Below are 144,179 nucleotides of genomic sequence, written 5' to 3'. Positions count from 1 at the left end.
GTGATATGCTATATGGAATTTCTCCCCGATCCCAAAAATTGTTAAAACATTTCGCATGACTCTTCCGGTGAAGTGGGAACCTTGGTCTGACTCAATGCTGCGGGGGAGACCCCAGCGTGTGAATATCTGTTGGGTCAAAATCTTAGCGGTGGCCTTTGCTGTGTTTGTCTGTGAGGGAAATGTTTCTACCCATTTAGTAACGGCGTCGATTACAACCAGCATGTACTTGAAACCATTTCTGCAAGGGGGAAGGGGGCCAATGTAATCGAGTTGCAAATTTGTCCTAGGGCCATTCACAGGTCGGGTGTGACGTAATTGTCCTTTCTTTGAGCAACGTTCAGAATTGTTCTGTGCACAGATAAGACAATTCTCGACATAATGGGTTACATCGCTTTTTAAATCGGGCCACCAACGCAAAGGTCTTAAATGGGCAATGTTATTATCTATCCCCTGATGTCCGTGTCCGTCATGAAATTGGTAAATGAGCTGGTTTCTGTCCTGGGTGGGGACCACATGAATTCCGTTTTTTTAAAACTATGCCGTCCTGTACAGTCAGTACGTCCTTCCATTTATCATAGGGGCTGGGAAGTTGCTGTCTAAAACCTGTTTGAGGGTGTCATCTGCTTTTTGGGCTTGGGACAGATCCTCAATATTGGTCTGGGAAACCTGGACTGAGTGTATCAGTTCGCTTTCGGGTGGCTGCCAGAAGTGACCATGGCGTGATCCTGCTTTGGCTCAGGCGTCTGCCTTTACATTACCAAGTGGGGACAAGCGATGATGGCTTCTTACTTTAATAATACCATATGTGCGGTCTGAGGCTGTCTTGAGAATGTGCTTTAACAACGAGGCAGAGTGTAGGGGTTTTCTATCGGCTGAAACAAACCTCGAGATTCCCACAGGGGCAGGAATTCTGTTCAATATTGCACACATACAGGCTGTCCGAGTGTATGTCTGCGGGGGTTGGAAAAGAGTCAGGGTGCTGAATTACATAGGCTATGGCTGAGAGTTCTGTTGCTTGTGTACCTAGGTGGCCGGGCAATTTTAAAGAGATCTCTTCTAGTGGGCGTCCTTGCGAGTCTTCTACGTAAATTCCACAACCAGTAATCCTAACTCCATTTTCGATTGTGGAGGAACCGTCTACATACATTTTTTAAGCATCCCCTGTGGCTTGGGAATTCTGTGTCTTACTGCCTGCTCGTGGGTGTAGTGACTTTGGGATAAAGGGTCCTGTGTGGTGTTGGGCCGCTATGATCTGGCACTCATGTGGGGTCCCTGCATATTGGAGACTATCGGCCAGAAATGTGTGGGTCTTGGTGCGTTTTACCGTAATGTCCCTGCCTTGTAACAGTAGTGTCCAGCGAGCTGCTCTGATTTGGCTGTCTGAACCGTCCTTTAATCTACTGTCGAGTAATAGTTGCGTGGGGGTGTACTCAGTCAAGATCATGACTGGGTTAAAGCCTGTGATGTACGCAAAGTACTGTACTGCCCAAAAGACTGCAAGTGCCATTCGCAGGCTGAGAATCCTTGCTCTACGGGGTCTAATACTCTTGAGGCATAGGCTATGGGTCTTAAGTGATCGTGTCGTTCTTGCAGGAGTACTGCTGATAGGGTTCGGTCGGTGGTTGCTACTTCTATGGCATCGGGCAAGTCTGGGTCTGGAACTTGTAGAGCGGGGGCTGTACCTAGGGCACATTTTAAATCATCAATGGCGTCTGTGTGCTGCGGAAGCCATTCCCATGGGGCGTTCTTTTTAAGGAGCTCTGACAGTGGGGCTGCTTTAGTGGCAAAACCATCTATATGATTTCTGCAATATCCTACCAAATCTAGGAATGACTGGAGTGCAGTGACATTTTGGGGCAGGGGCAATTTAACGATGGACTCGATCCATTTTTGCTCAATTTCTCTCTTCCAGTGGGTGATGCTGGTGCCTAAATAAAGAACCTTTTCCTTTCAAATCTGGGCCTTGTAGGGGAGTCCGAACACCGTCAATCTGTGGAATTAAACCCTAAATTGTCTGAACGGAGGTAACATTATGCATGGGCCTAATATTGTTCCTCGGTGGGGGGTTTGGTTTTTGATATCGGTGCTGGTTCGGGGGGTTTTGTCGGCAGTCGCAGGCGTAATGTCCCATGTGGCCACAATTGTAACAACCTTGTGGTGCCTGTGCTCTGGGGTGCTGTCCCTCATGTCTACCCTTGTTTATCCATGCTGGGTCCTGGCTACCCCTAACTGGGTGCATGTTTGCTTCTATCTCGTCCTGATCTGTCAGTCAGTGTAGGGTTTGTTCCCATGCACTGGAAAGTCGTTTCAATACCCAAACTTCATTGTGTGTGTGGTCTGCGGGATCGTAATTTACACAAGCCTTTTGACCTGCGTCTGTGGCATGCGAGACTAAGGTGCGGGACCATTTAGTGGTGTCCTCCTCACTTAGGTGTGCGTGGTTCAATTGTCAGTAGACTGCCATGAAATGAATCCATAGGCGACCAGCAAATGCGGTCGGATGCTCTCCGTTCTTTTGCCTGCAGTGATTTAAACCCTCAACTGGATCTCCTTTTGTTATACCCGATGGCATCTAATATGGCTGTTTTCATTTCCTGTAGGGTTCCTCCTGCTACATTTTGGGGTCCGGGCAAAGCTGATCTTACGGACTGGCTAAGGCTCATAACTATTAGCTTTACTTCCTCTGTCTCGTCTAGGCCGTACATAACTTTTTGTTGGCGCACCACCTCAAAGAAGCTGTGCGGGTCTGCGGTGGGCTGGAATGGACTAATTTTCGTGCAAGTTTCTCTTAATTGGGTTATGGATAGTGGGGTGGTGTAAACGATATCAGGCTCATCCTGATCCGATGACTTGCGTTGTGGTAACCGGATTCATGGGGGTCGAATTGTGAGTGGGGGTATGTGCTACCTGTGCAGTTGGTGGTGCGGGTGCTTTTCTCTTTGGGGCGTGGGGGGCTCGATTTTGATTTCCCGTGCCCTCTACATATCTTTGGGCATTTTTGCTTAACTCTTGCCAATTGGGAGCAAGTTCCTCATCTAAATCCTGCCCGAAAGTGTACCTGAAGCCATTTTGTACTGAGAGTAGCGAGTGTAACTTTTCTATCTTCTGTCGGCATTTAGCATGGTCAACTGTACTCTGCCTCTGTTCCTTAGTGGAGCTGTGGAGCGCTCTCAAAGCTGCTTTTACATCTGCGCATTTGCTAGTTCGCTGGGCGACCTGTTGTTCAGTTTCCTCTCTTACCAGGACTGCGAACTGTGTATCTTGGTAGGCTTTATCGTACTGGGTCTGAAAGCTACTAAGGTGAACTAGACAAGATTGATGTGCACGTTTTACGTCAGCCATTTCGTTATCTTTAGCTGCTAACTGTTCCCGGAGTTGCTCAATTATCTTCTCGCTTTCGTTACGGTTTCCCTCGTTATTTTCTTCCTTCTCAATTACTGCCTACGGAGCGTCTTCACAACCTCCTCTGTGCCTCGCAACTGTGCCAAATAGGACACTATTGCCATCGGCTTTCTGAGTTTCCCTACATTTTTCTTGTGGACCTCGCTTAGGTTCACCCACCAAGTCTGTCCTATCTTTCCTGGATCTGACTCATCATTAGCGCAAACATTCGACCAGAGAGGCCACCCTTTCCCCTTTAAGTATTTCCTTAACTCTTCCTCCCATATGGGGCATTGCTCTGCTCTGTTGGTCGCTGCGACCTCGGGTTCCTGTGGATTCATCAATCGTTCCATTGCTTTAGTGGCCATTACTTCTCTTATCTCTTTCTCTACTTTTAATATCTCTTTCTCTACTTTTAATTTGGGACAGGGGAATAAGGCGGCGATTTGAACAGCGGGTATGGCTTAAGCTATTGTCCAGCTCACAATCCCTCAATAGTTGTACTCAATTCTAACGAGTTTACCTTGCTCTTCCACTTAGGTACACATGCAGGTTAGTACACACTTCCAAAATCTGGTTATTTGATCAATATGGGACTTGCACTTGTGGTTTTTTCTCTGTCTCGCAATTGGATTCAAAGTTTGTGGGTTCTCTTGGAGTGACAAAGTCACTTCTAATCGAGTCCCGTCAGAGGTCGCCAATAATGTTGCTCTTTTTCGATCCCAACAGCGTCGCCAATACTGATGTTAATATTAATGATAATGTTGGTGAACCACAAGCCTTCCCTTATATCGATCAAATAACCACACAACCAGTTAGTTAGTTCAAAAGATGGTTTATTTACATACACAAGAGTTACCTCAACATGCAAACACAATATCTACTACGAGTTAAACTACACCTATCAGCTACAATAACCAATACTTAACTTCAGGACGACTGGCACTGTGCAAAGGGATAAGGCCTTTATCTGGATTTCACTTGGCTGGTTCGAAGAAAATGGCTCCGTCTCTGCTGGGCTCAGCCACCAGATAGTGATCGTTGGTCTTGAACTTGGCTGGCTGTTCCTGCTACAGTTGGGCTGGCACAGGCCGGATCCAAAAGAGACAAAACACATGGCTGTGCTCTCTTTTATCCCTCTGGGATTTCGCGCTCTTTGGGGCGGTCCTTAACTTTGGGCCCAATAGTTTGACAGGGCTCTGATCACGGTCTTTGATTTTGGCCAATAACGGGGCGGGTGCCTTGGTGGCTGGGCGGGTCCTTAGCGGTCATTGACCTTGGCAGTTGGGCTCTGAGTAAAGGAAGTGGCTCCGATCAGTTGTACCGGTTGCTTGATTGGAGTTCTATTGTCCTGGGAAAATGGGCCATTGAAATGGAAATGAGCAGGGGTTTCGATCAGGCTTGGTTACCTGTGTTTGAAATAGACATAGGCTCTGTATCTGTCTTGAGTCCTGTGTTGGCCATAATTCCCATGGTCCTTTGCAGGTGGCATCTTAGATGGCTACACCTTGGAGTAGTTTCACCCATGAGGTGAGTCATGGCCCAAACTCAAACTTCCAGTACTGCCATGAGATACTTCCATTTGATACTGTTGAAGACCTTTTCTGCTTTTCGGGGAGATGATCACGTTGGGTGTTCTCTGCCAGGATGGGGTCATAATGGCGTTCAGCAGGGGCCGGATGTTCACTGTTAATTGTCTGCCCTTGACAAAGCCTATCTGATCTTCTGTGACTATCTCTGGCACGCAACTCTCCAGTCGCCTCACCAGGTCTTTTTTTTTTTTTAATGTATATTATTCCAAACATATATAAAAGGTGACAAAACATAAACAACTTGGGGAACAAACTCACCAACACACGATACAGTTTGTACAGATTTTCTCCTTTTTCATCCCCTCCTCCCTCTTCGCCTCAACACCCCTCCCCCCCCCCCATGACAAACAGTTCCTCAAGGGCCATGATCATCCCCCACCTTGCCGCGAAGCCCTCCGCTGAACCCCTTAATTGGTACTTAATCTTTTCCAGCCGAACAAAGTCATACAAGTCCCCCAGCCAAGCCGCCACCTCTGGTGGCGTTACTGATCACCACTCCAGCAGAATTCTTCAGCAGGCAATCTGAGAGGCGAAGGCCACAACATCGGCCCTACTCCCCTGCACAGCTCTGGCTTCTCAGATATCCCAAATGTCGCCACTGTGGTAGGCTATTTTAGGGGTATCGCGGTACCTAAGTGGGATGTACCTTATACTGTAGTATGAGTGGTGGAACCTGCCAGCTGGTTCCGCCCAGCAGGCGGAGCATAAGAGTCTGTGTTTCACCCACAGCAGTCATTCTATACCGGAGCTGCTGGGGTAAGTACTTGTTCATTAAAGCCTTCAATTGGACTACAATCTCGCTTCAGTAGTGATTGGTCGTGCATCAGCCACCAATGGGTCCGGTTCAACCTCCTTCCCCACTATATTTCCCCACTATACTTGCTGGTGACATGAACACTCCCGCCCAAAATCTCACCAACATTTCGCAGCCCCAGAACATATAAACATGATTTGCTGGTCCTCGCCCACACTTCTCACACTTGTCTGTCACTCCTCCCTGGAAGAATCCACTCATTCTTGCCCAAGTCATATGTACCCGGTGAACCACCTTGAACTGTATCAGGCTCATCCTTGTGCAAAAGGCGGTTGCGTTTACCCTTTGGAGCGCCTCGCTCCACACGCCCCAGTTTATCTCCACTCCCAGCTCACCCTCCCACTTCTCCTTAATCTTCATCACCTGCTCACCTCCCTGCTCTCGCAGCCACCCGTATATGTCTCCGATCCTGCCCTCCCCTCCACATCTGGAAGCAGCAGTCACTCCGAAAGGGTGTACCTTGGCAACCTGGGGAACTCTTTCCAAACCTTCCGTGCAAAGTCCCTTACCTACAGGTACCTAAACTCACTTCCTCTTGGGAGCTCTACACTCTCTTTCAGTTCCTCTATAATGGCAAACCCTTCTTCCAGGTACAAATCTCTCACCTTAACAGCTTCACTTCTCATCACTTCCTATATGTGCCATCTATTCCCGCCCCCCCCCCCCCCCCCCCCCCCAAGGCTTAAAACCGTGGTTTTCATACAATGGCGTTAACATCAACATCCCCTCTATCCTAAAGTGCCTCCTCAGCTGGTTCCAGACCTTGAGCGTGGACTGCACCACAGGGCTCTCAGAGTGTTTCCTTGTCGCCATTGGCAATGCAGTCTTCACCATAGCCCTCAAGCTGGACCCACCACAGGATTCTTCTCCATCCTAACCCATTCTACTCCTTCTCCTTCCCACCATCGCCTCACCTTCTCCACGTTCGCCACCCAGTAATAATGTACCAGTTCAGCAACGTCAACTCTCCCTTCTGCCTCTGTAACAGTGTCTTCTTAACCCTTGGCACCTTCTCTTCCCATACAAAGTCTGAAATAATCATACCCGGTTTTCGCAAGAAGAGCTTCAGTACAAAGATCGGGAGTGTCTGGAATATCAACAGGATCCTCGTCAGAACGTTCACCTTCACCACTTGGACCCTCCCTGCCATAGTCAAGTACAGTGTGTCGCACCTCTTCAGATCCTCCATAACCTCCTCCATCAGTTTTGTTAAATTCCATTTGTGTAGCATCGCCCATTCCCTCCCTACCTGAATCCCCACGTACCTAAACCGGTCTCTGGCCACCTTAAATAGTATCCCCCCCAGATTGGCTCACCGACTAACACATTCACCAGGAACACGTCTCTTTTCCCTACATTTAACTTATCCCGAGAACTTCCCCAACAGGCCCATGATCCTGTCCATGCTCTCCAGCGCGTTCGAAACATACAATAGTAGGTCGTTGGCAATTAGCGATGCCCTATGCTCCCTTCTTCCCCTTGTAATTCCTCGCCACTCTGCCCATCTCCTAAGAGCCATTGCCAGAGGCTCTATAACCAGCGCAAACAGCAGCAGCAGCAGGCACCCCTGCATTGTTCCCCTGTGCAGGTCAAAGTTCTGTGAACCCATATCATTGGTCTGCACACTCACAATCGGTGCCACATATGACAGGCACACCCATGCCACAAACTTCGGCCCAAACCCAACCCTTCCCGGGACCTCAAACAGGTACCGCCACTCAACCTGATCAAATGCCTTCTCCGCATCCACGGACACCACTCCCTCCAGTACCTGGGCCCTCGACAGAGTCATGATCACGTTTGACGGCCACCTGATATTACTAGAACGCTGCCTCCGCTTTATAAGACCATAAGACATAAGAGCGGAAGTAAGGCCATTCGGCCCATCGAGTCCACTCCACCCTTCAATCATGGCTGATTTCAACTCCATTTACCCGCGCTCTCTCCATAGCCCTTAATTCCTCGACAAATCAAGAATTTATCAACTTCTGTCTTAAAGACACTCAACGTCCTGGCCTCCACCGCCCTCTGTGGCAATGAATTCCACAGACCCACCACTCTCTGGCTGAAGAAATTTCTCCTCATCTCTGTTCTAAAGTGACTCCCTTTTATTCTAAGGCTGTGCCCCCGGGTCCTAGTCTCCCCTGCTAATGGAAACAACTTCCCTACATCCACCCTATCTAAGCCATTCATTATCTTGTAAGTTTCTATTAGATCTCCCCTCAACCTCCTAAACTCCAATGAATATAATCCCAGGATCCTCAGACGTTCATCGTATGTTAAGCCTACCTTCCTGGGATCATCCGTGTGAATCTCCGCTGGACCCGCTCCAGTGCCAGTATGTCCTTCCTGAGGTGTGGGGCCCAAAATTGCTCACAGTATTCTAAATGGGGCCTAACTAATGCTTTATAAAGCTTCAGAAGTACATCCTTGCTTTTATATTCCAAGCCTCTTGAGATGAATGACAACATTGCATTTGCTTTCTTAATTACGGACTCAACCTGCAAGTTTACCTTTAGAGAATCCTGGACTAGGACTCCCAAGTCCCTTTGCACTTCAGCATTATGAATTTTGTCACCGTTTAGAAAATAGTCCATGCCTCTATTCTTTTTTCCAAAGTGCAAGACCTCGCACTTGCCCACGTTGAATTTCATCAGCCATTTCTTGGACCACTCTCCTAAACTGTCTAAATCTTTCTGCAGCCTCCCCACCTCCTTCATACTACCTGCCCCTCCACCTATCTTTGTATCATCGGCAAACTTAGCCAGAATGCCCCCAGTCCCGTCATCTAGATCGTTAATATATAAAGAGAACAGCTGTGGCCCCAACACTGAACCCTGCGGGACACCACTCGTCACCGGTTGCCATTCCAAAAAAGAACCTTTTATCCCAACTCTCTGCCTTCTGCCTGACAGCCAATCGTCAATCCATGTTAGTACCTTGCCTCGAATACCATGGGCCCTTATTTTACTCAGCAGTCTCCCGTGAGGCACTTTATCAAAGGCCTTTTGGAAGTCAAGATGGATAACATCCATTGGCTCTCCTTGGTCTAACCTATTTGTTATCTCTTCAAAGAACTCTAACAGGTTTGTCAGGCACGACCTCCCCTAACTAAATCCATGCGGACTTGTCCTAATCTGACCCTGCACTACCAAGAATTTAGAAATCTCATCCTTAACAATGGATTCTAGAATCTTGCCAACAACCGAGGTTAGGTTAATTGGCCTATAATTTTCCATCTTTTTCCTTGTTCCCTTCTTGAACAGGGGGGTTACAACAGCGATTTTCCAATCCTCTGGGACTTTCCCGGACTCCAGTGACTTTTGAAAGATCATAACTAACGCCTCCACTATTTCTTCAGCTATCTCCTTTAGAAATCTAGAATATAGTCCATCTGGGCCCGGAGATTTATCAATTTTTAGACCTCTTAGTTTCTCTAGCACTTTCTCCTTTGTGATGGCTACCATATTCAACTCTGCCCCCTGACTCTCCGGAATTGGTGGGATATTACTCATGTATTCTACTGTGAAGACTGACGCAAAGTACTTATTTAGTTCCTCAGCTATTTCCTTGTCTCCCATCACAAAATTACCAGCGTCATTTTGGAGCGGCCCAATGTCAACTTTTGCCTCCCGTTTGTTTTTAATGTATTTAAAGAAACTTTTACTATCATTCCTAATGTTACTGGCTAGCCTACCTTCATATTTGATCCTCTCTTTCCTTATTTCTCTCTTTGTTATCCTCTGTTTGTTTTTGTAGCCTTCCCAATCTTCTGACTTCCCACTACTCTTTGCCACATTATAGGCTTTCTCTTTTGCTTTGATGCATTCCCTAACTTCCTTTGTCAGCCATAGCTGCCTAATCCCCCCTCTGATAACCTTTCTTTTCTTTGGGATGAACCTCTGCACTGTGTCCTCAATTACTCCCAGAAACTCCTGCCATTGCTGTTCTACTGTCTTTCCCACTAGGCTCTGCTCCCAGTCGATTTTCGTCAGTTCCTCCCTCATGCCCCTGTAGTTACCTTTATTTAACTGTAGCACCTTTACATCTGATTCTACCTTCTTTCTTTCAAATTGGAGATTGAATTCTACCATATTATGATCACTGCCTCCTAAGTGCTCCCTTACTTTAAGATTTTTAATCAAGTCTGGCTCATTACATAACACTAAGTCCAGAATGGCCTGTTCCCTCGTGGGCTCCATCACAAGCTGTTCCAAAAAGCCCTCCTGTAAACATTCAATTAATTCCCTTTCCTTGGGTCCACTGGCAGCATTATTTACCCAGTCCACCTGCATATTTAAGTCCCCCATGATCACTGTGATCTTGCCTTTCTGACATGCACTTCTATTTCGTGGTGCATTTTGTGCCCCCGGTCCTGACCACTGTTAGGAGGCCTGTACATAACTCCCATTATGGTTTTTTTGCCTTTGTGGTTCCTCAACTCTACCCACACAGACTCCACATCATCTGACCCTACGTCATTTAGTGCTATTGATTTAATTTCATTCCTAATTAACAAGGCAACCCCGCCCCCTCTGCCCACCTCCCTGTCTTTTCGATAGGATGTTTAAATGCCAGTCCTGAACACCCTGCAACCATGTCTCTGTGATGCCTACCACATCATACCTGCCAGTCACAATCTGGGCCACAAGCTCATCTACCTTGTTCCGTACACTGCCCGCATTTAAATATAGCACCTTTAATTCTCTATTGACCGTCCCTTTTTGTTTTCTTAGTGTGGTGGACCTTGGTTTACTGAGCCTTTCCATACACTGTGTCATATTTTGTGGGATGGGGACTATCGTAACCTCTCCTGAGTTTTGTCTTTTCGTACTTTTTTGTATTCCTAAGCAGCTACGCTTCCCACTGATTACTTCACCTCTTGGTTCCCTGACTTTCCCTTCCCCCCCAATCTTTAGTTTAAAGTCCTATTGACCACCCTATTTATTCTTTTCGCCAGAACACTGGTCCCAGCTCGGTTCAGGTGGAGACCATCCCAAGGTCTCCCCTGTCCCAAAACTGATGCCAGTGTCCCATGAAAAGGAACCCCTCTTTCCCACACCACTCTTTCAGCCACGTGTTAACGTCCCTTATTCTTGCCTCCCTCTGCCAATTTGCACGTGGCTCGGGCAGTAATCCGGAGATTATGACCCTTGAGGACCTGTTTTTTAATTTGAATCCTAGCTCTTTATAATCTCTAAACAGGTCCTCTTTCCTAGACTTGCCTATGTTGTTGGTACCGACATGGACCACAACAACTGGATCCTCCCCCTCCCTCTCCAGTATCCTTTCAAGCCGGTCAGAGATGTCCTGCACCCTAGCACCGGGCAGGCAACATACCATGCGGGACTCTTTATCCTGCTCACAAAGGATACTATCTATCCCCCTGATAATAGAATCCCCTACAACTACAACTTGCCTATTTACTCCCTCCCCTTGAATGGCCTGCTGAACCATGGTGCCTTGGTCAGCTGACTCATCCTTCCTGCAGCCCTGTTCGCCATCCACACAGGGAGCAAGTGCCTCATACCTGTTGGACAGAGTCAAGGGCTGAGGCTCCTGAGTTCCTGACTGCTGGTTCCCTTTACCTGCCTGACTTGCAGTCACACCCTGCTGTCCCTGGCCACTGGCAGGATTTAAACTACTTACTCTGACAGGTGTGACTGCCTCCTGAAACACAGTGTCCAGGTAAGTCTCCCCCTCCCGGATGTGCCTCAGTGTTTGAAGCTCAGACTCCAGCTCATCAACTCTGAGCCGGAGCTCTTCGAGCAGCCAACACTTACTGCAGTTGTGGTCGCTGCAGCTCGCAATGGGATGTGCCAGCTCCCACATCAAGCAGCTCAAGCACATCACCTGACCAGCCATCACTAATTAATTAATTAGTTTAATTTAAGTATGAGTTTAGCTGTGTTTTTTTTAAAATTTGGGGCAGATTTGCTATCAACCACTCAGATCACAGCTTCCCTCTGACGTCACTTTTGGGAAACAAACTGGAAAACGGGAAGTTTCCGTTAGGTTTTTATACTCACAGAGACTGCTCCTCCTCCTACGAACGGCTCCCGAAATTAGGCCCGAAGAAAGAGAGAGAACAAAACAGTAGGGAAAAAGCACCTTCTCCCACTCTTCACCGAATTACCTCACTGCACCAAATTACCAAATTCTCACTCAGTCTGTATCTCTCTCACTCAGGCTGTGTGTCCTTGACCTGCGCAATGCTTGCGCATGTGGAGCATGTTTGGTCCTCCGCAACTACTCCAGGACACAACCTTCCAATCCTTCCCGCCAGCAACTTAGCCAGTACTTTCACATCCGATATGGGCCTATACAACCCACATTTCAATGTGTCTTCCCCTTTTTTGGTATTAATGTGATTGTTGCCTGCATCATCGTCTCTGCAGGTCCCCCCTCTCCAACTCCTCATTAAATGCCCCCAAGAGATGTGGTGCCAGGTCCGTCGCAAACTCCTTATAGAATTCCACCGGGTAACGATCAGGTTGCGGGAACTTCCCCGACTTCTTACCCTTATACTATCCAATACCTCCCTCAGCCCCAAGGGCTTCTCTAGTGCCTGCCTCTTCTCTTCCTCCAACTGTGGAAACTACAGTTAGTCTAAGAACCGTCCCCTCTTCACCCTCGTAGTCCGCCCTGTAGAGCTCCAAATAGTAATCCCTAAACACTTCATTTATCTTCCCTGCCTCCGACACCTAATCCCCTGCCCCAGTCTGTAATCTTCAATATGTCCCTGGATGCGGCCTGCCTCCATAGCTGATGCGCTGACATTCGACTCTCCTTCACCCTGTATTCGTACTGCACCCCTCTTTTCCTACGCAGCTATCCTACCGCCCTCCCTGTTGTCAGCCTATCAAATTACCCCTGTAATCTTTTCCTCCTTGCCAATCCCTCCGTGGTGGCTGCCCTCGCGTACTCCCGATCTACCTCCACTATCTCGTTCATTACTGTTCGTCGATGTCCTTTATCCCCCTTCCTTATTGTCCATGTTCATCAGCTCCTCTAATATTAGTGTGTCTCTTGGGGCCCTGGGGTATCCTGCCGTCTCCTTGTGGAGAAAGTGGTTGATTTGGAGGTGGGCGAGTTCCTGTCTTGTTGGTGGTTCCAGGTCTTCCATCAGTTCGCTCAGGGTCACTAGTCTGTTCATCAGTGTAAAAATCCCTAACTGTTAGCATCCCTCCATCCTGTCTCCATTTTTAAAATTTAAAAAAAAAAATATTTTATTGAAAATTTTTGGTCAACCATCACAGTACATTGTGTATCCTTTACACAATAATATAACAGTATAAATAACAATGACCTGTTTTATAAACAAAGCATAAATAATGTATAACAAAAACGAAAACTAAAACTAAATGGCAACTGCCTTGTCTCAGATAAACACTCTCCAAAAATATGATTTAACAGTCCAATATACAATTATTTATAACAACGACCTATACATATTATACATATATATTAACAACCCTGAGAGTCCTTCTGGTTCTTCCGCCCCCCCTCCCACCCACCCACCCACCTCCCCCCCCCCCCCCCCCCCCCCGGGCTGCTGCTGCTACCTTCTTCTTTTCCATTCCCTCTATCTTTCTGTGAGGTATTCGACGAATGGTTGCCACCGCCTGGTGAACCCTTGAGCCGATCCCCTTAGGACGAACTTAATCCGTTCCAGCTTTATAAACCCTGCCATGTCATTATCCAGGTCTCCACCCCCGGGGGCTTGGCTTCCTTCCACATCAACAGTATCCTGCGCCGGGCTACTAGGGACGCAAAGGCCAAAACATAGGCCTCTCTCGCCTCCTGTACTCCCGGCTCTTGTGCAACCCCAAATATAGCCAACCCCCAGCTTGGTTCGACCTGGACCCCCACTACTTTCGAAAGCACCTTTGTCACCGCCACCCAAAACCCCTGTAGTGCCGGACATGACCAGAACATGTGGGTGTGATTCGCTGGGCTTCTCGAGCATCTCGCACACCTATCCTCTACCCCAAAAAATTTACTGAGCCGTGCTCCAGTCATATGCGCCCTGTGTAACACCTTAAATTGAACCAGGCTTAGCCTGGCACACGAGGACGATGAGTTTACCCTACTTAGGGCATCCGCCCACAGCCCCTCCTCAATCTCCTCCCCCAGCTCTTCTTCCCATTTCCCTTTCAGCTCATCTACCATAATCTCCCCCTCGTCCCTCATTTCCCTATACATATCTGACACCTTACCGTCCCCCACCCATGTCTTTGAGATCACTCTGTCCTGCACCTCATGCGTCGGGAGCTGCGGGAATTCCCTCACCTGTTGCCTCGCAAAAGCCCTCAGTTGCATATACTGGAATGCATTCCCTTGGGGCAACCCATATTTCTCGGTCAGCGCTCCCAGACTTGCGAACTTCCCATCCACAAACAGATCTTTCAGTTGCGTTACTCCTGCTCTTTGCCATATTCCAAATCCCCCATCCATTCTCCCCGGGGCAAACCTATGGTTATTTCTTATCGGGGACCCCACCAAGGCTCCCGTCTTTCCCCTATGCCGTCTCCACTGTCCCCAAATTTTCAAAGTCGCCACCACCACCGGGCTTGTGGTGTATTTCTTCGGTGAGAACGGCAATACTTGTAGGCTAGTCCCCCTACAGGACGCCCTCTCCAATCTCTTCCACGCCGCTCCCTCCTCTTCTCCCATCCACTTACTCACCATTGAGATATTGGCGGCCCAGTAGTACTCACTTAGGCTCGGTAGTGCCAGCCCCCCCCTATCCCAACTACGCTGTAAGAATCCCTTCCTCACTCTCGGGGTCTTCCCGGCCCACACAAAACTCATGATACTCTTTTCGATCCTTTTGAAAAAAGCCTTCGTGATCACCACCGGGAGGCACTGAATCACAAAGAGGAACCTCGGGAGGACTACCATTTTAACCGCCTGCACCCTCCCTGCCAGTGACAGGGATACCATGTCCCATCTCTTGAAGTCCTCCTCCATTTGTTCCACCAATCGCGTTAAATTTAACCTATGCAATGTACCCCAATTCTTGGCTATCTGGATCCCAAGTAACGAAAGTCCCTTGTTACCTTCCTCAGCGGAAAGTCCTCTATTTCTCTGCTCTGCTCCCCTGGATGCACCACAAACAACTCACTTTTCCCCATGTTCAGTTTATATCCTGAGAATTCTCCAAACTCCCGAAGTGTCCGCATTATCTCTGGCATCCCCTCCGCCGGGTCCGCTACATAAAACAACAAATCATCCGCATACAGAGATACCCGGTGTTCTTCTCCTCCTCTAAGTACTCCCCTCCACTTCTTGGAACCCCTCAATGCTATTGCCAGGGGCTCAATCGCCAGTGCAAACAATAATGGGGACAGAGGGCATCCCTGCCTTGTCCCTCTATGGATAGAAAGTATGCAGATCCCCGTCCATTCGTGACCACTCTCGCCACTGGGGCCCTATACAACAGCTGCACCCATCCAACATACTCATCTCCAAAACCAAATCTCCTCGGCACCTGCCACAGATAATCCCACTCCACTCTATCAAATGCTTTCTCGGCATCCATCGCCACCACTATCTCCGCTTCCCCCTCTGGTGGGGGCATCATCATTCCCCCTAGCAGCCTCCGTATATTCGTATTCAGCGGTCTCCCCTTCACGAACCCAGTTTGGTCCTCATGGACCACCCTCGGGACACAATCCTCTATCCTCATTGCCATTACCTTGGACAGAATCTTAGCGTCTACATTTAGGAGGAAAATAGGTCTATAGGACCCGCATTGCAGCGGGTCCTTTTCCTTCTTTAGGAGAAGCAATATCGTTGCCTCAGACATAGTCGGAGGCAGCTGTCCCCTTTCCTTTGCCTCATTAAAGGTCCTCATCAGTAGCGGGGCGAGCAAGTCCACATATTTCCTGTAAAATTCAACTGGGAATCCATCCGATCCCGGAGCCTTCCCCGCCTGCATGCTCCTAATTCCTTTCACTACTTCCTCTATTTCAATCTGTGCTCCCAGTCCCACCCTTTCCTGCTCCTCCACCTTGGGAAATTCCAGCCGGTCCAGAAAGCCCATCATTCTCTCCCTCCCATCCAGGGGTTGAGCTTCGTATAATTTTTTATAAAATGCCTTGAACACTCCATTCACTCTCTCCGCTCCCCGCTCCATCTCTCCTTCCTCATCCCTCACTCCCCCTATTTCCCTCGCTGCTCCCCTTTTCCTCAATTGGTGGGCCAGCAACCTGCTCGCCTTCTCCCCATATTCGTACTGTACACCCTGTGCCTTCCTCCACTGTGCCTCTGCAGTACCCGTTGTCAGCAAGTCAAATTCTACGTGTAGCCTTTGCCTTTCCCTGTACAGTCCCTCCTCCGGTGCCTCCGCATATTGTCTGTCCACCCTCAAAAGTTCTTGCAGCAACCGCTCCCGTTCCCTACTCTCCTGCTTTCCTTTATGTGCCCTTATTGATATCAGCTCCCCTCTAACCACTGCCTTCAGCGCCTCCCAGACCACTCCTGTCTCCATTTTTTAAAGGCGGTGTTGAGCATGGCTTGTGGGAATTTATGGTTTCCGCAGATGGGGGACATCTCGGTTAGACTGAAATGATGTCTCATCTGGTTCCATGTCTTTCGCGTGGTTACCACCACTGGGCAGAATATGTCTTTTGTCGAGGGGATGGGAGCGCTGCCATGGCAAGGGCCCGGAGGGTCGTTCCCTTGCAGGAAAACCCCTCCATCCTCACCCATTCCATGTTGGGTTCATGTATCCATCCCTTCACTCTCTCCGCCGTAGCTGCCCAGTGGTAGTATTGTAGATTTGGCAGTGCCAGACCGTCCATAATTTTCCTCCTTTGCAGTGTTGATTTGGGGATTCTTGGATTCTTACCCCCCACACAAACGTCATGATCATTTTGTCTATGCTGTGGACTCTGGAAGAAGGTCTTGGGGATGAAGATTGGTATGGATCTGAACAGGAAGAGGAACGTCTGCAGTACATTCATTTTGGTCATCTGCACGACAGGGAGAGCGGGAGCGTATCGCACCTCTGTAGGTCCTTTTTAACTTCCTCTGCCAGACTGGTCAGATTCCACTTGTGGATCCATGTCCAGTCATGGACTATCTGGATCCACAGGTAGCGGAATTTGTTTTGGGCTAATTTGAATGGGAGTCCCTCCAGCTCTGTCCCTCCCCCTTTTGGGTTCACCGGGAAAGCTGAAGCTGCATGATTGCTTTCAGGCATTTCTGTGGTTCCAAGATGAATAGGAGCAGGTCATCCGCATAGACTGAGACTCTGCTCTCTGCCTCCTCTTTGGATGCCCTCCCAGCTGTTTGCATCTCCCAGAGTGATCACCTGATTCTCCTGGAGCTCTGGCATCCCCCTGGTGTCTTCCACCATGAAGACTGATGCAAAGTAACTATTCAGTTCGTCTGCCATTTCTGTTTCCTATTACTACTTCTCCAGCCACGTTTTCCAGTGCCTATCCTCCCCACAACTGGCATGTCCAGTGCATCGAGGAACCGTTTCATCCCCATGCCCCTGTAGAAGGCCTTGAAGGTGTACAGTAGAAGGTCTCAAATGCCCGGTTGACCTCTTTTGGCTCAGTTACCAGTCTGCCTCTGTTGTTTTTTTACCTGCCTGTTTTCTCAGCTGCTGCGCCAGTGGATGGCCAGCCTTCTTAGCACAGGGCTATATTGCTGGCTTTGAAAGCAGACCAAGGCAGGCCAGCAGCACGGTTCAATTCCCGTACCAGCCTCCCTGAACAGGTGCCGGAATGTGGCGACCAGGGGCTTTTCACTGTGACTTCATTTGAAGCCTACTTGTGACAATAGGTGATTTATTTAATTTTTCATTTCATTTCTCTCCATGCTCGTAGAAGGTCCCCAGTGTCTGGCGGAGTTGGTGTACTGCTTTCCTGGTGGATAGCAGGTTAAAGTCCATTTGTAGCTTTTTCCTCTCCGCCAGCAGCTCTACGGTCGGGGCCTCGGAGTACTTTCTGTCAACCTCCAGGATGGAGTTGATCAGTTGTTGCCTGGCCGCCCTCTCTTCCCTGTCTCTATGAGCCTTGTAGGCTATAATATCTCCCCTGATCATAGCCATCAGTGTCTCCCAGAACGTGGAAGGTGAGACTTCCCCGTTCTGGTTATTAGTAATGTACTTGTCTATTGCCTCCTTCTGGCAGGATGCCTTGTCGGCCAAGAGGTCTATGTTCAGCCTCCATGTGGGGTGCTGGTCATGGCCTGTCACCAACCTCACATCCATGTAGTGTGGAGCGTGGTAGGAGATGATTTTCGTGGAGTATTCCGCTCTTACTATTCTTGGGCGCGTACACACATTTACCAGGACTACTGGTGCCCGTCTAGAACACCGCTGACCATGACGTGCCGTCCCCCTTGGTCCGTAACCGTCCTTGTCTCAGTGAACTTCATCCTCTTGCTAATCAATATGGCTACTCTCCTAGCCCTCGTCCCGTAGCATGAATGGTATGTCTGTTCCACCCAGCCATTCTTACCCGCAGTCGGTCCTTCTCCTTCTGGTGTGTCTCCTGCAGGAAGATTATGTCGGCGTTCAGGCTTAAGTGGGCGAAGACTCTGGACCTTTTCACCGGGCCATTGAGTCCCCTGACATTACAGGTGGTAATACTGGTGGGGGGTTTCTGTCCCCTCGTTCCTGCAGGATCAACCATACTTACCTGGTGGATGCATCCTTGCACTCTGGGGTTTCCCTTTGTTAGGGGACCGTTTAAAATGGCCATGGTAGTGGACAGCACGGTGGCGCAGTGGGTTAGCCCTGCTGCCTCACAGCGCCGAGGTTCCAGGTTCGATACCAGCTCTGGGTAACTGTCCGTGTGGAGTTTACACATTCTCCCAGTGTCTGCGTGGGCTTTGCCCCCACAACCCAAAGATGTGCAAGGTAGGTGGATTGGCCCTTAATTGGAAAAGATTAATTGGGTACTCTAATTGGGTCGCCGGTCTCACCATGATTCCGAGCCCCTGCTCTCCGGGGTTTCCCATTGTCCAAGGGGAACCCAACATGGCCGCCAACTATGTGTACGCCATGTGGGTGCGCCCCTGCCCACCAGGGTTTCTCTTTGTTAAGGGACCCTCCAAAGTGGCTGCTTGTGGCACCATTTGGTTTCCTCCGGCTGCACCCTGCCTGCCAAAGCCAGTCCGAGTACCAACTCGTTTTTCCTGTCCAGCTCCCTATGTATTCCTTGTTCTCTCTCCCCCCCCCTGCCCCCCTCCCCATGTCTCCCCCTCCCTGTCCCGTGTCCCGCCCCCCCTTCTGGCCAGGCGCTCCCTCCCTGCCGAGAGGTGCACTACGGCCCCCTTTACTGCCTGTCTTCCCATGCTAGCCCTCCCTGCTAGTACGGTGGCTTCCCTCCAAGGGCTGGTCTAGCCCTTTGCCTATGCCCGCCAACTGTTCACTTTCTCTGCCTGCCCCCTCACCCTCTCCTGTGGCCGGTCTTTCTGATCAGAACGAGGCAGTACAATTCCGCGCAAACATGTTAATTTGTTCCATAAGTCTCTGTTTCTTTCAGGGATCTTCCTCCGACCCGCATTCATCGCTGCCTTACCTGCCCTTTGCCCAGGTTGTTGGGCCATACAAAGTTGTTTGCCTGCGCTGGGATATTGAAATAGTATTCTTTGCTCTGGTGTGTGACCCAGACTCTGGCTGGGAATAACATGCCAAATCATGGACAGTCCTCTCCTGTGCCTTCCCTTTTTCCCCAGTCCATTGATAGTCTTTTGTAGGGTTACCATCACCTCCGTCTCCACCGCCTTAACCGCCACCTTGATCTCCATTCTGATTGCCTCTTTCATGGCGGCCAGCTCCTTCATGAGGAAGGTCTTCCATCAGTCTCCAGGTGGCAAGGGGGAGGCTGATGCCCGGGTCGATGGTCTCCCCCTCTCTTGGGCGGCCGGGATCCCTTGCCTTGTGGGTCCACCGGTTCGTCCAATCACTGTTTGTGGGCCTTTCCGCCACCCCTTCAGCCCTTATTTGTAGTCGTTCTCTTTCTTCCATTGGGGTTACTTTGCTGTTGATCTTTTAGGCAGAATTCGCCTAAAAGTGCCTTCTTGATTTTCGTTGGGAGGAGAGCCACTGATGTGCTCTGCTCAGCACATCATCATCACCGGAAGTCTCGCCACCCCAAAGCTGATCTGCTGTCGACACAGCATCGCTTTGGCCCTGTTGAACCCCGCATGCCGCATTGCCAACTCCAATGTCCTGGTAGATTCGGATCTTGTTCCCCTCCCATTTGCAGTTGCGCTTCTCCCTGACCCACTGCAGAATCTTCTCCTTCGCCACGAACTTGTGGAGCCTCACGATCACCGCCTGCAGCGGCTCTCCTAATCTAGGCTTCTGCCTCAGAGACCTGTGCACTCAGTCCACCTCAGGAGCCTTGTCCAGGACCACCTCCACCACCAGCCTTGCTAGCATCCTCGAAACGCACCTAGTGGCACTCGCACCTTCCACTCCTTCAGGCCGGCCCACTATCCGCAGGTTCTGCCTTCTCGACCTAATTTCCTGCTCCTCCACCTTTGCTCTCAATGTCTTGCAAAGGTCTCCTAAGAGCCCTACTTCCTCTTCCCATGCCCCCATCCAATTTTTGGTTTGGTTCGACATCGCCCTCTCAATCTCTCGGATCTACCACCCTTATGCCTCCAAACATTTCTCCACCTTCTCCATCGATCCCTTCAGGGGTGCCACAGCCCCTTTGATTGCCTTCGAGCGATCCTCCTGCATCTCCTTCCTCTGATGGCGGAACTCTTCCTTGATAAAGGCCATCAACTCTTCCATCCGAGTCTTTGCTACTTGCACTGGCCCATCGCCCTCAATTATCCTTTCACTGACCACAGGTCTCTTTCAACTCCTCGGCCAAGTCCTTCAACCTTCTTCTGCCGGATTTGATAACCAGTAGATATGCCACTCACGGGGGAGAACTTCTCTTCCGACCTTCAGTTCGGAAGTTGCACCCGATTCTGGGTAAAAAGCTCTTTTTTACGCTTTCAAGCATGAGCTGCCCTTTATACGACCACTCACACCATGGCCGCCACCGAAGTCTCCTTCACCAGGATCTTGGCATTGATATTATGGAGTGAGGTGGGTCTGTATGACCCGCATTCCATCCTTTTGTCCTTTTCACGATATCAAAACCTGTGCCAACGCTCGTTTCCTTGATAGCAAGTCAACGGACATCACCCCGCAGTGCTGGTGTGAATTTTTTGTAGACGTCCGTCGGGAATCCTTCCTGCCCCAGCGCCTTCCTCGCCTACATGGAGTTAATTCTCCTTGAGTGGGCAGCACGGTGGCGCAGTGGGTTAGCCCTGCCGTCTCACGGCGCCGAGGTCCCAGGTTCGATCCCAGCTCTGGGTCACTGACTGTGTAGAGTTTTCACATTCTCCTCGTGTTTGCGTGGGTTTCGCCCCCACAACCCAAAGATGTGCAGGCTAGGTGGATTGGCCATACTCAATTGCCCCTTAATTAGAAAAAATTAATTGGGTATCCTAAAATTTATTTATTTTTAAATGCCCTCCTCGAGTTCCCCCAGTTCCAGTGGTGCTTCCAGGCCCCATCATTTTTCCTCTCCCCAAGACAGGCAAGTCCAGTCCATCAAGGAACTGCTTCATCTTTGAGTTTCCCCTCAGGTGTACAGCTCTTAGTAGAAAGTCGCGAAGGTCTCATTAATCTCGTCTGATGCTGCGACTAGTTTGCCATTCCTGTGTTTTACCTGCGCTATCTCCCTCGTGGCTGCCTGCTTTCTCAACTAGTGAGCTATCAGGCGGCTGGTCTTGTCACCATGCTCATAGGAGGTCCACCGTGTCCGGCGAAGCTGGTCCATTGCTTTCCCAGTGGCTGCAGGTAAAACTACTGGTGGAGAGGAAAAAAACTACAAATGTAGTTCACGAGTCGGGGCTGTGGTACCGCTGATCCACCTCCAGTATGGAGCCAATTGTTGCTGCCTACCCACTCTCTCCTTCCTATCTTTGAGCGCTTTGTATGCAATAATCTCCATCCCCCCCTTATCACTGCCTTCAGTGCCTCCCAGGACGTAGAGAGTGAGACCTCCCCATTCTGGTTGTAGGCCACATACTCGATGGCTTGGGATATCCATAACTCATAACTGATACAGCATATGCCCACCCCCACCCAGTTTCCTAAAATCTCCATTCACAGGTCCAAGATATATTTGCAGTTCATAATTTCAGCAAATTTATTAGCAGCCTGTGTTTTGAGCACACATTCCTGGTTAACGAGCTTTTTCATAATTAGCTTTCATCCTTAAGTTCTAGTTTCAATTTCAGTTGCAATCTTTTGTTTTCCATTTCACAAAAGTCTACATGAATTCACTGGAATTGATGAGTCAACCATGACCATAATTGAGTTTTTGGGTGATTTATTTCTACAGTTTTGGCAGACAGTTTTGGCAGAAGATTTGCTTACTATTGATTTTAGATCACTAGACTAAGCCAATGAACAAATCCTCTTGCTATGAATGTCAGATTGACAATCCCTGTATGGAGATCTGCCATAATCCTATCCCTCTAAGAACTTGGTTCCACCACTCTGTGACCCCACTTGATGCAGCTCTGTTTGCATGACAACTCATTACGATGATTGGGGAAAGGTCAATCTTTGCCCATCCATTCATTGTCTATTTGTAGATTCTTTTCAACAGAATCTTTCTGAGTATCAGCTGTAATTTCAGTTACTGTGATTGAAAAGTCCTTATCCACTTCTTCACAGATTACATCAGAGTCAGCATTATCGATGGCATTCTCTATTAATCTGTGATATTCAACATTGTACTCATACTGTAAGAGAAAATTATGAGTGATATGGACAGAGTGGATAGTCAGACGCTTTTTCCCAGGGTGGAAAAGGCAATTACTAGGGGACATGGGTTTTAAGGGGCAAGGAGAAAAGTTCAGAGGAGATGTGTGAGGCAAGGTTTTTACACAGAGGGTGGGGAGTGCCTGGAACGCGGGAAGGTGGGGGAAGCAGATACGATAGCCACGTTTAAGAGGCATCTGCACAGATACATAAATAGGATGGGAATAGAGGGTTACGGACCCTGGAAGTGCGGAAGGTTTTAGTTTCGACAGGCGCAGGGTTGGGGGGCCGAAGGGCCTTTTCCTGTGCTGTACTGTATTGTTCTTTGTTGTTTTTGAAGCACTGCATGTGGGCTTCAGGTCACGATTTGTGTCATAATGAATGGGTAGTGCATCATTGTTCAAACCTCTCTGACATGCATCATAAGCTTGTTGTGCTTTTGACCATTCCCTTTTTTTTTAAAAATAATATTTTATTGAAAATTTTTGGTCAACCAACACAGTACATTGTGCATCCTTTACACAACATTGTAACAATACAGATAATAATGACCTTTTTTAAATTTAAACAAAAACAACAACAAATAAATAAATATTAAATAACAAAAAATAAAAACTAGCCCTAATTGGCAACTGCCTTGTCTCAGGCCACCCCCCCCCCCATCCCCCCCCCCCCCCCCCCCCCCCAAGTCCTGGGCCGCTGCTGCTGCCTTCTTTGTTCTCCCCTATCTATCTTTCCGCAAGATATTCGACGAACGGTTGCCACCGCCTAGTAAACCCTTGAGCCGACCCCCTTAGGACGAACTTAATCCGCTCTAACTTTATGAACCCCGCCATATCATTTATCCAGGTCTCCACCCCCGGGGGCTTGGCTTCTTTCCACATTAGCAATATTCTGCGCTACGAGGGACGCAAAGGCCAAAACATCGGCCTCTTTCGCCTCCTGCACTCCCGGCTCTTGTGCAACCCCAAATATAGCCAACCCCCAGCTTGGTTCGACCCGGACTCCTACTACTTTCGAAAGCACCTTTGTCACCCCCATCCAAAACCCCTGTAGTGCCGGGCATGACCAAAACATATGGGTATGATTCGCTGGGCTTCTCGAGCACCTCGCACACCTATCCTCCACCCCAAAAAATTTACTGAGCCGTGTTCCAGTCATATGTGCCCTGTGTAATACCTTAAACTGAATCAGGCTTAGCCTGGCGCACGAGGACGACGAGTTTACCCTGTTTAGGCGCATCAGCCCACATCCCCTCCTCAATCTCCTCCCCTAGCTCTTCTTCCCATTTCCCTTTTAGTTCGTCCATCATAGTCTCCCCTTCGTCTCTCATTTCCCTATATATATCCGACACCTTACCGTCCCCCACCCATTTCTTTGAGATGACTCTGTCCTGCACCTCTTGTGTCGGGAGCTGCGGGAATTCCCTCACCTGCTGCCTCGCAAAAGCCCTCAATTGCATGTACCTGAATGCATTCCCTTGGGGCAACCCATATTTCTCGGTCAGCGCTCCCAGACTCGCAAACTTCCCATCCACAAATAGATCTTTCAATTGCGTTATACCTGCTCTTTGCCACATTCCATATCCCCCATCCATTCCCCCCGGGGCAAACCTATGGTTGTTTCTTATCGGGGACCCCCCCAGTGCTCCGGTCTTTCCCCTATGTCGTCTCCACTGTCCCCAAATCTTCAGTGTAGCTACCACCACCGGACTCGTGGTATAGTTCCTTGGTGAGAACGGCAATGGGGCTGTCACCATAGCCTGCAGGCTGGTCCCCCTACAGGACGCCCTCTCTAATCTCTTCCACGCCGCTCCTTCCTCCTCTCCCATCCACTTACTCACCATTGAAATATTAGCGGCCCAATAATACTCACTTAGGCTCGGTAGTGCCAGCCCCCCCCTATCCCTACTACGCTGTAAGAATCCCTTCCTCACTCTCGGAGTCTTTCCGGCCCAAACAAAACCCATGATACTCTTTTCTATCCTTTTGAAAAAAGCCTTCGTGATCACCACCGGGAGACACTGAAACACAAAAAGGAATCTCGGGAGGACCACCATCTTAACTGCCTGCACCCTCCCTGCCATTGACAATGCTACCATATCCCATCTCTTGAAATCTTCCTCCATCTGTTCCACCAACCGCGTCAAATTTAGCCTGTGCAATGTGCCCCAATTCTTAGCTATCTGGATCCCCAGGTAACGAAAGTCTCTTGTTACCTTCCTCAACGGTAGGTCTTCTATTTCTCTACTCTGCTCCCCTGGATGCACCACAAACAGCTCACTCTTTCCCATGTTCAATTTATACCCTGAAAAATCCCCAAACTCCCCAAGTATCCGCATTATTTCTGGCATCCCCTCCGCTGGATCCGCCACATATAGTAGCAGATCATCCGCATATAAAGATACCCGGTGTTCTTCTCCTCCCCTAAGTATTCCCCTCCATCCCTTGGAACCTCTCAGCGCTATCGCCAGGGGCTCAATCGCCAGTGCAAACAGTAATGGGGACAGAGGACATCCCTGCCTTGTCCCTCTATGGAGCCGAAAATATGCCGATCCCCGTCCATTCGTGACCACACTCGCCACTGGGGCCCTATACAACAGCTGCACCCATCTAACATACCCCTCTCCGAGCCCAAATCTCCTCAACACCTCCCACAGATAATCCCACTCCACTCTATCAAATGCTTTCTCGGCATCCATCGCCACTACTATCTCCGTTTCACCCTCTGGTGGGGCCATCATCATTACCCCTAACAACCTCCGTATGTTCGTGTTCAGCTGTCTCCCCTTCACAAACCCAGTTTGGTCCTCATGAACCACCCCCGGGACACATTCCTCTATTCTCATTGCCATTACCTTGGCCAAGACCTTGGCATCTACATTGAGGAGGGAGATTGGTCTGTAGGACCCGCATTGTAGCGGATCCTTTTCCTTCTTTAAAAGAAGCGATATCGTTGCTTCTGACATAGTCGGGGGCAGTTGTCCCCTTTCCTTTGCCTCGTTGAAGGTCCTCGTCAGTAGCGGGGCGAGCAAGTCCAAATATTTTCTGTAAAATTCAACTGGGAATCCGTCCGGTCCCGGGGCCTTTCCCGTCTGCATGTTCCTAATTCCTTTCACCACTTCTTCTACCGTGATCTGTGCTCCCAATCCCATCCTTTCCTGCTCTTCCACCTTGGGAATTTCCAGCCGATCCAAAAACTCCATCATTCTCTCCCTCCCATCCGGGGGTTGAGCTTCATACAATTTTTTATAAAATGTCTTAAACACTTCATTCACTCTCTCCGCTCCCCGCTCCCCCTCTCCATCTTCGTCTCTCACCCCCCCCTATTTCCCTCGCTGCTCCCCTTTTCCTCAATTGGTGTGCCAGCAATCTGCTCGCCTTCTCTCCATATTCATACTGTACACCCTGCGCCTTCCTCCATTGTGCCTCTGCAGTGCCTGTGGTCAGCAAGTCAAATTCCACATGCAGCCTTTGCCTTTCCCTATACAGTCCCTCCTCCGGTGCTTCCGCATACTGTCTGTCCACCCTCAAAAGTTCTTGCAACAACCGCTCCCGTTCCTTACTCTCCTGCTTCCCTTTATGTGTCCTTATTGATATCAGCTCCCCCCTAACCACCGCCTTCAACGCCTCCCAGACCACTCCCACCTGAACCTCCCCATTGTCATTGAGTTCCAAGTACTTTTCAATGCATCCCCTCACCCTTAAGCACACCCCCTCATCCGCCATTAGTCCCATATCCATTCTCCAGGGTGGACGCCCTCTTGTTTCCTCCCCTATCTCCAAGTCTACCCAGTGTGGGGCATGATCCGAAATGGCTATAGCCGTATATTCCGTTCCCCTCACCCTCGGGATCAATGCCCTACCCAACACAAAAAAGTCTATGCGTGAATAGGAGAAAAACGAGAACTCCTTACTCCTAGGTCTACTGAATCTCCACGGGTCCACCCCTCCCATCTGCTCCATAAAATCCTTAAGCACCTTGGCTGCTGCCGGCCTCCTACCAGTCCTGGACTTCGACCTATCCAGCCTTGGTTCCAACACCGTGTTAAAGTCTCCCCCCATTATCAGCTTTCCGGTCTCTAGGTCTGGGATGCGTCCTAGCATTCGCCTCATAAAATTGGCATCGTCCCAATTCGGGGCATACACGTTTACCAACACCACCATCTCTCCCTGTAATTTGCCACTCACCATCACGTATCTGCCCCCGTTATCCGCCACTATAGTCTTTGCCTCGAACATTACCCGCTTCCCCACTAATATAGCCACCCCCCTGTTTTTCGCATCCAGCCCCGAATGGAACACCTGCCCTACCCATCCTTTGCGCAACCTAACCTGATCTATCAGTTTCAGGTGCGTTTCCTGTAACATGACCACATCTGCTTTAAGTTTCTTAAGGTGTGCGAGTACTCGTGCCCTCTTTATCGGCCCGTTAAGCCCCCTCACGTTCCACGTGATCAGCCGAGTTGGGGGGCTTCCCACCCCCCCCCCTTGCCGGTTAGCCATCATCTTTTTCCAGCTTCTCGCCCAGTTCCCACGCGGCTGTATTTCTCCCAGACGGTGCCCCCCCGCCCATCCTTTCCCACACCCACTCCCCCCTTTCCCCAGCAGCAGCAACCCAGTAATTCCCCCCTCCCCCCCCCCCGCTAGACCCCCCGCTAGCGTAATTACTCCCCCCATGTTGCTCCCAGAAGTCAGCAAACTCTGGCTGACCTCGGCTTCCCCCCGTGATCACGGCTCGCCCCGTGCGGCGCCCCCTCCTTCCTGCTTCTCTATTCCCGCCATAATTATCATAGCGCGGGAACCAAGCCCGCGCCTCTCCCTCGGCCCCGCCTCCCATGGCCAACGCCCCATCTCCTCTCCCTCCCCACCTCCCCCCATCACCACCTGTGGGAGAAAGAAAAGTTACCATACCGCAGGATTAATCATACAATCCCTCTTCGCCCCCCCCCCCACTCGTCCCACCACTTTGTCCAAACGTTCATTTTCGTAGTCCAATCATTCCAATTTTTCTTCTACAATAAAAGTCCACGCTTCATCCGCCGTCTCAAAGTAGTGGTGCCTCCCTTGATATGTGACCCACAGTCTTGCCGGTTGCAGCATTCCAAACTTTATCTTTTTTTTGTGAAGTACCGCTTTGGCCCGATTAAAGCTCGCCCTCCTTCTCGCCACCTCCGCACTCCAATCTTGATAGACGCGGATCACCGCGTTCTCCCATTTACTACACCGAGTTTTCTTCGCCCATCTAAGGACCATTTCTCTATCCTTAAAACGGAGAAATCTCACCACTATGGCTCTGGGAGCTTCTCCTGCTCTCGGTCCTTGCACCATAACTCGGTATGCTCCCTCCACCTCCAACGGACCCGTCGGGGCCTCCACTCCCATTAACGAGTGCAGCATCGTGCTCACATATGCCCCGACGTCCGCCCCCTCCACACCTTCAGGAAGGCCAAGAATCCTCAAGTTGTTCCTCCTTGCGTTATTTTCCAGTGCCTCCAACCTCTCCACAGATCGTTTCTGGTGTGCCTCCTGCATCTCCGACTTCACCACCAGGCCCTGTATGTCGTTTTCATTCTCTGCTGCTTTCGCCTTCACGACCCGAAGCTCCTGCTCCTGGGTCTTTTGTTCCTCTTTCAGCCCTTCAATCGCCTGTAATATCAGGGCCAACAACTCTTTCTTCATTTCCTTTTTTATCTCCTCCACGCAGCGTTTCAAAAACTCTTGTTGTTCAGGGCCCCATATGAAACTGCCACCTTCCGACGCCATCTTGGTTTCTGCTTGCCTTCCTTGCCATTGTTCCAAAGGATCCGCTGCAATCCGGCCACTTTCCTCTCCTTTTTCCATCCGTGTCCAGGGGGAACACCCTTCTGGTTTACCGCACGGTGTTTTCAGCCGTTAAAATTGCCGTTGGGGCTCCTATCAAGAGCCCAAAAGTCCGTTTCACAGGGAGCTGCCGAAACGTGCGACTCAGCTGGTCATCGCCGCACCCGGAAGTCCGCTTTTGACCATTCCCATTTGACATCTTTCGTCAACAGCTCATTTGGTGGAGCTAACACTATTGCAAGGTCAGGAAAAATCATAAACTTAGACAAAACTGGAAAAGATTTGAGACCATACACATGAGTCCAGGGCATTGACTGTATCCTCCCTCTTCTCTTTCACTAGCTGCAGCCCCTTTTAATTGATTTTCAGGCACAGGTACACTACCTCAGTTTTCATAAAAGCACATTTGATCCTTTTCAAGTTCACACTGTGATCATTGAGTTTTGTTCACACTTCCTCTCAACACTTGCAGATTATTTTCCTCTATTGCAATCGTGATCAGCACATCACCCTGATTGCACAAGTGATGCAACAGTTCTGGCAAAACCTTATCCATTGCAACTTGGAAGATTTTTGGAGATGACTTCACACTATGAGGCAACTTTATGTAAGGGTGGTTGGGGGAGGGGGTCAGGGCCATATTGGAGGGGGCGATAGCAGAGCAGGAGATAAAAGATACGATTGGGAGGATGCAGTCAGGGAAGGTAGCAGGGCCAGATGGGTTTCCGGTGGAGTATTACAAGAAATTTAAAGATAAGTTGGCGCCACTGATGGTGGGGATGTTTGAGGAGGCGATATGGAATGGGGTGTTGCCACAGACTTTGGGGCAGGCATCGATCTCCCTGTTGCTCAAGAAGGATAAGGATCCGACGTGGGTCGTACAGCCTTATATCACTTTTGAATGTGGACACAAAAGGTGTTGGCGAAGGTATTGGCCGGTATGTTGGAGGAGTGCCTCCCGAAGGTGATCGGGGAAGATCAAACAGGGACCAAACGGGCAGCTCTTTTCGAACATTAGGAGGGTACTGAATGTGGTTATGGCGCCGGCAGAGGGAGACAGGAGTGGTTGTGGCATTGGACGTCGAGAAGGCGTTTGACCGAGTAGAGAGTAGCGCGGGGGTATTTGATGGTGGTTCGGGATTGGGCCACGATTTGTAGATTGGGTAAGGCTGCTGTACAGAGAGCCAAGGGTGCGTGTCCGTAAGAATAACATGAATTCGGGATATTTTGCTCTGCACCGTGGGACCAGGCAGGGATGTCCTATGTCCGGCCTGTTGTTCGCGCTTGCGATTGAGCCATTGGCCATCGCATGAAGACTTTGGAGGTGTCAAAAGGGATAGTGTGGGGGATGGAGAATGAGCATAGGGTATCTTTGTATGCAGACGACTTGCTGTTGTATGTATCGGAACTGAGTGTGTCGATGGGGGGCATATTGGAGCTGCTTTGTGTGTTTGGGTCTTTTTTGGGATATGAACAAAATTTAGATAAAAGTGCACATTGAGGTATTTCGGCTAGGGGTTGGGGCAGGGGTGGGGGGCTACCATTCCGTATAGTGGGGACTCAATTTTGATATCTGGGGGTGCAGGTGGCACGGGATTGAGTGGGGCTCCCTAGTTATAACATTACTATCCTGGTGGGGAACGTGAAAGCTGATCTGACAAGGTGGGATGGTCTCCCTCTGTCGCTGGCAGTTTGGGTACAGGCGGTTAAAATGAACGTGTTGCCGCGGTTCTCGGTTTTTATTCAGTGCCTGCCGATCTTCCTACCAAAGGCATTTTTCAAAGAGGTTGAAAAGATGATTACCTCATTTATATTGGGGGGGGGGGGGGAGAAGGTGGCTAGGATTAGAGAGGACGGCAGTCAGGGATGTTGGGTCTTCCGAATTTACTATATTATTACTGGGCAGTGAATGCTGAGAAGGTGAGGAGCTGGGTTAGAGGGGGGGGACTACCAGAAGTTGTTGGCAACAGCGCTGTTCCCGATGGCCCCGGGGAAATACTCGGAGTCCGGTAGTAGTAGCGACGTTGAGAATCTGGAGGCAGTTGCGGCAGCACTTTAGGCTGGGGGCTGAGTCAAGGGAAATGCCGATTTGGGGGAATCAGATTTGAGCCAGGGAAGTGGGATGGGAGTTTTCGGAGATGGGAGGAGAAGGGAGTCAGGGCATTAAAGGATTTGTTTCTAGGGGCTGGTTTGTGGAAATGAAGGAGTTGGGGCAAAATATGGGTTGGGGCAGGGGGAATTGTTTAGGTAAATGCAGATCCGACTGTGTAAGTTGTTGGTGACTATGTATGAGGGATGGTGGATTCCTGAATCCTTTTCTTTGATGTTTGTATTTAAAATGTTGAGGGTTGTTGGGAGTTGGTGGGAGGAAAGAATTGTTGGCCAGGGGATTGACATTGTATTTGTTACCATTGATTGTTTGTTGGTGGGTGTAAATTTGGATGAAAATGTTAAAAAGGAGAACAAAAATATTTTTAAAAACAAACTTTATGTAAAGTATAATCCCATGTGTCTGTCTATTGTGAGTTACTGTTGATATTTTGTATCCATATTCTTTGTTTGGAATTCTCTGCTCAAAGGCAAGTCCAACCCATAGTAACCCGTCCTCCACCACGGATTGGGCAAAGAAGCAGACCCTACTTCAGAAATTAACCTGTTTATGTTTAAACCAAACACACTGCATTTACTGCTCCCTGTGACAAAGCATTTCATGCCCAAAGGAAACATTTAAGCAGAGAAACTGCTTCGATCCTTTTTGCTGATCACTCTAAATTGATAATTCCTTAAAACTTACTGCCTAACCAGAGGAAATGAAATGAAAATCGCTTATTGTCACAAGTAGGCTTCAAATGAAGTTACTGTGAAAAGCCCCTAGTCGCCACATTCCGGTGCCTGTTCGGGGAGACTGGTACGGCCTGCCTTGGTCTGCTTTCAAAGCCAGCGATTTAGCCCTGTGCTAAATCAGCCCCTGGATGACTAAAATAGTCATCCCTTTGGCCACTTCAACATTTTTTAAAATCTCAATCAAATATCCTCTTAACCATCTTTAGAAAGAACATAGAACAGTACAGCACAGAACAGGCCTTTCGGTCCTCGATGTTGTGCCGAGCATTATCCAAAACCAAGATCAAGCTAACCTACTCCCCGTCATTCTGGTGTGCTCCATGTGCCTATCCAATAACCGCTTGAAAGTTCCTAAAGTGTCCGACTCCACTATCACAGCAGGCAGTCCATTCCACACCCTAACCACTCTCCGAGTAAAGAACCTACCTCGGACATCCCTCCTATATCTCCCACCCAGAACCTTATAGTTATGCCCCCTTGTAACAGCTACATCCACCCGAGGAAATAGTCTCTGAACGTCCACTCTATCTATCCCCCTCATCATCTTATAAACCTCTATTAAGTCGCCTCTCATCCTCCTCCACTCCAAAGAGAAAAGCCCTAGCTCCCTCAACCTTTCCTCATAAGACCTATCCTGTAAACCAGGCAGCATCCTGGTAAATCGCCTTTGCACCCTTTCCAATGCTTCCACATCCTTCCTATAGTGAGGTGACCAGAACTGCACACAAAACTAAAGCTGATCTAAATCATGTACATTCTACAAACAGCAGTTGCATTGTGAGAATAACAGGGCAAAAAACACAGGACAAAAAGCATGCATTTGCGGGACATCTTTCCTTCATGGTCAACAATACCAGCATCTTAAGTGTTTCCTATAGAATCTGGTATAGTTTCCTGCTCTTGGCAGACTCTTGGTGAATTTGTGCTGCACAACGCTATGTTTCTGATGTTCTTCTCCAATGGAGTAACAAAACTACACATAATGAATGAATGAAATGAATGAAAATCGCTTATTGTCACACGTAGGCTTCAAATGAAGTTACTGTGAAAAGCCCCGAGTGCTCCCAAGAGTGGCTTAACAATTGTTTTGTACAAATGTATCATTCTTCCATGTCTCTCAAAATATTATTGGTCCTTTTTTATTAACTTTCTCTGTAATTTAGAGAATTATATGTTTGAAGTCTGAGGTCACTCTGTTCTGTTCAATCATACCTTTCTACAGCCTTCTATTATGTGACTTCCTCCTACAATAATTTACCTTAAAACTTTCCACAGTAATTTACATCTCCATTCAACCAACCTGTATGTATCCTTCTTGAGTTCTTCACAACGTGCCTTGCCGTTTGCCAAACTCAGTTTGTGTTGTCAGCTATTTGCGTTGTCCTTGTCCCAAGTCCAAATTGAGAGCAAAAGTGGATCCAGGACTCACCTTTAGGGTACAAAACTTCCAACCCTCCTCCAATCCAAACAATACCCATTAACCCCTAAAACATTGCTTCCTGTCAATTAATCAACATTTGCTTTTTTACCACAAAAGTCTGCCTGTCATTATGTTCATAATGTTCCAAACTATACATCAAAGTATCCTTTGCACAAAATACAATGTCATAGAATTATTGAGTAATCAGCTTTGGGTTTTTGTTCACCAAGTCTAATAACAACACCACAAAACATTTAGTTCCTAAGTTCCTACATCATTCTGTATCAAGAACATGGAGCAATGGTCAGTTACAAGAAACAATCCAAAAATGAAGCACAGAAATAGCATAAATGATATGTAAAACTTATTTAGAAACATGTTATTTTCTAAAACTCCAGGGCTATGATCAAATCTTAACATTGAAATTATATCCAAGTGCTGCCTTCAGTTTATGATATCATTGGAAGATTTCCATTCGATTACAGGCTTATGACTTGTTCCCTACCATCTCTTGCTTGTCATTTTCAGAGCAGGTACACACAGCAAGTAAGTACTGAACTGGTTATGAATTACTCAGTCCCGGAAAATTAAAAATGTTACTCAATGGCAATATTGCCCTGATGGATCCAATTCTGCGGCTGACTTTGAAAAAACACTTTGACAAAAAGGCATTTTATCTGTATTATTATTATTATTTTAAAAAAAATTTTGAGTACCCAATTCATTTTTTTTCCCAATTAAGGGGCAATTTAGCGAGGCCAATCCACCTAGCTTGCACATCTTTTGGATTGTGGGGGCAAAACCCACGCAAACACGGGGAGAATGTGCAAATTCCACACGGACAGTCACCCAGAGCCTGGATCGAACCTGGGACCTCGGCGCCTTGAGGCCGCAGTGCTAACTCACTGCGCCACCGTGCTGCCCACATTTTATCTGTATTATGCATTAATCAGATCTCCTTATTCCTAGAAACAGTACAACAAAAGGAGAATTAAAGTCTATTTGATGTCTGTAAGACAGAATTACACTTTCTTACTTTAATAGGTGAAGGATGATCCATGTTCCAAGTCAGGGGAGGGAGGTGGGGTGCAATTTTAAATTAACTGTCCTGTCAGGAAACCAATGGGATTGGGTACAATGCTGGTCTTACACTTCATCAGATCTTACTCTTCACTCTTTTAAAAAATATTCTTATTCAACAATTTTCATTTTATACATGATACAAAGACAACAAAACCAATCCAAATAACAACAGCCAATCCAATGTACCACCCTCCTGTGCCCTAGCCCCACCCATCCCAAAACACCTAATCCCTCCCCCTTACCCCCACCCCCATCCTCCTTTCGCAACTAACGGTGACCAGCTCTTTGAAATATAAACTAAACGGCTGACAGCTTTGGTGGAACTCCTCAATTGCTCCCCTCACAGTGTACTTGACTTTCTCGATAGGAACTCCATCAGATCTCGAAGCCACAATGAGGCACCAGATGGACAAGCTGACCACCCCATCAGCACTCGCCTCCGGGCAATCAGTGAGGCGAAGGCCAGGATATCGACCCCCACTCCTATCAGCAGCCTTGGCAAGTCTGACACCCCAAATATGGCTACCAAGTGGCAGGGAACCAGCTCAATTTTCAGAATCGCTGGCATGGTGCGAAAGGAGACCCCAAAATCCACAAGCTTGGGACACGACCAAAATATATGCACATGGTTGGCCGGACTTCTGTACAGCGCCCGCACTTGTCCTTAACACCCATCTCCTCTTCGCACTTGGCCTTAATACCCTCCACCGATACTGAATCCTCCATTACCCGAGTTTCACACCCGAATAATCTCTCGTGAGGCCGCCTGCCACCTTAACTGGCAAGCCGAGGTTTATATTTATAAATTTAGAATACCCAATTCTTTATTCCAATTAAGGGGCAATTTAGTGTGGCCAGTCCGAAGCCAGCACTCCCAGTTGTGAGGGACTTTGGAGTTGTGAGGTTGTGCTGTGGTGGTGAGTGGCTGCTGCTGCTGCTCTCTCTCTCTCTCTATTGTTGCCACTCAGTCTGCTACCTGTTTTCTGCTGAGCTGCCTGGGGAGAGCAGGGTAGGGAAGGTAGAGAAGGAAGAAGAGAGAAGAGAAGGACTGGAAGAAGGCAACTTTCAACACCGCCCTGCCTGGCCCGGTCCTCTAGCCGATTAACATCAGCCTCCTGCAAAGATGGAGCCAGGACAGGGGGATCCACCAGACGTGCTGTTTGCTGCTGAGCTGCCTGCAGAGAGGAGGGAAGGAGGAGGAAGAGATGAGAGGACAGGAAGAAGGCAACTTTTAACAACAAGGTGGGAGCAGAGCCTTTTGGGCTGCATGTCCGCTGGGCCCCTCCGGGGCTGAGGGCGGTGCCTAGCCCTCCCATTCATTGACAACTGACTCCAGCAAGGACGAAGTCAGGACACAGAGATCCAGAAGATGGTATGATTGCTGAACCCCTCCTGGGTTGCAGACCCGCTTGCATACCAGCAGCTTCTTTTGGTGGGGTGGACGTCTGATTCTTCGGTGTGGTCGTTCCAGGATAGGGAGCACGAACTGTCGTTTTGCTACGCCCTTCACAGGCTGAAGACCTCACGCAACTGCATCTACTTACGTCAGTGTGGTCCTAGGAGTACAGACTGTGTGTGTGTGCTGGGCCCCCCCCCCCATCCCAGGCTGAAGATCTGCCTTTGCTCCCACGCTCCAGCTGTTGTCATGTGAGTGTCCCTTTAAGAAAGGTTTTCTCTCATCACATGGCTTGTAGCACGGCTTCGGTGATTTAATTTGTGGGTGGAGCTGGGCTGTGGCTGGTGTTTTGGGTTTCAGTTTGTTGGTTTGGACTGCAGAAGAGAAGCGGTGTTTTTATTTTAAAGCTGTGAACTGAAAGCACATTGGGTGTGGCAAACTGCCTTTGTAACTTTAAAGATAGAGTTGCTTTCTGGAAGGAGTATTGAATCTGCTGGTTAGAGGGTGGATCTCGGGGAAAGGATCAGTCCCATTCAAGTGAGATTACAGCGTGCTGGGCCATGCCCTTGAAAGAGGTTTTAGTTCACTGGATTTTGTAGTGAATTGGAACAGCAACTAAGGGGTTTCATTAAGTTATATACATAGATTACTGTAGCTGTGGTGTGTTTTTCCATGTTTGTAATGGATAACAAATTCTTGATAAGCGTTATATATATGTTAATTACATTATTTTTTTAAAAATTGTTTTTATTCAAGTTTTTCTTAAACAAAATTTTACATAACCAATAACAAATAGGAGAAAATTTAACAAACGGGTGGTTATAGTCCATTTACAAAAGAGTATACATTCCATACACAGTTCCCCACCTACCCCCCCCCCCCCCCCCCCCCCGCCGGATTGGCGCTGCTGCTGACCTTTCAACGTTCTGCCAGCACGTCAAGGAATGGCTGCCACCGCCTGGAGAACCCCAGCAAGGACCCTCTCAAGGCAAACTTTATCCTCTCAAGACTGAGAAACTCAGCCATGTCACTAACCCAGGTCTCTACACTCGGGGCCTTCGAGTCCCTCCACATTAACAAGATCCGTCTCCACGCTACCAGGGAGGCAAAGGCTAGGAAACAAGGCCTCCTTCGCTTCCTGCACTCCCTGATCTTACGACACCCCAAATATCGCTATCTCTGGACTTGGCTTTACCCGAGCGTCTAAGACCTTGGACATAGCCTTTGCAAAGCCCTGCCAGAATTATTTAAGTGCCAGGCATGCCCAGAACATATGGACATGGTTTGCTGGGCTCCCTGAGCATTTCGCACACCTGTCCTCCACCCCAAAGAACTTGCTCATTCTCGCTGTCGTCATGTGTGCTCGGTGGACCACCTTAAACTGAATTAGGCTAAGCCTGGCAAAGAACAAAAAACAAAGAAATGTACAGCACAGGAACAGGCCCTTCGGCCCTCCAAGCCCGTGCCGACCATGCTGCCCCACTAAACTACAATCTTCTACACTTCCTGGGTCCGTATCCCTCTATACCCATCAGATTCATGTATTTGTCAAGATGCCCCTTAAATGTCACTGTCGTCCCTGCTTCCACCACCTCCTCCGGTAGCGAGTTCCAGGCACCCACTACCCTCTGCGTAAAAAAAACTTGCCTCGTACATCTAATCTAAACCTTGCCCCTCTCACCTTAAACCTATGCCCCCTAGTAATTGGCGCCTCTACCCCGGGGAAAAGCCTCTGACTATCCACTCTGTCTATGCCCCTCATAATTTTGTAGACCTCTATCAGGTCGCCCCTCAACCTCCTTCGTTCCAGTGAGAACAAACCGAGTTTATTCAACCGCTCCTCATAGCTAATGCCCTCCATACCAGGCAACATTCTGGTAAATCTCTTCTGCACCCTCTCTAAAGCCTCCACATCCTTCTGGTAGTGTGGCGACCAGAATTGAACACTATACTCCAAGTGTGGCCTAACTAAGGTTCTATACAGCTGCAACATGACTTGCCAATTCTTATACTCAATGCCCCGGCCAATGAAGGCAAGCATGCCGTATGCCTTCTTGACTACCTTCTCCACCTGTGTTGCCCCTTTCAATGACCTGTGGACCTGTACTCCTAGATCTCTTTGACTTTCAATACTCTTGAGGGTTCTACCATTCACTGTATATTCCCTACCTGCATTAGACCTTCCAAAATGCATTACCTCACATTTGTCCGGATTAAACTCCATCTGCCATCTCTCCGCCCAAGTCTCCAAACAATCTAAATCCTGCTGTATCCTCTGACAGTCCTCATCGCTATCCGCAATTCCACCAACCTTTGTGTCGTCTGCAAACTTACTAATCAGACCAGTTACATTTTCCTCCAAATCATTTATATATACTACAAACAGCAAAGGTCCCAGCACTGATCCCTGTGGAACACCACTGGTCACAGCCCTCCAATTAGAAAAGCATCCTTCCATTGCTACTCTCTGCCTTCTATGACCTAGCCAGTTCTGTATCCACCTTGCCAGCTCACCCCTGATCCCGTGTGACTTCACCTTTTGTACTAGTCTACCATGAGGGACCTTGTCAAAGGCCTTACTGAAGTCCATATAGACAACATCCACTGCCCTACCTGCATCAATCATCTTAGTGACCTCCTCGAAAAACTCTATCAAGTTAGTGAGACACGACCTCCCCTTCACAAAACCATGCTGCCTCTCACTAATACGTCCATTTGCTTCTAAATGGGAGTAGATCCTGTCTCGAAGAATCCTCTCCAGTAATTTCCCTACCACTGAAGTAAGGCTCACCGGCCTGTAGTTCCCTGGATTATCCTTACTACCCTTCTTAAACAGAGGAACAACATTGGCTATTCGCCAGTCCTCCGGGACATCACCTGAAGACAGTAAGGATCCAAAGATTTCTGTCAAGGCCTCAGCAATTCCCTCTCCAGCCTCCTTCAGTATTCTGGGGTAGATCCCATCAGGCCCTGGGGACTTATCTACCTTAAGATTTTTTAAGACACCCAACACCTCGTCTTTTTGGATCTCAATGTGACCCATCTACCAATTTCTTCTCTTTGGTGAATACTGATGCAAAGTATTCATTTAGTACCTCGCCCATATCCTCTGGCTCCACACATAGATTCCCTTGCCTATCCTTCAGTGGGCCAACCCTTTCCCTGGCTACCCTCTTGCTTTTTATGTACGTGTAAAAAGCCTTGGGATTTTCCAAAACCCTATTTGCCAATGTCTTTTCGTGACCCCTTCTAGCCCTCCTGACTCCTTGCTTAAATTCCTTCCTACTTTCCTGAGATTCCACACAGGCTTCGTCTGTTCCCAGCCTTTTAGCCCTGACAAATGCCTCCTTTTTCTTTTTGACAAGGCCTACAATATCCCTCGTTATCCAAGGTTCCCGAAAATTGCCGTATTTATCCTTCTTCCTCACAGGAACATGCCGGTCCTGAATTCCTTTCAACTGACACTTGAAAGCCTCCTACATGTCAGATGTTGATTTGCCCTCAAACATCCGCCCCCAATCTATGTTCTTCAGTTCCCGCCTAATATTGTTATAATTTGCCTTTCCTCAATTTAACATTCATCCTAGGACCACACTTATCCTTGTCCACCAGCACTTTAAAACTTACTGAATTGTGGTCACTGTTCCCGAAATGCTCCCCTACTGAAACATCTACCACCTGGCCGGGCTCATTCCCCAATACCAGGTCCAGTACCGCCCCTTCCCTAGTTGGACTGTCTACATATTGTTTTAAGAAGCCCTCCTGGATGCTCCTTACAAACTCCGCCCCGTCTAAGCCCCTGGCACTAAGTGAGTCCCAGTCAATATTGGGGAAGTTGAAGTCTCCCATCACCACAACCCTGTTGTTTTTACTCTTTTCCAAAATCTGTCTACCTATCTGCTCCTCTATCTCCCGCTGGCTGTTGGGAGGCCTGTAGTAAACCCCCAACATTGTGACTGCACCCTTCTTATTCCTGATCTCTACCCATATAGCCTCACTGCCCTCTGAGGTGTCCTCTCGCAGTACAGCTGTGATATTCTCCCGAACCAGTAGCGCAACTCCGCCACCCCTTTTACATCCCCCTCTATCCCGCCTGAAACATCTAAATCCTGGAACGTTTAGCTGCCAATCCTGCCCTTCCCTCAACCAGATCTCTGTAATGGCAACAACATCATAGTTCCAAGTACTAATCCAAGCTCTAAGTTCATCTGCCTTACCCGTAATACTTCTTGCATTAAAACATATGCACTTCAGGCCACCAGACCCACTGTGTTCAGCAACTTCTCCCAATCTGCTCTGCCTCAGAGCCCCACTGTCCCTATTGCCTAGTTCTCCCTCAATGCTCTCACCTTCTGACCTATTGCTCCCGTGCCCACCCCCCTGCCATACTAGTTTAAACCCTCCCGTGTGACACTAGCAAACCTCGTGGCCAGGATATTTATGCCTCTCCAGTTTAGATGCAACCCGTCCTTCTTATATAGGTCACACCTGCCCCGGAAGAGCTCCCAGTGGTCCAGATAACGGAAACCCTCCCTCCTACACCAGCTGTTTAGCCACTTGTTTAGCTGCTCTATTTTCCTATTTCTAGCCTCACTGGCACGTGGCACAGGGATTAATCCCGAGATTACAACCCTAGAGGTCCTGTCTTTTAACTTTCTGCCTAGCTCCCTGAACTCCTGCTGCAGGACCTCATGCCCCTTCCTGCCTATGCCGTTAGTACCAATATGTACAATGACCTCTGCCTGTTTACCGTCCCCCTTCAGGATGCCCTCTACCCGTTCGGAGACATCCTGGACCCTGGCACCAGGGAGGCAACATACCACCCTGGAGTCTCTGTCACGTCCACAGAAGCGCCTATCTGTGCCCCTGACTATCCCCTGTCCCCTATTACTATTGCTCTTCTGCGCTTTGACCCTCCCTTCTGAATATCAGAGCCAGCCGTGGTGCCACTGCTCTGGCTGCTGCTGTTTTCCCCTGATAGGCTATCTCCCCCCCCCGACTGTATCCAAAGGGGTATACCTGTTCGAGAGGGGGACAACCACAGGGGATTCCTGCACTGACTGCCTGCCCTTTCTGGTGGTCACCCATTTCTCTGCCTGCACCTTGGGTGTGACCACATTTATATAACTGCTATCTATGACGCTTTCCGCCACCTGCATGCTCCTAAGTGCATCCAATTGCTGCTCCAACCGAACCATGCGGTCTGTGAGGAGCTCCAGTTGGGTGCACTTTCTGCAGATTAAGCCATCCGGGACGCTGGAAGCCTCCCGGACCTGCCACATCTCACAGTCAGAGCACAGCACCCCTCTAACTGACATTGCGTCAATTAATTAAAATTACAAGTTTTTTTTTTTAATTATTATTTTTATTTTTTTAAAGTTATTGTTAACTATCTGTTTCCTAGCACTAGATTTCTAATATAAATGCAAAAGCTAAATATAGTACTCTCTGATCTCTGGCTTAGATACCCCTCTGAATTATAATTAAGTAATTATGTTGAATTAGTTACCAATGCTTAATTTTTTTAATTTAGTGTAGATTCCCAACCAGCCACTCAGGTCACGGCTTTTCTGTGATGTCACTTCAGTTTCCCCCCCGACACACACAATTTGAAAAAGGTATAAAAGTAAAAATGAGTAAAAATCACTTACTTACCTTCTTACCTTCGGAGTGTTTTAGATGTTCTCAGGTTCTCTCCCTGACAGAGACTGCTCCTCCTCCTCACGGCTCCCGAAACTAGGCCGCGATCTTTTAAAATCTCCGCTCTGACTCGCAGCTCCTGATGAGGAGGAATTAACACTGCCTAGGGCATCAGCCCACATGCCCTCATCCAGCTCCTCCTCCCACTTGCCCTTCAGCTCCTCCGCCGAGAGTTCCTCTGCCTCCTGCAGTTCTTGGTATACGTGCGACACCTTGTGCTCCCCTACCCAGATGCCAGAGACCACCCTGTCCTGTATCCTGCGGGGGGGGCAGTAGCGGGAGTGCCACCACCTGTTTCTTCAGAAAAGCGCAGACTTGGAGGTATCTAAAGGCATCCCCCAGAGGTAGACTAAATTTCTTCTCTAGCGCCTTCAGGCTAGGAAAAGTCCCATCTATAAACAGGTCCCCCAGCCTTTTGATACCCGCCCCAAGCCAACTTTGAAACCCTCCGTCTATCTTGCCCGGAACAAATCTATGATTATGCCATATCGGGGTCCAGACTGAGGCCCCTTCCTCCCTCCTGTGCCTTCTCCACTGACCCCAGATCCTCAGTATCACCGTCACCACCGGGCTTGTGGTGTACCGTGCCGGCGAGAACAGCAGCGGTGCCGTCATCAGTGCCCCTAAGCTGGTGTCCTCGCAGGATGCCGCCTCTAGCCCCTTCCATGCCGCCCCCTTGTCCATTACCCATTTCCTAATCATCGCTATATTAGCCGCCCAGTAATACCTGCAGAAGTTCGGCAGCGCCAGCCCTCCTTCCCCCCCGGCTGCGCTCTAAGAACAGCCTTTTAACTCGCGGGGTCTTGTTTGCCCACACAAATCCCGTGATAATCCTGTTCACCCGCTTGAAGAAGGATTTGGGATGAAGATGGGAAGGCACTGGAATACGAACAGAAACCTGGGAAGGGACCGTCATTTTCACGGCCTGCACCCTACCCGCCAGGGAAAGCGGGAGCATGTCCCACCTTCTGAAGTCTCCCCCCATCTGCTCTATCATCCGAGATAGATTGAGCTTGTGTCGGGCATCCCAATTCCTAGCCACCTATATACCCAGGTACCGAAAGCTCCTCTCCACCCTCTTGAGCGGGAGCTCCCCCAGTCTCTGCTCCTGGCCCCTCGCATGGATCACAAAGAGCTCACTTTTCCCCATGTTCAACTTGTACCCCAAGAAATCCCGAAGTCCTTTAGGATCCGCATAACCTCCCCCCATACCCTCTAGCGGGTCCGAAATATACAGGAGCAGGTCATCTGCGCAGAGCGAAACATGACGCCCCCCCCTCCCCCCACCGAGCCAGCCCCCTCCAGTTTCTTGAAGTCTTCAACGCCATGGCCAATGGCTCAATTGCCAGGGCAAATAGCAGCGGGAACAGGGGGCACCCCTGCCTCGTTCCTTGGTGCAGCCGAAAATACTCCGACCTCAGTCAGTTCGTGGACACACTTGCTACGGGGGCCTCATGCAGTAGTTTGACCCACCCTATGTATTCCTCACCAAATCCAAATCTACTTTACGCTTCTCACAGGTACTCCCACTCCACCCGATCAAAGGCTTTCTCCGCATCCATTGCAGCCACTACCTCTGCATCTCCTCCTTCTGAGGGCATCATAATAACGTTTAGGAGCCGCCGCACGTTCATGTTCAATTGCCTGTCCTTGACATACCCTGTCTGATCCTCGTCAATCAGCCCCGGGACACAGTCCTGTATTCTGGTGGCCAAGATCTTCGCCAGCAGTTTGGCATCTACATTTAGGAGCGATATCGGCCTGTAGGACCCACACTGCAAAGGATCCTTGTCCCGCTTAAGGATGAGCGAGATCGAAGCCTGCGACATCGACGGGGGGGGGTGGGTTCCCCTCTCCTTGGCATCGTTAACGGTTCTTAGCAGAAGTGGGCTCGGCAGCTCCGAATTCTACAGGGTAACCCTCCAACTCAATCGGGGCCCCCAATCCCTCCACCAGCTTCTCGTCCACCCTTGGGAACCTCAATCGGTCCATAAATTGCTTCATCCCTTCCCTCCCCTCCGGGGGCTCTGACTCATACAGCTTGCAGTAGAACTCCTTGAAGACTTTGTTGGTCTCTTCCGGGCTCAGGACCATGTTACCCCCCTTATCCCTAACTCCCCCAATTTCCCTGGCCACCTCCCTCCTTCGAAGTTGGTGCGCCAGCTTTCTCCCCATACTCATATACTGCCCCTTTCACCTTCCTGAGCTGTGCCTCTGCTTTCCCTGTGGTCAGCAGGTCAAACTCCGCCTGCAAACTCCGGCGCTTCTTTAGCAGCCCCTCCTCAGGGGTCTCCGCGTACCTCCTGTCTATCCTGAGTATCTCTCCCACTAACCTCTCCCTCTCCGCCCTATCCTTCTTCTCTCTGTGGGACCTGATAGAGATTAACTCCCCTCTGATACCTGCCTTCAAGGCCTCCCAGACCGTAGTCACTGTTACCTCTCCCGTATCGTTTGTTGTCACATAGTTTTAGATGCTCTTCCTAATCCGCCCACAGACCTCCTTGTCCGCCAACAGTCCCACATCCAATCTCCAGAGAGGGCGCTGCCCTCCCTCCGCCCCCAGTCTCACGTCCGCCCAGTGCGGTGCACGGTCCAAGACCGCAATGGCCGAGTACTCTACCCCCTCCATCCCTGGGATCAGCGCCCTGCTCAAATCGAAAAAATAAATCCGAGAGTACACTTTATGCACGTGGGAGAAGAAAGAGAACTGATCAGCCTGGTTGGGGGGTTGACCACACCCTCCCCGCAGACTAGCCATCTCCTTTTTTCGGCCAGCCACGTGCCCGCGCCCCCCGCTCACTCAAGCCCTCCCGCCGGAGGCTCTCTGTCCCAACTCTCCGCCTGTTCCCAAAGGTTGGCTCCCCTTCAGCCAGCAAAGCAGCATTCCCCCCCTCCGCCCCCCCCCCCAACCCCAATCCCCCATGTCAAGCCCCCACTTAACACTAACTCTCCCCCCTTTGCACTTCTGTAAATCAGCTGACCCCCGCCGCTCCCACCTCTACCTCCAATCCTACTGTTGTCTCCTTCTTCGGGCCCCCAACCTCTCCTCCCCCACAGGGTAAGAGAGAGAGCGAGCCACCCCATTCTTCCCGTGTAACAAGAAAAAAAAAGAAAAGAGAAAAAAAGAAAAGAAAAAAAAAAAAGGAAAACGAACAAACTCCGGGCGTTGCCCCGAACACCGAACGACCCTCCCCACCTGGCGAGCTGCCCTAACTGACGGGCCCAGCTCCCCCTTCTGCGGCGTGGCTCCGCAAAAGCAGAGCTGGCAAAGGATCCCGAGGGCAAAAACAAAGAGAGAACGGGGCAAACCAACATAACATAGCCCCCTCCAGCCACCTCCCTAGCCCCCATACAACTTACACTCTGCTTCCAATCTTACATTAGGAGAGCACCCGGTTACACCTCTTCATCTGGGCATTCCAACAACGTGCAGCTGCCCATTAGTTCAAGTCCAACTTCTCATTCTTAATGAATGTCCATGCCTCGTCCGGCGTATCAAAGTAGTGGTGCCGGCCTTGGTACATGACCCACAGCCTCGCCGGATGTAGCAGCCCAAACTTCACCCCTTTGTTGTGGAGGGCCGTCTTGGCCCGGTTGAATCCCGCACACCTCTTAACTAGATCTGCTTCCCAGTCCTGGTAAATTCGAATCTCACAGTTCTCCCATTTACTGCTTCGCTCCATCTTTGCCCACCGTAGGACACGATCCTGGTCTGTGAAGCGATGGAATCTTACCACCATAGCCCTCGGTGGTTCGTTCGCCCTAGGCCTCCTTGCCAGGACTCTGTGCGCCCTGTCCAGTTCCAGGGGCCACGGGAAGGCCCCCGCGCCCATCAGCGACCCCAACATCGTGGTCACAAGTGCGCTCACATCCAACCCCTCCGCACCTTCGGGAGGCCCAGGATTCGCAGGTTCTGCCTCCTCGACCTACTTTCAAGGTCTTCCAGTTTCTCCTGCCATCTTTTGCCTCCACCCTGACCGCCAGGCCCAAGATCTCATCCTCATTTTCAGAGACCTTTTTTTCCACCTCTTCGATTGCCTTGAGCTCTGTGAAGCAGCTTCTCAGGAACTCCTGCTGCTCCTGCGACCACTGCGCCCACGCCTCCTGGTCCGCGCCTGCTGCCACTTTGTCGTTTCGCGCCCGTTCCCCTCGTTTCACCAATCCAGCCTTCTTTACTGCCCCACTCCATACAGTGCTGGGGGGGGGGGGGGGAGCCTCACCAGTGTTTACTGCCCCACCGGAGATCACCGCCAAAGTGCCGCGAAAGGTCCGTTAACAGGCCCAAATGTCCGATCTCGGTGGGAGCTGCCGAACGTGCGACCTACCCAGGCATGGCCGCAACCGGAAGTCCGTTAATTACATTCTTATAAATTTTGTTCTGATAAAAGCGCCTAGGGTGTCTGATGAATCACACCTGGGGCAGCACAGTGGTGCAGTGGTAGCACTGCAGTCTCACGGTGCCAAGGTTCCAGGTTCGATCCCAGCTCTGGGTCACTGTCCGTGTGGAGTTTGCACATTCTCCCAGTGTTTGCGTAGGTTTCGCCCCCACAACCCAAAGATGTGCAAGGTAGGTGGATTGAACACGCTAAATTGCCCCTTAATTGGAAAAAATGAATTGGGTACTCTAATTTATTTTTTAAAAATGAATCACACCTGAAGTCAAGGCTCTTGTGCTCATCCTAGCAAATTCATAGGAGTTTCTGAGCCCTGGTCCATAACACCGTACAGGAGTCTTCCACCTCTGGCACAGTCCATCTACGGTGCCCACCTCTGGCAATATCCTTCTTCTCTCCTACCCTCTCTTCCTTTCCTTTTCCTCTGTATACCTTCTTGAGGGAGAGAACACTATTCCACTTCACTCTTCCCCAAACCCCCCTCCCCTGCACCCTCCTGTACATCAATCCCACATGCAGTACAAGGTCCACATTGGGGTGGGCATGGCACTTGCCCCAATGGCCACTCCACCTACGCCCGTGGCAGGGCCATACCAAAGTCACCTATGCGGGGGTGGTAGCCTCTTCGGCTGACCCGAAAGCTGGGCGTAACGTGCTACACACACCCCACCGTCACCATTGAGGCATGCATTCGCGCAATGGCCAGTGTGATCGGCCCCTCGGCCATTGTGGCCACCTCTCGCATGCACGGGAAGGTTGTGTTTTTCCTGGAGGGTCGAGAGGGCGGTCCACCTCGCCCTTGAAAAGGGACTTGTGGTGGGCGGAACCTACGTGGTTGTGGATCCTCTTGAGGCCACCACCAAGAGGGTCATATTGTCCAATGTTCCACCCTACTTCCCTACGGATCTCCTCCTCCCCCACCTCCAACTACTGGGGGAGGATGAGAGAGTGCCAGGCTGTATACTCCACCGCATCCTTTGCCAGGATCAACTGGGCCAAGTGTTCAGGACTCCTGGTCAGTCCGTGGCGAATGGACCCCTCCCACAGGACCTCAGGCTTTATACCTGGAGCAGGATCAGTTTCCTCTACTTGGGAAACTTACATCTTTTCCCGGCTGAGGAATCTTGGCCGGCTAACTGGCAGGAGCTGGAGGCCAAGGTCACCGTTCGCTTGACACGCTGGACAGGACTGCTCAGAGTTCTGTTTTACATGGGTTGAGTTCTCGTCATAAACCAACTGATAGCCTCCAGGTTGTGGAGGCTGGTCACTTTGACCCCTCCTCCTGACTTTGTCACAATGATCCAGAGACTGCTTGTAGAGTTCTTCTGGGACAAAGACTGCACTGGGCCACTGCTGAGGTTCGGAGTCTCCCGTTTAGGGAGGGCAGCAAGGCTGTGGTGTGCCTTTGCACCCAGGTGATGACCTTACGCTTTCAGGCCCTGCAGCGATACCTTTACATTGAGGCTCCTCCACGATGGTGTGCCCTGGCGACGTATTTCTTCCGCCAAGTGTATGGCCTGAATTATGACATGCAGCTTCTGTTCATAGATCTGCAGGGTCTTCTTTACCCTCTGCAGGCGCTGCCCGTCTTATACCAGGACCTGCTCAAAGTCTGGAGCATGGTCGCTTCGCACCGCAGCTCTCCCCCATCAGGAGTGGTGGCTGTCGTCAGGGAGCCGCTACTCAAGAATCCACACCTACACCAATACCATTTTGAGTGGCTGGCAGAGGAACGAGTTGTGGCTGCTGGGGTGACCAGGATCGGGGACATGTTGGGTGACAGAGGAATAGGCTGGATGACACACCACGAGTTTGCACAATGCACGGAGGTGGACATCCGGCCTGCAGCCAATGCCATCCGAGACATCAAAACAGTTATGCTCGGACACGAATGCACTCACGGTCTGGAGGACACGCAGGTGCGCGGTGGTATCCCATCTGGGCGAACCCCTGCCGGACGGAATTCCACATTGGCCCCAGGCTCCAAAACCTCCCTCAGGGGCTGCTGTGGCTGGTTCTAGCCCCCTCACGGAAATGCCTTCCGTGCCTTTTTACACTTCACGGAGGGGTTTCCTGTGCAGGCTGCTGCTGCACACCCTTCACCTCCTTACCCTCGTCCGTTGCCCAGACACGCCGTGGCGCGCCTTGATACCGTCCGGCGGCGGAGGTCCCTCTGTGGAGGTGTCACCCCCCTCAATCATGGGGACCTGGAATGGAGGGTGTTACATGCTGCAGTGCCACCGGTTCACAGAATCCCAAGAAGCCAGCCATTTTTCCAGCCTTGTGGAGTCTTTGAACCTATGTCTATGTTACGTCTTATAGGCTGCACTCCCTTTTTAGTTTTCTGTCAAATCTTTTGTTGAAGTTTTGTTTGCACTTCAGCTCCACGCTAATGGCACCCAGTGCGGAGAGGGGCAGGGAATGCGGAGAACCTCCTTGTGAACCTGTTCCTGGGCCTGGCAAAGCGTGCCATTTATAGGTCCAGGCAGCGGGCAAGAGAGGGTCATCCAACCAGACGATCTGGGATTGGGGAAGGTGGGGGCTGCACATCTTTGGGTTGTGGGGGTGAAACCCCGCAGACATGGGGAGAATGGGGGCAGCACTAGAGCACAGTGGATAGCACTGTTGCTTCACAACTCCAGGGTCCCAGTTCAATGGGACGATCTGCCCTTCTTCCATGGCTACATTCGCGGCCGGGTGCTCTAGAAAGGGAGCATGCGGTGCCCACGGGCACCATTGAGGCCTTCCGTGCCTGGTGGGCACTGCAGGGGTTGGGGTGCTTTATTGACCCCTTTAATTGCACTCTTGATGATTTTAAGTTTTCGTTGATCTTTATTATATTCGGGCAGTGCCCCTTTTTACTTTGTCCCGAATTTGTTTCCTTTCTATTTTGTTGGTGGATCTCAAAAGAGTGGCCAATCCACCTATCCAGCCCATCTTTTCGGGTTGTGGGAATGAGACCCACGCAGACATGTGCCAAGCCAAGAGATGACTGGCCTTCTCCCCATGCTCGTATGTAACACCCCCTTTTGAGCGCCGCAACTAGTGCACCACTTTACCGGTGGATAATAGGTCAAACTACATCTGCAGCTTCTTCCTGCTAGCTAGGAGCTCTGGGGTTGGGTCACTCGAGTATCTACCATCAACCTACAGGATTTCATCGACCAACATTTGGCATTCCTCCCGATCTGCACGTGCTTTATATAAGATTATTTCCTCTCTCACCTCTGCTTTCAGGGCAGAACCCTGCATAGTCATCATCCTTGATAGCCTTCCGCAGAACCCCCAAGTCTGCAAACAAACCCACATCCAGCCTCCATGCTAACGCTGAACCGGATCCACCTCTAATACCAAATCTACTAAATGTGGAGCATGATCTGAGATGTCTATCTCAGAGTATTCCGCTTTCCTCACCGCAGGCAAGAGACCTTCCCCTCATGAAAAAGTCAATCCGTGAATATACCTTACGTACTAGGGAGAAAAAAGGAGAATTTCCTACCCCCAGGATGCATAAACTGCCACAGATCCGATCTCCTTCATAAAGGCCATCAATGCACATAATAATAATAATAATCTTTATTGTCACAAGTAGGCTTACATCAACACTGCAATGAAGTTACTGTGAAAAGCCCCTAGTCGCCATACTGCGGCACCTGTTCGGGTACACAGAGGGAGAATTCAGATTGTCCAAATTACCTAACAGCACGTCTTTCGGGACTTGTGGGAGGAAACCTGAGCACCAGGAGGAAACACACGCAGACACGGGGAGAATTTGCAGACTCGGGGAGAATTTGCAGACTCCACACAGACAGTGACTCAAGCCGGGAATTGAACTGGGATCCTGGAGTTGTGAAGCAACAGTGCCAACCACTGTGCTCTAGTGCCGCCCCCATTCTCCCCATGTCTGCGTGGGTTTCACCCCCACAACCCAAAGATGTGCAGCCCCCTCCTTCCCCAATCCCAGAAGTCCCCCAGCTACTTCCCTTCAAACCATAATCTCTCCTAACCACCCCTTCTCCCACCATTCACACCTTCTAGGCTCATCGAAACCTGTCTGAACATGTCCCAACAGGCCGCAGCCCCTCCCCCACTTCACTCCCATTCACTAACTGAATACTGCCTGCTAGTGAGGTAGCCTCCCCCCACCAGTCAGGGTCCACACCCAATGAACAATGAAAAGAAACAAAATTCCTTTGCTTCCCCGCCGTCTGCAACCAAAACCTTTAAACTTTGCAACTATCCATTTTGGGCCACATATTATTCGCATAGCTGCCTCAATCGTTATCCCCAACTTCCTCAGCACTCCCCCCAACCCCCACCCCCAACACTCTCAACCACATATTGCCTCCAATACAGAATCATAAATCAGTTAACCAGGCAGTATGGTGGCGCAGTGGGTTAGCCCTGCTGCCTCACGGCACGGAGGTTCCAGGTTCGATCCCAGCTCTGGGTCACTGTCCGCGTTTGCGTGGGTTTCGCCCCCCAACCCCAGATGTGCAGGCTAGGTGGATTATCCACATTAAATTGCCCCATAATTGTAAAAAATGAATTGGGTACTCCAAATTTATTTTAAAGAAATTAAAAATAAATCAGTTAACCAAACAAAAATATAAAAACATTACAATGTCCCCAAACAGTCCACCCCATCCCCATCCAAAAGCATCCCATTCCAACCCACTAAGTTCAGTCCAAGTCCCTGTGCTTTAATGAAAGCCTCCGCTTCCTTCGCCATCTCAAAAAAGTGATCTTTGGAGTTGTGTGTTAACCCTCAGCCTCGCCGGGTATACCACAGCAAAACGCACACCGCTCTTATACAGCTGATGCGACCATCAATTCACTGAGAGACATGTTGAGAAGTAAACCGTGGTTTTAATCAGCTTACAACTGAACCTGCCTGTGACCGGTACAACAATGAATGCGGCCCCGCAGGTCAGCTGCCTTTATACTTCCTGTAAGGGTGGAGCCATGGGCGAGCCCGTACATGCCCCGAAATATCCCCCTGTGGGTGAAGCCGTACAATGGCCCATAGGTGGAGCCCACAGGGTTAAACACATAACGTAACACGATACAGCAGTAACATGATATCACAGTGCACTGGTGAATTAACAGTAGTTCCATTCACCACATTCACCCCCTGTTTAAAAAAATGAAGTCCGGCGGGGGTGACGGGTTTACAGATTCAGTCGGTCTGGTGCCTGGATCGTACGTTGCGACCGCCGAAGCACTGGTGTTGCAGCCGTTTTGGGTGGCTGTGGAGCTGGGCCCGGAGCAGGCACAGGCGTGGACTCCTGGAGCGGCTCTTCTGGAGCTTCATTCCTGTGGACCGGTGCAGCGGGTGGGAGGGAGCGCGAGAACCATATCGGGGTAGGGGCGCTGAACATGGGAGGTTGGACGGGACAGAGTGTGGGGGATGCAGTAGTGGTCGTGGTGTCGGAGCCTGCGGGCGCCAGGTCCCGGAGGGGGACGGTATCCTGCTGGCCATCGGGGTGTCTGATATACGCATAGTGTGGGTTGGAGTGCAGGAGCTGGACCCTCTCTCCCAGGGAGTCGGTCTTCTGGCTCCGAACATGTTTTCGGAGGAGGACTGGACCCAGAGTCATCAGCCAAGGCGGAGGCGAGGCCCCTGAGGTAGCTCCCCTAGGGAAAACAAACAATCGGTCATGAGGGGTCTGGTTTGTGGCTGTGCAAAGGAAGGACCTAATAGAGTGGAGCGCATCGGGGAGGACCTCCTGCCAGTGAGAAACCGGGAGATTCCTGCACCGTAGGGTCAGTAGGACGGTCTGGATGACCGTCGCGTTCTCCCTCTCCACCTGCCCGTTTCCCCTGGGGTTATAGCTGGTAGTCCTGCTCGAGGCGATGCCCTTACTGAGCAGGTACTGACGCAGTTCGTCGCTCATGAACGACGAGCCCCTGTCGCTGTGGACATAGCTGGGGAAACCGAACAGGGTGAAGACACTATGCTGGGCTTTGATGGCTGTGGGAGTGGTCATATCGGGGCAGGGAATGACGAACGGAAAACGGGACAACTCGTCTATGAGGTTCAGGAAGTACGTGTTGCGATTATTGGAGATTATTGCCCTTTGAAATCAATACTAAGGCGTTCAAAGGGCCGGGACGCCTTTACCAGGTGGGCCTTATCTGGTCGATAGAAGTGCAGTTTACACTCCGCACAGATTTGGCAGTCTCTGGTTACAGCTTTGACCTCCTCGATGGAGTAGGGCAGGTTGCGGGCCTTGATGTAGTGGGCGAGCCGGGTGACCCCTGGGTGGCAGAGGTCATCGTGGATAGCATGTAATCGGTCATCTTGCGCGCTGGCGCACGTGCCGCGGGACAGGGCATCTGGGGGCTCGTTGAGCTTCCCAGGACGATATACTATATCGTAGTTATAGGTGGAGAGTTCGATCCTCCACCTCAAGATCTTGTCGTTCTTGATCTTGCCCCGCTGCGTATTGTCAAACATAAAGGCCACCGATCGTTGGTCGGTGATGAGGGTAAACCTCCTACCAGCGAGGTAGTGCCTCCAGTGCCGTACGGTTTCCACGATGGCTTGGGCTTCTTTTTCGACCGAGGTGATTCTTTTTCGAATTTCAGAGGTGATGAGGGTTCGGGAAAAGAACGCTACCAGTCTGCCTGCTTGGTTGAGAGTGGCGGTGAGGGCGACCTCGGAGGCATCGCTCTCCATCTGGAAGGGGGCAGACTCGTCCACCGCGCGCATTGCAGCTTTGGCGATGTCCGCCTTGATGCAGTTGAAGGCCTGGCGAGCCTCGGCTGCCAGTGGAAAAATGGTGGCCTTAAATAGTGGGCGGGCTGTGTCCACATACTGGGGGACCCACTGGGCGTAATAGGAGAAAAATCCAAGGCACCTCTTCAGGGCCTTGGGGCAGTGAGGGAGAGGGAATTGGAGGAGGGGGCGCATACGGTCAGGGTCGGGCCCTAGGATCCTATTTTCCACGATGTAGCCGAGGATGGCTAGCCTGGTTGTGCGGAAAACGCATTTCTCCTTGTTGTAGGTGAGGTTGAGTTTTTGGGCGGTTTGGAGAAATCGGTGGAGGTTGGCGTCGTGGTCCTGCTGACCATGGCCGCAGATGGTTATATTGTCCAAGTACGGAAACGTGGCCCGCAGCCCGTACTGGTCCACCATTCGGTCCATTGCTCGTTGGAACACCGAAACCCCATTTGTGACGCCAAAAGGGACCCGTAGGAAATGGAAAAGGCGGCCATCTGCCTCAAACGCCGTGTAGTGGCGGTCCTCCGGACGGATTGGGAGCTGGTGATATGCAGACTTCAGCTCTACCGTAGAGAACACGCGTTAGTGCGCAATCTGATTTACCATATCTGCAATCCGGGGAAGGGGGTACGCATCAAGTTGAGTAAAGCGGTTAATGGTCTGGCTGTAATCAACCACCATCCAGAACTTTTCCCCGGTCTTGACGACCACCACCTGAGCTCTCCAGAGGCTATTGCTGGCTTCTATGACCCCTTCCCGCAAGAGACGCTGGACCTCGGACTTAATGAACGTCCTGTCCTGCATACTGTACCGCCTGCTTCGGGTGGCTACTGGCTTACAATCGGCGGTGAGGTTCGCAATGAGGGGGGACGGTCGATTTTTAGGGTCGTGAGGCTGCATATGGTGAGCAGGGGAAGGGGGCCCCAAATTTAAGAGTTAGGCTCCTGAGATTGCACTGAAAATCGAGTCCTAAGAGGAGAGGAGCGCAGAGGTCTGGGAGCACATATAGTTTAAAATTAGCATACTCAGCGCCCTGGATCGCTAGGGTTGCAGTAGTGCACCCTTGGGTTTGCACCGAGTGCGACCCAGAGGCGAGGGAGATAGTTTGTCGCGTCGGGAATATTGGGAGCGAACAACGTCTCACCATGTCCGGGTGAATGAAGCTCTCTGTGCTCCCGGAGTCGAAAAGGCAAGGTGTCTCGTACCCGTTTACCCGGACGGCCATCATGGAGCTCCAGAGGTGCTTCGGTCGCGACTGGTCCAGGGTGACCGCGCTGAGCTGGGGGTAGCCGGCGGCGTGATCGGAGGCGCTGGGGCGGCCACGCGATGGCTGCTGTCCATGTCGTTCGTACATCTCGGGCGGTGTAGCAGATGGCGACCAAGATGGCAGCCCCGTTGGTCAAGCGTGGCGGGCAGTGAGGACGATGGCGTCCAAGATGGCGGCCCCCATGGATCGCACGTGGCCGGCCAGTTGGGGGAGGATGGCCAAGATGGCAGCCCCCATGAGTCGCACGTGTTGTGCGGAGGCGGAATCGGCAGACACGCTGCCACTTTGCGGTGTCTGCGGGCCTGTGGATCGGGTCTGTGAGTTCGAGTTTTTAGACCTGGCCAGGAAGACCTTGGCGAAGTGTCCTTTTCGCCCACAGTTACTACAGCTCGCGTTGCGGGCCGGGCAGTGCTGTCGGGGGTGCTGGGACTGGCCTCAAAAATAGCAGGTCAGCCCCCCATAATGGGTGGGTGGCCGCACGGCACAAGCCTGGGGTAGTCTCTGGTCTGGGGCCCACGAGGGGTCGGGGGGGGAACGCAGTAAGGTTCTGAAACGCAACCTCCAGAGAGGTAGCTAGTGTTACTGTGTCCTCCAGGTCCTGGGCCCCTTTTTCGAGCAGGTGCTGTCTTACATAGTTCGATCGGACCCCCGCCAAGTAAACGTCTCGGATAGCGAGCTCCATATGCTGCGGGGCCGTAACGGCCTGGTAGTTACAGTTGCCCGCGAGGGCTTTGAGGTCACTTAAGTAGACATCTCGCGATTCCCCGGGGCGCTGGCGGCGAGTGGTGAAGATGTGTCGCGCGTAGACCTCGTTCATGGGCCGTACATATATGCGTTCGAGTAGTGCGAGGGCCTCTGTATAGGGCGCGGCGCCGTCGAGCTGGACAGAAATACGATGGCTCACCTGTGCGTGGAGAAGACTCAGTTTCTGTTTGTCCGTGACGGATAGCGTAGACGACGCGGCGAGATAGGCATTGAAGCATCGAAGCCAGTGCGAAAAAATTTCTCTCGCCTCCGCGGTCGAGTTCCAGTCTTTCAGGTTTGAGGGCTGATTCCATAGTAGTATTTTAAGCTGATTAAATTGATGCGACCATCAATTCACTGAGGGACACGTTGAGAAGTAAACCGTGGTTTTAATCAGCTTACAACTGAACCTGCCTGTGACCGGTACAACAATGAATGCGGCCCCGCAGGTCAGCTGCCGTTATACTTCCTGTAAGGGGTGGAGCCATGGGCGAGCCCGTACATGCCCCGACATCTCCCCCTGTGGGTGAAGCCGTACAATGGCCCATAGGTGGAGCCCACAGGGTTAAACACATAACGTAACACGATACAGCAGTAACATATCACAGTGCACTGGTGAATTAATAGTAGTTCCATTCACCACAACAGCGCTGCCTTCGCCATGTTAAAGGTTACATGCCTCTTTCCCAGCTCTGCCCCGGCATCCTGGTAGATCCGAAAGCTGCTGACTTCCCACTGCACTTCGAGTTTCTTTTGCCCATTTCAGGACCTGCTCCTTCGTCCGGTACCTTGAAAGCACACTATCATCACCCATGGTGGCTCATTTGCCCGTGACATCTGTTCCTTCACCCCTCCCAACCCCCAAAATGCTTGCCAAATTGTGTCTCAAACTTGGCTGCCATTACCTCCGTCAGTTTTCCATTGTAATAGGTGCGGCCCCAGCCGACCAGCTTGCTTCCCTCAACTTTGCTTCCAACGATCTTTGCACCTTCCCCATCTCCTCTGAAGGGCTACCGCTTGTACCCTTCTTTCCAATGTTCTTTTTTTGCAGTCTTTGACATCTTCTCACAGTCTTTGACATCTTCTCACAAAGAACTATTAGATGTGTCGGGACTGTCCACAAATTACCCCGGGAACCGGGCCAAGAGGACCAAAAAATAAGGACTCTGTCTGGAGCTCCCTTATGGGCTACCTCCCTTGACATTCTGCCACCAGAAGTCCGTCTTAATCTTCACTCTAGCTATGTAGTCAAAGGGCAAGATGTAAAGCCAGCGTTGCACTTTATCCTGTGGGTTTCCCAACTAGTGAGTTAGGTTAACAGGGGTTCTGTTGGAACAAAAAGATGGTTTAATATGTTAATGTTGCGCCTGCTTTATAGCATCTTTAATGGCTGGAAAGGCAAAGAGTTAAGTTTCCATTATTACAGGTATTCAAATGGACACAAAAGTCCTTTTCCATTATCAACAGCAACCAGCATTGATGCAATAGGACATCCTACGGCACTTCATAGGATTGTTATAATGTAAAACACACTCCGTACATAGCAAAAGCTTGATCAAAGAGGTACGTTTTCAGGAGCATCTTAAAAGAGAGGCAAAGAGGGCAGGGGTTCTGGAAGGGAATTCCAAAACTCTGTCTCTTGACAGTTGAAGGTACGGTTCCCATTATTCAAGTGATTAAAATCAAGAATGCACAAAAGGCCAAAATTGGAGCTCAGGTATATTAGAGGGTTGTGGGGCTGAAAGCAGTTAGAGAGAAAGGGAGAGGCAAGCCCATGGAGGGAATCACCATTTTAAAATTGAGGTGTTGCTTATCCGAAGCGATTGGATAATCTATCAGTTTATCAGATCACTGACATGATGATGATGGTAGTTGGCTTAACTTTTTTTTTAAATTTCCAATTAAGGGGTAATTTTAGTGTGGCCAATCCACCTACCCTGCACATCTTTGAGTTGTGGGGGTGAGACCCATGCAGACACGGGGAGAATGTGCAAACTCCACACGGACAGTGACCCAGGGCCAGGATAGAACCCAGGTCCTTGGCACCGTGAGGCAGCAGTGCTAACCTCCGCACCACCATGCCGCCCCTCAATTCTAACATGATATCCTTATTTTTATATTCTATACCTCTGCCAATGAAGGAGAGCTTCCATATGCTTTCTTCACAACCTTGTCTACCTGAACTGCTGCCTTTAGGGACCCGTGTATCTGTTTGCCAAGATCTCTCACTTAATTTACCCCTCTTAGTATATTCATATGTATTTGATATTAGAAGTTACAGTCTGCATGATAGAGGATGAAAGGTCTGTATAGAGTTGTGGTTGATAGTGCTGAATCCTAGTCAAATATTTAGCACCATACCTTAATATGCAACAACCACCCATTTACACTCTCAGAAAAATAATTTAACATACTGAACAAGGCTGGAACAAACAGATTTAACAAATGCAAAAACTACAAATAGAACTTCAATGGATTACAAGAAATTATACTTAACACCAACACATTTAATCAAGCCATTCATTTGAGGTTCACTTTATCGTTTTTTTAAACAGGTTATACTTTGTTAAGAAAATAATACTTCTGCTGGCAGTTCCCCATACCATCTAATTGCTTTATTAATTTACTTTTTTCATCAGAAGGCATGTATTATTTTTTTTCTTTCACGAGAGATACCATTTCTCTTTTGAGTTTTCAGTGCACACTCCCCTCACAGATTGATCTGCAAAATCTGGCTGGCAGGTTAGTATGACTGGTTTTTAAGCATTCTTAGCAGTGCTTCCTGCCTCTGTTGTCAAAATGAAAAACCAGTTTGATTCTACAGACATTTGCATTTATGAAGGTGTTAACTGGCTGAACAAAGGATTTTGTAGACAGAGAAGACTCTTTACTGAAGTTGATGATCTGACAAACTGAATGAAGAGGAAAGCCATGATCTTTGCTCTGTTAAAAATCATCAAAGGAGGGAACCAAGAAGAGATTGTTCTTATAAATTCTTCTCTGAGCTCCCAGAACTGTGGAAATGTGAAAAGGCACAAGCTCAAGCTCTATTCATTGATGTTCAAGCCCTCAGCATGTTTTTGCCTGCTCATTTAAAGCAAACTGGGTTCATGTTTTTAACAGGCTTGGGAATACATAACTCAGGGCAGGAGAGGTGGATCAGCTACTACTGAAGCATTCTCCTTGCTTAACTTGCAAACAGAAATTGACACAAACACACCATGCAAAATCAAGCTATTGAGCACAAACTGCCCACACTAAAATACACCAATCTCCATTGCCATCACCTTTTTAATTTAGAAAGGAATCCTGCAGGGACTCTCTATAGCTGTTGAGCAAACTTCCCAACTCCATCTTCAGTTCCTTCTTGATGCATTCTGTTTTTCTTTATTTGAAATAAATTTAAATGACTAAGTAATGCAAATAATTATGACCCATAACAAGCCCCTAATGATGAGAAATTACTATAAACTCACCATCAACCAGCATGAAGTTAGCTCTGCTCTCTACTTCGTCAAATGTGGATGCAGCTTCTGTTTGTAGCTAGGGCAACTGACCATACCAGGATCAGTGAGCACCTTCAATCCATTCATGGAATAGGGGGCAGGATTCTCTCAGCCCAGGGGTCCGGAGAACCTCCGCGACCCGCGCCACGCCGGGATGCGATTCTCCACAGGGCGTGGTCGGCGCGGCGCCGGTGGGGGGGCGCTCTACGCGGTCCCCTGCCAATTCTCGGCCCGGGATGTGCCGAGCGGCCGTAGCAGAAAACCCGAGTCCCGCCGGCGCCATTTTTAAATTTAAAAAAAAGACTTGTATTCAACTTTTCACAAAATATCAACAACAAAATACAGAAAGAACAAACCCCCCCATACATAAATAATAAATTAACAGCCTTCAACAACACAAATGCAAATATACACGCCCATTCAAGAAAAACAAACCAACCGCCCCCCCACCCCCTGGGTTGCTGCTGCTGACCATCTTCTAACATTCTGCCAGGAAGTCTAGGAGCGGTTGCCACCGCCTGAAGAACCCTTGCACCGATCCCCTCAAGGCACATTTCACCCTCTCCAATTTAATAAACCCCGCCATATCGTTGATCCAGGATTCCACGCTTGGGGGCCTTGCATCCTTCCACTGAAGAAGAATCCTTCGCCGGGCTACCAGGGACACAAAGGCAAGAATACCGGCCTCTTTCGCCTCCTGCACTGCCGGCTCTTCTGCCACCCCAAATATTGCGAGCCCCCAGCCCGGCTTGACCCTGGAACCTACCACCCGCGACACCGTCCTCGCTACACCCTTCTAAAAGTCCTCCAGCGCTGGGCACACCCAGAACATGTGGGTGTGGTTTGCTGGGCTCCCTGAGCACCTAACACATCTGTCCTCGCACCCAAAGAACCGGCTTATCCTTGCCCCGGTCATGTTAGCCCTATGCAGCACCTTAAATTGTATGAGGCTGAGCCTCGCGCAAGAGGAGGAAGAGTTCACTCTCCCCAGGGCATCCGCCTACGTCCCCTCGTCAATCTCCTCACCCAACTCCTCCTCCCACCTACCCTTTAGCTCCTCCACCGAGGCCTGCTCCTCCTCCTGCATCACCTGATACGTTGCCGAGATCCTCCCCTCTCTAACCCACTCCCCTGACAGCACCCTCTCCTGGACACTGCGTGGCGGCAACAGTGGGAACTCCACCACCTGCCGCCAAACAAACGCCCTCACCTGCATATATCTGAAGGTGTTCCCGGGGGGGAGCCCGAACTTCTCCTCCAGCTCACTCAGGCTCGCGGACTTCCCGTCCACAAACAGGTCCCCCATCCTTCTAATACCTGCCCTGTGACAGATCAGGAACACTCCGTCCATCCTCCCCGGGACAAACCGGTGGTTCTCCCGAATCGGGGACCACACCAAGGCCCCCACTTCCCCCCTGTGACGTCTCCATTGCCCCCAAATTTTGAGGGTAGCCGCCACCACCGGGCTCGTGGCATACCTCGTTGGAGGAAGCGGCAGCGGCGCTGTCACCAGCGCCTCCAGGCTCGTGCCCTCACAGGACACCATCTCCAGCCTCTTCCATGCCGCCCCATCCCCCTCCATCACCCACTTACGCACCATCGCCACGTTGGCGGCCCAATAATACCCACAGAGGTTAGGCAGTGCCAACCCCCCCCTATCCCAACACCGCTCCAGGAACATCCTTCTCACCCTCGGGGTCTTCTGCGCCCACAAAAACCCCACAATGCTCCTATTAACCAGCCTGAAGGCGGCCTTAAGCCAGTGCCATTTTAATCTGCTCTCAGCCAGCGGGACCTCGGCGTGGAATGGTCCGGGGGCACCCTGGGGTGAGGGGGGGGGGGGCCTTCGTTGTGGCCTGGCCTGCAATCGGCTGGCCGGCATCCTGGGCTAGGGGCCTCCTTTCTTCCGCGCCGGCCCCGTTAGCCTACGCCATGTTGTGTCGGGGCCGATGCGGAAAAGGGAGCCACTGCGCACGCCATGTTGCGGCGTGGGCCGCTCCAGTGCTGTGCTGGCCCTCTGTAGGGGCCAGAATTGCTGATCCTGAGGCTGTGTTGACGCCGTCGAGAAACGCGATGGCGTTTCCGATGGCGTCAACAATTAGCCTCAGGATCTGAGAATCCTGCCCCGGAAGTTGTGAATTTTGCTACTATTTCACATTATTGAAATTGATCAGAGGCAGTAATTATTTTCTCTGCTTTTCTAAAATAGATGGGTAAATTTCACTTGTATTTTCCTGCTTCTGTTTGCTGCGCCTGGTTAAGTCAGTTTTGCTGATTGTTTTGTACTTTTTTTGCCAATTTTCTGACTCTTCCTCGTCTAAAAACGTTGACTCCTGCAGGTTTACAATTCCATGGTCATTATGCTGTCACTAGTAGCTCATCAAATTGATCATAGTTTATCTGTGCACCTATTTATTAGGTTTAGATATGTGAGGCCCTGCTCATCTCACTTGATATCCATGCATGCCTTGACACCAAATACCACTGGAATGCAATCAGAAGAATTATCTACTGCACAAACTTCCATATTCGACTATTTCAATACTCCACAGCTGGCCTCTGGCCTTCATCCCTCCATAATCTTCAGATTACCCAAAAACCCAATGATATCATGTACTGCTCACCCATTACCTTTGGACTCAACGGCATACATTTTATACTGGTCTCCCAATGATTCCAGTTTAAAAATGAATAATACTGAAGCAGTCAATGGTCTTATGCAGCAAAATTTAGACAACATTCAGGTTCTGGCTGATAAGTACCATATAATATTTGCATAGTATATCCTCCAAATCTGATGGCAAGAAAGATGATCCAATAGCAGCATCCTCCCTCAAGTTAATAGGCCCAGTAAAGAGGCGCTAGTCACTCGGCAGAACATATGTTGTTCATATGCCCTGACACCAGACTCCCAAAGCAACTATTTAAAAATTCAATTTTATGGGATGTGGGCTTCGCTGGTGAAGCCAGCATTTGTTGTCCATTCATAATTGCTTTCAGAAGGTAGCTGAACCACTGCAGATCCTGAGCCGTAGGTACACCCACAGAGCTGTTAGGAATGGAGTTTCTGGATTTTGACCCAGCAACAGTAAAGGAGCGGCTACATATTTCCAAGTCAGGATTGTATGACTTGGAGGGGAACCTCCAGGTGGTGGCATTCAAATGTATCTGCTGCCCGTATCCTTCTCAACGGTAGTGGTTGTGTGTTTGGAAAGTGCTGCCGAAGGAGCCTTGATGAGTTCCTGCAGTGCATCTTGTAGATGGTAAACACTGTTGCTACTGTGCATAGGTGGTGGAGGGAGTGAATGTTTGTGGACCAGGTGCCAATCATGCGGGCTGCTTTGTCCTGGATGGTGTCGAGCTTCTTGAGTGTTGTTGGAGCTGCACTCATCTGGGCAAATGGGGAGTATTCCATCACACTCTTGACTTGTGGACAGGCTTTGGGGAATCAGGAGGCGAGTTACTTGCCGCAGGATTCCAATCGATCACCTGCTCTACTTGGAATTCAGTTGCAGCAGGTGGTTCCCAGGAGGACAGCAGAAACGCTTTAGGGATGCTCTCAAAGCATCCATGAAGAGGTCAAACATCCTCACCAACTCATGGGAGTTTTTGGCCTGTAACCAATCAAAATGCTCACCGTTCAATCAGCAAAGCACCAAAACATTGACAAACATTATAATGAACACGCAACGGTGAAGTTGAGGCATCGGAGAGTGCACAAACCACTAAAAACCTCAACTACCCAACCCACCAAAACATATGGCAGAATCTACAGATCACACATTGAGCTTATCAGCCATTTTGGGACCCATTGAAATAGAGTGGAAGCAAGTCATCCTCCATCCCAAGGGACTGCCTAAACAGAAGAACTTTTGCATCACGCAAGTGGTGGGCAATGACCATCTCCAACAAGATAGAGAATATAACCATTTCCTCATGACAGTCACTGGCATTATCAATGCTGAATCACCCACTATCAACATCTTGGGACTAATAGACCAGAATCTAAACTGGACCATCCATATAAATTTTGTCACTACAGGTCAGAGGCTGTGAATTCTGTCACAAGTAACTCACCTCCAACTCACCAAAGCCTATCCAACATCTACAAGGTAGAAGTGTGATAGAATACTCTTGTCTGCATCAGTGCAGCTCCAACACTCAAGAAGCTTGGCACCATCCAGGACAAAGTAGCCTGTTTGATCAGCACTCCATCCACCACATTAAACATCAAAGTAGCCTGTTTGATCAGCACTCCATCCACCACATTAAACTCCTCCACCACCAATGCAGAGTGGCAGCAGCATGTACTATATACATGATACATGGCAACCCACCGATGCTCATGACACAGCACCTTGAAAACCCATGACCTTTAGCTCTTACAAAGACTGGAAAAGCATTGGGAACATCCTTACCTATAAGTTTCTCTTCAAACCACTCACCATCCTGACTTGGAACAATATCACAGTTTCTTCACTATCGCCAAATTAAAATCCTGGAATTGCCTTCTGACCAACACAAGGTATTACTACACCAGATGGATGGCAACGGTTTGTGAAGTTGGCTCATGACCACCTTCTGAAGGGTAATTAGGGATGAGCAACGAATTATGTCCTTGTCAGCAATATTCACACCCCATAAAATGAAAAAACTCATCCTCCTGTTACTCTTCCTGCTGGCCACACCTTTAGCTCTCCCAGTCTAACACTCTGAAATTATCTTCCAAAACCGCTACATCGTCTTCTTCAAACCCCAGCTTTGACGGAGATTTGGCTTTCCATTAATTCTCTCGCCCGCCATCTCTTTTGAGTTCATTTTAGTTTGATTATGCCTCATTAGTCGTGGGGATGTTTTCCCACTTACATAAAAATTGTTTGGTAAATGCGTCATGGTGTTGTTTCTTTTTGATTATGTTCATATGTAACACTGTCATGTCCTATTGATATAAAAGTCGAATTGTGTACAATTACCTGTCACTGATACCCCTCAACTTCTTCAGGTACAAACAAATTCTCCTTCAGGTGGTGAACACACAACTGCTGCTGGGAGATACGATGATATAAAAATTGAAGGATACTAACAATTACATTGATCTTAGGGCTTCGGGCTTTTTCCAGAAAATGTTTAAATTTAAACCCAACCTTTTGTTCCTTTTAAATTGGTTCGTGGAGGAGCGGGAACAGACTGGTTGAAACCCAGCACATCCGGGTAAATCTACCCTCCCTCAGCAACATGGCCGCCGCGAGAGCCCAATCCCCTGTCTTCTCCGCACAGTCTCAAAAGCAACCCTCCCGGCGCACCCCGCGCATCAAACCGACACCAGCCAATTGGGAACGCGAGCGAGCCTTCGGCGTGCTCCGAGTGGATGAAGCTGGCGCAAACGCAGTTTTTAAATGTGCAGCCAGCTGACAGCGGCGAAGCAGTGAGGATCTGTGCGGGTGGCCGGCCGGGGCGACAGAGACAGGAAAAAAAATAATTCTGGAAAGTTTCAGCAGAAAAGGTTTGCGAATATTTATTCCGTTTTGGTGAGAATAATTCTGATGCGTGTTTCTATTTTAAAAAAATAGTATTTGATGTGAAGCCTCAGTCCGAAACGATCAACCGAAGCTGCCTGTCCCAGGCCGCCATTTGTCTTGTATTGAGTTTGTTCAAAGTCTGAAGTAAGAACAGTGATTAATTCTGCGCGGTTATGGTGCGAACGTTTCTCCCCTAGTACAGCCCGCTTAAATTCAATGAGAATTGCAGCCTCGCCTCTTATTGAAGTTTGTATGTTAATGAACGACTGAAGTCACAAAAACGTTCAGTTTCTCCCGTCCCACCCCCTCCTTTTTATTACTTGTCCATTGCCTTCGTTCCAAAATAAGATGTATTCACAATCTGTGGCCTGTTCTTAAAAATCCCTTTTGTGGTTCTGTTAACCGATTCACGCCGTGGAATCGCAGAGCGTTTTTAAATTGGGCAAAAACGTATTTTCCCCCCACTTCCCCATGGCAATGTGCGTCCATTTTAAGAAAAGGGTTGAGGGTCTTTTATGGCGAAATGCTTAATGCCTTATTTTGACAGCTTGGGCAAAAAACGTCTTTTGCCGTTTGCAACCTAAGCATGTATATCATCCGTATTTTATAGTCTAGATTTTTCAATTCAGATTACATGATCTACTTATGGAGGCTTTTTAAATCCCTTAAGAAAGGTTTTGTAAAAAATGTTTCAATCATGGGTCTAGTTTTTATTTTCAGTGAAATTATTGGAAACATTTTTTAACTGGAAATGGAGTACATTTTCTACAATGCAGTATGAAATCTGTCCTCAAACGAGTCTCTTTTCCTGTATGTCGTTGGCCATGGGAATCTCGTTAAAAAATTAATTTAGTGACTCAAGTGAAACTTCCGATTGCGCATGTAAAGCCTCAGTAGATTTTAAAAAAAAATTCAATGATTGTAATGTGTTAAAAATAGAGCAATCTGAGCAAAGGGGAGTTTCAGACAAAGATGCTGAGATGGAACCCAATGTTATCGGATGCTCGCGACTATGAATATTGAATGGTCTGATTTTATGTCTAGCAGACCTTGTTAATAAACAGACCTTTACAAACCATCAAGCTTTCCAAAGTTCAACAGAACCAACCAGTAAATAAGAAATGTAGGATGTATGGTTGGTTATGCAGATTGGGATGAATGTGTCAAAATTCTGTTATTGTGTATCCAAAATTGTTGTCAAGAAGTTTTTTTGAGATACAATTAGTTCACCTCTGAAAAGAGATGTTTGGAAATACAATTAGTTCACCTCTGAAAAGAGATGTTTGGAAATAATCCACAACTAAATTCCAATTAAGGGGTAATTTAGTGATGGCCAAATCCACCTGCATCTCTTTAGGTTGTGGGGGTGAGACCCACACAGATATTGGGATTGTGTGCAAACTTCCATGTGGACAGTGACCCGGGGCTGGGATCGAACCTGGGTCCTCTGTACCCTGAGGCATCATTGCTAACCACCATGCCACTTTAAATTCCAGTTCGAGGGAGTGGTTGGTAAGAGGTTCCTGGAAAAAGAAAGACTTGCATTTATATAGAGCTTTTCACAACCACCAGATATCCCAAAGTGCGAGTGCTTTACAACGGTGTTTTTCAAAACTTTTGTGCCCTGGACCCATTTTTGCCAACCTTTGCGATCCATCATTTTCTCTTACCTTTAATGCAAGAGGTGAGCCTGGGCTTCTATTCAACAGTTGAGAGTAGGGAAGAATGAGAAATGGCCTGATTGAAACAGCTGTTATTCTCTCCAGACTCGACAGCAGGTGCAGAATGTAACTTTTCCTCAGATGGGTGGTTTGCAGCCTGGGGATATAGTCTGCAAATTACGTAACTCAAAGTATTGTGAAGATTTTAAATCTCTAAACTTCACTATCAAAGTGAGTTCTGCAGGCTGGGCTAGTGAGCATATTCCAGACCGGTGCAGGAAGACTGAATTGAATTTTTAAAAAATCTTCTCCTGGGCCAGCTCGTTGACGTCAGGAGGAGGCAGTGTTTCTCTCTGGGCTCCGGGCACTGATGAGCGGGCACCCATGCGCAGTGAACCTACATTTTTAAACCCGCTTGTAGTCAGCATTTTTAAAAGCCAGCTGCTCTGGCCATTGCGCCTGAATTCCTGCAATCGGGAAGGCTGCGATGGATGTCTCCGCAACCGCTCCGACACCCACGCGGTCGCAACCCCACTTTGAAAATGCCTGCTTTACAGCAACTTTTGCGGTGTAGTCACTGGTGCAATGTAGGAAACATAGTGGCCAATATGCGCACAACAAACTCCACCAAACAGCATTGTGATAATAATCGTGTAATCTATTGTGATGTGGTTCAAGAGCTTAATAGTGACCAGGGTATGAGGGACCCTGCTCCTCTTCTAAATAGTAGTATTGTGAGGCTGTTTACATTCACCCAAGAGGCAAAAGAGAGCCTGGGTTTAATATCTCTTATGAAAGGCAGCATCTCCAATGATGCAGCACTCCCTCTGTTCTGCATTGGAATGTCATTGTCAAATCCTGGAGTAAAATTTGACCCCACTTGCAAATTAGCGGTAAATTGATTACCCCAGGATGTTTTAAGTGGAACAGGTTTCTTGATTTGTTTATTAAAAAAAGGTTTTGAGTGCCCAAGTATTTTATTTCCAATTAAGGGCAATTTAGCGTGGCCAATCCACCTACCGTGCACATCTTTGGGTTGTGGGGGCGAAACCCACGCAAACATGGGGAGAATGTGCAAGCTCCACACGGACGGACTTCCGGTTGCGGCGATGCGGAGCTAAGCCGCACATTTCGGCAGCTCGCGCTAGAACTGACTTTTGGGCTCTCCAGAGGAGCCCCAACGGAACTTTTTTGATCTAATCCCGTGTGGGACGGTGAAGTAAGGTTCCCCTTCCGTCGTGTATGGAGGGGACTAGCAGTGGAGGGACAAAAAAAGAGGCTTTGGAGCAGCGGCAGAAACGAGGGGGAGAAAACAAGATGGCGGAGGGTGGAGACCGAGCAGCATGGGGGCCGGACCAGCAGGAGTTTCTCAGGCGCTGCGTAGAGGAGCTTAAAAAGGAGGTGCTGGCGCCAATGCTGTTGCCGATCAAGGGGCTGAAGGCGACCCAGAAGGCCCAGGCGATAGAGCTCCGAGAGGTGAAAGAAAAAACTAATGAGAACGAGGACGAGATCTTGGGCCTGGAGGCGCACGAGGCGCTGCACAAGCGGTGGGCCGAGAGATTCAAAGTCCTGGAGAACAGGTCGCGAAGGAAGAATCTCCGGATTCTGGGTCTCCCCGAAGGAGTGCAGGGGGCTGATGCTGGGGCGTATGTGAGCACGATGCTCCATTCGCTGATGGGTGCGGAGGCCTCTCCGAGCCCCCTGGAGCTAGAAGGGGTTCACCGGGTCCTGGCGAGGAGACCCAAGGCTGGTGAGCCGCCAAGGGCAATAGTGGCAAGGTGCCATCGTTTCGCGGACAGAGAGTGTCCTGAGATAGGCCAAGAAGGAGCGGAGCAGTAGATGGGAGAATGCGGTGATCCGAGTCTACCAGGACTGGAGCGCGGAGGTGGCAAAGAGGAGAGCTGGCTTCAATCGGGCCAAGGCGGTGCTGCATTTATAAAAAAAAAAGTGAGAGATTCAGAATGCTGCAGCCAGCGTGACTGTGGGTCACGTACCAGGACCGACACCACTATTTCGAAACGCCAGAAGAGGCTTGGACCTTTATCCAAATGGAAAAATTGGACTCTAACTGAGGGGCTGTGGTAGTGGGGGAGATGGTGACTGTATACAGGGTTGTAAATATGGGTAAAGAATGTTTTCCCGCGCTAGGGGGTGGGGAGGGGGGATGGAGGAGCGCAAGGAGGAGGAGGGATTTCCACACCGGGGGGGGGGGGGGGGGGTCAACGGGAAAGCGGGGTCAGCAGGAGTCAGGTGACTTGAGGAAGTATTATGGGGGGAGCAAAAGAGCTAGATTTGGATCTAGTGGAGAAGGGGGGACAATAGGGTTGCTGCTGCAATGGCCGAGGGGGAACTGAAAATGGAAAAGGTGGTCAGGGCGGGGGTTCCCCGTCTGGGGGACGGGAGACGCGGGCACGGGACTGGCTTAAAATAGGAGATGGCTAGTCGGCAAGGGGGGTGGGTAGCCCCCCAATCCGGCTGATCATGTGGTATGTGAGAGGCCTAAATGGGCCGGTTAAGAGGGCCCGAGTGTTCGTGCACTTAAAGGGACTGAAGGCGGGCGTGGTCATGCTTCAGGAGACACCTCTGAAGGTGGCAGATCAGGTCAGGTTAAGAAAGGATGGGTAGGACAGGTGTTCCATTCAGGGCTGGATGCGAAGAATAGAGGGGTGGCAATACTGGTGGGGAAGTGGCTGTCGTTTGAGGCCAAGAACATGGTCGTGGACAACGGAGGCCGATTCGTGATGGTGAGTGGTAGGTTGCAGGGGACGGGGGTGGTATTGGTAAATGTATACACTCCGAATTGGGACGACGCTGGATTCTCCGAATTGGGACGACGCTGGATTCATGAAACGTGTGTTGGGGTTTGAAACGTATGTTGGGGTGTATTCCGGACTTGGAGGTAGGAAGTTTGATAATGGGTGGGGACTTCAACACTGTGTTGGACCCAGCACTGGATCGCTCCAGATCCAGAACCGGAAAGAGGTCGGCTGCGGCCAAGGTGCTCCGGGTTTATGGACCAGATGGGGGGAGTAGATCCGTGGAGATTTGCCAGGCCTTTGGCTAGAGAATTCTCTTTTTTCCCCCATGTACACAAGGCCTACTCCCGGATAGATTTTTTTTGTTCTGGGCAGGTCATTGATCTCGAAAGTGGAGGGGATGGAGTGTTCAGCCATAGCCATTTCAGACCACGCCCCGCACTGGGTATAATTAGAGCTGGGGTAGGAGAGGGACCAACGCCCGCTGTGGCGGTTGGATGTGGGACTGTTGGCAGACGAGGAAATGTGCGTGAGGGTGCGGGGATGCATCAAAAGGTATCTGGAGGCCAATGACAACGGGGAGGTACAGGTGGGAGTAGTATGGGAGGTGCTGACGGCGGTGGTTAGGCGAGCATTAATCTCCATCACGGCTCATAGGGAGAAGAGAGAGGGCAGGGAAAGGGAGAGGTTGGTGGGGGAGATTTTAAGAATGGACAGGAGATATGCAGAGGCCCCTGATGAGGGACTACTCCGGGAGAGGCGAAGTCTCCAGACGGAGTTTGACCTGTTGACCACAGGGAAGGCAGAGGCACAGTGGAGGAAGGCACAGGTGGCGATGTATGAATATGGGGAGAAGGCGAGCCGGATGCTGGCACATCAGCTCCGTAAGAGGATGCCAGAGAGGGAGATAGGTGGAGTCAAGGATGGAAGGGGAGCTACGGTGCGGAGTGCGATGGAAGTAAATGAGGCATTCAAGGCCTTCTACGAGGAGCTGTATAGGTCCCATCCCCCAGGGGGAAACGAAGGGGATGCGACGATTCTTGGACCAACTGAGGTTCCCGAGGGTGGAGGAGCAGGAGGTGGCTAGTTTGGGGGTGCCAATTGGGGTGGAGGAGCTGGTTAAGGGACTGGGGAGCATGCAGGCAGGGAAGGCCCCGGGACCGGATGGGTTCCCGGTGGAGTTAGTAGACAGTATGTAGACCTGTTAGCCCCGTTGCTGGTAAGGACTTTCAATGAGGCAAGGGAGGGGGGGGACCCTGCCCCCAACAATGTCGGAGGCGACGATCTCTTTGATCCTGAAGCGGGATAAGGACCCACTGCAATGCGGGTCGTATAGGCCGATCTCGCTCCTCAACGTAGATGCTAAGTTGCTGGCAAAAGTGTTAGCTACAAGGATTGAGGACTGTGTCCCGGGGGTGATTCACGAGGACCAGACGGGATTTGTAAAGGGCGGGCAGCTAAATACCAATGTGCGGAGGCTACTGAATGTGATTATGATGCCATCGGTGGAGGGAGAGGCGGAGATGGTGGCAGCTTTGGACGCGGAGAAGGCCTTTGACCGAGTAGAGTGGGAGTACCTCTGGGAAGTGCTGAGTAGGTTTGGGTTCGGGGGAGGTTTATTAGTTGGGTTAAGCTCCTCTTTTGAGCCCCGGTGGCGAGTGTGGTCACGAACCAGCGGAGGTCGGAGTATTTCCGGCTGTATCGAGGGACAAGGCAGGGGTGACCCCTGCTGTTTGCATTAGCAATTGAACCTTTGGCCATTGCGTTAAGGGAGTCGGGGAAATAGAGGGGGAGGAGCATCGAGTGTCGCTGTACGCAGATGAGCTGTTGCTCTGTGGCGGATCCAGGGGAGGGGATGGTTGTGGTCATGCAGATCCAAAGGGCGTTTGGGGACTTCTCTGGCTATAAGCTCAATGTGGGAAAGAGTGAGCTCTTTGTGGTGCACCCAGGGGATCAGGGAAGAGGGAAGGTGGGACATTTTGCCACTCTCGCTAGCGGGCAGGGTACAGTCAATTAAAATGGTGGTCCTCCCGAGGTTTCTTTTTGTATTCCAATGCCTCCTAATTGTGATTACCAAGGCCTTTTTTAAGAGGGTAAGCAGGAGCACTATGGGATTTGTGTGGGCGAGCAAGACCCCGAGGGTAAGGAGGGGGTTCCTGGAGCGTAGTAGAGATAGAGGAGGGCCTGATACAATTTTTCCTCGTGTGCTAGGTTTAGCCTGATACAATTTAAGCTTGTTCACAGAGCGCATATGACGGGGGCGAGGCTGAGTAGGTTCTTTGGGGTGGAGGACAGATGTGGGAGGTGCTCAGGAACCCCGGCGAACCATGTCCATATGTTTTGGTCATGTCCGGCACTGGATGGGTTCTGGAGTTGTGAGAACAGTATTTAAGGTGGTGAAAGCCCAGGTCAAGCCAGGCTGGGGGCTAGCACTATTTGGAGTAGTATACGAGCCGGGAGTGCAGGAGGCAAGATGCCGGCATTCTGGCCTTTTGCGTCCCTGGTAGCCTGGCGAAGGATCTTGTTAGTGTGGAAAGATGCAAAGCCCTCCAGTGTGGAAGCCTGGATAAATTATATGGCAGGGTTTCTCAGGTTGGAAAGGATAAAGTTTGCCCTGAGTGGGTCTGTGCAGGGGTTCTCCAGGCGGTGGCAACCGTTCCTAGACTATCTCGTGGAGCGTTAGATGGAGTTCGGTCAACAGCAGCAGCAACCCAGGAGGGGGGGGAGACATCTCTTTCTGGGGGGCGGGGGGGGGGGGGCGCATCTGAGCAAGAAAAACATAAACAATCCAGAAAACGGAATCCAATGTACAAAGTACTGTATCATATTGATTTGCCATGTTTATGTCTTGCTATGCGAGTTTTTTCTTTTTTGTTTAGGGGGGTTGTTTATATGGTTCAAATTTTGTTTAAAAATTCTTAATGAACATATTTTTTTAAAAACTCCACACGGACAGTGACCCAGAGCCGGGATCGAACCTGGGACCTCGGCACCGTGAGGCAGCTGTGCTAACCACTGTGCCGCAGTGCTGCCCTTCTTGATTTGTTGATTGAATGCGTGGAATCAATGAACTGTCCAGAAGTCAGTGGAGTTAAATGTGCTCCAAACAAGTGAGTTGAGAAAGCACACAGATGGCAATTGTTTTTTTTTTTTTTTGCATCTGTGGAAAGGGGGAGCAGTTAACATTGTAGGTCATCGTCCAAATGAATGAAGGGTAACAGGCCTAAAACAAGAACCGTTCAATGCTGCCAGACATGCTAAATATTTCCAGCTTTTGTATTGATAGAAACAACAAGCTCCGAGAGCAGACAGAAAATGCTGGAAAACATTCAGCAGATTCATTCACTGTGAACAGCTATTGAGGAGTGAAATGCAGGGTTTGACACCGACCGTGACCTGGGAAGTTCAGTTGTGCTTTCTTTCAGGATAACCTCAAATGGCCAGATAAGTTTTAATGTCTGTCATGTACTTGGCAGCTGAGTGCCTTGATACAAAGACTGAAAACGCTGGAAAAATACAGCAGGTCTGGCAGCATCTGTGGAAATAGAGTTAATGGTTTTAAGTCCGTATGACTCCTCAGTAATTTGTTTGATATCTGTATGGAGAGAAAGCAAATGGCATCTTTGTTATTGGCGATGGAAAGTGGACTGACTGTATGACTCACTGTTAATTCAATAAAAGCATTTGTTGACTCAGATCAATGTGGTTAGGGACAACAATCCCATGTCATATGCAAGTGTGAAATAAAAACAAAAAACGTTGGAAATACTGAACTGGTCCGGCAGTATCTGTGGAAAGGGATCAGTTAACATTTCAGATCATCTTCAGAATAAATGAAGGAAGGGGTGGCACGGTGGCGGCAGTGGTTAGCACTGCTGCCTATGGTGCTGAGGACCCGAGTCCGATCGCCATCATTGTCTGTGTGGTGTTTGTACATTCTCCCCGTGTCTGCGTGGCTTCATCCCCACAACCCAAAGATGTAGTAATAATAATAATCACTTATTGTCACAAGTAGGCTTCAATGAAGTTACTGTGAAAAGCCCCTAGTCGCCAGATTCCGGTGCCTGTTCGGGGAGGCTGGTACGGGAATTGAACCTACGCTGCTGGCCATGTTCTGCATTACAAGCCAGCGATTTAGCACACTGTGCTAAACCCGCCCCTGATGTGCAGGTTAAGTGGATTGGCCACACTAAATGCCCCTTGATTGGGGGGGAAAAATAGGGTACACTTAAATTTATTTAAAATATTTTTTTTTAAGTGTACCCGATTCATATTTTTCCAATTAAAGGGCAGTTTGGCGTGTTCAGTCCACCTATCTTGTACATTGTGTTGGGGCAAAACCCACGCAAACACTGGGAGAATGTGCAAACTCCACACAGACAATGACCCAGAGCTGGGATCGAACCTGGGACCTTGGTGCCATGAGATTGCAGTGCTAACCACTGTGCCACCATGCTGCCCTCACTAAATTTATTTTAGAAAAAAGACCAAATGAAGGGGACCTCAATCATGAATTCTGTTTTATTATGTGGCATATTACGTCTGTAATTGCCAATGTCCTCTAGTCTGCTACTGTTTACATGAACCGTGAGGGATTTATAATCTATAATCTTTATTAGTGACACAAGTAGTCTTACATTAACACTGCAATGAAGTTACTGTGAAAATCCTCTAGTCGCCACTCTCCGGCACCTGTTTTAGTACACCGAGGGAGAATTCTGCACGTCCAATTCACATAACAAGCACGTCTTTCGGAACTTGTGGGAGGAAACCTGAGCACCCGGAGGAAACCCACGCAAACACAGGAGAACATGCAGACTCCAAGCAGACATCGATCAAACCCGGGTCCCTGGCGCTGTGAAGCAACAGCGCTACCATGCCGCTGCATTTTAAGCTACCTTCTGGTAATGCTAACCGCAAGCAAAGCCCCCTCACCCCCACAAACGTGAAAAAGGTTGCAAGACTTGATGTGTGAAAGCTCTGCATTGTTCACCTAGATTATAACATTTGTGAATGACGGCAATACTATTATGTTTTGGATTCATATTTAAAAAAAATAAATACATTTAGAGTACCCAATTCATTTTTTCCAAATAAGGGGCAATTTAGCGTGGCCAATCCACCTACCCTGCACATCTTTGGGTTGTGGGGGCGAATCCCACGCAAACATTAGGAGAATGTGCAAACTCCACACCTGCAGTGACCCAGAACCGGGATTGAACCTGGAACCTCGGCGCCATGAGACAGCAGTGCTAACCACTGCACCACTGTGCTGCCCTTCGGAGTTAGATTTTGCTGGAGGATGCAATTTGAATATAACAACTGCCTGCATTCAAGGACAATCCTAATTACTGTTTCCTAGCCTTTCCCCATAATTTTATATATATATTTTTTTGAACAAACTATTTTATTCAGGTATTTTAGGCATGTAGAAAAAGTGACATTGTACAGTACAAAAAAAAAAGTTGAGACACAAATTACAAACTAAACATAGTGCAAGCCACGGCTCTGTTCACGCACGGACCTGCCTCAATATCCCTCTACTCGACTCTACACTAGACACCCCCCCCCCCCCCCTCCCTCCTTGCTGACGCTTACTTCTCTGCAAAGAAGTCAATAAATGGCTGCCACCTTCGGGCAAACCCTAGTAGCGAACCTCTCAAGGCGAACTTGACTTTCTCTAGGCCAAGAAAGCTCGCCATGTCCGATAGCCATACCTCAGCCCTCGGGGGCTTTGAGTCCCTCCATGCTAACTGTATTCGTCGCCGGGCTATCAGGGAAGCAAAGGCCAGAACGTCGGCCTCCCTCTCTTCCTGGACTCCCGGGTCCTCCAAAACCCCAAAAATTGCCACCTCTGGGCTCATTACCACCCCAGTTTTCAATACCCGGGACATGACACCTGCGAATCCCTGCCAATGCCCCCTGAGTTTAGGGCACGACCAGAACATGTGTACATAGTTAGCCGGCCCTCCGGCGCATCTAGCACACTTGTCCTCCAGCTCGAAGAATCTGCTCATCCAGGCCACCGTCATGTGGGCCCCGGTGCATGACTTTAAACTGGATCAGGTTGAGCCTGGCGCATGTTGCGGTTGTGTTTGCTCTGCTCAGGGCTTCTGCCCAAATACCGTCCTCCCAGTTCTCTCTCCTCCCCCCCCCCCCCCCCCCCCCCCCCCCCCCCGAGCTCCTCCTCCCACTTAAGCTTCAGGCCCTCGGTCTGCCTATCCTCGGCTGCCAGTAGTTCCTTGTAGACGTCTGAAACTCTACCCTCTCCCCTAGAAACTACCCTGTCCTGCCTCCCCTTCGGCGGGAGACGTGGGAAGGGCGGCACCAGTCTGCGTACAAAATCCCTCCCCTGCAAGTATCTAAAGTCGTTCCCTCTCGCCAGCCAAACTTCTCCTCCAGCGCCCTCGTACTCGGAAAGCTCCCTTCCAGGAACAGATCCCCTATCCTCGCCCTCCTCCACAGTCGATGCTCGTCCATGTTCCCCGGGGCAAATCGGTGGTTGCCACAGATTGGGGTCCACATCGATGCCTCCTCCACTGGCCCCAGTTCTGAAGAGCCGCCACCAATATCGGGCTGGTGGAGTACCGTGCCAGCGACAGAGGCGCCGTGACCAGGACTGCTAAGCTACTGCCCCTGCACGAAGCAGATTCCATCCGCTCCCAAACCGACCCCGCACCCACCATCCATTTCCTTATCATCGCCATGTTGGCCGCCCAGTAATAGTTGCCGAAGTTCTGCAACGCAAGCCCCCCTTCTCCTCTGTTCCTTTCAAGCATCACCCTCTTATAATTTTATATTTTTCAACTTCCTTTTTAAAAAAAAAAAAGCTGAGCAGGCATTCATGCTTAAACTGTTTTTTTTAAATATAAATTTAGAGTACCCAGTTATTTATTTTTTTCCAATTAATGGGAAATTTAGCGCGACCAATCCACCTAACCTACACATCTTTGGGTTGTGAGGGTGATATCGCGCAGACACTGGTACAATGTGCAAACTCCACATGGACAGTGACCCAGGGCCTGGATCCCGAACCAGGGTTCTCAGTGCTGCAGTCCCAGTGCTAACCACTGCACCCTGTGCATGTTTAGGCTCCTATATGATGAATGATCAATCTCTCAGCTGAAGTTATGAAAAGATACCACCTGTTTCTTGATCTAAGAGCCAGAGTTTGTTGTTTTGCTGAGGGGGTTTGAAACTGATCTGCACTCTTCAGGCTCTATTTCAGTAAAGACTGTGATTTATGTACTGTAACACGAGCGGGAGCACTTCTTGCATGTGCCCAGGTGCAGTAACAACCCCTGTGATGTCACTGACAGCAACTTCCTACTCAACTGCCTACCATTAAAATGAACGCAGTGAAGATAACCCAACACTGTTCCATACCCAGCGACCCCTCACCACGACTTGCTTCTGGATCAGATGGTGGAAGGGAGAGGCAATGGGTGGGAAGGAGAGTGAGAGCTGAGGTTATGATTTTGATTTATTATCACGTGTACCGAAGTACAGCAGAAAAGTATTTTTCTGCAGCCAAGGGAATGTGCACATGGATTGCACAATGATGACTTAAGCAGTTGGAAAAAATGTGCATTTTTCAATGTGATGTTATAATTGTTTGATATTTATATTCTAAATTTATAATAAAACATCATGAATATATTTCTACTTTCCATCTGAAAATCTTGTCAACCGTTTGCATGAATAAATTCTTCTGCCTTACTACAAAGTAAGCTGCCTGTTAACATGTCATATTGTAATTACAACATTTATCTGTGATGGCATTCTGACGCCCAAGTTTAACAACTCCCAAGTTCCTGAGCTTCTACTTCAAAGAACCTTCTGTACTTAAGCCAGTTCAACGTTGCAAATTGCAATTGTTTTGCCATTTAACTAAATGATATAGAATATGCAGAAAGGATTTGCAAGGCTGCTTTGCTGCCAGAGAATTATAACTTGCCTGGAAAGACTGAACAGACCAGGGCTCTTCTCTAGAAGAAAGGAAATGACCCAATGCGTGTTCTTTAAGATTATGGAAGGGTTTGAAGGGGGCAAATGTTTTCATTTGAGAGAGTCCACAACTAAAGGATACAAATATAAGACCATCACTAATCTGTTCAGGAGAAATTTATTTACCCAAGCTGCATGGAATGGTTGCAGCACAGAAGGAGGCTATTCATCCTGTCTTACCATGCCAACTATCCAATAGCAACTCAGCTAGTCCTAGTGTCCTGCACTTTCCTTGTAGCCCTGCAGACCTCGAAAGACAATCATCCATTAGCCTTTTGAATGCCATCATTGAATATGCCTTCATCTAACACTCGGGTAGTGCATTCCAGATCCTAACACTTGTTGTTGAAAATACCTCTGTCAAATCTCCTTCTGCGAAGGACCCCAGTTAGCTTCTCCAATCCTATTGAACATAAACAGCGGCATAAACCTTTTGGGCCAATTAACTTATTGTGCTGTAGACTCTTGCCTATCCTGTTAGTTCGATCTTTTGTTTTTGTAAAATTTAGGTCTGAATGTGTGTCTGAAATGAGGGGGGGGGCGAATTTCATCTGCATTCCCTGTTCCAAATATTCCCCTTTTCATCAGTCAGATTATGGTTGGTCTTGACTCTGCAGGACCTTGGAAGGCTGATGTATAAATTAAAGTGACCATGCAGATGTTGGTTGCAGCCAAATTCTTGATGTCTTCTGGAAATTTGTCAGGTATCTGGAAAGAAATAGTTCTTGCTGTCTATATTCTCTTATTTGTGCAATGCCCATAGTCATCCTTTTTATAGTTTATCCCATCAATCCAAAAAAGAATCTCTTCCCATTTTATGAACCTCTGTCATATCGCTTAAGTTCACCCTTGCACAATGAATTTTTTATCTGATTTTAGTAAAGAACTGTACCCAGCCTTGTATAAAGTATGTATTTTAAACTGTCTCTTTGCTCTATTAGCTGTAGGGATTCTATGAATTTGCTGCCTTGTGGCAATTCATGGGGTTCTGATGTTTCCTGAATGATGACTTAATCTCTGTTGCTGCAATAAATTTATAATCTGAATTTAGATGATATGCACGTACCTGGTGTTGTACCAGCTGAAGGGCATGGCTCTTCATCCAGCTACAGTGAAAGACATCTTTCACACATGGGCACATTTCCCTGTTGCATCAAAGCCTGTAGTCTTAATTACTGCAAGCTGCTCTCAACATAAGTCTTTTCTCAGATCAATGGGTTTCCAATAATGACTGGAACCTATGCAGATCTATTATCACTAGTGACCACCCTCTCATCACTAAAATACGCCCAAATTTCCAAACATGCTCCATTTTCATATTTCCTCTACTGCTTTACCAGTGTCCTTGTGATGGCTGTGCTTTATCACTTGGCCACCTACTGTTCCTAAAACCACTCACCGAGCCTGTTTCAACATTGATCACGGCTGATCCCTACTTGAACTTCACTTCCCTGTCTTGATTACTGTGCTTTGAAATCTTTACCTCGGGGAAAAAAAAAGTATTTACTTTCCCCTGAAGGCTACAATTGTCCCAAAATCTAGTCTCCTGGGCCAGATAATTCCAAACTTCTGTGAGCATTTGTGTGGCGAAAGTGGTCACCCATTTTATTCCTAAATGACCTAATTTTAGGGATATGTCGTCTCTCTTGATTTCGGATGAAATAATTTATCTACACTATTGAATCCTTTAAACATGTTAAACAACTGTGGGGAGGCAAGACAAATGAGAATTTAAAATATTTTTTTTTATTCTCCTTTTGCACATTTTCTCCGAAATTTGCACCCACCAACAATAAGCAGTAACGGATATAATGTCAATCCCCATATCAACAACAACAATCTCATCCTCCCACCTACCCCCAAACAACTGCCTGCATGATAACAAACAAATCACTGGGCAACACGGTGGTGCAGTGGGTTAGCCTTGTTGCCTCACGGCGCCGAGGTCCCAGGTTCGATCCAGGCTCTGGGACACTGTCCGTGTGGAGTTTGCACATTCTCCCCAGGTCTGCAAGGGTTTCACCCCCATAACCCAAAGATGTGCAAGGTAGGTGGATTGGCCACGTTAAATTGCCCCTTAATTTGGGGGGGGGGGGGGGTTGGATACTCTAAATTTATTTTTAAAAAAGGAATCGCCCATATTCACCAGTAACACATACAATCCGTCCGCCCCCTCCCCTCCCCCTAATGTTCGATGTAATCCAATTCTCGAAAGTGCACAATGAATAACGCCCATAAATTGTAGAACTCCTTCATCCTTCCCCTCAGTTCAAACTTAACCTTCTCAAGAGTCAAGAATTCCAAACCCCCCCCCCCCCGCCCACACCAGGGCACAGGGTGGAGAGTTTGATCTCCACCCAACAGGATCCGCCTTCGGCTGATCAAAGAGGCGAAGGCTACAACATCTGCCTCCGCACCCGTTTCCAACCCCCGGCTGGTCCTACATCCCGAATATGACCACCTGAGGGCCCGGGTCCAGTTTCACGTGCACCACTTTAGAGAATACCCTAAAAAAACCTCCTTCCAGTACTCTCTCTCTCTCTCTCTCTCTCTCTCTCTTTCTCTCTCTCTCTCTCTCTCTCTCTCTCTCTCTCTCTCTCTCTCTCTCTCTCTCTCTCTCTCTCTCTCTCTCTTTTCTCTCTCTCTCTCTCTCTCGCTCTCTCTCTCTCGCTCTCTCTTCTCTCTCTCTCTCTCTCTCTCTCTCTCTCTCTCTCTTTCTCTCTTCTCTCTCTTCCCCCCCCCCTCTCTTTCCCCCCCCCTCTCTTTCTTTCCCCCCCCCCCCTCTCCTCTCTTTCTTCCCTCCCCTCTCTTTTCTTTCCCCCCCCCCCCCCCCCACAGGGAAATCGATGCCTGCCCCAACATCTGTGGTGACACCACCTTCCCTATCGCCTCCTCGAACAACCCCACCATCAGGGGTGCCAGCTTATCCTTGAAGTTTTTATAATATTCCACCGGAAAGCCATCCGCCCTGCCACCTTCCTCAAATCCATCCTCCCAATCGCCGACAAAGAGACTTTTATAAGAAAACCCTTTTTAATTTGTCTAGAGATGTGAAAATAATATGGTGTAATTTGCTTTAGTAACTGGTGCACAAAGAAAACTTGCCTATACTTGGGGATCGTCCAGATTTGTAGCCTAAGTAAGCCATGTGATATGAGAACTTGCTAATATGAATTTCTCTCACGCAGATCCTCTTGTAAACTTAAGCTAAAAATGTCATTCCAAACCTCTACTAAAAAGAAGAAAAGGGCAAGAATATACAAGTGGTTATACGATGCAGGTAATGGAAATAATCATCTTGTGTTACCAACTTTTTGCTTAGTAAGACTCTAGTTTCCAAAGGAAACAAATTGTGAAATGTATATTTGGTCCCTGTTATCATAGGCCTTAGAACTTGGGAATAACCAAGGGGCTGTTTAGCACCGGGCTAAATCGCTGGCTTTGAAAGCAGACCAAGGCAGGCCAGCAGCACGGTTCGATTCCCGTAACAGCCTCCCCGAACAGGCGCCGGAATGTGGCGACTAGGGGCTTTTCACAGTAACTTCATTTGAAGCCTACTTGTGACAATAAGCGATTTTCATTTCATTTTTCATTCATAAGTTTTTTTTTTTGTTTTTTTTTAATGGTAGCCAAGAATAATATAACAATTTCTTTTAAGTTGAATTTTCCACTTATAGCTCCTAAGAAAGGTTTTGCTACTTAGCTAATTGCAAAACAAATTTGTGGCATGGCCATAGAAAGCAGGAAGTCCTATATTTGACTCCTGATCTGTGCTGAATTAGTTTGTGTGGTGTGTGTATGTATATGTTGTTGAATAGTCTACATTATTCTGCCTCGGCTCAACAATGGGAAAAAAAATGGATGCTTGGTTTGAACACAACCTGTGGAACCATCATGAGTCAGTAGTTGACATATTTTGGTTGTAAGGCTGTTGACACATTTGAAATAAACGTTATCAGAAAATCTAGACAATGTCCTTTTGGAGAGGGGAATCAAAAAATTCCATGAGGCGGGAATTTGTTTATAACTGCCGTGGGTGAACTATTTTCTGCTTTCTGCCTGTAACACCCAAAGGATTTGTGTTTTTTGCTCATGCTGTCATGTAGATTGCAGTCCATATGCCCAGTGAGAATTTTTGTCTATCCTGGTTTGTATCGTGGTAATGCCGACAGAGCTGCCCAAGAAGTTAAAATACACAGTTCCATTCATTTGTATAAATTTCTGGTACCGATCTTGGTAATGTGATTTAAGATTTAGCCACAAGTAAAACAACAAATCTTCAAGCTTGGCTCTTTACAAATTTCTGAGCCTTCAAAATTCAAACCAGTAATAAGAAAATATAATGTAGTCAGCTAGGATACAATAACCTGCATTCCGAGAGTCAGGGTTTCAGAACTTTTAGACCACAGTTTAGACACTCTGGCTTTAATATATCTAGTTTGTAACTATCTTTTAATTGGGCAATATCAATATTTTTTTGCACTTGGGTTTAGAATAAAATATGTAAAATTCATAATTTCACCTAAGTGCCGCCATTTAATATTGAATGTAACTTGACCTACAAACCGAGGGGTCTGGAGTTTTTGATTTAATTCTAATTTACTTTTTATTTCTTTTTCGAGTTCCCAATCACCATCTTGTGTTATCTGTGAAGCTTTCTTTATTCTTGTCTCTATTGTGGTGATCTCTGCTTGTCTCAATCTGGGCTCGTCTTTGCAAGCCTTTAATTCATCATGTTGACTCGAGTGGAAAAGAGAGATTGAGAAAAATGGGATTCCAAATGTAATCAGGAATGTGCCCAGGAAACCAAACCAATGTAGCTTTCATATTGATTGTAAGTTTTTGTTCCACCAGGCTTTGATTGTGCCTTCTCTTTTTACTGTTTTAGACTGCTATCTTTAGAATTGACAGGCCTCCTGTCTGAGACGACATAAGCAAGACTAATTTTTAAGATCAATATTTTCTCCTAAGAAACTTTGCCGCTGCATTTTTAAAATATCAGAACAAGGTGTTGTTTTCGACAGGCCTTTCAGTTTAGCAGAACACAAAGCAAGCTCTGCCAATGTGGTTGACTGTGACCCTGTAAAGAAAGAAGTCACTATACGTACTTCTGGACCAGGAAATGAAAAGACACCCAAAAAGTATACCTTTGACATGGTGAGAAACTTTGTTTGTCTCGTACAGAAATCATCAGGTAAATATGTAGCAGTGAATACTTAACACATTTTTAATTGCAGGTATTTGGACCTTCTGCAAAGCAAATTGATGTGTACAAGAGTGTGGTGTATCCCATTCTGGATGAAGTCATCATGGGGTACAACTGTACCATTTTTGCGTAAGTTGAATAATTTTTCAACATCTGTAGAAATTGTAAAATGGAATTTTTCTGCTTCAGATTTTGCCACTGGCTATTTTTAATTTTCCCATTAAATCAAATTCATTTTCAGTTGATCTCCATAACAACAGGACATGTAATGTGTTTTGTGGCAGTACCGTTGCTCAGCTACCTGTCTTCCAAGTTCATATTCAAAGCATAAATCTAGCATACCTCTGTTTTCCTTCACTTTTGAGGTGTTGCGCCTCGAATCCACCAAGCTGTAGAACAATGAGTGGTAGCAATGAAAAATCACCAGAAAAACTGACCAATGGAAGCTTTTTTTATTTTCCTTTCCAAAGATACTGCTTCCTTAGCGCTAGAAAACTGTATCTGTCCAAATGCTTCAGTTTTCATTTGCCATTTCTTTCCATTGCTCGGTTGAGTATGCAGTTGGAAAGACTTGTATGTTAAGCAAGCCCAAATCTGTCTTTACCTGGAATATTCATATGCACTTTTTCAAATATGCCTTATTGTTCAGGAGCAGGAGTCCTTGCCAACCTTTCTCCCCCCCCAGCATCACAAGCTGGGTATTCCGTACAATACTTCTACCACTGCTCCAACTGAAGTCAGCTAACTTGGCTGAAAGCTAGGACTTCCCTGGACTGTCATCTGGGGATCAGTCACTGCAAAGTCTGTGAATGTTTGTTTCTAAACCACTGTCATGAAACTGCCTAAATTGATCTAATCTTTTTAAATTTTGCTCAGATATGGACAAACAGGTACTGGGAAAACTTTTACTATGGAAGGTGAAAGATCTCAAAAGGAACAGTACACCTGGGAAGAAGTGAGTGGCACAATGTTTGATTGTTACAGTTTCTCCAATGATGTATAGATGTTTTTCTTTTGGTTAGCTTGTTCCTCCATTCTTTTTAATTGTGAAGAACTAGGCATTTAAAATTCCAGCAGAACAGTTAATGGTTTCTCCCTGTGTTTTTTTTTTTGTAAATTAACATCCATGCATTTGACTTTATCTTCCGGAAGCAGTGGTGGGTGACATATTGAGGTAATTTATGCTGTCAACATAATCAATGTTATAACTGACTTCATTTGAATAAAAATCAGTTGAACAGTTTTTTATTCAGCAGTAGCGCAAGTGTAGCCACTAGTGTAGGAAATGTGTCAGCTAATTTCAAAAGATTGAAGATCAAAATTATCAAGCAGGCATGAAAGATGGAAGCAATTAATATTCTGCACAAATATTAATGTGTAAACTGCCTTTTGCCATGGGATAATTGCCATTGGTATTTCTGAGCTAGTCTCCTGTTTAGCTCAGTTGGCTGGACAGCTGGTTCATGATGCAGGGCAAGGGCGCTGATTCAATTTCCGTACCGTCTGAGGTTATTAATGAAGGCCCACTGTCTCAATCTTGTCCCTTGCCTGATGTGTGATCCTCGAGTTAAATCACCAGTCAGCGCTCCCTCTCGAAGGAGAAAGGAGCCTATGGTCATCTGGGAATATGGTGACCATACTTTGATTTCTTGGGGGGCTGTAATAATCATTAAGTACTTGTTTTGCTACTGAGCTTCACAAATATTGTTTCGTTTTTAGCATACACTTGTTGATTTCATGGCAGAGATGCCATGGTGCTAATTTATTTAAGGGTAAAATTTAAGTTGCTGGAGCTTTGCCATTAGCAATAAAGTAAATTTTAAACTTTCAACCTGTGACCTTCATGCACTTGTGTGCACTCTTGTCTCTGTCCAACTATGTGATCCATTTGCAGGTTTCTCGTTTTTGCCATACCAAAAACCAGTTGATTCAGTGAGCCACAGATAAAATATTTGATTGAAGCATTGTGAAAAATCTAAAAATCAAGAGCTACTGATGCGTTTCCTCTGGGTCTCCGGTTTCCTCCCACAAGTCCCGAAAGACGTGCTTGTTGGGTTAATTGGACATTCTGAATTTTCCCTCTGTGTACCCGGACAGGCGCTGGAATGTGGTGACTTGGGGTTATTCACAGTAACTTCATTGCAGTGTTAATGTAAGCCTACTTGTGACACTAATAAATAATATTATTATTATTATGAATGAGCAGTGCAGTATTATTACCCTTTTAGGTCACAAACTACTGCGTCCTCATTTCCTAAGATCACGCTTAAATTTCTTCATTTGCTTTGGAGCATTCTGGAATGCCCTGAGTTGCTGCAAGTTTCTATGTAAATAGATTGTATTTCTTTGTGTGTCTTTTAATAATCCCTCTTCCATTAATGAATTTCCCTGATATTTCTGTTCTCTGTAGGATCCTCTGGCTGGAGTTATTCCACGTACGCTGCATCAGATTTTTGAGAGGCTGGCATCGCAAGGTGCTGAGTTCTCAGTGAAAGTCTCTTTGTTAGAAATTTATAATGAAGAACTCTTTGACCTTTTAAGCCCCACTTCAGATGTTAGTGAGAGGCTGCAGATGTTTGATGATCCTCGCAATAAGGTAGCAATTTCAGTCATTGGACTGCAATCATTGGCAAAATTTCTGTAATCTGATGCTCTGCAATCAGATTGCTTTTCTCCCCAGAATGTTGGACGTGGTGACATGCTGTTTTGTTTTGTTTTTAATTTCCTTGTGGCATGGTAGAGGGGAGTTATAATTAAAGGACTTGAAGAAATTTCTGTCCATAACAAAGATGAAGTTTATCAGATTCTGGAGAGAGGAGCAGCAAAGAGGACAACTGCTGCAACTTTAATGAATGCTTACTCGAGGTATGGCTGGTTGAGTCTTGTCTGAAGTTCATAAAGGTAAATGACATGTACAAAGGGCCAAATTAGTTGCTCCAGGGTGAGGCTTTGCAATAGATATGACATTGCAGATTCTTTAGCACAATACAACCTAATATATTTTAGCATTTTTATTAGCTTCATATTTGACTTTTAATTAATGTTGCTGAAGGTATTTGGAACAAACTTCCAGCCCCAACCCTGAAAGCTGAATTTTCAATACTATGAGTACCTTAATGTTGGCTTTCAAGCCAAATGTTGGTTTTCTTTTTATAAAGTTAGAATAGGCAATTTAGCGTGGCAATCCACTTACCCTGCACATCTTTGGGTTACGGGAGTGAGACCCACGCAGACACGGAGAATGTGCAACTCCACATGGACAATGACCCAGGGCCATGATCGAACCCGGGTCCTTGGTGCCGTGAGGCAGCAGTGCTAACCACTGCGCCACCGTGTACTGGTTTTCTACTGTTGCAACAGCCAGCTTGAATGAGAAAAGATTATCTATTCCAGTGAGTGCTGAAAAGAAACAAAATGTTTTGGAATTTCGAACTTGCTCAAAAGTGACGTTCCTTTTTTTTTTTTACCAGTCGTTCCCATTCAGTCTTTTCCATTACAATCCATATGAAGGAGACTACACTTGATGGAGAGGAGCTTGTAAAAATCGGCAAACTGAATTTGGTGAGTATTATTTTCAGCAAACTTGCCTTAAATAAGGCTTGTACGTCTATTATTTTATTCATGCCAGAAGCTTGTGTTGTAGGTGCAAACCTTAATCTGAATATGCTGGTTTCATATAAACGTTAATGTGATGAGCTGATTTGTGAAAGCGACACTCTCAGCAGACCTTGATGAAACCATTTCCCATGAATTGACCTGTCAGATAGTAATTTTCTGTGCTGAATTCTATTTCTAGAATAGGTAACCTATATTGATCTTGGGGATTTTTGTTACATTTTTAACCTCCAAAGAATGTTTAATCCTTTTGTGCTACTTTCTTGTTTCCTTCACATTGGCTACGTTTTAAGTGTGCTTCATTTCAATGTTTATGCTGATCATTTGAAAAAGAAAAAAAAAAAATTTAAGAGGGCAGCACGGTGGTGCAGTGGTTAACATTGCTGCATCACGGTGACGAGGTTCCAGGTTCGATCCCGGCCCTGGGTCACTGTCCGTGTGGAGTTTGTACATTCTCCCCTTGTTTCCGTGGGTTTTGCCCCCACAACCCAAAGATGTAGCAGGGTAAATGGATTGGCCTACTAAATTGCTCCTTAATTGGAAAAAATAATTTTAAAAAACAAAAAACAACTTTAACCAATTCATTTTTTCCAATTAAGAGGCAATTAACCACTGCCACTGCTGCCCCATTTGTGCTGATCATGATCTGTGTAACTACATGGAAACATTCTGCCAGCTCAGAATTGTCCCTCAATGTACCCGAGCAGGTGCCATAGTGTGGCGACGAGGGGATTTCCACAGTAACTTCATTGCAGTGTTTTTGAAATAAATTTAAGAGTATCCAATTCATTTTTTCCAATTTTATGGGGCAATTAAGGGCAATCCACCCACTCTGCACATCTTTAGGTTGTGGGGGCTAAACCCACGCAAACTAGGGGAGAATGTGCAAACTCCACACGGACAGTGACCTAGGGCCGGGATCGAACCTGGGACCTCTGTGCCGTGAGGCAGCAGTGCTACCCACTGTGCCACCGTGCTGCCTTCATTGCAGTGTTAATGTAAGCCTACTTGTGACAATAATAAAGATGATTATTATAAGGTGATAATGGCAGCATCTGATCCGAAACTTAAAGACTGCACAATTTAGTGAGTTGAAGAGAATAAATTGGGCAATCTACGTCCTTTTTGCCCATTTTTCACTTGTATTTGACTTCACCTTCTTAGATTTTATATTAAATTTATTTATTGATTCTCCATTAATCTGCCACTTTTTTCCAAATTCGATTCCAACAGCTGATAGAACTACTAGTTTGTTCCTACTAGAATAGCAAACTACATTTAACTTTTTAAACCTGCTTCCTTGATGGTTCACCAGGTGTATCGAATGTGCATGTGATTGTAAGATCTAGGTTCCATCACTGGTCTTTGCCAAGCCTGTTGATCACTGGTATTCAGTGGGACACTGCAATTTGGCTCCTAGCACTGAGGTAGGCAGTAGATAACGAGCATAATCCCAGTTGTTTTTTAAAGTAAGTCTGATGGCCTCTGCAATAGGGCTGAACCCCTGCAATGGCTTCCTGGTCAAACAACTTATGATGCGCATTGTTGAAACTTAGATGACAAATGGCAGCTCGGATGAAATGCTGTAGGCAACCAAAAGAGTGGGATAAATAAGTGGGGACAAAGTTGTTTTTTAAAAAAGTTCTTTATATGACACTGACCCTTTTTGAAGCTGCATTTCAAATATGAATTTAGTTCAAATCTCAGTTTGAAAATTTTACCGACCAGGCAAAATCATAAAACACAAGGTAATGTTGTGTATGCAGTTTAATTCTATAATCTGAAACACACCGGTGTTTGGGGAAAGAAGTTTTCATCTCAGCAGTTGAAGCATGCTGTAATATTCCATGAATTGAGCCCACTTTTAAAGTAGAAACTGATGTCCAAAACTGTTCTGCAGTCAGTGAGAATGGGTAAAGCCATAACTGTGTCCAATTCCTTCTTGACCGCAAGGTGGATCTTGCTGGAAGTGAGAATATTGGCCGATCTGGAGCTGTTGACAAAAGAGCTCGAGAAGCTGGCAACATCAATCAATCACTGCTTACTCTGGGCAGAGTAATCACATCGCTGGTGGAGAGAGCCCCTCATGTGCCATACAGGTAAAAACCAAATAATTATTCAAAACTTTAATCCATTTACTCAATGCTCGATAGAACTTATTACCTAGGAGCCTGCTCCATCAAATTTTATACAACGTGCACAAGACTGAGGATATTTTTGAGCTGTACTCTTGCTAATTGGCCTTTGGTTATACGGAATGTGGCTGGTGAAGCTTGAATCCAAAATACTGCAGCAATGTACATTTGCTCCCAATACTTGGTAATAATTATTTTCTATATTGGGACGGTAGTGGGAACCAAATTCTGTTTTTGTGACTGATGCCCATCTCTAACCTAAATGTTCACTGTTTTATGACTGACCTTAATCACTAAACCTAGCTTCTTACACCTTTGTGAAAGTTTTCGAATGAATGTTGCTCGAATATCTCAATCCAATACGGGCAGAATGTACAAACTCCACATGGATCGCTCCCGAGTCCTTGGGATCTTGAGGCAGCAGTGCTAACCACTGACTAAGTTAACAGAAACTAGATTCCAGCAGATCACTGCTTGTCGGAAATACAGGCCTTAAAAACAATCTTGAATTGGATTTTTTTGGATTGGATTTGTTTGTCATGTGTACCAGGGAACAGTGAAAAGTATTTCTCTGCGAGCAGCTCAACTGATCATCAAGTACATGAAAATTGACTTCCGGTGGTGGCCATGGAGGAGTAGGTCGCACATTTGATAGCTTGCACCTCTGACGGACTTTTGGACCGATTTGCCCCTGTTTTTTCCTGGCTTTTATTTGATAAATCAGTAAAGAGAGACCGTGAGGAGAAATCCTCCTCCAGTGCATGGAGAATTGGACCAGAATTGGCCGTGTGAGAAGACCAGGTTCTACAAGGAAAACACGAGCAGAGCTGGCAACGCGGGAAAGCATGGCAGAGCAGCAGGGCCACGGGGAGATGGCACAGTGGTCGATGGAGCAGCTGGTGAAGTTTTTTTGAAGATAGCTTTGCCAAGCTTAAGGACACGGTGGACCCGATCAAGGCTTTGATTGATCAGGTGGTGCAGAATCAAGAAACCCACGGACGTGCGATCCAGGAGGTGGAGAAAAAGGTGTCCGAGCACGAGGAATACTGTAGGTGAATTGAAGGCACTGAATCCTTGGAGAATATTGAAGTGGCGATTTGTTGAAAATCACTTTTGTGCTGGTTTGAATAAGTAACGTTGTGTGCAATAAGGGGCTGTTTTGATAGCTAAAGTTAACTTTGTCTTACTGGGAGCTGGTTGGAGGGGGTGTGGTTGTGTTTTTTCTACGGCTGTTTTTCCACTTTTTTCTGATGTTTGTTTACTGGGGGATGTGATGCTTTGAATGTGTGTGTCCAAGTGAGGGGAGAGAACAATGAGGAGACTCACTGCTTGGTACCATGGGTGGGCGCTATCAAGTAAGTCGCTGACTCACGGAAGCACAGTGGGGGGGGGGGGGGCGAGCAGGTGTTAAGCTGGAGCCTGATATGGGGGGGTTAGGTTCCTAGTGCTGTTACGGGGGGGGGGGGGGGGGGGGGGGGAAGCTGCTTTGCTGACAGGGGAGGAACTATTACTCTGGGACAAAAGGGAGGTTGGGGGATGGCAAATGCCTGAGGTTGGGGGTCGTCGAGCTGGCGGATGGCCTAAAAAGGGTGATGGCTAGTTGACAGGAGGGGGGGGGGGGGGGGGGGGGGAGGGGGGGGGGAAGAGAGCCCCCCCCCCCCCCCCTCCGACCAGGTTGATTACATGGAACATTAGAGGGTCAAGAGGGCTCGCGTGTTTGCGCATTTGAGGGGGCTGAAGGCGGACGTGGCAATGCTACAAGAGACGCACCTAAAGGCTATAGACCAGACTAGATTGAGAAAGGGGTGAATTGTCAAAATATTCCACTCTGGGCTGGACTCAATGACTGGGGGGGGGGTGTACGCGATCTTGATCAATAAACGAGTGGCATTTGAGGCAGAGAGAATCGTGTCAGACATGGGTGCGGGGGTGGGGGGGGGGGGGTGGTGGTAGGTAGGTACATAATGGTGAGTGGGAAGGTGTGGGGGAGGGGGGGAGAGCAGAGATTTTAATGCAGTCGTTGATCCGGAATTGGACCGGTCAAAATCCAGGACCGGGAGGGTGCCAGCCGTGGCAAAGGAATTGAAGGGGTTAGCCGTTCTGCACTTGTGAGAAATAAGAAGCTGATCAGAGTGAGATCAAGGGCAAGTGGGAAGACGAGCTAGTAGGAGAGATAGAGGCTGATCAGGGATAGTGGAGGGAACTGGTGCCGAGAGTCTGAGGAGATGGAGAAGCCCTAAATGAAACCTGTGCTTCAGTATTCACTAGAGAGAGGGACCTTGTTGCTCATGAGAACAGTGTGAACCAGGTTAATAGATTCGAACAGGTTGATATTAAGAAGGACGATGTGCTGTCAATTTTGAAAAGCATCAGGATAGATAGGTCCCCTGGGGCTGACGGGATATACCCAAGGTTACTACGGGAAGCAAGGGAAGAAATTGCTGCGCCATTGGCGATGATCTTTTGCGTCCTCGCTCTCCACTGGTGTCGTACCGGATGATTGCAGGGAGGTGAATGTTGTTCCCCTGTTCAAGAAAGGGAACCGGGAAATCCCTGGGAATTACAGACCCATCAGTCTTGCGTCTGTGGTGAGCAAGATATTGGAAAGATTCTGAGAGATCGGATTTATGATTATTTAGAAAAGCATAGTTTGATTAAAGATAGTCAGCAAGGGTTTGTATGGGGCAGGCCATGCCTCACAAGCCTCATTGAATTCTTTGGGGATGTGACGAGACACATTGATGAAGGTCGGACAGTGGATGTGGTGTATATGGATTCGGTAAGGCATTTGATAAGGTTCCCCATGGTAGGCTCATTCAGAAAGTTAGGGGCCATGGGATACAGGGAAATTTGGCTGTCTGGATACATGATTGACTGGCCGAAAGAAGACAGTGAGTGGTAGTGGATGGAAAGTATTCCGCCTGGAAGTCTGTGACCAGTGGTGTCCCACAGGGATCTGTTCTGGTACCTCTGCTCGTTGTGGTTTTTATAAATGACTTGGATGAGGAAGTGGAAGGGTGGGTTAGTAAGTTTGCCGATGACACGAAGGTTGGTGGAGTTGTAGATAGTGTTGAGGGCTGATGCAGATTGCAACAGGACATTGACAGGATGCAGAGCTGGGCTGAGAAGTGGCAGCTGGAGCTCAACCTAGTTAAATGTGAAGTGATTCATTTTGGAAGGTCGAATTTGAATGCTGAATACAGGGTTAATGGCAGGATTCTTGGAAGTGTGGAGGAACCGAGGGATCTTTGGGTCCACGTACATAGATCCCTCAAAGTTGCCACCCAGGTTGATAGGATTGTTAAGAAGGCGTATGATGTGTTGGTTTTCATTAACAGGGGGATTGAGTTTAAGAACCGCAAGGTTTTGCTGCAGCTTTATAAAACCCTGGTTAGACCACAGTTGGAATATTGTGTCCAGTTCTAGTCGCTTCATTATAGGAAGGATGTGGATGCTTTGGAAAGGGTACAGAGGCGATTTACCAGGATGCTGCCTGGATTGGAGGGCATGTCTTCTGAAGAAAGGTTGAGGGAGCTAGGGCTTTGCACACTGGAGCGAAGAAGGAAGAGAGGTGACTTGATAGAGGTGTACAAGGTGATGAGAAGCATGGATAAAGTGGATAGCCAGAGATTTTCCCCTAGGGCAGAAATGGCTGTCACGAGGGGACATAATTTTAAGGTGATTGGAGGAAGGTATAGGGGAGATGTCAGAGGTAGGTTCTTTACACAAAGTGGTGGGTGCCAGCAGAGGTGGTGGAGTCTAAGTCATTGGGGACATTTAAGCGACTCTTGGACAAGCACATGGACAGCAGTAAATTGAAGGGGTGTAGGTTAGGTTGATCTTAGATTAGGATAAATGGTCGGCATAACATCGTGGCCCGAAGGGCCTGTGCTGTACTGTTCTATGTTCTATGAAAAGAAAAGGAAATAAAAGAAAATACATAATAGGGCAACACAGGATACACAATGTAACTAGATAGCATCGGGTGAAGCATACAGGAGTGTAGTGTTAGTGAGGTCAGTCCGTAAGAGGGTCTTCATATTTAGCTTGGCTGTTGCAGTGTTCTCCATACTATATAGGGAAAGGAATTAATGGGCAAATTGGAGTTTTCTCAAATCATTGATTCTTTTTTGTCTCTCTTTCTGTCCATTTTTCAGAGAATCAAAACTAACTAGGATCCTCCAGGACTCTCTGGGAGGACGGACTAAAACCTCCATTATTGCCACCATCTCTCCTGCTTCTGTGAATTTTGAAGTTAGTATGACCTAGTAATAATGACAATTATCCCACATAGGGCAAGTTTTAACTCGTGTTCTTGTATGCTTATTCCTTCTAAAGCTGTTCTAAGTTTATCTCAATGCATATTTGCATAATTCAGTAATCGAGTCCAATGTCCCTCAATAATAGGAGACCATCAGCACTCTGGATTATGCCTACCGAGCAAAGAGCATTCTGAATAAGCCTGAAGTCAACCAGAAACTCACCAAGAGGGCCTTGATAAAGGTATTCAGCATGTGTGGTATTCTTGTATTCATTAAAGAAGGTAATCATACAAAGTAAATAACATTTCTATACAGGCAATCATTCTGATTGTCGTCATTCTAAAGTGATTGTTAGTACACGTTGAAATGTGATGTCAAAACCTACATTCCTTGATACTGAAATGACAATTTCGGGCAAATTGTTATCTTGCTGGTCTGAACAAAAAAACGTAGGACTCTTGAAGCAGTCCAGTTGAGTTGTACCAGCCTTTCTGTCTGCAAAGAGCTGGGGGGGGGGTTTATTTGTAAATTTAGGGTACCCAGTGAGACCCACACACACACTAGGAGAATTTGTAAACTCTACACAGACAGTGATCCGGGGCCGGAATCGATCCTGGGTCTTTGGCGCCGTGAGTCAGCAGTACTAACCACTGAGCCCACTGCTGCCCTGCAAGAGAGCTGTTATTTACTGTCAAACTGTCTCCCTTCCTTGTTTTGCTCTGGTACAACTACGACCTGTGAAGTTCTAATGATTCTCCACAATTCTAGACCAGATGCTGTATGGATGCATAGCAGAACCACAAACCTATCTGACAAGAAATTGAGCATAAATATGTTAGAATATCTTGTCCATCTGATAATCTCACTTATATTATCATTTGAGATGCAGGGTTATTTCTAACCAATATTTGAGGTTAAATATGTGTAATAATTATGCATGGCACAATTTGCTGACCTTTCTAATACTGTCATTGTTCTTTTTGCTGTACTTTCAACTACCCTTATCCTCCAGTTCTATTACTGTATATATGATGTAATTGGGTAACTGCATTGATCTTTCAGGAGTACACTGAAGAGATTGAAAGACTGAAGCGGGATCTTGCTGCATCACGTGAGAAAAATGGAGTGTTCATGTCTGCAGAAAACTATGAGTGAGTGCTTTTTTTTTAATGGTATGTAGGCACGCTGGCATTGTCAACATTTGTTAACCATCCCCAATTGTCATTGAACTGATAATCTTGCCACATCATTGCGGAGGGCAGTTAAGAGTCAACCACATTGCTGTGGGTATGGAGTCACATGTAGGTAGAATGGCAGATTTTCTTCTCAAAGGATGAAACTTGTACAACAACGGACAATGACTTCATGGTCACCATTACTGAGATTAGTTTTTACATTCCAGTTTCTTTCTTGAATTCAAATACCACTGGCCGCTGTGGCATTGTCCTCCTGACCATTAACCGCTGCTTCTGGGTGACATTACCAATGTGTCACTGTCTTCCACCCTATCATTTGTATGAACAGTGTTGGAAGTCTGAACTGCCATGGATACAGTACAGATATTTTAAATTTTGGAATAGTCTTTTTTTTTTAAATACACTCTGGGCTAATTTTTGGATGATGAGCCTCCCATGTAGAGCTTGTTGTCATTGTGAATTGAAGAAATGGCTATGAGGCTTTCTCTTCAATTTAGTGATTTGATCCCCTTTTATCTAGTGCCTCATGTAATGTCTTTTTTTGCACGTAGATATTAGTTTTGGGATGGTTAGTAACACTACGTGTTGTCATATTAAATAATGCATTATGGCTGATCTGACTATATCTTTATCTTCAATGTACGTGTACAGATGAATCTTTAATAATATGTAACTTCAGCCATAGGGGACTCTGTATGGTCATTGAATGTTATACTGTAACTAACTGGCCAGTGCAAGTTGTACTTCAAATAGAATGGTGTAACCGTCAGCTTCTCTCTTGTGCAAGAATTAAAATGTTGAGCTTTATCTCGTCCTCCTGGAAAGGTTGAATTATTCAAACTGATTTGCCAAGGTGCTTCAAAATATAGGAAGTAATGAGTACCCTGCAGAGAATTGCTACATTGATACTCCGTTTAAATATTTGATATGAACAGCTGCTCTTCATTCTGGAGTAGTGACCTAACTACATATTTTCTTCTTAGATTTCTGCAAAGTAGAGTGGCTGGACAAGGTGAACAGATTACTGACTATGTAGAAAAGATTGCTGCTATGGAAGAGGAACTGAAACAGGCAAGGAATCATAATGGAATACTCTGATCGTAACAGCTTGTAAAAGTAGCAAAATATTCCAAGGAACTTCAAGAGCATTATCTATTAAAATTGGTCAACCAGCCTCAAAAGGATATATCCTAACATGACCAGAAGCTTGGACAAAAGTGCAAATTTTAAGGAACGTCCTAAAGGAAGAGAGGGTGGTTAGGGGAGGGAATTCCAGAACTTGAGTCCAAGACAGCTAAAACGATGGTGGCCAAGGCTGGAGCAATTAAAATCCAGGACACTTAAGATGTCCGAATTGGAGGAGGACTGAAATATTGAAGCCTTGCAGGACATGGAACCAATCATAGAGATGTGGAAGAATATGGCCATAGAGGAGTTTGAAAATCAGAATATTAAAATTGAGGTTTTGCCAGTCTAGGAACGTATGTACGCCAGCAAGCATGGGGTGATGGGTGAATGGAACTTGTGAACTCTTCAGCAGAATTTTGGATGACTTCAAACTTATGAAGGGTTGCAGATATTTAGCATAATCCAGTCCAGAGCGACTAAAGTACAAATTAAGGTTTTAACAGCAGATGAGCGGAGGCAGGGTCAGTCGACTGACTTAATGGAGGTAGAAATAACCATACTTGGTGCTAGAAAAGTACATGGCTTCAAACACATTTCAAACCATTTGGCTCAGCTTTGGTTACCAGGGAGAGGGATCGAAACCGAATTTGTGGCAAGGTCCAAAAACTGTAGCTTGGATCGTGCCAATATTTAGTTGTAGCACGTTTCTGCTCATTCTGTTCTAGATGATGAAACAGTAGTGTGCCAAATCACTCGACAGTGGAGGAATCGAGAGAGGTGGTGAGATCATAGTACATGCTAATTTGGGGGCTGCATATAGTTAGAAATAGAATGGAGTTAAGGTCAGATCATTGGGGAGACTAGCGTAAGGTAAAAAAACAATGCACAATTATGACATTTTGTAACTCTTTTACATATTTGAGCAGTTAGATAGTGTTATGGGTCTGGGTTTACAGAACCCCCAAGTGCTTCATAGAGTTCAACCGACCCACAACTTTTAATAGATTGTGGTGTGGGAAGCACACGGCGTACTCTCCAGGTGTGCTACAGCAGAAATGGACAAGTGTTTTTTAAAACAAAACAATGTTTATTCTATGAAGTTAACCTTTTAAAAACAAACATTGAATATCTTAACACCCATTACTTCAAAGATAACCCCAAAAAGCTACAACACTAAATAATCCTTCAAACTGTTCCTTTAAACATCCAAAAGACTTCAAACCTTCAAAAAATAGGAGCACATTAGGTTACATTCAATATATTTATAGTCTTTGCATTGCAGAAATCAACAGACCAGCTCTGTTTCTTCATGCAGCTCACAGCAAAACACGCAGACACTCCCAGCTGCGTTCTCAAACTGAAACTCAAAAAGCAGAAGTGAGCTCCGCTCCCCCCACCCTCTGACATCACTTCAGTAATATATCTGCTCCATTTCTTAAAGGTACATTGCTTAAACATCCATTTCTTAAATGTACTCTCACATGGCACCTCCCCCCAAGAAAAAATAAATAAACCATCAACTTCAAGATGGTTTCATTTTTCACCTTTGCACCATTAATTAAGAAATGCACACAGTAAAGCACTTTACCGGTTCAAAAAAAAACAACACACGCAAACAGGTATAATAATATAGTCCTTTTTTTTTTTTTTTTGTTCTTCTTCCTCCAACTGAAATCCTTCTCGATTGACAGTATCTTTGAACCTCTACGCCTCGTCATTTCTCTTTAAAGTTTGATACTTCAGTTCAATCTGATCACAGAGCCCCTTGCAATTCTCCAATACAGGAGTATCGGTTACCACAGCTTTCAGGCAGTCAAACGCATGTTGACACTCCACTGGAATTTGTTACGCTTCTTGAGCAAGTCCGTCAGTGGAGCTACCATACTAATAGAATTTGGTACAAATTTCCGGTAAAATCCACTCATACCAAGAAATCGCATTATTTCCCGTCGTGTTGAGGGTATCGAAAACACTTCAAGGAAAGTGATTCGGGCTTTTCCAAATTCACTTTTGGCTAGGTTTATCACCAAACCCGCCTCCTGAAGTCGATCGAATAACTCCATCAGATGTTTCAAATGTTCTGTCCATGTCTGGCTGAAAATTACCAGATCGTCTATGTACACCGCACAATTGGGTAATACTGAAACGACTGTATTAGTTAACCGTTGAAATGTGGCTGGGGAGTTTTTTCATGCCAAATAGCATAACTTTGAATTGGTATGTACCATCTGGAGTCACTAAAGCTGAAATCTCCTTCGCCGTTTCGGATAAAGGTATCATTGGGGAGACTAGCGTAAGGTAAAAAAACAATGCACAATTATGACATTTTGTAACTCTTTTACATATTTGAGCAGTTAGATAGTGTTATGAGTCTGGGTTTACAGAACCCCCAAGTTCTGTAACCTTTTAAGTAAATCCAATTTGGAAATAAAAGCAGATTGTCCCACTTTCTCAATGCAATCCTCCAAACGTGGGATAGGATAAGAGTCCGTTCTTGTAACTGCATTAACCTTTCTATACTCCACACACAACCGTTGGGTACCGTCTGGTTTAGGTACCATCACTACGGGTGAGCTCCATTGGCCACAACCCACTTCAATTATGCCGTTTTTAAGCATATTCTCAATCTCTTTGTTAACCTGTGCCAATTGTAAAGGATTAAGTCTATATGGATGTTGTTTGATAGGAACAGCATTTTCTACATCATGTATAGCCAATTTAGTACTTCCCAATTTATCTCCACAAACTTGCCCATGTGATATCAAGAACTCTTTCAGGTCTGTTTGTTTTTCCTCTGGAAGGTAACTTAACAATTCATCCCAATTTTTAAGAACATCCTCATTTTCCAATTTAATTTGAGGTATGTCAAATTCACACTCATCTGGATTTGGTTCGTCACTTTGAGTTAGAATCATTAAAACCTTTTTCTCTCCTTCCCTTTCAAAGTACCTTTTAAGCATATTCACATGACATGCTCGGTGAGTCTTCCTTCTATCTGGTGTTTTTACCACATTCACCTCACTTAATTTCCTTTCAATCTGATAAGGTCCACAAAACCTAGCTTTTAAAGGCTCACCTCCCACTGGTAACAACACTAAAACTTTATCTCCACTGGTAAAACTACGAACTTTGGATTTCTTGTCCGCTACCCGTTTCATCACATTTTGTGCAACTTTTAAATGTTGTCGAGCCAATTCACCTGCTCCATTTAATCGTTCCCTAAAATTTGACACGTAATCCAATAATGTAATTTCTGATTTCTCACCCACTAATTTTTCTTTAATCAATTTAAGTGGCCCTCTTACCTCATGACCAAAAATTAGTTCAAAAGGACTAAATTTGATTGACTCAATAGGTGCACCCTAATTGCAAACAGTACGAATGGAATTCCTTTATCCCAATCCTCTGGATAATCTTGACAATAAGCCCTCAACATTGTCTTTAATGTCTGATGCCACCTTTCTAATGCTCCCTGCGATTCTGGATGGTACGCAGTTGATTTAAATTGTTTTATTCCTAAGCTATCCATAACTTCTTTGAATAACCTGGAGGTAAAATTTGATCCGATTGAATTTCTGTGGGTAGTCCATATCTAGTAAAGAATTCAAGTAATTCCTCCACAATCTTTTTAGCTGTAATATTATGTACTGGAATGGCCTCTGGAAACCTAGTAGACACATCCACTATAGTCAAAAGATATTGATTCCCACTTTTTGTTTTAGGAAGTGGTCCTACACAATCAATTAGGACCCTTGTAAAAGGTTCCTCAAATGCTGGAATGGGTATTAAGGGCACTGGTTTTATCACTGCTTGAGGTTTCCCTATCACTTGACATGTGCAACATGATTGTCAAAATTTAACTACATCTTTATGTAGTCCAGGCCAATAAAAATGTTTCTGGATATTAGCTTGAGTTTTCCTTATCCCCAAATGACCTCCCACTGGTACCTCGTGTGCAACTCGCAACACCTCCTTTCTATACCCTACGGGCAATACTACTTGATGAACATCTGCCCACTTTTCATCCACCTGCATTTTCTCCATTTTCTCATCCAGACATCACTTTTACGGTAATAACACTCTTGTATACTCTCAGATTCCTCTTCCGTATATGCTTTCTGATATATCCGTTTTATTTCTACATCTTTCTGTTGTAACTCCGCCAATTTTCGTGAACTAAAAATATCCGCCTCAACCTCCACCTGTTCTTGTTCTTTTTCAACTATTTGACAAAAATCGTTTCTGATAATTGCACTTCCACTTCATCTTCACTCTTTGATTTCTCCTCTTGTCTTAACCTGTGACTTTGCGACCTTGTTACGACAATCCGGAAAGATCCCAGGATATTCGCCCTTCAACACTCAGTTGTCTGATTTTCCACTGGCTTATCAACCACAGTAGGCATCACTCCCACCTGCGATCCAGCTATATCACTACCCAAGCTAAACTGTATTCCTGGATAAGACAGTTGCTCTATTACTCCTACTACCACTTCACCACTCTTCGCTGGACTTTCCAACCTTACCTTATATAATGGAAAGCTACACCTCGCCCTGAATTCCACATATTCCCATCTTTTCTGGCAACATTCTTCCCAAACTACATAATTCCTCATCTCTTACCATTAAAGATTGACTAGCTCCTGTATCTCTTAAAATTGTGACTTCTTTACCTGCTCCTGATACACATGAGTAAACTTTACCCACACAAGTAAATTCTTTAAATACATCTGGCACCTTCTTATCAATCACCTCTTGATCAAGCTGTACAATCATTTGCACCTCCTTCACTTCCCTTGGGCTTTCCTTTACCACTTTAACAAACCCCACTGTCTTCTCCTGTTTTACCACATCAGCCACCCCAGTGCTTTTCTTCAACCACCAACACTGACTTTACATGGCCTAGTTTATTACAGTGAAAACATTTGAAACTTTTGATTTCTCTTCCACCCTCCTGGATTTCTTTTTTAATCTGAGGTACATCTCCTTATTATCTCCCATCAGATCCCCTTCACCTTTACCACTTGAGTATTTCTCATGTCCCCAGTTTCTATCCCTCACTGGCTGAAACTGATGTCGGAAACCAAGCTTTGATTTATGAACTAATTCATAATCATCTGCCATTTCTGCTGCTAATCTCGCAGTTTTAACCCTCTGTTCTTCCACATGAGTTCTCACTACATCAGGAATTGAATTTGTAAACTCCAAAAAGTATAATTTCTCTGAGAGCTTCATACGTTTGATCTATTTTCAAAGCCCTTATCCACCTATCAAAATTACTCTGTTTGAGCCTTTCAACTCCATGTATGTTTGACCAAATTCTTCTCTTAAATTTCGAAACCTTTGTCTGTAAGCTTCAGACACTGGCTCATATGAACCTAAGATGGACTTTTTCACCTCATCCGTTCCAGATACTACCTCCCAACCGTGATGCAAACACTTCACTAGCTCTACCTACCAGCTTTGTTTGAATCAGTAATACTCACATGTCCTGTGGCCATTTCATTTGTTTAGCTACCTTCTCAAATGAAATTAAAATGGCTTCTACCTCCTCCTTGTCAAACCTTGCCAATGCTTGGACATATTTAAATAGATCCCCAGCACGCCTTCGACATGACGCTCTTTCTCACTATCCTCACCAATCTCATCCAACTGTATGTTTCCCTTTGCGTCTGCCAATTTTAACTGATTTTCATGTTTCATAGCCATTTTATGAAGTTCAAACTCTCTCTCTTTCCCTTTCCTCTCTATCTCTATCTTTGTTTCTTTCTTCTCTCCTTTTCTTTTTCCTCTCCATCTCTATCTCTTTCTTTGTTCTTTTTCTCTCATTGCATATTCAAGCTGCTTTAATTCTTTTTCATGTTCAAATGGCTTAATCTGCAACTGGAGCTTTGCCATTTCTAATGAGTCAGAATGTATCTCAGGCAAATTTAAATGCTCAGCTACCGTAAGTACCTCATCTTTTCGCATTTTGCCAGGCAATGTTAACTGCAATGCTTTTGCCAAATCTAACAATCTACTTTTAGTCTCAGTCTGTAAGGTATTGTGTGTTACCGTGTCCACCCCCAAAAACTTCTGAGCCTCTGAAAGAGCCATCGCCCACAACACACTACCCACTTAAACTAAAATACCACACCTGAAAAGCAACCACAATATGCTCACCCCTCACTCTTTAAGTTCGTGAAGCCAATCCAATCGATAGACTTTTATCCCGGACGAGCCCCCCAATTGTCATGGGTCCGGGTTTACAGAACCCCCAAGTGTTTCATGGAGTTCAACCGACCCACAACTTTTAATAGATTATGGTCTGGGAAGCACACGGCGTGCTCTCCAGGTGTGATACAGCAGAAATAGACAAGTGGTTTTTAAAACAAAACAATGTTTATTCTATGAACTCAAGTTAACCTTTTAAAAACAAACATTGAGTATCTTAACACCCATTACTTCAAATGTAACCCCAAAAGACTACAAAACTAAATAATCCTTCAAACTGTTCCTTTAAATATCCAAAAGACTTCAAACCTTCAAAAATAGGAGCACATTAGGTTACATTCAATATATTTATAGTCTTTGCATTGCAGAAATCAACAGACCAGCTCTGTTTCTTCATGCAGCTCACAGCAAAACACACAGACACTCCCAGCTGCGTTCTCAAACTGAAACTCAAAAAGCAGAAGTGAGCTCCGCTCCCCCACTCTCTGACATCATTTCAGTAATATGATCAGCTCCATTTCTTCAAGGTATATTGCTGAAACATCCATTTCTTAAAGGTACTCTCACATGCCAATAGCACCTTCTTTAAAGTGGGCGGTGGTTTAGAATTGAGCCAGACAGTATAATGAAATCCAATGATCAGAATTCTCCTCCTCCACTGCCTAGGGCCTAAACTTTACAATTGCTTCTTTCCTTTCTTTTCTTTTTTATATAAACATTTATTGAGGTATTTATGGTTATATAACAGCAACAGAATAAACAATGTACATGAAAATATAAACATAGTGCAAAAGCCGTCTTCCTCCCTTACAGGTCCCACCTTTACTAACCCCCTACTCTAAACTAAACCCTGACCCCCCCCCCCCCCCTTCTGCTGACAGTTAATTTTCCACAAAGAAGTCGACAAATGGCTGCCACCTCCGGACGCATCCTAACATTGACCCTCTCAAGACGAACTTGAGTTTCTCCAGACAAAGAACCTGGCCATATAGTTAGCCAGGTCTCCGACTTTGGGGGCTTTTGAGTCCGTCCCCCCCCCCAGCTGATAATATCCGTCTCCAGGCTACCAGGGAAGCAAAGGCCAGAGCATCTGCCTCTCCTGGATTCCCGGGTCTTCCGACACTCCGAAGATCGCCACCTCTGGACTCGGTGCCACCCTTGTTTTCAATACCTTGGATATGACATCCGCAATCCCCTAAGCTTTGGGCATGCTCAGAACTTATGGACATGGTTCGCTGGCCCTCCTGCACACCTTGCGCACCTATCTTCTATCCCAAAGAACCTGCTCATCCGAGCCACTGTATGTGAACCCGGTCAACAACCTTGAACTGTATCAGGCTGAGCCCGGCACATGACGTGGACGCGTTGACTCTACTCAACTGGTCTGCCCAGAGACCATCCTCTATCTCTCCTCCTAACTCCTCTTCCCACTTGCGTTTCAATTCCTTGGTCTGCGTCTCCTCTGACCCCATGAGTCCCTTGTAAATGTCAGAATCCCACCCACATTCTGCAAACTACCCTGTTCTGTATCCCACTTGGCGGTAGGAGCGGGAAGGTTGAGATCTACCTGCGTAGGAAGTCCTGCGCCTGCAGGTACCTAAACTAATTTCCTCGTCAGTCCAAATTTCTCCTCCAACTCCCTCAGGCTAGAAAAGCTCCCCTCTATAAACATATCTCCCATCCTCTCAATCTCTGCTCTCTGCCATTTCCAGAACCCTCCATCCAGCCTTCCCGGGGCAAACCGGTGATTATTACAGATTGGGGACCAGACCGATGCTCCCTCCGCTCCCACATGTCTCCTCCATTGCCCCCAGACACTCGGGGCCGCCACCACTACAGGGCTGGTGGAGTATTGTGCCGGCAGGAATGGCAGAGGCGCCGTTACCAATGCCCCCAAACTACTGCCCTTGCATGATGCCACTTCCACTCGCTCCCACACCGACACCCCCACCACCACCCATCTCCTAATCATGGCTATATTCGCCGCCCAAGAATAGTTACTGAAGTTCGGCAGGGCCAGCACCCCCTTTTTTACTTGCGGGTTCTTACCCGCCCATACAAAGCCAGTGATCACCTTATCGACCCATTTAAAGAAGGACCGCGGAATAAAGATTGGGAGACACTGAAACACAAACAGGAATCTCGGGAGGACCGTCATTTTCACTGTCTGCACCCTCCCAGCAAGTGACAATGGGAGCGCATCCCAAATCGTCCTTCATTTGGTCTACTAATTGGGCCAAATTTAACTTGTGTAGCCGTTCCTATTCCAGCGCCACCTGAATGCCTAGATACCGAAAGCTTCCCCCTACCACCCTAAACGGCAGCTCCCCCAATTGCCTCTCCTGCCTCCTTGCCTGGATCGCAAGTATCTCTTTTCCCCATATTCAATTTATAATCCGAAAACCGACCAAACTCCCCCAGAATCCTCAATTTCTTCCATCCCTACCAGTGGGTCTGAAACATAGGAGCAGGTTGTCTGCGTACAGCGAGACTCTGTGGCGCACCCCCCACTCCTGGATCAGGCCATTGAGGCTCTTAGCGCAATTGCCGGCGGCTCTATGACCAATGTAAACAGCAGTGGGGAGAGAGGGCATCCCTCGGTCCCCCGGTGCAGCCTGAAACCTGAAATAGCCTGATGTTGACCTGTTCGTCCGTACGCTCACAACAGGAGCCTGATACAGCAGTCTGACCCAGTCAATGAAGCCCTGCCCAAATCCAAACCACCCCAGTACCTCCCACAGATATTCCCATTCCACCCGATCAAATGCCTTCTCTGCATCCATTGTGACCACTACCTCCACGTCCCTACCTTCTGGGGACATCATGATCACATTTAGCAACCTTCTTACGTTGGCCGCCAACTGCGTACCCTTAGCAAATCCCGTCTGGTCCTCTCCAATCACGTCCGGAACACACTTTTCAATCCTAGAGGACAAGATTTTGGCCAACAGTTTGGCGTCTACATTTAGTGGGCATATCAGCCTGTAGGACCCGCATAACCTCGGGTCCTTGTTCCGCTTAAGGATCAATGAGATAGTGGTCTGTGACATTGTTGGGGGAAGCACCCCACGCTCCCTTGCCTCATTGAATGTCCTCGCCAACAGCGACCCCAGTATCCCAGAGAACATCTTGTAAAACTCCACTGGGTACCCGTCCGGCCCTGGGGCTTTACCCGACTGCATGGCCTTCAGCCCCTCTGCTATTTCCTCCAACCCGATCGGGGGCCCCCAGCCCTTCTAGCAAGCCCCTGTCCACCTTTGGGAACTTCAGCCTCCCTTAAAAAGTACCTCATCCCCTCCGGCCCAGCTGGGGGTTTCGACTCGTACAATCTGCTGTAAAACTCCTTGAACGCCTTATTAACCCCTGCTGAATCTCCGACCAAGTTCCCGTCTCCGTCCCTTACTTTCCCTATCTCCCTGGCTGCTTCACTCTTTCTGAGCTGCTGTGCGAGCACCCTGCTGGCCTTCTCTCCATATTCATAAATCGTCCCCCTTGCCTTCCACAGCTGCTCCACCGTCTTCCCTGTAGTTAACAAGTCAAACTCTGCCTGTAGCCTCTGTTGCTCCCTTAGAAGCCCTGCCTCTGGGGTCTCTGCATACCTCCTGTTGACCTGCAGGATCTCCTTATCAGTTGGTCCGTCTCTGCTCTGTCTACCTTCTCCCTGTGGGCCCGTATCGAGATCAGCTTCCCTCTAACCATCGCCTTCAGCGCCTCCCAGACCACCACTGCCGCCGGAATTTCACCCGTGTTGTTAACTTCCAGGTAGTTCTGACTACATTTCCTCAGCCGCCTACACTTTTCGCCTATCAGCGAAAAGTCCCTTGTCCAGCCTCCAGTGCGGGCACTGGCTACTCTCCTTGCTAACCTGTAGGTCAACCCAGTGTGGGGCATGATCTGAGATTGTGGTAGTCAAATACCCCGTGTCCATTACCCCCGTCAGTCGAACCCTGTTCAGAATTTTAAAAGTCAATCCGGGAGTACACTTTATGCACATGGTGAGTAGAAGGAGAACTCCTTCACTCTCGGCTGTCCAAATCTCCATGGGTCCACCCCACCCCCCCCATTTGCTCCATAAACCCTTTTAGCTCCTTTGCCATTGCTGGCACCCTGCCTGTCCTTGAGCTCGACCGGTCTGGCCCAGGGTCGATGACTGTGTTAAAGTGTGTCCCCACCCCATGACCAAATTGTACGAATCCAGGTCCGGGATCTTCCCCAACATCCTCTTGACAAACGCCACATCATCCCAATTTGGCACGTACACATTCACAAGTACCACCGGCAGCCCCTCCAGCTTCCCACTAACCATAATGTACCGGCCTCCCACATCCGCAACTATTCTTTCGTGTCTTCTCGAATGACACTCGCTTGTTAATCAGGATCATGACCTGAGTCCAGCCCCAAGTGGAAAAACCTGTCCGACCCATCCCTTCCTTAATCTAATCTGGTCAGTTACTCTAAGGTGCGTCACATGTAACATTACCATGTCTGCCATCAGCCCCTCAAATGCGCGAACCGGCCCATTTAGTGCTTCTCTCCTCTGAAGAAGTTCTTTAAAGCCTTTGCGACCAAGCTGTTGGACACTTTTCTCCCAATCTCCTTGCATGGCTTAGTGTCAACTTTTGATAATGCTCCTATGAAACAGTTTGGGATGTTTTGGTAAGTTAATGACACTAATTAGAAGCAAGTTATGTATGGATTCTATTTGGACAATTAATCCTGTTATGGGGGGGGGGGGGGAGGGAAAGAAAGAAAAAGAGAGTTCCCCAACACAACTGGATGAAGGCTGGTGGAGAAGGCAATTCTCGAAATGCTGTTGTGACCCACAGTGATTATACAAAGGAACTGCACGAACATTCTCCACCGCTTTGGCAAAAGTGATTCTTAATAATTGCATCGTGTGTGTTTGAGAGAGAGAACTGTTTTGAAACCAGTTTTAAAATTTATAGTGTCTATGTAATATTTCAGAGGAATACACTTGATGTCTTGATTGCTTCAAAGAAATACAATAACAATCACTGGGATTTTTATAATTCTGCTTTGTCATATTGCAGCATGTAATTATGATATTTAAATCTGTAAATTCAAATCATTTACCTGCTGTACAATTTGAAGAATTTAAATCTTTTCCCTTTTTATTTCATTTCTAGGTCAGTGATCTATTTGTCGAAACCAAGAAGGAGCTTGACCATTGTGCCACTGAACTGCAGCAGCAAGAGCAAGTGCTTCAGGAAACTCAGCAGGATTTGGAGCTGACCAAAGGAAAACTGTCTGAGGAAGAATTTGTTTGTGATGCCCATGCTCACACTGAAGAAAAGCTGTATAATACGGCGACTGAGGTCAGAGGCTGTTTTGATTTCCTAGCATATCATTATGACCAATGACAATGCCTCTTGCGCTCTTTCACCCAGCAACTTTCCGGTAGCTATTTCTATTATAGCAATCTTGCCTCATGACAGAAATCTTCAGGGCCTCTTGGTTGATAGCTGTGGAGTCTCTTATTCTTTAGTTCTGGTTTTTAGCAAATTATCCTACTTCACCTCTGAAGTTTAAATTTGTTTAGCAATGTAGTTTGCTGGAGATAATAGTCTGTTGAATTAGATGGCCTTTTTTCCCTTAGAGTTTTTGCTGTGAATTTAATTTAACTTCCTCCATTGGTAATATCTGTCTGTCTTTCAATTCCACCCACTTTCTATTTACTTTTAGTTCTGAATCTATTAATTTACTGCATTTTTATTAACTTCCGTGGGGCTCATTTATGTAGCACTAAAATTAAGTAAAATACATTTTTAAAACTATTGTAACAAATTGAATTCCACATGTTGAGATTTTGCTTTGAATTTTTTGCTGGGAACAGTCTGTGAACCATTTTTTAAAAACAATTACACATAGCTTTCTTTTTGAGAATTATCATGAATTCAGAGACAGGGTGGGTTCTCCCTGGTTGCAGCAGCCTTCAAAAGGTACAAACTACTAAAGAGAGTACAGCAACAAGACCAAGCTGCCAGTTTTTTTACCAAAACAATGCGAGGAGCCCTCTGCAGGTCAGACAGCATTGAGCATCTTCTGCTGTTTTTTTTTAAAAAAGGTATTTTACTACAAACTTGTATCAAAGCTGGTTACAGCAAGTAAACACGCCGGGACATACTTCCCAACAATCAACTATACAGTCTGTACAGATTCCCCCCCCCCCCCCCCCCCCGCGATGAATAGCTCCTCCAACACAGTCACAAACATCCCCCACCTTTTCTCAAACTCCCACGTTGAGCCCCTTAACTCATACTTTATCTTCTCTAACCGCAGTCACCCAACCATGCTGCTACCCCTGGTGGCGATGCTGACCGCCGCTCCAGCAAAATTCGCCGCCGTGCAATCAGAGGCGAAGGCCACAACATCGGCCTTCCTCCTCTCCATGAGCTCTAACTTTTCTGAAACCCCAAATATCACCACCTAAGGGTCAGAGTCCACCTCTTCCACTATCCTGGCTAAGACCGCGAACACTCCCGCCCAGAATCTTCCCACTTTTTCACAACCCCAAAATATGTGCGCGTGATTCACTGGCCCCGCCCACACCTCACACACATCATCTACCCCCTGAAAGAACCCACTCATTCTTGCCCGAGTCATATGAACCCTGGGCACCACCTTAAACTGTATCAGGCTCATCCTTGCACAAGAGGAGGTCCTGTTTACCCTTTGCAGTGCTCATTCCATACACTCCAATTGATCTCCATTCCCAACTCTGCTTTCCATTTCTCCTTGATCTTCACCACCCGCTCACCTCCCTGCTCCCCCAGCCACTTATTTATATCCCCAATTTTTCCCTCCCCTTCCACATCCGGAAGCAGCAGTCGCTCCAGCAGGGTGTATCCTGGCAACCTAGGGAACCCCCTCCTGACCTTTTTCGTGCAAAGTCCCTAATCTGCAGATACCTGAACTCACTACCCCTCGACAGTTCTACCCTCTCCCTTAGCTCCTCCAGACTTGCGAACCCTTCCTCCAAGTACAAATCCCTCACCTTGGCCATCCCCACTTCCCTCCACCTCCTATATACACTATCCATCACCACCGGCTCAAACCCATGATTCTCGCACAGAGGCGTTGGCACCAATGTCCCTTCCATCCTAAAATGCCTCCTCAGCTGATTCCATATCTTCAACGTGGACTGCACCACTGGGCTCCCTGAATATCTACTCGGAGCCATTGGCAATGCTGCTGTCACTATAGCCCTCAAACTGGACCCCTAACAAGATTCCTTCTCCATCCTAACCCACTCTACTCCTTCTCCTTCCCACCGCCGCCACACCTTGTCTACGTTCGCCGCCCAATAATAACGATGCAAGTTCAGCAACACCAACCCCCTCTGCTGCCTCTGCTTCTGCAGCAGGGTCCTCCCCACCCTCTGCACCTTCTCTGCCCATACAAAGTCTGAGATGATCATGTCCCACCTCATGCTGTTGATGACAAAATGTTTAATATTGAGGTGAAGGTAGTCTTTTATTTAATAATCTTTTATTGTCACAAGTAGGCTTACATTAGCACTGCAGTGAAGTTACTTTGAAAAGCCTCTCGTAGCCATATTCCGGCACCTGTTCGGTACACAGGGAGAATTCAGAATGTCCAATTCATCTAACATGCATGTCTTTTGGGACGTGTGGGAGGAAACACACGGAGGAAACCCACACTGTGGATATTTCAGTAGATATTCACAGATCTACGTGTCTGCTCTAACCTTCTGCCAGTTAACAGCCCAGTCTTCAACCTGTCATCCAGCTAAAAAGGTTGCAGTTTTAAATTGGTTAAGACTGGCAGAGAAGCTCAGCCAGTGTGTTCCATAGTATCAGCAGTGAGCTTTTGTTAAGATCTGTAGAATCAATGCATGTTACTGTTTTGTCCATCAGAGAATCTTGAAATGTATGATTCACTTTATTGCACAATGCCTGTTGCATGTAAATAAACATTGCTCATTTCCTGTCTGAACCTTGATCTACCGATTGGATATTCAGTCTGCATTTCAAAGACTGGATATATGTGCTGAAGCACATAATACATTGCAGCAGCTGGTTGTGGTAGTCTGAATGCTGAGATGATGATGTCTGTTTTATAGCAATGTTAAATTATGTTGTCTGCCTGACGAGCATGAAATAGATGCTGATTCTGTTTGTCATCTTGTGAGACTTTCTGATTTGATATTGAAGACCTTTTTTGGTTTGTTGACCGTTTCAGACACATTGGCCCAAAACTCTGGAATTCACTCCCTCAACCCCTCTCACCACCTTTTTTAAGACGCACTCATCACTTTGGCTAAGTTTATGGTCACTTGTTCTAATGTCTATATGCTTCTCTGACTTGGCTCTAATGTCTATATGCTTCTCTGACTTGGCATCAAATTATTTGCCTGATTTGCGCTCCAGTGAAGCACTGGAGAATATTAACATTCAAAGTGTTTCATAAATTCACATACACAACAAGACTTTTTCTTCCTTCTCGATTGCTCGTTTCAGTTGGATGTTTTGCTGTCATATTCTAACTTGAACAAACGTGTTCATTTGTTTCAGTTACTGCAAACCGTTGAAGACAGTACAAAAGATGTGTCTGGTCTCCATGCTAAACTTGACCGCAAAAAAATGGTTGAATTTCATAACTGCAAAGCACAGGGCAGCTTTGTGAAGCAGATGAATGACCTGTTTTCTGACATGCAGCGGAAAACTGATGAAACATGTCTAAAGCAGCAGGAAGTGCTTGATTTCTGTGCAAAGTCAGTTGGTAAGTTTTGGTTAATTCTGATTGTTTTTTTTTTTGATAGCCCAAGGGCATCAGACTATACGAAAGGATAGAATGGACGGTAAGGGCGGTGGTGTAGCTTTGTTGTTTAAGGATGGCATCCGGGCAATAGTAAGGGATGATATTGGTGCTATGGAGGACAAGGTTGAATCAATTTGGGTGGAAATCAGGAATAGTAAGGCGAAAAGGTCATTGATAGGAGTAGTCTATAGGCCACCAAATAGTAACAGGATGGTAGGGCAGGCAATAAGCAAAGAAATAACGGATGCATGTAGAAATGGTACAGCGGTTATCATGGGAGATTTTAATCTGCATATCGATTGGTTTAACCAGGTTGGTAAAGGCAGCCTTGAGGAGGAGTTTATAGAATGTGCCCGGGATAATTTCCTGGAACAGTATGTAATGGAACCTACAAGGGAACAAGCGGTCCTAGATCTGGTCCTGTGTAATGAGGCAGGATTGATTAATGATCTCATAGTTCGGGATCCTCTTGGAAGGAGCGAGCACAATATGGTGGAATTTAAAATACAGTTGGAGAATGACACGGTAATAGTGTTTTGTGCTTAAACAAAGGCGATTACAATGGGATGATAGAAAAACTAGCTAAGGTAGACTGGGAGCAAAGACTTCATGGTGAAGCAGTTGAGGAACAGTGGAGAACCTTCCAAGCGATCTTTCAGTGTTCAGAAAAGGTTCATACTGACAAAAAAGAAAGACGGTAGAAAGGGGAAAAATCGACCGTGGATATCTAAAGAGGTGAGGGAGAGTATCAAATTGAAGGAAAAAACATACAAAGTGGCAAAAACTAGTGGGAGACTAGAGGACTGGGAAGTTTTTAGGGGACAACCGAAAGCTACTAAAAAAGCCATAAAGAAGAGTACGGTAGACTATGAAAGTAAACTGGCTCAGAACATAAAAGCAGATAGTAAAAGCTTCTACAAATATATAAGACAAAAAAGAGTGGCTAAGGTAAAATATTGGTCCTTTGGAAGATGAGAAGGGAGATTTAATAATAGGAGACGGGGAAATGGCTGAGGAGCTGAACAGGTTTTTTGGGTCAGTCTTCACAGTGGAGGACACAAATAACATGCCAGTGACTGATGGAAATAAGGATATGATAGATGAGGACCTTGAGATGATTGTAATCACTAAGGAGGCAGTATTGGGCAAGCTAATGGGGCTAAAGGTAGACGAGTCTCCTGGCCCTGATGGGATGCATCCCAGAGTGTTAAAAGAGATGGCTAGGGAAATTGTAAACGCACTAGTGATAATTTATCAAAATTCACTAGACTCTGGGGTGGCCCCAGAGGATTGGAAAGTAGCAAACGTGACACCGCTGTTTAAAAAAGGAGGTCGGCAGAAAGCGGGTAATTATAGGCCGGTAAGCTTAACTTCGGTTGTAGGGAAAATGCTGGAATCTATCATTAAGGAGGAAATAGCGGGGCACCTGGAGGGAAATTGTCCCATTGGGCAGACACAGCATGGGTTCACAAAGGGTAGGTCGTGTCTGACTAATTTGGTAGAATTTTGAGGCCGTTACCAGTGCAGTAGATAACGGGGAGCCAATGGATGTGGTATATCTGGATTTCCAGAAAGCTTTTGACAAGGTGCCACACAAAAGGTTGCTGCATAAACTAAAGATGCATGGCATTGAGGGTAAAGTGGTAGCATGGGTAGAGGATTGGTTAACTAACAGAAAGCAGAGAGTGGGGATAAATGGGTGTTTCTCTCGTTGCAACCTGTAACTAGTGGGGTCCCTCAAGGATCAGTGTTGGGCCCGCAGTTGTTCACAATTTACATAGACTATTTGGAGTTGGGGACCAAGTGCAATGTGGCAAAGTTTGCAGACGACACTAAGATGAGTGGTAATGCAAAAAGTGCAGAGGATGCCGGAAGTCTGCAGAAGGATTTGGATAGGTTGGGTGAATGGGCTAGGGTCTGGCAGATGGAATTCAATGTTGCCAAGTGTGAGGCTATCCATTTTGGGAGGAATAACAGCAGAATGGATTATTATTTAAACGGTAAGATGTTAAAACATGCCGCTGTGCAGAGGGACCTGGGTGTGCTGGTGCACGAGTCGCAAAAAGTTGGTGTGCAGGTGCAACAGGTGATTAAGAAGGCTAATCGAGTTTTGTCTTTCATTGCTAGAGGGATGGAGTTCAAGACTAATGAGGTTATGCTGCAATTGTATAGTGTGTTGGTGAGGCCGCATCTGGAGTATTGTGTTCAGTTTTGGTCTCCTTACCTGAGAAAGGACCTATTGGCACTGGAGGGAGTGCAGAGGAGATTCACTAGGTTGATCCCAGAGTTGAGGGGATTAGATTATGATGAGAGGTTGAGTAGACTGGGACTGTACTCATTGGAGTTTAGAAGGATGTGGGGGGGATCTTATTGAGACATATAAAATTATGAAGGGAATAGATAGGATAGATGCGGGCAGGTTGTTTCCACTGGTCGGGGAAAGCAGAACTAGGGGACATCGCCTCAAAATAAGGGGAGGTAGATTTAGGACGGAATGTAGGAGGAACTTCTTCACCCAAAGGGTTGTGAATCTCTGGAATTCCTTGCCCAGTGAAGCAGTTGAGGCTCCTTCTTTAAACGTTTTTAAGAAAAGGATAGATGCCTTTCTAAAGAATAAAGGGATTCGGGGATATGGTGTACAGGCCGGAGAGTGGAGCTGAGTCCACAAAGATCAGCCATGATCTCATTGAATGGCGGAGCAGGCTCGAGGGGCCAGATGGCCTACTCCTGTTCCTAGTTCTTATGTTCTTATGTTCCAATTTTTGTTCACAAATAGATCATAGAATAGAATCCCTACAGTGCAGAAGGAGGCCATTGAGCCTGTACCAACCCTCTGAAAGAGCTTTCTACCTAGGCCCACTCCTCCGCCCTATCCCCATAAACCCACCTAACCTTTTGGACACTCGGGCAATTTATCATGGCCAATCTGTGTTAACTGCAGATCTTCGGACTGTCTGAGGAAATCCACACCAGGAGAACGTGCAAAACTCCACAAAGATAGTCACCTGAGGTCAGAATTTAGCCCGGGTCCCTGGCACTGAGACAACAGTGCTAACCACTATGCCACCATGCTGCAGATATTTGGAAAGAAAGTTTCTCTTTGTGATGTGATTAAATTTAAGCTAATTGTTTTACTTATTTAAAAATAAAGCTTAAAATGTTTATCCAGCATTCCAATAACTTTAGTTTAAAATGACTGACCTATAAATGAAATGTAGTAAACCCCAGGTCTCTTGCCCTCGCTCCAATATTTTGAAACCAAGACCTTCAAAGCAGTGGCAGTAAAACAAAATTGCACTGCTGATTTTTGCATTATTATAATTTAAGGATGATCGAGTAATCGGTAGGCAACTTTGGCAACCTCGCGTGCTAAATTTAGGGTGGATGTGTATTGCAGCCGTACCTTTTGGATGTAGGGGAAAATAGTTCATCTCAGTAATATCTTTTGTACCAGTTGTTCTCTTCTCCCCTGCCTCGCCCCAGGTGCTGCTCAGTCATTCATCAGATATGCAATACCCCCCCACATTTTGAGTACTGTTCAGTCTGGTTCACCAGAATCTTCTATTTTGGACCTAGCACAGAGAAAGAAGCTCCTTGACCCCCTTGCAACAGGTCTGAGTTATCAGTGAAGAAAAACCTCTTGGCCTGGGTAGGAGACACCTGAGAACAGGTTCTATGGGGCTGCAATAGATTATAAGTAAAATGGAATAGATAAATTTACTTTGGAAGTATGAGATTAGGACAAGAGAACATGCATTTAAACTAATAGGCAAGTACAAGACTAATATCAGAAGTTCTTCATTAAGAATTGCATGGAAGAGTTTCCCAGATAAAACAATGGAATCAGTTAAGAAATTCAAGGTTTGATTGAACATGTGAATCCATTTTTGTGCTGTAATTTTGTAGTCAAACTTGATCTAGTGAAGACCAACATTCTGACTATTGATGAGCATGAGCCAAGTGCGAACGAGCTGAATCAAATCTACAATCTACCTAGTATCTGGACAAATCTGTCTTAAGGTGACCTTTTATTAGGCCAAGGGTGAAGTCAGTGGAATTAGCTCTAACTGGGGTGGCTTTGGATATATCCAAAGACTGCACTGATGGCCTCCACTTAGAAGAGTGGAAGGGAAATTAACTCTTTTGTAGATGACTGAGGCCCCCTACTGGAACATTTTGCTACTGTTTCATTATACTGTGGCGGTCATCCATGAAAATGATCAACGGCTCAAGTTAATTGTTTCAAGACTGGAATGGTTGCCAATAAAAGTAGTTTTTCTTTTTGTTCTGGTTCCTTCAGTTTTTTGACCAAGCTATTTTTTTTTTTTCAGGTGACATCCTGAGTGCAAATGCTTCTGCATTTAGTTCTACCATATCTGCAGTGACTACTTCTTTTACATCAGTCAAAGAAATGGTTTCTTCAGAAGTGTCGCAAAGTCTTCAGGAACTGCTTCAGCAGGAAAGTCTGACTCAACAATCGGTGAACGATGTGCAAAAGGCCCTCGTAAGTTCATTCAGAGATGCATGGAGAGGGCCAACTAGTGTTTCGTTATGCTTAAGCCATTGTGTGTAGATGTTCTTTCTGTCTATCAGTTTTGTATGTTCCTCATTTCTCCCGATTTCTTGTGGAAGTTGTAACAAATGAAGTTTGTAAGATTGTTTAAGTTAGGGTGAAGTGAAGGAATGATGGGGGTTATGTGACCTGTTTTGAATTCCACCTACCGACCAGTCTTGCTTGTAAGGGCGGGAGGGGTTGTTTAATTAAAAGTGGCTGCGTTGATGGGTGGATAGATTGTGGGTCTTCAAGTCCGAGGGAGGCGTTGGGTTTTGTAAACAGTTAAACTTTAAACTGTCTATTTTAATTTAAAAAGTTTACGTTCTAGAGGATATCTAATTAGCATTTTTGCCTCGATACAAGACCCATGTGATGCACAATGATGGGCTTTGAGAGGGGAAGAAGCCATTATACATAAGAACATCAGGAGTAGGCTATCTGGCCCCTCGAGCCTGCTCCACCATTCAGTGAGATCATGGCTGATCTTTTGTGGACTCAGCTCCACATTCCGGCCCGAACACCATAACCCTTAATCCCTTTATTCTTCAAAAAACTACCTATCTTTATCTTAAAAACATTTAATGAAGGAGCCTCTACTGCTTCACTGGGCAAGGAATTCCATAGATTCACAACCCTTTGGGTGAAGAAGTTCCTCCTAAACTCAGTCCTAAATCTACTTCCCCTTATTTTGAGGCTATGCCCCCTAGTTCTGCTTTCACCCGCCAGTGGAAACAACCTGCCCGCATCTATCCTATCTATTCCCTTCATAATTTTATATGTTTCTATAAGATCCCCCCTCATCCTTCTAAATTCCAATGAGTACAGTCCCAGTCTACTCAACCTCTCCTCGTAATCCAACCCCTTCAGCTCTGGGATTAACCGAGTGAATCTCCTCTGCACACCCTCCAGTGCCAGTACGTCCTTTCTCAAGTAAGGAGACCAAAACTGAACACAATACTTCAAGTGTGGCCTCACTAACACCTTATACAATTGCAGCAGAACCTCCCTAGTCTAAAACTCCATCCCTCTAGCAATGAAGGACAAAATTCCATTTGCCTTCTTAATCACCTGTTGCACCTGAAAACCAACTTTTTGCGACTCATGCACTAGCACACCCAGGTCTCTCTGCACAGCAGCATGTTTTAATATTTTATCATTTAAATAATAATCCCTTTTGCTGTTATTCCTATCAAAATGGATAACCTCCATACAATTGAATTGCAGGTTTTTCTAAAATAAATACTCTAAACTGCAGTAAAGACCCCCCCCCTCCATTTAAAATGACTGAAAAGCTATTATTTCAGCGTCATCTTTTATTGTGCCCCTATTTACATTGTTTATACATGTTCATCTTTTACACATGTTCATCTTGCCACTTTAAGTAAAACTGAACTTTACAAACGTGATCAGGCTGCAAGAGTTGAAGATAGTAGAAATAGACCAGACGTCTTTGTTGTTCACCATGCAGGTGGAAGCTCATCCTCATATTGAAGAGACAAAGTTCCTGCAAGATTAGTCTAGCTTTGGCCAAAATGAGAGATCTATGTCCTTCCCCAAAAAGTCAGTTCAGGGGAATAGAAGGTATCTGGCTGGCAAAGGAAAAAGCAGCTGAGAATAGCTTTGAACTCGTTCCTGAAGGCACAAGTTTTGGTTGTGAGGGGGGGGGGGGGGGGTTTACTAAGTGGTAAGATGAACATGTGTAAAAGTGGCAAGATGAACATATATTAAAAAATGTAAATATGGACACAATAAAAGATGACCCTGAAATAATAGCTCTTCAGTGATTTAAAATGCAGGGGGAGGGGGGGGGGCGGTCTTTACTGCAGTTTAGAGTATGTTGTTTCTTTCTCCCAGTTAAGGGGCAATTTAGTATAGCCAATTCACCTACCCTGCACCTGTGTGTGTCTCTCTACTCCAGTTCTGCAACTGCTGACACTTTCTGCTGCCTCACTCTTTTTTTAAATATGTTTTATTGAAATTTTTTTCCCAAACCACAATTTTTCCCCTCTTACAAAGCAAACGCAACAATAACAATACAGACATTTTTAACAATACACCAGTAACAAAACCTCTTTATCTTTGACCTAAACTAAACTAACCCTTCCCCCTGGGTTGCCCTCTGCTGGTCATCTGTCTTCCCTCTAACGTTCCCCTAGGTAGTCGAGAAATGGCTGCCACCGCCTGGTGAACCCTTGGGCCGATCCTCTCGGGGCAAACTTTATCTGCTCCAGTTTAATGAACCCCGCCATATCATTTACCCAGGCCTCCAGTCCGGGGGGTTTCGCCTCCTTCCACATGAGTAGGATCCTGCGCCGGGCTACTAGGGACGCAAAGGCCACAACGTCGGCCTCTTTCGCCTCCTGCACTCCCGGCTCTTCCGCAACTCCAAATAGAGCTAACCCCCAGCCTGGTTTGACCCGGGCCTTCACCACCCGCGAAATCACTCCCGTCACTCCCTTCCAATACCCTTCCAGTGCCGGGCACGCCCAAAACATATGTGCGTGGTTTGCCGGGCTCCCGCCACACCTCCCACATTTGTCCTCCACTCCAAAGAACCTGCTCAATCTTGCTCCCGTTATGTGTGCTCTATGTAGCACCTTAAATTGAATCAGGCTAAGCCTGGCGCATGAGGAAGAGGAATTTACCCTGCTTAGGGCATCAGCCCACATACCCTCCTCTATCTCCTCCCCTAGTTCTTCTTCCCACTTTCCTTTTAGTTCGCCCACCGACTCCTCCCCCTCTTCCCTCAGCTCTCGGTAAATCTCTTGACACCTTGCCCTCTCCGACCCACACCCCTGAAAGCACCCTGTCCTGTATCCCCTGTGTCGGGAGCAAGGGAAATTCCCTCACCTGTTGTCTAGTAAACACCCTCACCTGCATATATCTCAAGAAATTTCCCCGGGGCAACTTATACTTTCACCTGCATATATCTCATTCTGCTGCCTCACTCGAGTGTATATTTGCATATATGTTCCAATGACCAGTGTTGGAAGCCATTGGAGCACAGTATTACATCCAAGTGCAGTACTGGTACTACCTACCACCCATGTGTGGTTCTAGCAGTGGTGTTTATATTGTGGTCAGAAGCTGGCCAATTTCTCTCCTGAGGAACTGAAACTAATTCAATCCAAGGCAATCTGAACATTTTGAGTTCTAATTACGAAACATTTCTGCAGCTCTGAATTTTTTAAACAAAATGCAGAGATTCCTTTCACTGACGTAATCTTAAAGTTACATGCAGTGTTGAGGTCCCAGGTTCGATCCCGGCTCCAGGTCACTGTCCGTGTGGAGTCTGCACATTCTCCCTGTGTTTGCGTGGGTTTCACCCCCACAACCCAAAGATGTGCAGGGTAGGTGGATTGGCCATGCTAAATTAATTGGGAAAAATGAATTGGGTATTCTAAATCTATTTGTTTTTTTTTTAAAGTTTCATGTAGCTCTTCTCTTTCTTTCCCCCCCCCCCCCCCCCCCCGCGCAGTCATTAAGAGTTGACCAGTAGCAATGCATCTGAATGAAGGCCACCTGCAACCATAAGGAAATCCTGTTCTCGAACTGTCCGCTAATCTGGCCAGCAGCACTAGGATGCAATAATGGTTACTCCTAGGACTGCTCAGAGGCCCACAAGTGAAGAGGTCTTGAATCGCGGGAGCAGGGGACCTGTGTGTTGAGGGGTAGCATGTGGTGCTAGGGCAATAGATTGGACACCTCTCCACCAATCTTTCTTTTCACTTTAATAACCAGTTTTCTTTCACAGACTAGAAGTTCACATTTTGGTGCATGAGTGCTCTGCTCATGAATATTGAACAGGCTTATTAAACTTTAAAGTTTCATCAGATTTTGGAGAAAATTACATTTTCTTCCTTGCTGCTACAGAAGAAACTATCATCTCATTTGTAAAATATTTGGATAGGCATTTTAGGTGTCATAACCTCCAGGGCTACAGAGCAAGAGCTAGAAAGCAAGTTTGGCTGGATTGCCCTTTGTCAGCAGCCACAGACATAGTTATGTTATTGAAAAGTAAATCCAGTGTCGAAGGAACCATGTTTTGATTTTAACTTTGTTGCCTCATTCATCTGAACAATTTTATTTGGCTCAACCATGCAGGCCAATCCTCTAAAGAGGAAAATTCTCGATTCTGTCAAGTTGTTCATTGTCAATACAGAACCTACTGCATAATGGGGAGCAGTGAGGGTTGTTTTCGTGGTTTTGGGAGAATTCTGTATTGAAGTTTTTCCATTCTCTTTTTTTTTTAATTTTCAGGAGAAACATAAAGCGGAAATAGAAGAAGTGATCAAGAAGAATTTACAGCCCATTGTTACTTCCATAATGGAACTGAACAATTGTCATAAAATGAACATTGAGACTTATTCTGGCATAGCAAAGAAGGTACTAATATTTTCTCTAACAGTCTGATTACATGAAGTTTCTGAATCCACCCCCCCCCCCCCATTTGTAAAATATTTTACATCTCCCAAATGTAATAATCTTTATTGTCACAAGTAGGCTTACATTGAAAAGCCCCTAGTCACCACATCGACGTGTGGACCTATGGTTTTTCAGATGGGGGCCTCTATAGACAAGCTTGAAATGGTGCCTCAACTGGTCCCATGTCCTTAGTGTGGCCATTACCATTTGTGGGGGTGGGGGGGGATCCATTTGTGGAGCCTCGTCCAGGTGTGGGCCACTTGTATCCCCAGGTACTGAACTTGGTTTGGGTCACTTTAAATGGTAGTCCTTCAGTTCTGCTCTTCCCTCCCGGGGTTCCCTGGGAACATTTTCACTCTTTCCAGGTTGAGTAACCTGAGAAGGCGGCAAACTCTCTAAGGAGTCCCATGCTGTCTAGGGGGTTCGACACAGGAACAGATCATCTGCATAGAGTGAGACTCTATGCTCTCTGGCCACCTGCACCTCGAAAGCCTGTCCACCACTCTGCTGATCTAAGGGCAATTGCCAGTGTGAACAGGAACAGAGATAATGGCATCCCTGCCTCGTTCCACTCACTGTGCAGCCGGAAGTATTCGGAGCTGGTGACGTTTGTCCGTACACTCGCGTAGCAGCACTGTACAGGAGCTTCACACACACAGTGAACCCTGCTCCAAACCGTTCAACTACTTCCATGAGGTATCTCCGTTCTACTCGATCGAAGGCTTTCTCGACGTCCAGGGAGACTATTACCTCTGGTGTCTTCTCCCCAGATGGAGTCATTATTGCATTCAGCATGTGTTCACTGTTAGATGTCTGCCCTTGAGAAACCACAATCACTTCTGGCAGGCAGCTCTCCAGTCTCCTCACCAGTGCTTTCGCTCAGACTTTTGCATCAATGTTTAAGAGAGAGATGGGTCTGTATGCTCCACACTCTGTTCAGGTCTTTGTCTCTTTTGGGGATGAGTGAGATCGAGGCCTGGGCCAGCGTGGGTGGCAGGGCCTCCTTCGACAGTGAGTTGTTGAACATCTGTTGTGTGCGGGACCAGTGCCGCTGCAAATTTTTGGTAAAGTCGACTGGGAACCCATCTGGTCCTGCATGGAATTAATGTATTTGACTATTTCGCCCAGCTTTAGCGATGCTTTCAGCCCTTGTTTCCTGTCCTTCCCCCACCACCGATATATGTCTGTCAAGGAGCTGTTCGATCGCCAAGTCCCCATCCAGGGGTTCGGAGGTGTAGAAGTTTGCAACGTCAGCTTGTTTGGTCTGCTACCATTTCTGTCCCTAACCTGCGCTATCTCTTTTGTGGCCGCACAATTATTGCTCCCTGTGGTTCATCAGCCCTGGGCTGCTGCCAAAGTGGCCTGTGCGTGCGGTCTACCTCCGAGGGTTCAGCGAAGCCCTCCTCGCTGACCAGCTTCCTGAACCTTGCTGCTATATATTCTCTGGGGTTTCTCCCCTCCACTCTCTCTGGCAGCCCCACGATTCTCAGATTATGCCGACGCGATCGGTTCTCCTGGTCGTCAATTTTATCCTTCAGCCCCTTCTGGGTTCTGACCAGGCTCGCTACCTCTGCCTTGAGTGCCATGATCCGGTTCCCTTGGTCCATGGCAGTTTTTTCGAGGTCCCTAGTCGTCGTCGTCTGCTGGGCCTCTAGCCTCCGCTCCATATTGTCAATTGCCTCCATTCTGGGGGCTGTTGTGGCTTCCACTGCTGTCTCGATGGCTGCCAGGAGGACTCTTCTCAACTCCTTCCTGTATCCCTGGAACTCTGAGGTGATGAAGCCTGCCAATTTGTCCATCAGCACTGGGAGATCTGAGTTGGACCTTGCAGGTTCCGTACCTCCATGTGCGGATCTCCTACTCCCAAGGCTGAGGTTTCTCTCTCTACTGGCTTTTCGACTAGGCAATTGGTTCTTTCCCAGCCTCCCAGCCTGTTTGCGGTCGATGGGGGGTTAAATTGAGGGATTGTAGGTACTTTGAGTTTGTTGGGGTTAAAAGACAATAGTCATAAATTCTTAGACAAGAGCCACCTTTCGTGCGACCGCTCAGCTCACGGCTGCCACCGTAAGTCCAAAAACTCACTTTCTGCAGATGTTAGTGAACTGTAGTTAGCAAGCAATTGTGCAGCAAAACTTATTCTTTTAAGGGGATAGAATAAAATTGAAAACAATTCCATTTGAAGCAACCTAGCAAGACAGTAGATGACCATTTTGGTTTACATCTTATTCAACTTTATTGCAGATTGACAAAATTGAGACAAAACTGAGGGCATGTCTTGGAACCCGTTGCGATCTTTTGTAGTGGTGATGCATTTAATTTTCCATAACGGCCAGATTCTGTTCATTGTATGAATGTTTTTAATTGATTCAGATGGAAGTCATGAAAACAGATACGAACACCTTCTTTGGGCATCACAGCAAGATGCTTAATAAAATACAAGAAACCACTTGCAAAGCCCTGGGCAACAGTCAAAATGAGAATGAAAAACTCAAGCAAGAACTACAGAAATCACAGCAGGAGCAAATGGCGGTTCGTGAAAATTAATTGGCACTAAAAATATTTTGAATTTTGTTTGTTGTTCTTTGTTTAATTGATAGTTCGGCTCTGACTCTTAAATAGGGTATTTCAAAAGTCATCTCCGATCTACAGAGTCAACTTGGTGAGTTAGCCCAGAAAACTGAGCAGAACTTTGACAGCATTCTAAAACAAAATGGAAATGTGCATCACTCGCTGACGATGCTTCAGGATAATGTGCAGCTGTAAGTAACAGGATTTGCTTTTCTGTATTCCATTAATTTTAAATATGTTGAAATGTGAAAAAGTGTTCTTTTTAGGTTCTGACCATTTTGCTGCCCACAAAATGCATATAATGCCAAAAGTTGGAGAATTAACAATTCTAAGCCTTTCCTTTTGACTTGTACACAAAATTACTACTCTTGTTTTATAAGGCCATCTGTTTCTTTTTTTTTTTTGTTTTCCCCCTTTCCCCCAATAGGCAATCTTCAAATGCTCTGGAGGATACTGCTTCCCACCAAGAGAAACTCGTCACAACTATAGACAGTTTGGCAAGTGAAATCAGAAAAACATCCAGTGAAGGATTAATGGCTGCAGATAAGTCAAACATTGAATGCCAACAGCTCAGTTCTGGTATGCTGATACTTTGCCAGGAAAGCAGCCAATGGTGTGAATCAACAGCAGACACCGTCAACATGTTCTGTCAGGATCAACTGAGTTTCCTTAATGGGAAGCAGAGGAGGTTGGAGAACCACAAGCAGGTAGGAGTTTGTAACTTGCCATAATTCTTTCTTGGGTTTGTCACTGCATCTTGCATCCAGAAATCACTAATAACGTATTTCAATTAAATTAAACAACCTTTCAGTTATTAAGACGGGATATGTTGGAATGGAATTCAATTTGTTTTGAAAACATCAAAATACCAGCAACAATAGCAGCTTGTATTTATATGGTGACTTTGTAAAAAAAACATCCCATGGTGCTTTGCAGGAACTTTTTTTTTTGAGTACCCAATTATTTTTTCTATTAAGGGGCAATTTAGCGTGGCCAATCCACCTAACCCGCACATCTTTGGGTTGTGGGGGCGATACCCACGTAGACACTGGGAGAATGTGGAAACTCCACCCAGTGGGCCAGGATCAAACCTGGGTCCTCGGTGCCGTAGACAGCAGTGCTAACCACTGTGCCGCCGGCTTTGTAGGAGTATTTGGTCGTATCCTTCTGGGCAAGGGGGTAGCTCAAAGATGCTTTGAGAAACCCCCTTGCCCAGAGGTTCCCAGGTAAAGTGTGTGCAGTAATTGCCAGGTAAGTGCAAACTTTCAAAGCTCAATTGCCTGCACTAGCAACCATCCAGAAATCTGATTTCAAAGCCCAAACTTTGAAGGAAGAGCAAGGCGAAGTAGCAAAACCCAGCAAGAAAAAATGGGGAACAGCGGTGAAAAAGAGGGGAAGAGAGGGAGGGGGTCAAGGAGGGAGGGGATAGGGAGGATTGTAGGCTGAGCCAGCCAGACGGCAACAGACTGTAAATAGAGAAACCTAAAAAGGAACCTTTGTGACAATAAATGAAAACTAACAGCAATATATATAATTTTGAAAATGCCAATAAAAATATATATATATTTTTTTTAAAAGTAGGAACAGAGTGGCAATCTGACCTTGGACTGGCTTTCCAGAAGTTCAGGCCCATAGAAAGCGTCTAATGACCATGAAACCCTTGTCGATTGTCGTCGAAACCCATCTGTTTCACTAATATCCTTTTTAGGGAAGGAAATCTGTCATCCTTACCTGGTCTGGCCTACATGTGACTCCAGACCCACAGCAATGTGGTTGACTCCTAACTGCCCCCTGAAGGACAATTAATGATGGGCAATAAATGTTGGGACAGCCTGTGAAGCCCATGTTCCACAAACAAATAAAAAAATAAAAAATTCAGTTGCCATGGGATTTAAACCCAGGGCCCAGAGCATTAGGCCGGGCCTCTGGATTACTAATTCAGCGACATTGCTACTGTCTCCCAACAATGTGATTAACTCTTAACTGGCTTCTGAAATGACTCCGCAAACCATTCAGCTCAAGGACACTTGGGGATGGGCAACAAATACTGGCCCTTGCTGGCAGCATCCACACCCCATGAAATAATTTTTTAAAAATTTAAAGTATTGGTTTATCCAACATTCCTTTGCTTGTAATTGTAAAAGATTGTAATTTTTCCCTCACTTAAAAATTGGGAATATGGATTAGTATTCTCAAGTTACATATCTAATTGATGAATGTTTTGACAGTTGTCTTTGATGCAGAAGCATTTTTTCCAACCTGTGCTTTTTTCTTTCCCTCCCCATTCCAAATGGCAGCTGCCTTGTCTTCTCTATTCACAAGTCTCTCTTCTCTGATCACCTTCTCACTTAAAGAGTTCTCTTCTCTGATTATCTTTCTCTTTAATCCCCCCCACCACCACCACTCATCGAATCCTACCTTTTTTCCTGAGTGCAAGGTCATTGTAGGTGGAAATTCTAATAAATTTGAGAAATCAGAAAGTAATCTCAGAATTATTGTGGAACAGACGGACAGGGAGGAAATTGGAAGTTTGCAGTCTTGATCTGATTAACAAATAATTCTCGACTCCGGTATCATTCTCTGAAATAGAGCTGCCGAGAATCCCATGTTTGTGTACGCAAGTAGTGAGGCTCTTCAGAATTTTTCGGATGAATTGGAAAGCCGAGTCGAAATGTAAAATTATGCAGTGCAAAGAGCTCCTGGAAATAAAAGATAGCAAAATTTAACCTCCGATCTTTCACTTTTGTCAATATCTTAATTCTGGGTATCAATAAATGTTGCATCATGTTTTTAAATTTAACTTTTATCATCTGAATCTAACTGCTCTTTATGTTGACAGTGCAAGTTACATGACATCTTTTTTTCACCCCCACCCTTCTATGTGTAGACTGCCAAGAAGAGTTGTGACGCTCTCGTCAGCAAAATAACAGAACAGCTGAAAGAACAGCGTGATACTGAGGAATTTGCGCTCTCTATTGTCCGTAATCAGGTTAATAATGATACGGGAGAGATGATGCAGCACATAAAAGAGTTAACTGACCAAACCCAAACAGGACTAAATAACGTCTTGAACTTCTTGAATGAAGAACTCCAACAGGACATCCCAACCGGTATGATCAACTCTTTTGGTAAATGGTGAACGGAATGATTAAATGCAAATTTTATGGAAGTTTTAAAGTACAGTGCAAATCGGAAATGTTCAAATTAACCAGTGAATGGATTGTCAGCTCAATAGCTTAGCAATACTTCAACAAAACTTGCAATTTATTTCAAGACTTTCCACTTGCAGGATGGCTAAATTGCTCATCCGTATTAATAAAATATATCTTCCAACTGCACTGAAGCCGGTATGGAGCAGTAAATAACTGGAACATAAAGTTATATGTTGTTCATGAGACATAGACATGCAGATGTTTAAAATCATTAAAAACTTAAATAGTGGCATATTGCAAAAATCTCAGAATTTCTTTCATTACAGCAACTGTTTCAGTCACAGCAAGATTGCACAAATATTAGAAATGAATAACCAGTTAGCTGGTTTTGGTAGAGGCTAGGGCACCAGGGGATTTCCTGTTTTGCAATATCTCTGGTGTCTTTACATTCACTCGGACCATTGGCGTAAATGGTTTAGTTAGTCATTCAAAAGGACAGCATTGCTGATGGACAACTTCAACGGAATACCTACCCATATTGTATACTCCAACCCTGAAATGAGTCATGAACCCACACCTTCCAACTTGGAGGTGAGGGGAAACTATTCAGGATTGTCTCATTTTGGCGTTGTATCCCTATGATGAAATTGTACAGGGTGGAAAGTATTTTACTCTGATTTCAGCTGGATTTGTTCTGGTCTTAAAGATGATTTGTATTTTGATTTTCAGGTACAACTCCACAGCGCAGAGAATATTCGTATTCACGAGCCCTCTTGAAAACAGAGCCACGTGATGTCTTGGTTGGACAGTGCAAAGCACAACAGCAGCAGATCCAGAGTTCTCTGGATGCTGCCATGTCCATCCAAGAGGAATTGGTCGTTGAGCAGGTGAATGTTATCAAAAATGTTAATCTAGTTGACGTCGTAACTATATCTGCACTTCCCACAGGTTATATGTCAGAAATGCATTAGATATTAGCATAAAATACTTTTTTGTATGTCTCGCCCATGGTAGTGCTGCCAAAGCAGGTGCCAAATGATTTGGGGTTCAGAAGCAACTTGATTAGATGCTACAGCCGGCTTTTCTACATCTAACAAACTTTGTCTTCCTTTTTGCTAAGAACTGAATCTGATTAGTTCAGTTGATTAGTTTATCCAATAAACTAATCAACTGAACAAAATTAATGACCAGCTTGCCATTCATATTTTAAAGTTTTCTTGCTAATCATTGTCTCAGAATCTCACAGTGCAGAGGAGGCCCTTTGGCCCACAAAGTCTGCACCGACGCGTGAAAAACACCTAACCACTACCTAATCCCACCAACTAATGTGGGCTCATAGCCTTTAATATTATGGCATGCTAAGTGCTCATCCAGTTACTCTTTGAAAAATGTGAGGCAACCTGCCTCTACTACCTTCCCAGGCGGTCACCGCCCTTGGGTGAAAAGATTTTTCCTCACATGGTCATGTTGAGCATTACCTCCCTCTGATAAAACCATGCTATCACTGGTCAAACCTTGCCTCTCCAAGTGGAGATAGATTCTCTTTTTCAGAATTTTCTCCAATAGTTTCCCTACCACTGACGTGAGACTCATTAGTCTGCAGTTCCTTGGCTTATCTCTGCAAGCTTTCTTAATAGTGGAACCACATTAGGTGTTCTCCAGCCCTCTGGCACTTCCTTTTTTCCCCCTCAAGATGCTAATTCCTTGGATACTGTATGCCTTGCAGAACATATGTTATTCTTATGTATGTCTTGACTGAATGTTAGCAGGATCTTTGAACAGGCATGCATTTGAAGCACATGCCTATTTTCAGAATGGAAATCAAGGCTTGGAAGCTGGTCCTCGTCGCCAGCAAGAGCTTTTTCACTCATTTTTATTGTCTACTTCCTACTACCACCACCACCACCACCCAACAACCCCCTCAGCCACAGCACCGCCACCATCTCCATACACCTAGAAGTCAGCCCGGGAATATTGGCTGAATTTGCTCCCATAAACCAAGCCAATTATACCGGTCTAGCAGTTAATGTCAACTGTCACTATTACAAACTATATTTTTTAAGCACATTTGTTCTCTGCCACACATTGCCTTTGAACGGAGTGACCTGTTCAGCCATTTCAGAAACCAATTAAAAATTAACCACATTACTATGGAAGTTGAATTGCATGTAAACCAGACCAGGTGAGGATGGCAGATTTCCCTCCCTAAAGGATATTGGTGAACCAGAAGATTTCTTTAAAAAATCATTATTTCGTGGTCACCATTACTGAAGCCAGTTTTCAATTCCAGGTGTTTATTAATTGAATTTAAATTACCATCAACTGTCGTGGATGAATTTGAACCCATGACTTCAGAGCATTAACTTGGACCCCTAGATTGCTAGTCCAGTAGCATTACCACTATGCTTCCATGTTTCCAGTTAAGGTGAACTTTCTGAATTATGGGAGCCAAACAATTCCTAAATTTACACAGCTTTGGAAAGGGTCGATGAAATGTTTGTAATTTAGTTTCCATTCATATTTAAAACAATCGTAATTTGTTTTGAGCATACCACAAGAAATGATGAAGCACCTGTGTAATCTCCTAGAGGTTTTCAGGTTCTTGAGAACCATACTTGAGACATCCACCTATTCTATAATTCTCATGAATTCTTAATCCAAACTATCTCAAATTTCACACATGGATAGAATAAGAAAGCCTTTTGTTCCTGTTAGCTACTCCCTCACCATGGCTAGAAGAAACATGTATGTGGATAGAATTGGCTTCTGGGTGATAACCCCAATGGTCTATTATCCAGACTTTCATTGAAAGATGACCACTTGTGTGAGTAGTATTTGCTGCAAAAAAATTTTGAAACTATCCAACCTGCCATCACTTTCAAGAGAACATGAGGAAAGGAGAGCAAGGGTGGGAGAGTAAGGAGCAAATATCTAATAATAATCTTTATTGTCACAAGTATACTAGATCATCATTGGATCATCAAATTCAGCCATGATCTTATTGAATGGTGGAACAGGTTTGAGGGTCTGACTAGCTTATTCCTGCTCCTAATTTGTATGTTTTTCGTAATGTGATATTGAGGTAGGAAACTGGAATGTTTTTTTTTCAATTTTAAGTGTCCAATTATTTTTGTTCCAATTAAGGGGCAATTTAGCGTGGCCAGTCCACCTACCCTGCACATCTTGGTTGTGGAGATGAGATCCTCGCAGTCATGGGGCAATGAGCCGGGATCGAACCCGGGTCCTTCACTGTGCCTCTTGGGTCCAACTGAAGATCTGGGCTGATATCCAAATTGGCCCCATCATTTCTGCAGAAACCTATTGTGTAAAATATTTTCCTCCGACATGCACAAAGGAGCACTCTTTGTTGGGTCAGGATTTGGTAGCAGCCAAAATTCTGCACCAAAAGTGTTGATCGTCCAGTTTCTTGGTGAAAGTTAGCTCCTCCAGAACTCCTGATACATGAGAAAAACAAGTTAATGAAAATTGTCTTTGTATCCTAAGGAGATGTCTTTTACTTGATTGAATGGCACGGCATTTTAAAAAAACAATGTGTGTGAAAGAGAGTTTTCAATGTGTATAGGTAGCTGTGAAATAGTAAATTTTATAAAATCATACCAAAATTTGTAATTTTTAAACTGGGGCCATGTTTGTTCAGGTGGGTGTTGACCCATAGCACTATCTGAAGAGTTCGAACGAATATTCGTTCATCTGTTGATGATCATAAAACTGATGTCATATACATGGATTTTAGTAAGGCGTTTGATAAGGTTCCCCATGGTCGGCTCATGAAGAAAGTAAGGAAGTGTGGGATAGAGGGAAATTTGACCAACTGGATAAGTAACTAGCTATCACAGAAGACAGAGGGTGGTGGTGGATGGAAAATTTTCAGACTGGAGACCAGTTACCAGAGGTGTACCACAGGGATCAGTGCTGAGTCCTCTGCGATTTGTGATTTTTACCAATGACTTGGAGGAGGGGGCTGAAGGGTGGGTCAGTAAATTTGCTGATGACAACAAGATTGGTGGAGTAGTGGATGAGGTGGAGGGGTGTTGTAGGCTGCAAAGAGACATTGATAGGATGCAGAGCTGGTCCGAAAAATAGCAGATGGAGTTTAACGCTGATAAGTGCGAGGTGATTCATTTTGGTAGAAAACATTTGAATGCGGATTACAGGGTCAACGGCAGGGTTCTGAGGAATGTGGAGGAACAGAGATCTTGGGGATCATGTCCACAGATCCCTGAAGGTTGCCACTCAAGTGGATAGAGCCGTGAAGAAGGCTTATAGTGTGTTCGCGTTTATTAACCGGGGGCTTGTGTTTAAGAGCCGTGGGGTTATACTGCAACTATACATGACCCTGGTGAGACCACATTTGGAGTATTGTGTGCAGTTCTGGTTACCTCATTATAGGAAGGATAATGTGCATCCTTGGAAAGGGTGCAAAGGAGATTTACCAGGATGCTGCCTGGTTTGCAGGATGGGTCTTATGAGGAAAGGCTGAGGGAGCTCGGGCTTTTCTCTTTGGAGCGGAGGAGGATGAGAGGCAACTTAATAGAGGTTTATAAGATAATGAGGGGGATAGATAGAGTGGACGTTCAGAGACTATTTCCTTGGGTGGATGTAGCTGTTACAAGGGGCATAACTATAAGGTTCGGGGTGGGAGATATAGGAGGGATGTCCGAGGTAGGTTCTTTACTCGGAGAGTGGTTAGGGTGTGGAATGGACTGCCTGCTGTGATAGTGGAGTCGGACACTTTAGGAACTTTCAAGCGGTTATTGGATAGGCACATGGAGCACACCAGAATGACAGGGAGTGGAATAGCTTGATCTTGGTTTCGGACAATGCTCGGCACAACATCAAGGGCCTGTTCTGTGCTGTACTGTTCTATGTTCTATGACCATTGCTTCTCTGTCTTTTGGCTAAGATCAAGCGTCCGATCAAGTCCAAGATGAGGTGCAATGCCTTTTCGTGTCTCGCTTGTGGAGATCATGAATTGGTTTGAATTTGGATTGTTGTTTGGAGCAAGCTATGCGATCGACTGGGGATTTGCCCTGTCCATACCGTGCACTGACTTTGTAACTTTAAGGAAAGGATTTTTAAAAATATTTTTTTTTAATTCATCTCTCTGATCTCTGTGGGACTTTGTGTGCAACATGGCTGTGGCATTTGTCTACAAGAAGTGATTACCATCCAAACTACTACATTAGTACTGCAATGCTTTGAGGTGCTTTTTTGAATGTGAAATACTCCATACAAATGAAAATTTGTTTGTCCATTAAAATCTGCTATTCATGAAAACAAATTGTGGTTGATTTCAGGAGTATTTGGAAGATGATCAAGCAAGCATCTCTAATGACAGCATTACCAGTGAGAAATGTAACACTGAAGAAAAATTGTGCCTTGGAAGTGGTGGTGCCCCCTTCTTCAAGGTAAATCATGTTGTGCCATTAAACTTGCATTTCTAGATTCGATGGGTGAATAGTGAGATAAAAGTGTAAATCATGTAATGGACAACTATTTTATCACACTTTATAAAATCTTGGTTATGATCTCAGAAAAACTAACCACTTGGAATGCTATAAACATGTGCTTTGGGTGCGGTTGGTAAACCTTTTTTTTCTCAATTTAGAATACTCGCTTATTTTTTTCCAATTAAGGGGCAGTTTAGTGTGGCCAATCCACCTATCCTGCCCATCTTTGGAATGTGGGAGCGAAACCCACACAGACACTGGGAGAATGTGCAAACTCTAGACAGACTGACCTGGGGCAAGGATCGAACCGGGTCCTCCGTGTTATAGGCAGAAGTGATAACCACTGCGCCACTGTGCTGCCCTGCAGTTGGCAATCTTGAGTGCAAATTGTGCTCAAAGTTAGGTTAGTTTTCACTTGAACATAATCCAGCATGAGCGAGAGCACTGAGGCAGTGTTATGGATTGCAATTTATTTTGCAAATGTTTGTGTTTAATATTTGAGTGGTAACCTGATATACTGTTTTTCTGAGATCAGTACTGTGAACTAAGAATATGTTCAGAGGAAGCTATATTATATTCTTAAAATTAAGTATTGTCAGTGTTGAAACTTTCTGGTCAATGTGTCAGAGCTGGATGTTTTTAATTGACTCTTGAAAACTCTAGATGCTAGAACTTGGTACAAAATGTGCAAACTATAAAAATTGGGATGAATGGGTTTGAAGAAGTTTGAGTATTAATGGAACTTCATTATGAAGGAGACAGTGTATGCATAGACTATAGAAGCTCTAATGCCTGTGGAATCTCTGAACCTGATAAAGGGAGTGCTCACTTAATTGTTGGGTGCATTCCTGAAAATGGGCACTTTAAGTGAAACCCCCAAGTGCAACATGGTTTAATTTGTTAAAGGCAGAAATAAGTTCCTGAGAAGCCAATGTACAAATTGAAATACAACCAGATAGACGAGTGCAATGCTGCACATATCTAGTCAAAATAACTTGTGAAATAAAATAAATCATTGAATATAACATTGTATAAATTTAAATTCAAAAATACTTGGCAGTCTCAAACTGTTCATTCGGCTCAGGGATGACTTGCTTCTTCTGTGGGTACTGAGGGGTGATGGCTGCTATACTGAATGGAATGAGCAATCTGCAGATTCTATCATGTGCTGCCAAACGTTGCTTGGAAGATCAGAGCCTTTTTGTTAGTACCTTCCCAAATTAACCTTCTCCCATTGTGGTTGGTCACAATGAGTTGCTGGTGATGTTTGACGTCTTCAGAAATGCTTGTGGTCATCCCTAAAGCATTTCAATGAAGCTGGGTTTGAGTGATTTTAGAGCCTCTATGTTGGGTGTTTTGGTTGAGGGAAGACCTTGCTGTTGCACCACCCACAGGATCTTTTGAAGATACTGCTAGTTTTGAATTGAAGATAGCATCCAAAAGCAAGGTCCTTGGTGTTAATGGGATGAAAGGCCAGGATCACCAACAGCCTTAATCTATCCAGGGACTGTTGGGACAGCTTTCTTTTGCTTTTCCTGATCTTCTTGGAGTAGCTCATGGTATCATTGAATGCTCCTTTCACTTGACAGTGCATGAATTTGTAGAAATAGACAATTTTCAATAATTTGCTGCAAAAATGTCTCAAAACAAATGTGAGTAGTTACAATAATTAATTTATCTGTTCATGTGTGCTCATCCTGTTGGTAATTTTGACTTTATTTCACCATTTGTAGCACAATAAAAGACAGAAAAGGGATAAAGAAAATAAAACTGCAGTCAATTGTGACAAATGGAAGTCAGTGGAAGATGATCCAGGGCTCTTGAAATCCAAGTTGCCACTCCGAATACAAAATTAATATATTTGATTTGTCATTTTGATTACATCTTCATCGGGGGTTTATTCTGCTTTTATCTATAATGCTGTCAATATTTTTGTTTCACTGGCTTAAAATTCCAGTGGTCCTAAGTATTGTTACTCAAAGCATTCTATTTTCAACATTGAATCATTTCAAAAAGATTCTTTTAAATGTTGTGTACTATATCTGACTTAATTATTGTTTTGAAGACTTTCTATACACTGTTTTTACAAAAGATGTATCTAATGCTGGATAATAAAGCTTTTTATAGGCTTAATCTCACTGGCTGTATATACTTGAAAATAAAATTTCATACTGATTCAAAAACTATTTATATAAAATATGTAAATTGCATTCCTTTTAGAAGTGGCTTTTCTTTTTGTTAAACATGTGACAAAGTTTTTTTTTTTTAGGACCACAGCTTCATTACAGCTTCATTACAGCTACATTTGTTTCTTACCACACCAAACCCCCACCTTCCACAAGAGGAGAGGGTCACAAAGGCAATTTCTCAGAGCAGACAGTCTTTCCAACTTTCTCACTTCCTCTCCAGAAGATGCTGACTTATTCTGGTCAATGATTCTAAATTTAGGGAAGAAGATGAGCAAAGGGTGCAGATGAAATTTACTTGGATGGAACCAAGGCTGTGAAATTTCATTTTAGATGGAGACTAGAGAAACTGGGGTTATACTACTTGGGGAAGAGGTGGTTCATGGGACAATTGATAGAGGAGAAACAGTTTCAAGAGTAGAACGCTCTAACCAGAGGACACCTATTGAAGAACCCCGCAATGGTGTTGAAAACTGTCCTCCAAAACATTCCAGCTTTTGGCAAGCCCAAAACATATGTACGTGGGTCTCAGGGCGCATCTGCTCCCTTGAACAGCCAGCATATCATGGACTTTGTTGGCTACGCCCTGTACACCACCTTCAGCTGTATCAGCCTAGTCGAGGCGTTTCCCTCCGCCGCACCTCACGTCACAATCCCTCCTTCAGTGCTGCCTCCAGCTCTTCCTTGAACTCCATGGACTGCCTCCAGGGACACCCCATTCTTCTCCAAAGTCCTCCTGTAAATTGCGTAGACGACACCCTCTCCAACCCCCCAGCTAGCAGCAATGCCTCCAACAGCGAGGAGGCGGTATGATAGAGAAGGTTGGGAAGACCTTCCTCACAAATTCCCATCCCTGCATACACCAGAAACATTCGCCCAGCGCCAACCCACATTTCTCTCTCAACTCCTCGAAGCTTGCAAGCTGCCTTCCCAGAAACATATCCTTTATCTCTTTAATTCCCATCTGCATAACCTTGCATCTATCCTCCCCAGCTCAAACCCATGCTTCCTCCTAATTGGCATCCACCCGAACCCGAAATGCTGCCGAAACTGCTTGCAGATCTTCAGCGTGGCCACCATCACTGACTCACCCGAGCACTTCCCTGGAGCCATCAGGAACAGTGCCGTTGCCAGTGCCCGGTGTCCTAACCCACCTGCATCCTCACCCACAAAGCAACCACCTCCCTATTCTATCCTTAAACCTTCCCTGCATTCGCTGACCAATTGTCAATCAGATTCGAGACCTAGCCCCCTACTGCCTCTGATCGACTGCAGTATCACCTTCCTTAGCCTTGCCACCTTCCCCGCCGAAACAAAGATCAGCCTGTCCACCCCCTGCCTAGAGCTGGCCCGCCGCCGACAAGAGGTTGTCCCACCTCATCAAATAGGCCTTCACCCTGCCCACCAAGTTAGTGAAATTGAACTTCCAGAGACCTGCCCAATCCTGGGCCACCTGCACCCCCAGATACCTAAAGTGGGATGCTGCCAAGTGAAATAGCAGCCCCCCCTCCCACCCCGGAGCGAAGACCATACAGTACTCCCCCCAAATTCAATTTATACCCGGAAAATGTCCAACATCTCTGAAGCAGACCCATTATGCTCTCCACCGAAGAGCCTGGTTCTGAAATACATAACAAGTCATCCACATACAAGGACACTCCATGTCTCCCCACACCCCTACTATCCTCTTTCATGACCCAGAGCTCCTCTGCACAATGGCCAAGGGCTCTATAGCCGATGCAAACAGAAGGGGGTCTCATTCCCCTGGTTCAATGCAAAATACCCTGCATTCATAGTGTGCACGCTCGCCATCGGCTCCTTCTAAAACAATTGCACCCATGCCACAAGCCCAATTTTCACCAACACCTTTTATCAAATAACCGCACTCCACCCAATCAAAGGCCTTCTCCGCATCCAACACCACCACCACCTCCGTCTCCCTTCCCTCCCGGAGTAAACACCACATTGCAGCCTCGTCACATTCGATGACAACTCCTGCCTTTGAAGAACCCTGTCTGATCCCCCTCCATTCACCCTCAGAAGGCACCCCTCTAACCTTGTCTGTAAGGAGTCTGCACGTTCTCCCCGTGTCTGCGTGGTTTTCCTCCGGGTGCTCCAGTTTCTTCCCACAGTCCAAAGAGGTGCAGGTTATGTGGATTGGCCATGCTCAATTGCCCTTGGTGTCCAAAAAGGCTAGGTGGTGTTATTGGGTTAAGGGGATAGGGTGGAAATGAGGGCTTAAGTGGGTCGGTGCAGACTCAATGGACCAAATGGCCTCCTTCTGCTCTATGTTCTATGTCAGTGACCCATGGCCGGGATTCGAACCTGGGTCCTCAGTGCCATAGGCTGCAGTGCTAACCACTAGGCCACGTGCTGCCCCATGGGTGTATTTTTTTTTAAAAATATATTTTTATTGAAGCATTTGCAAATTTTAATAACAATAACAAACAAAACAATATCATAAACATCAACATGGTAAACTAGACATTTCCCACCCAACTCCTTCTGTACATCCCTTAACGACATTGCATCTACCTGCCTCTTTCCCCCCCCCCCCCCCCCCTCCTTCTATGCCACCACCGGGCTAGCGGAGAACCGGGCCGTTACCAGTGCTCCCAAACTGGTGCCTTTGCATGACGCCGCCTCCATCCACTCCCAGGCCGACCCCTCCCCCATTACCCACTTCCTAATCATCGCTATATTTGCCGCCTAGTAGTAGTTGCAGAATTTCGGCAGCGCCAACTCACCCTCCCCCCGACTGCGCTCCAACAACATTTTCTTCACTCGCGGGGTTTTATTCGCCCATACGCAGCCCAAAATAATCTTATTTACTCGCTTGAAAAAGGCCTTGGGGATGAAGATGGGGAGGCACTGGAAGACAAACAAAAATCTGGAGAGCACCGTCATTTTCACGGTCTGTATCCTCCCTGCCAGCGATAGCGGGAGCATAGCCCATCTTTTAAAGTCCCTCTCCATTTGCTCCACCAGCCGGGTTAGGTTGAGCCTGTGTAATGCCTCCCATCTTGCCTGGGTCACGAACAATTCACTTTTTGCCATGTTCAATTTGTACCCCGAGAACCTGCCAAATTCTCCCAAGATCTGCATAACCTCCCCCATCCCCTCCACCTGGTTTGAGATGTGCAAGAGCAAATCGTCCGATTTCCCCCCCCTCGAACCAGCCCCTGCCACTTCCTTGATGCTCTCAGCGCCATGGCCAACGGCTCTACAGCCAGAGCGAACAGCAACGGGGAGAGGGGGCACTCCTGCCTCATCCCTCGGTGTAGCTTAAAGTACCCCGACCTCAGCAGGTTCGTACACACACTCGCTACCAGCGCCTGGTAGATCAATCGCACCCAGTCGATGAAGCCATCACCAAACTCAAACCTTCCCAGCATCTCCCAAAGATACTCCCACTCAATCAAAAGCCTTCTCCGCATCTATCACAACCACCACCTCTGCCTCCTCTCCTTCTGAGGGCATCATAATTACATTCAAAAGCCTCCGAACGTTAGCATTGAGCTGTCTACCCTTAACAAATCCGGTTTGGTCCTTCCCTATCACCCCCGGGACACAATCTTCTATCCTAGTAGCCATAATCTTAGCCAGCAGCGTGGCATCTAAGTTCAAAAACGAGATCAACCTATATGACCCACATTGTCAAGGGTCCTTTTCTCGTTTAAGGATAAGCAAAATCGAGGCCTGCGTCAGCGTTGAGGGGAGGATTCCCCTCTGTTTAGCCTCATTAAAAGGTCCTCATCAGCAGTGGGCACAACAGCTCTGAGAACTTATAGAATTCTACCGGGTAACCGTCCGGCCCTGGAACCTTGCCCGACTGCATGTCCTCCAGTCCTTTAACAATTTCCTCTGCTTCAATCGGGGCCCCCAGCCCCTCGACCAGGTCTTCCTCCACTCTCGGAATCCTCAACTGATCCAGGAACTGCCTCATCCCTTCTACACCAGGCGGGGGTTCCCACTCGTATAATTTGTTATAAAATTCTTAAAACGTTGGTCACTCCCCCTGGGTCCAAGGCCATGTTGCCCTCCCTATTCCTTACTCTCCCAATCTCCCTGGCCGCTACTCTTCCTAACCTGGTGCGCCAACATCCTGCTCGCCTTTTCCACATATTCGTAGACCGCACCCCCTTGCCCTCCTCAACTGTTCCACAGCCCTCCCCATGGTCAACAACTCAAACTCTGCGTGTAGTTTCTGACGCTCCCTCAGGAGCCCCGTGTCCGGGGCCTCTGCATTTCTCCTATCCACTCGAAATGTCTCCTCCACTAATCTCTCCCTCTGCTCGTTCCACCTTTTCTCTATGGGACCGAATCAAAATTAGTTCCCCTCTTACAACTGATTTCAGAGCCTCCCAAACCACTGCTGCTGATACCTCACCCGTATCGTTTGTATCCAGGTCATTCTGAATGGACTTATTCACCCGCCCGCAGACCGCTTTGTCCGCTAACAACCCCACATCCAGCCTCCACAGCGGGCGCAGCCCTCTCCTCACTCAACCACAAATCCACCCAATGCGGGGCATGATCAGAGACTGCAATCGCCGGATATTCCGTCCCCGCCACCTTCGGAATTAGCGCCCTGCTTAGAACAAAAAAATCAATGAGGGAGTAAACTCTATGGACATGAGAAAAAAACGAAAACTCCATCGCCCTCGGCCGTTCAAATCTCCACAGGTCTTAACCCCCCCCCCCCCCCCCCCCCCATCTGCTCCATAAAATCCCTCAACTCCTACGTCGCGACAGGCCTCCTTCCAGTCCTGGATTTTGACGGGTCCAGATCGGGATCAATGACCGTGTTAAAGTCTCCCCCATGACCAAGCCATGAGACTCTAGGTCCAGGATCTTGCCTAACACGCGTCTCACAAATCCCACATTGTCCCAGTTCGGAGCATATTCGTTTACAAGCGCCACCCGTACACCCTCCAGCTTCCCACTCACCATAATATATCTACCCCCCCTTATCTGCCACAATTCTTCCAGCCTCAAACGCCACCCGCTTGCTGATCAATATTGCTACCCCCCTGGTGTTTGAGTCCAGCCCAGAGTGGAACACCTGACCAACCCACCCCTTTCTCAATCTCGTCTGATCAATAATCTTGAGATGTGTCTCCTGAAGCATTGCTAAGTCTGCCTTCAGCCGAGACTTCCGGTTGCGGCTATGCTGAGCTAAGTCGCACGTTCGGCAGCTCCTGCCAGAAACGGACATTTGGGCTCTTTTTAGGGGCCCCAGCGGCATTTGTTCGACGGTTCCCAGTGTGGGAAGGTGACAGTACAATTTCCCCGGCACTGTATGGATTGGAGCGGTGAAAAAAGTAATTTTGGTGCAGCGAAAAGTGCGAGGGAGGAAAGCCAAGATGGCGGCGGGTGGAGACCAAGCAGCGTGGGCGAAGTGGGCGCAAGAGCAGCAGGAGTTTCTCAAGCGCTGCTTCACGGAATTGAAAGCAGAGCTGCGAAGCCGATGAAGGCTTCGATCGACAAGCTGGTCGAGACCCAGAAGGCCCAAGGGCCGGCGATCCGGGAGGTGCGGCAAAAGGCCTCAGAGAATGAGGACGAGATATTGGGCCTGGCGGTGAAGGTGGAGGCGCACGAGGCGCTGCATAAGAAATGGCAGGAGAAGTTCGAGGACATGGAGAATCGGTCGAGGAGGAAGAACCTGCGGATTCTGGGTCTCCCGGAGGTAGTGGAGGGGTCAGATGCTGGAGCATACGTGGTCACGATGCTGAACACGTTGATGGGTGCGGGTGCCTTCCCGAGGCCCCTGGAGCTGGATGGGGCCCACCGAGTCCAGGCGAGGAGGCCCAAGTTTTAACGAGCCACCGCGGGCGTTGTTGGTGCGGTTGCACCGCTTGGTGGACAGGGAGTGTGTTCTAAGATGGGCAATATATACCAGGACTGGAGCGCGGAGGTGGTCAAGAAGAGGGCCGGGTACAATCGGGCTAAGGCGGTTCTGCATCGGAAGGGGGTGAAATTTGGGATGCTGCAGCCGGCGCGACTGTGGGTCACGTTTAATGACCGGCACCATTACTTTGAGACGCCGGAGGAGGCGTGGACCTTTATTCAGGTCGAAAAGTTGGATGCGGACTGAGGGTCGATTGTGAGGGGAGGTCGTGGGGGGCTACTGTGGTTACTGTGCTTTGGGGGATGTTCTGTTCTGTTCTGTATTGTTGCCTTGGGTGCTGGGTGGGGTAGGGTGAAATGGTTCGAAGTGGGGGTTTTGTGAGAGCGTGGGCGTCGGTGGTTGGAAGGACGGGGCCCTGTTGGGGGGAGGGGAGATGGGAGGCCTGAGGTGGGGGAGCTGGGATTATGCCGCAAAAGGCCAGAGAGGGCGGGGCCGGCTTGATGGAAAGCGTGGGCTTTTTCCCACGCTAGGGAAGGAAGGGGCGGGGCCAAGGGGAAGGGCAGTGTTGGGGAGAAGCGCCCGCTGATGGACAGGAGGGGGGAGGGGAGACTACCACACTGGGGGGGTCGATGGAGTAGCGGGAGTGGCCCGGGGTCAGCAGGGGTCAGCTGACTTACGGGAGTGCTATGGGGGGAGCAACGCAGCTAGGGGGGGAACCTAGCTTGGGGGGGGGGGGGGGGCGAGGGGGGGTGGAAGGGGAAACTGGGTTGCTGCTGCATTGGCCAAAGGGGAGCTGGAGCTTGGAGAGAGAGTCGGGGGGCGGGGGGCTGCCACTGGGGGGAATGGAGAATGCGGGAGGCGCGGGCACGTGGCTGGCCTAGAAAAGGGGATGGCTAATTGGCAGGGGCGGGGGAGGGGGAAGCCCCCTGATCCGGCTGGTCACTTGGAATGTGAGAGGCCTGAACGGGCCGGTCAAGAGGGCCCGGGTGTTCGCGCACCTGAAGGGACTGAAGGAAGATGTGGTTATGCTCCAGGAGCCGCATTTGAGGGTGGCAGATCAGGTTAGGCTGAGAAAGGGGTGGGTTGGGCAGGTTTTCCACTCGGGGTTGGACGCAAAGAATTGACGGGTGGCGGTTTTGGTGGGGAAGCGGGTGTCGTTTGAGGCGCTGAACACCGTGGCAGACAATGGAGGTAGGTATGTGATGGTGAATGGTAAGCTGCAGGGGGTGTGGGTGGTATTAGTTAATGTGTATGCCCCGAATTGGAACGATGCCAGATTTATGCAGCGCATGTTGGGCCAGATTCCGGACCTGGAGGCAGGGACCTTGATAATTGGGGGGGACTTCAACACGGTATTGGATCCAGCATTGGACCGCTCCAGGTCCAGGACGGGTAAGAGGCCGCCGGCGGCCAAGGTGCTGAGGGGGTTTATGGACCAGATGGGAGGAGTGGACCCATAGAGGTTTGTCAGGCCGGAGGCCAGGGAATTTTCTTTTTTTCCCCAGATCCGTAAAGCCTACTCCCGGATAGACTTCTTCGTTATGAGCAGGGCACTAATCCCGAGGGTGGAGGACACGGAGTATTCGGCCATAGCCATCTAAGACCATGCCCCGCATTGGGTGGAGCTGGAGCTAGGGAAGGAGAGGGACCAGCGCCCGCTGTGGCGACTGGATGTGGGCTTGCTGGCGAATGAGGAGGTGAGCGGGCGGATCCGGGGGTGCATTGAAAGCTATCTAGAGGCTAACGATAATGGGGAGGTGCAGGTGGGGGTGGTCTGGGTGGCGCTGAAGGCGGTGATCAGGGGAGAGCTAATCTCCACTAGGACCCACAAGGAGAAGGAGAGGAGAGAGAGGGAGAGATTGGTGGGGGAAATTTTAAGGGTGGATAGGAGGTATGCAGAGGTCCGCGAGGAGGGACTACTCAAGGAGCGACGAAGCCTCCAGGCCGAGTTCGACCTGTTGACCACCAAGAAGGCAGAGGTGCAGTGGAGGAAAGTGCAAGGGGCGGTGTATGAGTACGGGGAGAAGGCTGGCCGGATGTTGGCACACCAGCTCCGGAAGTGGGAGGCAGTGAGGGAGATTGGGGGAGTTAGGAATAAAGGGGGGAACACGGCGCGGAGTGCGGTGGGAATAAATGGGGTATGTAGAGACTTTTATGAGGGGCTGTATAGGTCTGGGCCCCTGACGGAGGAGGGGGGGATGCGTCGATTTTTGGATCGGCTGAGGTTCCCGAAGGTGGAGGAGGAGCAGGTGGCTGGGCTTGGGGCACCGGTAGGGCTTGAGGTGCTGACTTAGGGGGGTATGCAGGTGGGAAAGACACCGGGGCCAGATGGGTTCCCGGTGGAATTTTACCAGCAGTACATGGACCTGCTGGGCCCTCTATTAGTGAGGACTTTCAATGAGGCGAGGGAGGGGGGGGGGGGGCTCTACCCCTGACGATGTCTAGGGCGCTGATCTCGTTGATCTTGAACGGGACAAGGACCCATTACAGTGTGGATCATATAGGCTAATCTCTCTCCTCAACGTGAACGCGAAGCTGTTAGCGAAGGTGTTGGCTACCAGAATTGAGGATTGTGTCCCGGGGGGATTCACGAGGACCAGAAGGGTTTTGCTAAGGGAACGCAGCTGAATACCAATGTGCAGAGGCTCCTTAATGTAATCATGATGCCTGCAGTGGAGGGGGAAGAGGAGATAGTGGCGGCGATGGACGCGGAGATGACCTTCGATAGGGTGGAGTGGGGGTACCTCTGGGAAGTGTTGAGGAGGTTTGGGTTCGGAGGGGGCGGAGCCGGTGCCTTCCCCGCCTGCATGCTCCATATCCCTTTGGTCAGCTCCTCCAGCCCAATTGGGGCCCCCAATCCCACCACCAGTCCCTCCTCCACCTTCGGAAACCTCAATTGGTCCAGAAAGCGGCCCATCCCTCCCTCCTCCCGTGGGGGCTCGGATCGATACAATCCCTCATAAAAGGCCCTGAAGACCCCATTGATGCCAACCCCACTCCGCACCACACTCCCTCCCCTGTCCTTAACTCCCCCGATCTCCCTAGCTGCGTCCCGCTTCCGGAGCTGATGCGCCAGCATCCGGCTTGCCTGTTCCCCATACTCGTAAATTGCCCCCTGGGCCTTCCTCCACTGCACCTCCGCCTTCCTGGTGGTCACCAGGTCGAATTCGGCCTGGTGGCTGCGCCTCTTCCTCAACAGTCCTTCCTCAGGCTGCTCTGCATACCTCCTGTCTACCCTCATGATCTCCCCCACCAGCCTCTCCCTCTCCCTCTGCTCCCTCCTCTCCTTGTGGGCCCTAATGGAGATCAGCTCTCCCCTAACCAGCGCCTTCAGCGCCTCCCATACCATCCCCACTTGGACCTCCCCGTTATCGTTGGCCTCCAGGTACCTCTCTATGCTTCCTCGGACCCGCTCACTCACGTCCTCGTCCACCAACAGCCCCACCTCCAAACGCCACAACGGGCGCTGGTCCCTCTCCTCCCCCAGCTCTAAGTCCACCCAATGCGGGGCGTGGTCCGAGGTATCCTCTACTCTCGCGATCAGCGCCCTGCTCAAAATAAAAAAGTCGATCCGGGAATAAGCCTTATGGACATGTGAGAAGAATGAAAATTCCCTAGCCCCCGGCCTTGCAAATCTCCAAGGGTCCTCCCCTCCCATCTGGTCCATAAACCCCCTCAGCACCTTAGCCACCGCCGGCTTCCTACCCGTCCTAGACCTGGAGTGATCCAGTGCCGGATCCAGCACCGTGTTAAAGTCTCCCCCCATTATCAGGCCCCCCACTTCCATATCTGGGATCCGACCCAACATGCGCCTCATAAAACCCGCATCATCCCAGTTCGGGGTATAGACATTGACCAGCACCACCCTCTCTCCCTGCAGCTTACCACGAACCATTACGTACCTACCGCCATTGTCTGCCACAATGCTCGATGCCTCGAATGACACCTTCTTTCCCACCAAGATCGCCACCCCTCGATTTCTGGCATCCAGCCCCGAATGAAACACCTGACCTATCCACCCTTTCCTCAATCTTACCTGGTCTGCCACCTTCAGGTCGGTCTCCTGGAGCATGACCACATCCGCCATCAGCCCCTTCAGGTGTGCGAACACACGGGGCCGCTTGACCCCTTACGTTCCAGGTTACCAGCCGGATCAGGGGGCTACCCGCCCCCCTCCCCGTCGACCAGCCATAACCCCTCCTCGGCCAGCCACGTGCCCGCACCCCACGCCCGGCCCATTCCCCACGGCGGCAGACCCCCATCTCGACCCCCCCCCACTCGCTCCAGCTCCCCCTTGACCATAGCAGCAGCAACTCAATGCCCCCCCCCCCCACCCCCCCCCCCCCCCCCCACCCCCGGCTAGGACCCCTCCTAGCTGCTTTAGTCCCCCCCATTGCACTTCCGCAAGTCAGCTGACTCCTGCTGACCCCGGCCACTCTCGCCTCTCCTTCGACTCATCCCATTGTGCGACACACCCTCCTCTCCCGTCCCCATCCGCAGGCTCTCCACCTCCCCCTTCCATCCCAAGCGCGGGAAACAACCCTCGCTTCCCCGCCCCGGCTCCGCCCCCTCCAATCTTCAGCGCGGAAAAAGCCCGCGCTTACCACCTACCCGGCCCCACCACCTCTGACACAGCTCTTTTTACAAGCCCAGTCCCCTCACCCCCGACTCAGTCCTGCCCCTCCACCGGGGGGCCGCGTCACACTGCCGGCCTTCCACCCCTGTTCCATTTGCTTACCCCCCTCCAAGAGCCCCCCCCCGACCAACCCAACCAAAACAGTGACCAACCCGCCCTAGCCAGCCTCACCCAACCAGAAAGAAAAAACAAGAGCAAAGAACCCCCCCTCAAAAAGTAACATATCAACCGCAATCCCCAAACGCCCATTCCGACCCTCAATCTGTGTCCAACTTCTCGGCCTGAACAAAGGTCCACGCCTACTCCGGAGACTCAAAATAATGGTGCCGGTCCTTGTAGGTGACCCACAGTCGCGCCGGCTGCAACATGCCAAACTTCACCCCCTTCCTGTGCAGCACCGCCTTCCATCGATTGTACCTGGCCCTCCTCTTCGCCACCTCCGCACTCCAGTCCTGATATATCCGAACCTCCGCGTTCTCCCACCTGCTGCTCCTTTCCTTCTTGGCCCACCTGAGCACACACTCCCGATCAGCGAACCGATGAAACCGCACCAGCACCGCCTGCGGAGGCTCGTTAGCCTTGGGCCTCCTCGCCAGCACTCTATGGGCCCCTTCCAACTCCAGGGGCCCCTGGAAGGACCCCGCTCCCATCAGCGAGTTCAACATGGTGACCACATAGGCCCCCACGTCCGGCCCCTCTAGCCCCTCCGGGAGACCCAGGATCCGCAGATTCTTCCGCCTCGACCGGTTCTCCATCTCCTCGAACCGCTCCTGCCATTTCTTGTGGAGCGCCTCGTGCGTCTCCACTTTTACCGCCAGGCCCAGGATCTCGTCCTCGTTGTCGGAGATCTTTTGTCGGACCTCGCGGATAGTGGTGGCGATGGACGGTGAGATAGGGTAGAGTGGGGGTACCTGTGGGTGGTGCGGAAGAGGTTTGGGTTTGGGGAGGGGTTTGTCAGGTGGGTCAGGCTGCTGTATGAGGTCCCGATGGCGAGTATGGCCACGAACAGGAGGAGGTCTGAGTACTTTCGGTTGCACCGCGGGACGAGACAGGGGTGTCCCCTGTCCCCCCTGCTCTTTGCACTGGCGATTGAACCCCTGGCTATGGCACTGAGGGAGTCGAGGAAGTGGAGGGGGTTGGTGCGGGGTGGAGAGGAGCATAGGGTGTCGTTCTATGCGGACGACTTGCTGCTATATGTGGCGGATCCGGCGGGGGGAATGCCGGAGGTAATGAGGATCCTCAGGGAATTCGGGGATTTCTCGGGGTACAAGCTCAACGTGGGGAAGAGCGAGCTGTTTGTGGTTCACCCAGGGGTGCAGTCAGGGTGCAGTCAGTGAAAATGACGGTGCTCCCAGGGTTTTTGTTCCTGTTCCAGTGCCTCCCCGTGTTTCTCCCGAAGGCCTTTTTTAGGCGGTCAACAGGAGTATAATGGGGTTTGTGTGGGAGCGAGGGACTCCGAGGGTGAGAAGGGTATTCCTGGAGCGGAGTAGAGATAGGGGGGGTCTTGCGCTGCCCAACCTCTCTGGGTACTACTGGGCCGCCAATGCGACGATGGTGCGTAAGTGGGTGATGGAGGGGGAGGGGGCTGCATGGAAGAGGCTGGAGACGGCGTCCTGTGTGGGTATGAGTCTGGGGGCGCTGGCAACGGCGCCGCTGCCGCTCCCTCCAAGGAGGTATACCACGAGCCCGGTAGTGGCAGCTGCCCTCAAAATCTGGGGGCAGTGGAGGGGGAAAGTTCGGGCCTCGGTGTGGACCCCAATACGGGGGAACCACCGGTTCGTCCCAGGGAGGACAGATGGAGGGTTTTCGGGGTGACACGGGCAGGGATACGAAGGTTGCGAGACCTGTTTGTAGACGGGAAGTTCGCGGGCCCGGGTGAGTTGGAGGAGAAGTCTGGGCTCCCCCCGGGGAACACCTTCAGGTACTTACAGGTAAGGGCGTTTGCCAGACGGCAAGTCTTCTTCCTCTTCCTCATCGTGCGCGTGGCTCAGCCTCATACAGTTTAACGGGCAGCACGGTAGCATTGTGGATAGCACAATTGCTTCACAGCGCCAGGGTCCCAGGTTCGATTCCGACTTGGGTCTCTGCCTGTGCGGAGTCTGCACATCCTCCCAGTGTGTGCGTGGGTTTCCTCCGGGTGCTCCGGTTTCCTCCCACAGTCCAAAGATGTGCAGGTTAGGTGGATTGGCCATGATAAATTGCCCTTAGTGTCCAAAATTGCCCTTAGTGTTGGGTTGGGTTTACTGGGTTATGGGGATAGGGTGGAGGTGTTGACCTTGGGTAGGGCGCTCTTTCCAAGAGCCGGTGCAGACTCGATGGGCCGAATGGCCTCCTTCTGCACTGTAAATTCTATATAAATTCTACGTGGTGTAATTCCCGCAGCTGGGGGGGGGGGGGGGGGGGGGGGGGGGGGGCGTGGCTCAGCCTCATACAGTTTAAGGTGCTGCAGAGGGCACACATGACCGGGACAAGGATGAGCCGGTTTTTTGGGGGTGAGGACAGGTGTGTTAGGTGCTCAGGGAGCCCAGCAAACCACACCCATATGTTCTGGGCATGCCCAGCGCTGGAGGAATTTTGCATATGTTCTGGGCATGCCCAGCGCTGGAGGAATTTTGGAAGGGCGTAGCGAGGACGGTGTTTCGGTAGGATCCAGGGTCAAAGCGGGCTGGGGGCTCGCAATGTTTGGGGTGGCAGAGGAGCCGAGAGTGCAGGAGGCGAAAGAGGCCGGTATTCTGGCCTTTGCGTCCCTGGTAGCCCGGCGAAGGATTCTTCTTCAGTGGAAGGACGCGAGGCCCCCAAGCGTGGAATCCTGGATCAACGATATGGCGGGGTTTATTAAGTTGTTAAGCCACTCTCCCTGGCGGGTAGGGTACAGTCGGTGAAGATGACGGTGCTCCCGAGGTTCCTTTTTATATTCCAGTGCCTCCCCATCCTGATCTCTAACGCCTTTTTAAGCGGGTCAGTAGGAGCATCACGGGATTCGTGTGGGTGAAAAAGACCCCGAGGATGAGAAGGGTGTTTCTGGAGCGGAGTAGGGACAGAGGAGGGATAGCGTTACCTAATCTGTGTGGGTATTACTGGGCTGCCAATGTGGTGATGATACGCAAGTGGGTAATGGAGAGGGAGGGGGGTGGCGTGGAAGAGGCTGAACATGGCGTCCTGTGTGGGCATGAGTCTGGGAGCACTGGTGACAGCACTGCTGCCGCTCTCGCCGACTAGGTACACCACGAGTCCGGTGGTGGCGGCGACTTTGAAAATTTGGGGGCAGTGGAGGTGCCACAGGGGTGAGGTAGAGGCTTCGGTTTGGTCCCCGATCCGGGAGAACCATCGGTTTGTCCCGGA

General features: G+C 47.6%; 1 protein-coding gene across 1 annotated transcript; it reads left to right on the top strand.

The window, feature by feature from the left end:
* The first annotated feature begins 78,650 nt into the window (after window positions 1-78,650).
* Window positions 78,651-130,350, top strand: kif11 (kinesin family member 11). The gene is given in 24 exon segments (XM_072479081.1): window positions 78,651-78,669; window positions 78,672-78,717; window positions 80,462-80,594; window positions 80,675-80,772; window positions 81,520-81,598; window positions 83,054-83,239; window positions 83,384-83,508; window positions 84,114-84,204; window positions 86,212-86,357; window positions 90,551-90,647; window positions 90,801-90,896; window positions 91,718-91,806; window positions 92,835-92,922; window positions 104,339-104,527; window positions 107,747-107,954; window positions 112,325-112,497; window positions 116,809-116,934; window positions 119,344-119,502; window positions 119,593-119,732; window positions 119,969-120,248; window positions 122,429-122,651; window positions 123,423-123,580; window positions 128,012-128,122; window positions 129,898-130,350. Coding segments are annotated over 24 exon segments (3,183 nt in total). The 3' UTR covers window positions 130,021-130,350.
* The last annotated feature ends 13,829 nt before the right edge of the window (window positions 130,351-144,179 follow it).

Source organism: Scyliorhinus torazame, chromosome 16, assembly GCF_047496885.1.
Source record: "Scyliorhinus torazame isolate Kashiwa2021f chromosome 16, sScyTor2.1, whole genome shotgun sequence".
NCBI lineage: Eukaryota > Metazoa > Chordata > Chondrichthyes > Carcharhiniformes > Scyliorhinidae > Scyliorhinus > Scyliorhinus torazame.
This window is presented reverse-complemented; position numbering and strand designations above follow the sequence as displayed.